This window comes from Lontra canadensis, unplaced genomic scaffold, assembly GCF_010015895.1.
Source record: "Lontra canadensis isolate GAN:19392208 unplaced genomic scaffold, GSC_riverotter_1.0 scaffold3, whole genome shotgun sequence".
In the NCBI taxonomy this organism is placed as follows: domain Eukaryota; kingdom Metazoa; phylum Chordata; class Mammalia; order Carnivora; family Mustelidae; genus Lontra; species Lontra canadensis.
This window is the reverse complement of record NW_022630997.1, coordinates 18,495,392-18,639,570: the sequence shown is the minus strand read 5'-3', so window position 1 is coordinate 18,639,570 and position 144,179 is coordinate 18,495,392. Positions and strand designations below refer to the sequence as shown.

General features: G+C 43.8%; 2 protein-coding genes and 1 long non-coding RNA gene across 4 annotated transcripts; 2 read left to right on the top strand and 1 right to left on the bottom strand.

Moving 5' to 3' along the window:
* Window positions 1-26,082: 26,082 nt before the first annotated feature.
* CNNM1 (cyclin and CBS domain divalent metal cation transport mediator 1) lies at window positions 26,083-81,749 on the top strand. 2 transcript variants are annotated; one of them, XM_032882597.1, is made up of 12 exons: window positions 26,083-27,962; window positions 47,948-48,091; window positions 50,957-51,097; window positions 53,901-54,070; window positions 55,709-55,808; window positions 56,200-56,247; window positions 59,386-59,448; window positions 68,304-68,467; window positions 77,430-77,613; window positions 77,757-77,906; window positions 79,472-79,573; window positions 80,560-81,749. In XM_032882597.1, the coding sequence occupies exons 1-12, from the start codon at window positions 26,396-26,398 to the stop codon at window positions 80,637-80,639; spliced, it is 2,913 nt and encodes a 970-aa protein (XP_032738488.1). In that variant the 5' UTR covers window positions 26,083-26,395; the 3' UTR covers window positions 80,640-81,749. The 2 variants fall into 2 exon arrangements, with proteins under 2 accessions (XP_032738488.1, XP_032738497.1); XM_032882606.1 differs by lacking the exon at window positions 59,386-59,448 and having other exon boundaries at window positions 26,396-27,962.
* Window positions 81,750-84,705: 2,956 nt separating this feature from the next.
* Window positions 84,706-116,694, bottom strand: GOT1 (glutamic-oxaloacetic transaminase 1). Its single transcript, XM_032882584.1, has 9 exons — window positions 116,503-116,694; window positions 107,345-107,526; window positions 99,484-99,607; window positions 98,909-99,021; window positions 98,571-98,675; window positions 96,704-96,854; window positions 96,458-96,623; window positions 95,634-95,776; window positions 84,706-85,280 (listed from the first exon to the last, which is right to left on the bottom strand). The coding sequence occupies exons 1-9, from the start codon at window positions 116,618-116,620 to the stop codon at window positions 85,141-85,143; spliced, it is 1,242 nt and encodes a 413-aa protein (XP_032738475.1). The 5' UTR covers window positions 116,621-116,694; the 3' UTR covers window positions 84,706-85,140.
* Window positions 116,695-126,480: 9,786 nt separating this feature from the next.
* On the top strand, window positions 126,481-135,361 carry LOC116879322. The gene is made up of 3 exons (XR_004385004.1): window positions 126,481-126,560; window positions 129,874-129,969; window positions 134,815-135,361. It is a non-coding gene; the product is annotated as an uncharacterized LOC116879322 (long non-coding RNA).
* The last annotated feature ends 8,818 nt before the right edge of the window (window positions 135,362-144,179 follow it).

Here is a 144,179-nt window from a genome sequence, read left to right as displayed (position 1 = left end):
CAAAACCAGCAATTCTGCATCTTTTTTACCTTCTTCCACAATTAAATCTCTGCCTCATTACAGCCAGGAAAGTTCCTCTGTGTTTAAGGACTCCTATAATTAGACTAGACACTGCCAGATAATCCAAGACAATCTCCCTACATCATAAGTCTTTACCTTAATTATATATGCAAAGTCCCTTTTGCCATGTAAATTATTCCAGAGATTATGACATGGACATCTTTGGGGCCATAATTCTGCCTACCACAGAAAGGCTTTAGCAACCTCCTCTCATAGATCTTAGACCTCAGGATCACCCTTGATGACCATGAATTGTCTGTGGGTTTTCAATGTAAGAAACTGCTCTCCTCAACCCCACACTACATGCTAATAGAGAGAGGCAATTATTGGCTCATTACTGGGATCTCCTGGAAACAGAGGCTCTCACAGACTGACCCAGTTATTCTACACACTCAGCTTGCTCATTATGCGTTGGGTCATGGAAGCAACCCCACAAATTCAGCATGGCCACTGAGGCGCCCTTACTAAAATGGCAACAGTACCTTTAAGTTAGAACCAAACCTGGGCCCTCTGGTATTCCTCATTTGCCGGAGGGGGTAGTCTCTCTTATTCTCAGTCCCTTGACAAATGCCACATTGCCATAGAAGTCCACTCATCCCTCAGATTCCTGGGGAGCCCCTTTGGATCATCTGAGTGAACAGCAAAGGGTGCTCATATACTTTATAGACAGCAGTACCACCATCACACATGATGGAGTTTAATGGACAACTACTGCTTTTCATTAGGCACATCTCTAATAAAAAGGACAGAACTCAAAGATCAGCAAAACTGGCCAAACTTCCGCCAGTCTTCTTAGCCCCGGATGCCCTAATCACAATCTGCCCCCTTTACACATTTTTATAGACTCCAACAATTTCTTATCCAAGGTTGCCCCATTTGAGGCAAAGAACTCTCAGAATGTCATGCCTTACTGATGTCCAAAATATACATTAAGATCACCCATATCTCTTCACATCCTAATGCTACACTACAAGATCTAAGACATGTCTTATTGCCTTTGGTGTTCCAAACATTATTTATAGTGACCAGGACACACATTTCAATTATCAAAATACATAATACTGGTCTCTTGAACAAGGCATTCAATTGAACTGTAACTCCCTTAGCAGCTTCAGGCTGCAGGCCTTGAAAATGCCACATGGCTTAGACAAGTTCAAATTCAATTCAATAAAACATGGAACATCTCAGTTGTCAAATATCAGAGTTGAATTATAATAAAGAGTTTGACTCCCATTTTTGATGTCTGACTACTGGCAGGTTTCAAACCCCTTATCTGAAGAAGCTGATAATAATGTTCATGAACTCCCTCCTTTGGTACAAATGGAAATTTAAAATGTACAAGCCCTAGCCAACATATAAAAATCCTCATTGTGGCCCAACCCCTAATGACAGTAATAGCCAAAGCCAGTTACCTCTTCTGGTTCTTGCAAGTCATTTTTGGACCTATTACAAACTTAGCTCTGCTCTCCTGAAAAGGCTCAAACACATCCCAAATAAAATCCCAGCCAGTTTTTAAAAATATGTAATAGAAAAACTGATTCTAAAATGTGTAACAAAATGCAAAGGACCAACCACAGCCAAGGCAATCTTTTTTTAATTTTTTATTTAAATTCAATTTAGTGGGGCACCTGGATGGTTCACTTGGTTAAGCGTCCAAGTCTTGGTTTCAGCTCATGATCAAGCCCTATATTGGGCTATGCATTCAGTGTGGAGCCTGCTTGAGATTCTTTGCCCCTGCCTAACCTTCTCCTTCTGCTCCTGCCATTGCTTACGTGCTCTCCAAAAAAGGTAAATAAAATCTTTAAAAATAAATAAATTCAATGTAGTTAACATATAGTATATTATTAGTATCAAGGGTAAAATTAAGCTCCTTAATGCTTGTCACTCAGTTATCCCATCCCTCTACCCACCTCCCCACCAGGAACCCTGTTTGTTCCCTATAGTCAAGAGTCTCTTATGGTTTGCCTCCCTCTATGCAGGGGTAGTAGAAGAGGGAGAAGCAGGCTTTCCATGAGCAGGGAGCCCTATATAGGGCTCAATCCCAGGATCCTGGGATCATGACCTGAGCAGAAGGCAGGTACCCAGTGACTGAGCCACCCAGGCGCCCCTCCCTCTCTGTGTTTATTTTATTTAATTTTTCCTTCCCTTCTCCTATGTTCATATGTTTTGTCTCTCAAATTACACATATGAGTAAAATCGTATGGTATTTGTCTTTCTCTGACTTAGTTCATTTAGCATAATACCCACTAGTTCCATCCACACTACTGCAAATGACAAGATTTCATTCTTTTTGACAGCTGAATAATATTCCATAGTGTACATATACCACATCTTCTTTATCCATTCAACTGTCTATGGACATCTTTCCATACTTTAGTTATTGTGGACATTGCAACTTAAACATTGGGGTCCATGTGCCCCTTTGAACTATATTTTTGTACCCCTTGGATAAATACCTGGTAGGGCAATTGCTAGGTCATAGGATAGTTCTATTTTTAACTTTTTGAGGAACATCCAATCTTGAAAAGGCAATCAGGAAAAGAAAAGAAAATGACTGAATTACGAAGTAAGAAGGCCTAATATAAAATCCTCGGAATTAACACATTGATGAAAGGATAAACAAAAACTAATGTAACAATACATGCTACAATGTGGATAAAAGCAGAAAACATCATGCTATGTGAAGGAAGTCAGGCACAAAAAGGTAACATGGTCTATAATTGAATTTGTATAAAATATCTAGACTGCATCCATAGAGTAAATCCATAGGGACAGAAAGCATAGTGGTGATTATCAGGAGCTGGGGAAAAGGAGTATGGGAAGTATCTACTTCATGGGTACAGGGAGTGATGAAAATGCTTTGGAACTAGACAGGGATGATGGTTGCACATTGTTTAAGTGCATGATGGATTGTTCACTTTAAATTGGCTGATTTTATATTATGTGAATGGCTTCTTAACTTTAAAAACTATGATAGGGGCGCCTGGGTGGCTCAGTGGGTTAAAGCCTCTGCCTTCAGCTCAGGTCATGATCCCAGGGTCCTGGGATCGAGCCCCGCATCGGGCTCTCGGCTCCGTGGGGAGCCTGCTTCTTCTCTCTCTGCCTGCCTCTCTACCAACTTGTGATCTCTGTCAAATAAATAAAAAAAATCTTTTTAAAAAATTATGATAAATTGGGCACCTGGATGACACAGTAGTTTAAGGGTCCAACTCTTGATTTTGGCTCCAATCATGATCTCAGGGTGGTGAGATCGAGCAGAGCCCACTTAAGGTTGTCTTTCTCCCTCTCCCTCTGTCCCCTCCCCCAACCCACACGTGTGTGTGCTCACGTGTACATATTCTTGCACACATATGCACACCTCTTTCTCTTTAAAAAAGTAATTTAAAAATTATGAAAAATAGTTTTCAACTAGAAAGAGTAGCTAGCCATGAAATCAAAAAGTGAGCAGCATGCATAAAAAATTTTAAAAAATGTTTCAACACTATTAAAACAGAATAGAGAGCCCAGAAACACAACCCATATATGTGGCCACCTAATTCAAGAAAAAAAGATGATAGTCCACTCAGGAAAAGTGAATTGGATATCCATATAGAAATAAAAATAACCCTGACTTCTAACACCTAAAATCAATTCCAGATTGATTTTATGGAATGCAGACCTAATTGTGAAAAGTAAAACAATAAAGCTTTCAGGAAAAAGAACACAGGAAAACATCTTCACAATCTTGGAGTAGACAGAGATTCTTAAATAAGACACAGAACTGTTAACCAAAAACAAGAAATGGTAGACTGGATTATATTAGGAGTAAGACCTTTGCTGATTAATAGACATCATTAATATTGCAAGGACACCAAGAAAAGGAAGTACTCTTACAAATAAAAAACAAAACCCAATTTTAAAATGAATAAAAACCATATAAAAAAACTATCAACATATGAAAATCAATATAATAAACCACACATACAGAATAAAGAACAATAACCACATGACCACCTCAATAAATACAGAGAAAACATATGACAAATTCCAACACTCTTTCATAATAAAAGCACTCAACAAACTAGTAATAGCAGGGGACTTACTCAACACGATAAAGGGCATCTACATGAAACTCACCACTATCATAATAGTTAATGGTGAGTCCGAAAGCTTTCTCCCTAAAATCAGAAACAAGACAAAGATAGCTTCTCTTATCCCTTCTATTCAACATTATCCTGGAGGTTTTAACCTAAACAGAGCAATTAAGCAAAAAAAGGAATTTAAAAGCATCCAGGTCAGAATAGAAGAAGTAAGATGATCTCTATTCATGACGACATTAACATATATATGTAAATATATATTGTACATATAAAATACTAAGAAATCCACTAAAAAAAACAATTAGAATTAATAAACAAGCTCAGAATATTGCAGGATAAAAGATCGATGCAAAAAAAATTGTATTTCTATACACTTACAATGAGCCCCTAAAAATGAAATAAACAATTCCATCTACAGTAGCATTAACATGAACAAAATAACTAGGAATAAATTTAACAAAAGAAGTATAAAACCTGTACACTGAAAACTACAAAACACTGTTGAAGGAAATTGTAGAAATCCTAAATAAATGGAAGGTCATCACCTGTTCCAACGTTCATGGATTGAAAAACTTCATACTATTAAGTTGGTAATACTCTCAAAACTGATCTACAGATTCAACACAACCATATCAAAATCCCAGCTGTCATTTTTTTTAGTACTTGACAAGCAATGGTGACCACCTGGAGTGGCCAAAACAACCTAGAAAAAGAATAAAGTTGGAGGACTGATGCTTCTAGACATCAAAATTTAATGCAAATCTACAATAATCAAGAAAGTGTAATACTGGCACAAAACAGAACCAAGAGTCCAAAAATAAACCCTTACATATATAGTCAACTGATTTTCAACAATGGTGCCAAGACCATTCAATGGGGCAAAGTCTTTTCAACAAATGTTGGGACAACTGGATATCCACATGCAAAACAACAAAGCTGGGTCCTTACCTGATGCCATAAACAAAAATTATTTCAAAGAGGGTCAAATGCCTCAATGTAAGAGCAGTTTTGAAACTATAAAATTCTTATGAGTAAACATGAGTGGAAATCATTATAACTTTGAATTAGGCAATGGTTTCTTAGGACACTAAAAGCCCAATTGACAAAAGAAAAATTAGATAAATCAGTTTTCATCAAAATAAAATACTCTGTGCTTCAAGGATACCATCAAGAAAGTGAAAGACAACCCAGAGAATGGGAGAAAATATTACAAATAGTATATCGGATAAGGGACTTGTATCCAGAATGTATAAAGAAAGTGGACAACAATAAAAAGATGGACAACTCAATTAAAAATTGGCCAGAGAATTTAAATAGACATTTCTCCAAAGAATACATACAACTGGCCAATAAAGCATGAAAAGATGCACAACATCATTAGTCAATAAGGAAATGTAAATCAAAACCCAATGAAATACCACTTCACACCCACAAGACAGCTATAATGAAAAAAGACAGACAATAACAAACTATGGTGAGGATATGAAGAAACTGGAACACTTAGATGTTCTTGGTAGGATTGTAAAATGATTCACCTGCTTTGGGAAACAGTTTGGCAGTCCTCAAAATGTTAAACATAAAGTTACCATATGACCCAACAATTCTATTCATAGGTATATACCCAAGAGAATTAAAAACATACATCCATACAAAAACTTGCACATGAATGTTCATAGCATCATTATTCATAATAGACAAATTAGAATCAATCCAACCACTGACGAATAAACAAAATGTGTTGTGTCCAATACAATGGAATGTTATCTGGCCATAAAAAGGAATGAAGTAATGATACATGTTACAACTTGGATGAACTTTGAAAATATTATGGTAAGTAAAAGAAGCCAAACACAAAAGATCCCATATTATATGATTCTACCTATATGAAATGTTCAGAAAAAGTAAATCCACAGAGACAGAAAGTAGATTAGTGGTTGCCAGGGGCTAGGAGCAGAAGGAATGGAGACCATAATTGTTAATGGATATAGGTTGGGTTTTTTGGTGTGGGGATAATGAAAGGTAGTGAAATTAGGTACTGATGATTATTACACAATTCTATGAATATACTAATGACCACTGAATTGTTATTTTAACAGGTTGAGTTTTATGGCATGTGAATTCTATCTCAAACTGTTATTTTAAAAATGAACAAAATACTTGAGGGATGCCTGGGTGGCTCAGTTGGTTAAGCAACTACCTTTGGCTCAGGTCATGATTCTGGAGTCCTGGTATCCAGTCCTGCATAAGGGCTTCCTGCTCAGCAGTGAATCGTCTTTTCCCTCTGAACCACTCCCCTCTCATGCTCTCTCTCTCACTCACTTTCTCTCTCTCAGGTAAATAAATAAAATCTTACTAAAAAATGAACAAAACTTTTGAAAAGACACCTCACAAAAGAGTACATCTAAATGGACAACACCTGAAAAGATGCTCAACTTCATCAGTCATCAAGGATATGTGATTTAAAACCATAATGAAATATCAGTACACATTGACTAGAATGGCTAAAATGAAAAGAACAGAAAATACCAAGTGTTGGTGAGGATACAGAGTGAGAGTCAGCAAACTAATACCCACCACCTATTTTTGAAATAAAGTTCTATTGGAAAGGGTCCATGCTCGTTCATTTATGTGATGTCTATGGCTTTTTCTGTGCTACAATGACAGAGCTGAGTATTTGCCCCAAGTCCATATGGCCTATAAAGCCTAATATATATACCAATACATATACTATCTGACTCTTTCATATCTGGCACCCAGCCCTTGATGCAGAGCAACCAGAATTCTCATACATTGCTACTGGGAGTGTAAATCAGTACAATCACTCTGGAAAACTACTCCACATTATCTACTAAAACTGAACATTTGCATACACTATAAAGTTTATGTATTAGTTTCCTGTAGCTGCTGTCACAAATTACAAGGTTAAAAATAACCTTGATGGTTGGCTTAAAACAGAAATTAATCCTCTCAAAGTTCTGGGGCTCAGAAGTCCAAAATCAAGGTGTCATTTACCACAACCATAAGAATCAAAGTATTAAAAAAATTTCTTTTGAATGATACTGTCATTACAATTAGTACCCAAATGAGCAAAATAGTATAAACATAATTTATATAGATATTAAGCATAAGAAAACTTTTTGACATCATAAATCTTGGTGAGATGAAATGTGGTTTTTACTTTATAAATCTATTGATAGTATTAGTCAAATGTACAAAATCAATCACTTCCCTTTTTAAATTTTATTTTTAAATATAAGCTGAGTGAAATAAGTCAGAGAAAGACAATTATCATATGATCTCACTGATATGAGGAATTTGAGAAACAAGACAGAGGATCATAGGAGATGGGAGGGAAAAATGAAAGGAGATGAAACCAGAGAAGGAGACTCTTTATCTCAGGAAACAAACTGAGGGTTGCTGGAGGGAAGGAGGGTAGGAGAGATAGGTGATGGACATTCGGGGAGGTATGTGCTATGGTGAGTGTTGTGAATTATGTAAGACTGATGAATCACAGACATGTACCCCTGAAACAAATAATACGTTATATGATAATTTTAAAAAATACATAAACTCTGAAAAAGTTTGTTTACATAAATAAGTAAATAGGAATAATAACCATTTTCTTATAGCAACATCACATAACTCTTTGCTCTCCTCTAGAGTTATATGCCAAATCCCAGTGATCTCTTATTAAAAATTACTTTTAATTATCTATCAATTAACAACTACAATAGGCGCTCCTTCAGTTTTGTAGAAAGAAGTGGAAACCACCTAAATTGTATAAGTATTTGTAGTACAATGATTTGAGTCATTCACGTTCTTAAGATTGACACTAATTTTCCTTCTAGGCACCATAGTAAGATTAGGAATGGGTGAGAAATACGAAAAGGAAACCAATTATATTGAACTATACTTATCAAAACATGTTTTAAATTACTGACATAGTTTTAAGTGTTTCAATGTTAACACTGAATAAAAGCTCACGGGGCAAATCGCATAACTCAAAGTTTCACAGTAGCCAGCAGGAGTATTTCTAAATATCCACAGTGTGACCGTCAACACCTAAGATTTCTGTGGTCAAAGGTACAGGTACTGTTAATACTTTCCACTGATGATTTCCACTGATTTCCACTGATGACATTGTCACAGGTACTGCTAATTACTTCTGTGGTTTACAATTTCATAATTGATGAAAACAATTGGTTTACACGTTAAGCAAAATAAACATGTGATTTTCCTTCCATCCCAGTTCACGAATCACCAAAATCCTAGGGTTAAGAACGCCTGGTTTAATGGACGAAAAGAGGGAGTGATGAGGATAGGAAGAAAGAGAAGGAGTGACAACTGAGGAGGGGAAAAAGAGAAGGAGGGCAGGCAGGAGGAAAGGGAGAAGAGCAAGCAAGAAATATATATATCTAAATCTCGACACTCAGACTAAGCAAGTAAGCTTGGATATTCACTCCTATTGTTATCGTTATGTCTAAAGAGATGTTATATATCAATATTTTATAACTAGGTTGTTCAGCGGAGTCCTACCCACTAATCTCCTCCTCAGTTCCATAGTCACCCAACTGCAGCAACTTAAGAGTCCAAATACAACCAGTATTTCCCACGATCTTCCAGAACAGTGAGTATAAATCTGATCCCGTTACGGCCATAACCCAAATCTCGCGCCCTCAGTCCCCATCTCCTCTCACCTCCAGTTAACAGGGAGTCCGTATTTTCTCCGGACACCCCCTCCTCCATTCGTCCCTCTAAGAGTTCTCAAAAGCGGGCAGTGCTCACCTGTCCCCTGGCGACCACCTGTTGCTCTCCAATCTCCGCCCAGGGTCCCTCAGGCTCCGGTGGGGTGTCAGGTCCGGTGGGCTCCTCTGTCCACCAACCCTAGGGCTGTGGGCAGCCCTGCTGGCTGCAAAAAATAATCTCCTCCTGGGTCCCTCTTTTTTCTGGAAACAGAGCTTTCCCGCGTTTGCCAATCTGGGTTTTTCCGCTTATCGCCAGTCCTCCGCCCCCATAGGGCACACAACGATTCCCCAGGGACAACGGCCATTCTTCCCTCGCGGGCATTTTTCCTCTCAGGGACTCCAGACAGGCGGCCACCATTCTCCCGCAAGCTCTGTCGGTCCAGGCCAGTGTTCCAGGCCCAAAAGACAAGCCCAGAGGCAGAACACGTGTTGGAAGGTCATTAACCATTCGAAGACCTAAGAAGATTCCTGAACTTTCCATAACCCCCGGGGAACCTGTCAAACGTGAATACGCTGGGCTTCGGCTGTGGTATCGCGAGGTGCTGATTGTTGAGGAGGTATCGCGATGTTTCCGGCTGTGAGGAGCGTCTTGGCTGAGAAGGAGCCGCGCTCTCTAGGCTCACAGAGGGCTGGTGGGATGGGTGTGGCCCCTCGCAGCCAAAATACTGTTAGACCCACGAAGGACCACGAGGAGAAAGCTCTAATAGCAAAGAGGTACAGCATCCACCTGCTCAAGCTCTTTGTCTGTGTTTCTCCTAAGCATCTCTGCTGCCTTTGAGTTCTTTCTAGGCTGTGCTTTGAATCACTCCCACAAGAGATTCAAACAGGAAAATAACTCTAGTTACCTTATCGACCCCCAGGATTAAGTATCTAAAAATGTCCAGAATAGGAGAATACCTTATTCAGGAATTGTAAATCTTATATTCATTTATATAACAAAAAATGTTTCCAGTGCCCACTGTGGGGTAGGTCTTGGAGATGTAATGATCCATGAGATCATCACAGTCTCTGAAATCACAGAATCTAAATTCCTATCAAGAAACTAAATAAATTAGCCACTTTAATATAATGAATAAGTTATATGGCAAGGGAAGAAAGGGGATCTAAAGGAATATAGAGCAGGATCTTCTGACCCAGACTTGGGAAATTATGTAAAGCTGTATGTAAGATACAGAAACTTGTAAGCTGAGATGTGAAGGATAAATAAGGGAGGAGTTTTCCAAGCCAGGAGAGTGAACAGAGAAAATTCCAAGCAGAGGCAAGAGCATGTAGTAAAACCTGAAGATAAGAAAAAGCATAGTTCATAGGAGACAATGAAAGAGATTATGGCTGGCTATTGGGACAATGCAGGTAAGCAATTAAGAATATTATTACTTGGCGTGCGCGAGTCAGGGGCTCGCACGAAAGCCGCCGTGGCGAAATGAAGGTGAAGGCTGGCACTGCTTGCGGGCGGAGGTGGGATCCCGAGGCCTCTCCAGTCCGCTGAGGACACACCACCGGCCTGTCTCGCCCGCCGCGCCGGGAAGGTGGAACATGAGCGCACGTGTTAGGACGCGAAAAAATATTAAAAAAAAAAAAGAAGAAGAAGAATATTATTACTTGGGGTGCCTGGGTGGCTCAGTGGGTTAAGCCTCTGCCTTCAGCTCAGGTCATGATCTCAGGGTCCTGGGATCAAGCCCCACATTGGGCTCTCTGCTCAGCAGGAAGTCTGCTTCACCCTCTCTCTGCCTGCCTCTCTGCCTACTTGTGATCTCTGTATGTCAGGTAAATAAATAAAATCTTAAAAAAAAAAATTATTACTGGGAAGTCAGTTATCTGGGTTTAAATTTCAGTTCTGCCATTTAGCACTATTGAGAAGTAAAATGATGAAGCAGAGAGAAGACTGCTCACAAAGGACTTTAATAAGCCATGTTAAAGGATTTTTACTTTATCCTAAGATCAATAGATAGCCATTGGAGTCAGGGGATTGATGTAACCAGATATCTGTTTTATAAATACTGATCTCTTCCCAAACAAAAGCTGAAAGAATTTGTCACCACTAGACCTTCCTTACAAGAAATGCTAAAGGGAGCTCTTTTTTTTTTTTTTAAGATTTTATTTATTTATTTGACAGAGAGAGATCACAAGTAAGCAGAGAGGCAGGCAGAGAAAGAGAGAGGAGGAAGCAGGCTCCCTGCCTAGCAGAGAGCCCAATGCAGGACTCAATCCCAGGACCCTGAGATCATGACCTGAGCCGAAGGCAGAGGCTTAACCCACTGAGCCACCCAGGTGCCCTAAAGGGAGCTCTTCAAGCTGTAACAAAAATATACTAATTAGAAACCAGAAAACATATGAAAGTTTAAAACTCATGGTAAAGGTAAATACATAGTCAAATCTTCAATACTCTAATACTGGAATGGTGGTATGTAAATTGCTTTGTACTCTTACGTAATGACTACAAGACAAAACTGTTAAAAAATACCTGTAGCTAAATACTCTTTTAGTGGCTATCCAATATGAAGAAGTTCTATTGTGACATTCACAGTATAAAATATGTGCGTGGGAGGGCAAGTAAATACATAGAGCTTTTTTATGCAATTTAACTTGTTATTGGTTTAAAATAGACCATTGTAAGATGAAAAAAAAGCTGAAATCACTCCCTGATTTCAAAGAATATTACAAAGATATAGTAATTAAAACACTATGGTACTGGCATAAAAACAGAACCATACACAAATGGAACAGAATGGAGACCCCAGAAATAAACCTACACATATAGTGTCAACTATTCTTTAACAAGAACACATAATGGACACAAAGACAGTCTCTTCAATAAACAGTGCTGGGAGGGGCACCTGGGTGGCTCAGATGGTTAAGCATCTGCCTTCAGCTCAGGTCATGATCCTGGGGTCCTGGGTTCGAGCCCTATACTGGGCTCACTGCTGGGTGGGGAGCCTGCTTCTCCCTCTCCCTCTACTACTTCCCCTGCTTGTGCTCTCTCGTGCTCTGTGTCAAATAAATAAATGAAACCTTAAAAAAAAAAGATTTAAAAACCATAAAATGAAATAAATGGTGCTGGGAAAACTGGATATCCACATGCAAAAGAATGAAACTGGACCCTTATCTTACAACACTTAACAACAACAACAACAACAAAACACAAAATGGATTTACAATCTTAAGTGTAAGACCTGAAACCATAAATTTCCTAGAAGAAAACAAGGGAGGAAAGCTTCTTCATACTGGTATTGACAATGATTTTTTGGATACGATGCCAAAAGCATAGGCAACAAAAGCTAAAATACATAAGTGAGACTACATCAAAACTTAAAGCTTCTGTACAGCAAAGGAAATAATAAAATGAAAAGGCAACCTACATAATGAGAGAAAATATTTATAAACTATACATCTGATAAAAGGTTAATATTCAAAATATATAAGGAACTCATATAACTCAATAGCAGAAAAACAATACAATTTAAAAATGGGCAAAGAAACTGGACATTTTTCCAAAGAGGAAGTACAAATGGCCAATAGGTACATGAGAAAGTGCTCAGCATCACAAATCATTAGGAAAATGACCATGAAAACAGAATCAGGGAAATAAATGACACCATGAAACGTTCCAACGTCAGAATTATTGGAATCCCTGAAGGGGAGGATAAGGAAAGAAGTCTAGAAGATATAAGGGAAGAAAATGAAAATCAAAACCAGGAAGGGGAGGTGAACCATGAGAGACTATGGACTCTGAAAAACAACCTGAGGGTTTTGAAGGGGCGGGGGGGTGGGAGGTTGGGGGAACTAGGTGGTGGGTATTAGGGAGGGCACGTATTGCATGGAGCACTGGGTGTGGTGCAAAAACAATGAATACTGTTACGCTGAAAAGAAATTTTAAAAAAATAGTTATTAGTTAAAAACAAAACAAAACCGTGAGATATCACCTAATATCTGTCAGGATGGCAATTATCAAAAAGAGAAGAGATAACAAGTGTTGGTGAAGATGTGGAGAAAAGAGAAAACCTTCTACACTGTTGGTGGAAATATAAATTAGTATAGTCATTATGGAAAACAATATGGAACTTTCTAAAAAAAGAGAGAGAGAACAATCATATCCAGCAATCCCACTTCCCGGTATTTATCTGAAAAAAAAAAAAAACATTAATTTGAAAACATATATGCATGCCTATGTTCATTGCAGCATTATTCACAATAGCCAAGATATGGAAACAACTTGGAACTGTCCAGATGCATGGATAAAGAAAATGTGATAAACACACACACACAAAATGAATTCCATCTTTTTTATATTATTTTGCCTTTAAAAAATGAAAAAGAAGTTCTTCTATTTGCAACAGCATGGATGAACCTGGAGGACATTGTGCTAACTGAAATAACCCAGATACAGAAAGACAATACTGTATGATCTCGTTTATATGTGCAATTAAAAAAAAAATTCAATCTCACAGAAACAGAGAATAGAATTGTGGTTTCCAGAGGCTGGGAAAAGGGAGAAATGGGGAGATGTAGATCAAACTTTCAATTATAAAATGGATGAGTTTTAAGTATCTAATGTAGAGCAAGCATGGCTACTAAAGTTAGTAACATAATATTGTAGACTTGAAATTTGCTGAAAATAAATCACATACGTACAAAAGGTTAACTATGTGAGATATCAGACATGTTAATCAACTTGTTCCTGGTAAGTAAATATATATATATACATATATATATGTATATATATAATCATTACATTGTACAGTTTAAATATATATAATTTTATCTGTCAATTATTCTTCAATAAAGCTGGAAAAAATATACAAGGAACATTTAAATCTTAACAGTAAAAAAACAACCAGATTTTTAAAATGTGCCAAAGATCTAAATGGATCCCTCATCACAGAAAATATAAGGTTGACAAGTAAGCATGTGCAAAGATGCTCCATGTCATGTGTGTTCAGGGCAATGCAAATTAAAGCAATGAGACACTACCACATACCTATCAAAATGGCCAAAATCCAGAACACACTGACAACACCAAATTATGGTGAGGATGTGGAGCAACAGGAAATTTCATCCATTGCTGGTGGGAATGCAAAGTGGTATAGCCACTTCAGAAGACAGTTTCGGTGTTTTCTTAAAAAGCTAACCATACTCTTACCATATGACCCAGAAATTGCTCTCCTTAGTATTTACTAGGTAGTCCTAATAGGGGGAAAAGATAATAAATGAGTAAGTAAGTAAATAAGTAAGTAAGATTGTGGTAGTGCTGTAAACAGGATGGTGTTATGGGGATGGAGACTTGATTTTTTTTTAAAGATTTTATTTATTTATTTGAATGAGAGAGAAAGGGAGAGAGAACAAGTGTGGGGAGTGGGGAAGGGAGAATCAGACTCCCAGCAGGGAGCTGCATGTGGGGATCCGTCCCAGAACCCTGAATCATGACTTGAGTTGAAGGCAGACACTTAACAGACTGAGCCACCCAGGCACCCTGGGGATGGAGACTTTAGAAGACATGTTTATGAAAGGAAGAAAGATGAGAAGGAATCAGTAATGCAAGAAGCTGGAGGAGTGAACAGCAAATGCAAAGACCATGAGGCTGTAATGATCTTGGAGAGTTCTACAAACAGCAAGGAGACCAGTGTGGCTGAAGACTGGGGAGCTCAGGGAAGAGTGGTAAAAGTCAAGATTTAGGCAAAGGCCAGATTCAGCAGAACAGTGTGGGCCCTGTTAAAATGTTAGGTTTATTCTAATGGAAGGTTTTAATCAGGAGAGTGTCAGATCTATGTTTTGGTTGTTTGTTTGTTTTTAAGATTTTACTTATTTATTTGAGAGAGAGAAAGACAGAAAGAGCACAAGCAGGGGGAGGGGCAGAAGGAGAGGGAGAAGCAGGCTCCCGGCTGATCAAGGAACCTGATGCAGGACTTGATCCCACAACCCTAGGACTATGACCTGAGCCAAAGGCAGATGCTCAACCTACTGACCCACCCAGGTGCCCCTCAGATCTATGTTTTAAGAGGACTCTTTCTAGAGCTCTATGAAATGCATAGCCCAAGAGCAACCTGCCCAGCTAGCAGAATAGAATTTTAGCACAGCCCAGGAATTTAAACATCATCAAAATTCACCTCCAAAGTCTCTCCCTGCTTTAACAATCCGTGGTCCATGCTGAAATTATAGTGAAAAGATCTTTGATTTCTTTGATTTCTCAGCAACACAGTCTAAGTATAGAGTTTCATTATTCCTTTTTCCCTCTGTGACATTGGTTTTGAATGGTTGAGTCGTGTCAAATAAATGTTTTTAATTGTTCCTGTTTCTTGCCTCCAAATTCCCAAATGTTAACCAACAATTTTCCACTAATGAAGTGTCCAAAACTAAAAACAGCATACCAGGTGCTATCTCACTAGGGCCAAACAGAAAGAACCATTATCTCCCTGCTTTGTAACCAGAGGTCAGTGTCATATTTTTCTCACAATATTATACAACAGACATGTATCTAATTTGCCATTTAGCATCACCCTTGGGCCTATTATAGCCATCACTATTTTCCAGGTGTTGCCCTTCCTATGAAAAATTTTCTTTCCAATGACTTCTCCCCAGATGCCTCTACTTGAAATTTTTCCAAGTCGACTGTCATTCTCTTTGCCATATTGCTAATGTTTTACATAATTTCTTCAGCTTTCCTGGTGTTTGCAGCATATCCTCTTTTGGGGTCATCTGCAAATTTCATTAACATGTTTGTGGACAGGATGTAGCTGGAAGGGAATTGTTGAGGAATCCATCTTCTGTTTATTAGTTAGGAACTACTTCTAGAAATGGAGAAGGAACCCTTCATCAAAAGTAGAAATTCCTTTTGCTCATATGCACAGGCTCACAGGTACACACAGACACACACACACACACACACACAGTTAAAAGTGCTCTCAAGTATCTAGACCTCTCCTTTTAAAAAAAAACTTTTTGCCATGAAGAAAAACAAAACCTCTGTGTTGGGGTCCCTAACATGGGGCTCATGGACACACGGCTACTGAGGTTCCCATGAACGCCCTGCAACTGTACTCCCAAGATATTCACATTATTGTGTCCTTGTATACATGTGCAATTTTCTAGGAACAAAACCCATAGCTTTCACTAAAAATTCACAGGAATGCATAAATCTAAAAAAGATTAAAAACCTCTCTTCTGTATCATTGTTTCTCCAAAAATGAGCCAACCAGTCAGCTCTATTGGAATCACAAGAGATGCTTGTTAAAATGCAGATTCTTGATCCACAGAATCAAAATGGAAATAGGAATGTGCATTTTTTAATTAAATGTAAATTATGTTGAATAGGAAATCAATGTTAATTGTACACAATTTAAAATATCAAAAGGAAAAAGTCTCTTTCCTATTCCCCAGCTACCGGTTTCTCTTCAGAGAGGCAAACACTGTTACCAGCTTACCAGTTTCTATGTATTCTTCTAGAATCTATTTCAACAAAAACAAACTTTCCCAGGTGATTTTTATGATTATTAGGCATAATGAAATTAGAGAAACATTGCTGTATGAAGGAAAAAAAAATGTTTTGCTACATTAAAGACTGTCTTAATCACATTGATTTTTCCCTTACATTCTGAGAACATATTATCCTGAAAAACAGTACCCAAGCTGATCACATCTGAATAACACTTCATTTTCCCCATTTCTTCTCAGTAAAGAAAACATCTTCAATATTTTTTTCTGTATGCCTAGAGGTTACCTCTGCTTCCAGCTCTCCGTGACCCAGTCTGGTAGTCCACATTGGGTTGCCTGATTTCAGTCAGGTGATCAAGTGGGGTCGATTTTCTGACTGCCAAGATGCTGGGATTAATCATTTCCCTAAAAAACTCTTGACCTTTTTTGAAAGAAAAAGGGAAAAAAAAAAACCCTCCCTGCTCTAGGCAAGAGGTTTTCTTATTAACTATAGAAATGCCTGTATCAAATGGCTAACAGACAAAGGAAAAAATGTTCATCATCACTACTCATCAGGGAGATTCAAATTAAAACCACATTGAGATACCACCTTACACCAATTATTAACAAGACAGTAAACAACGTGTGTTGGAGAGGATGTGGAGAAAGGGAACCCTCTTACACTGTTGGTGGGAATGCAAGTTGGTGCAGCCACTCTGGAAAACAGTGTAGAGATTCCTTAAGAAATTAAAAATAGAGCTTCCCTATGACCCTGCAATTGCACTACTGTGTATTTACCCCAAAGATACAGAGGTAGTGAAAAGAAGGGCCACCTGTACCCCAATGTTCATAGCAGCAATGGCCACAGTCGCCAAACTGTAGAAAGAACCAAGATGCCCTTCAGTGGATGAATGAATAAGGAAGATGATGTGGTCCATATATACTATGGAGTATTACGCCTCCATCAGAAAGGATGAATAGCCAACTTTTGTATCAACATGGACAGGACTGGGAGAGATTATGCTGAGTGAAATAAGTCAGGCAGAGAGAGTCAATTATCATATGGTTTGCTTATTTGTGGAGCATAAGAAATAACATGGAGGACATGGGGTGATGGAGAGGAGAAAGGAGTTGGGGGAAATTGGAGAGGGAGATGAACCATGAGAGACTGTGGACTCTGAAAAACAATCTGAGGGTTTTGAAGGGGCGGGGGGTGGGAGGTTGGGTGAGCCTGGTAGTGGGTATTGTGGAGGGCATGTATTGCATGGAGCACTGGGTGTTGTGCATAAACAATGAATTCTGGAACACTGAAAAGAAATTTTAAAAATAAATAAAAATTTTTAAAAAAAGACACTAAGTCCTACAAGGTCCTGCTCTATAAATAAAATAAAATTTAAAAAAAAGCCTGTATCTCAGAAACGCTGTGCACAAAATTAACTGTTTATTGTAGACATTAACAAGTCCAGGCTGCCTTACCACTGCTTTACTGGGAAGTTCCATCTCATGTTTCTGTGTCAGTAGGGTCCAGGGCTTCAAGCAGAGTAAAGCATGGGTGTTTTCAGATATAAACCACCGTTGAAAATACGTCCTATAAAAGAAAGAGCAGATGTACTCTAAATGTCAGACCAAAACTTTAGCTCCATTCCACTCAATTTCACACCTGAAAGACTAACAAATATATATGAAGAGATGCTCAAAGTTATTGAGAATAATCAAAAACAGGCAACTCCTCCCTCCTTGGGAGCTTTGTACTATCACTTTGTTATCACTCAATAAACCTTGCTTTGCTGCCCACCAAAAAAAAGAGAGCGAGAGAGAGAGAGAATCAAAGACATTCGTATTTTAAATATGAGATAGCACTTCATACCCCATTAGCCTGGCCAAATTTGGAGAGTGAATAATACTAAATTTTAGCTAAGACATAGGAAAACAGGAAATTACAGACAGTGCTGGTGGAGATAAGCTGACCATACTGAGTGAAATTAAGTGTATGTATGTATACATACACATGTATGTAAGTATGTATACACTATGACCCGACAGTCCCACAGCAAGCACATCTGAGAGGAATCCTCCGTAAGTCCAGTAGGGAATGGCCAAGTATTTCAGTGTGGCTTTGTGTGTGGTAGTGGAAAGTTGATGGTAATCTAAGTGTCCACCCCCAAAGGATAGGTGAAAATAATGTGGCTATCCACTGTGGAAGACCATCCAGCATTTAGGAACATTAAAGCAGGCACACATTCAGCAACATGGACTGATTTTACAAACACAGTGTTGAGTGACAATGTAAGAAAAACAACAAGTTCATTTAATGAACACATTTAATGAAAATGAAAAGCACATACATAGACAAATAGAGATCAGCAGATGCTAGGGCATAGGGCAAGAGAAGGAAGGTGATTGCTAATGGGTATGGGATCTCTTTTGGAGGTTATGAAAATACTCTGGAATTGGGTAGTGACAACAGTTGTAGAACTTTGTGAATATATGAAAAACCACTGAATTGTCTGGCTTAAAAGGGTGAATTTTATGGTATGTTAATCATATCTCAATAAAACACACACAAAAAAAACAATTTTACAAAGATACATATGTGTTTAATGATACATCAAAATATTGGAGTGGCTACCTAAAGAGAGAGAGGATGGGATTGGGAATTAGGATGAGGTGAAGGAGGGTTCTTCACAGCCCCTGAACTGAGGAAGATGATTAACTCAATCCTCTGGACCAATGATAAAATCAACAAATAACAATAACCACCACCATCACCATTACGCCAGAGGATGAGAGGAGGGAAGAAAAAAGGAAAAACGTGCTTATAAATAGTTTTATTGAGGAAAAGTATGCTATAATGATGAATGAAAAGAAACAGAATATTATAATTATAGGAACATAAATACAACTATTTAAAACAACGCATGCAAATATTTGTATGTATGTATGTCATAGGAATAGGACAGATAGCTATAGTGTGTGTAGAGTAAAGTAGTGTAGTCTAGTAACAGTACCTATACCACTAGTTGTATAATCTTGTCCATCAAGGTACTTAATATGTCTGTAGCTTAGCTTCCTCATGTAAAGTGGAAATGATAATAAAAATACGTACTTCCAAAGGTTCTTATGAGAATTAAGTGAGTTAGTTGATGCCTGATACATAAGACTTATGTAAGGGTTACCTGGTATTACTATTATTTTCCCAGTTTTTTAAACTGTAAACTCCAGACTCAGACTGTGTATCCAGTTGGGCTCCTCAACACATTGGTGACAATTCGCAAAGTTACACAATCAGAGTCCCAGTTTTTATTTATTAAGAAGATTAAAAAGGAGAATATACTTGGCACATAGTAAGCTCTCAATAAATGTTAGAGTTTATTATTAAGAATATTATTAGTACATTGTCATTTTTTATGTACAAAAAGGGATAGAAGGTATAAAATATATTTTTCACATTCTTCCAATATATAAATTCTTCCATTTTCATTGAATTTCATTTTTGGGTATAGTCTTTCTAAACTTTCCCCTCTAGATGGATACCCAGATTATATACTTGTGTGACACTTTGACCATCATCTTCATAGGAGTGATTAATTAATTAGGGAGGTAAATAATTTCTGGCTCATGTCTGTCATATAGAATCTAAGCTCCATGACAGCAACCATGGTATCTGTCCATGCAGAATATCTAGCACTGTCTGGCATTTTGTTCACAGGCAAGAATTCACTGAATGAATGAACAAGTAATGAAATAAACAAAAAGCATTTTAACATGTACATTCTGAAGTAGCATAGTCTTGAGATTAAAGGCAACTATCATTTTCTCCATCTCTCTAGGAAGTGAGAAATTGCCCATCTTGTAAACTAGGAAGTGCCCATTTTATAAGAAATCTGATGATCTCATCAAAATTCAGATTCCGAGAAGATATTTTTTGCAGTTCTTCCTTTCTAGAATCACACTGCCTACACCTGTCCCTCGGTATCCTTTCAGTTATAGTAGAGCTCTGGAAACAGTACTTTTCCAGAACCTCCTGTTCAGTAAAGGAAAAGTATGTCTCTCTAGATTATCTTCACCCAGTGTACATCAGCCCTTACTCACTGACTCATGAAAGGTTAGGGACCTTAAAACTGTCTTTCGGGGCGCCTGGGTGGCTCAGTGGGTTGAAGCCTCTGCCTTCAGCTCAGGTCATGATCTCAGGGTCCTGGAATCGAGCCCCGCATCGGGCTCTCTGCTCAGCAGGAAGCCTGCTTCCTCCTCTCTCTCTCTGTCTGCCTCTCTGTCTACTTGTGATTTCTGTCTGTCAAATAAATAAATAAAATCTTTAAAAAAAAAAAAACTGTCTTTCATTTCACAGATGAGGAAATGGGCCCAGAAAAGTGGATTGACTTTTCTAAGCCTAACACTTGCAAAAAATAGAGTTGATGCAACTGGAAATAGTTTCCTTCTTACAGTTCCCCCTTTCTCACAATATAATAGATATATAGTAATAGTCCCATTTATTAAAAATTACATTTACAAAATATTTTTTTATATTTAAGAAAATGCTCTTAAAGGCAACCCACGGAATGGGAAAAGATATTTGCAAATGACAGTACAGACAAAAGGTTGATATCCAGGATCTATAAAGAACTTCTCAAACTCAACACACACAAAACAGATAATCATATCAAAAAATGGGCAGAAGATATGAACAGACACTTCTCCAATGAAGACATACAAATGGCTATCAGACACATGAAAAAATGTTCATCATCACTAGCCATCAGGGAGATTCAAATTAAAACCACATTGAGATACCACCTTACACCAGTTAGAATGGCCAAAATTAGCAAGACAGGAAATAACGTGTGTTGGAGAGGATGTGGAGAAAGGGGAACCCTCTTACACTGTTGGTGGGAATGCAAGTTGGTGCAGCCACTTTGGAGAACAGTGTGGAGATTCCTCAAGAAATTAAAAATAGAGCTACCCTGTAATGCTGCAATTGCACTACTGGGTATTTACCCCAAAGATACAGATGTAGTGAAAAGAAGGGCCATCTGTACCCCAATGTTTATAGCAGCAATGGCCACGGTCGCCAAACTGTGGAAAGAACCAAGATGCCCTTCAATGGACGAATGGATAAGGAAGATGTGGTCCATATATACTATGGAGTATTATGCCTCCATCAGAAAGGATGAATACCCAACTTTTGTAGCAACATGGACGGGACTGGAAGAGATTATGCTGAGTGAAATAAGTCAAGCAGAGAGAGTCAATTATCATATGGTTTCACTTATTTGTGGAGCATAACAAATGACATGGAGGACATAGGGAGATGGAGAGGAGAAGGGAGTTAAGGGAAATTGGAAGGGGAGGTGAACCATGAGAGACTATGGACTCTGAAAAACAATCTGAGGGTTTTGAAGGGGCGGGGGGTGGGAGGTTGGGGGATCCAGATGGTGGGTATTAAGGAGGGCATGTATTGCATGGAGCACTGGGTGTGGTGCAAAAACAATGAATTCCGTTATGCTGAAAAGAAATTAAAAATAGAAGTAGTTGAACAATGGCCGAATGACCATTGGAATCAAGCTAATCAAGGGGAAAGAGTAATAAATACTTCCTGAATAACATATATTAAATATATTAGCCTAAATTTAAATATGGCCTTCCTCCCAAGAAGCTGAGAAAAGTTTACATTTTGTTCTTAAAATATTTTTGTAAGTTATCTAAATAATGAGTTAACTAATAAAGATTCCTATTTTCATTGGAAAAAAAAAGAAAATGCTCTTTATATATTAAGTGACAGAAGCAGAGTAGAATTGTATGTATAATATGTATTCCAATTATAAAATAGATAAATATATGAGGGCTTATGTGTGTGTGTGTATGTATTTCTCAGTTATCTTTGTATATAGAAAATAAAAAAGGAAATGTGCCAAAATATTAACACTGTTTATCTCTGGATGGTGGGGTTATAGTTTATTTTTATTAATGCTTTTCTGCTTTAAAATGTTATTTGCAATGAGCATGTAGTATTTTATAATCAGAAATTTAAGTTTTTAAATTCCTGATCTAATATTTTTGAAGGGTTTTATTTTGGTACTGGTCAACACTGCAAGGTGAGGGGGCATCAATCTAGAGTCCAAAGAAGTTTTACCCAGTCATTTAACATGATCTGTAAAATGGGTAGAATCACATCTACTACACAGCGCTAGTGTGTGTGTGTGTGTGTGTGTGTGTGTGTGTGTGTGTAATAATAAATTTGACATTCCTTTGTAATACTAAAACTTGATAAAGTTGTTAAGTGGTGTTATAACGATAATAAAGTCCTGTGGCCCAAAAGAGGTGGGAGGACCCTCAGGATAGCAGGTAGCTTTGTGTTGAGGAAGTTGGGTTGGGAGAGGAGACAGGAAAGAGGATTCAGGAGAGGATTGGGAGAGGATTCAGGGAGAAAAGCGAGAGCGGTTTTTGCCAATGCTTAAGATAAACGATCACATGCTTGACCCCTTTTCTCCCTTTCCCCCATACTTCCCCTACATGCTTCAATGTTCCCTCTTGTGATCCAATCTTCCTTCTATCTCTCAAGCTGCCCTCACAAAAGGCAGCTTATAACAGATGGGCTCTGGTACATGTTAACGCAATGGTAGTTTTGTTTCACAATCTAATCTATTCCACACTCCCTGTGAAAGGAAGCTTATGTAGGAATGTGACCAGTGGTCTATTATGGCCTATCTAGTCCCAGACTGGGAGGCATTTACTTCCACTCTGGATGATAAGAGTGTGTAATGAAAACAAGGTAACTTTTAGCTAGAACCATTTGTACTGAGCTATATCCTTCAAAAGGTGTTCTCGATCAATATCTTTGGGGTCTTACTAATTCTATGTAAAATAAGATTTCACACACAGCGATGATTTTTTAAGTTAGTCAAAGGAGCCAAAGGTAGCCTGTCAAATTATTGTTACTTTTACATTTTAAAAAAAGTAATACAGACCTATAGTCAACTTACCCAAGAAAAACGAAAACATATAATCACAAAAAAAACTGCACACAAACATTAATAGCTGCTTTATTCATAATTGCCAAAAACTGGCAATAACTCAAATGTTCTTTAAAAAAAAAAAAAAAGAAGACACATTTATTCAGCATCACACTTAAGTGGGCACCAGGCCTTTGAGAATCTTCTCTTGAGACAGCCCTGTTTGGTTCCACAAACTCTTCCATCCACCTTATGTGGCCTCGAGTTCATGGCTGCATCCATTTCTCCCACATTGACTTCCATGACAAACCCTTAAAGCCTCTGGAGCCCTTGGTGTTTGGCTCTCTCATTACCACACAGTCTGTAAGCATTCCCCATGGCTCAGGATGGCTCCTCAGACTCTCGTCAGTTGTTTCAAAGCTCAGCCCTCCGATGAAGAGCCTCCACAGCGTTCCAGACTCTTTGGAAGACTCTGACTTAGGCATGACGGCGGTGGGAGGGGAGACTAAGGATGCTTACTTGCCGGCGTCCACGAGCAGAAAGGAGTAATCTAACAAAGGTATCTCTCAAATGTTCTTAAACTGGTAAATGGATAAACAAACTTTGGTGCATCCACATAATGGAATACTACCCTGCCATTATAGAATACTACCCATGATAGAATACTACCATAGAATACAACCATAATAGAATACTACCCGTTCATTCCAAAAAGGAATGAACTATTGATTAAACACAACAACATGGTTGACTCTTAAATGTGTTATACTAAGTAAGGAAAGCCAGATCCAAAAGGTTTTAATTGTATTATTGCACTTGTATGACACTCTAGAAAAGGAAACTAGAGGGGAAAACAAATCAGTGGTTGTCAGAGGATGGGATTGGGGGAGGGGTTCTGCAAAGAGAGACTCAGAGTGAATATTGAAGGGTGATGGCACTATTTTTTTTTTAAGATTTTATTTGTTTATTTGACAGAGATCACAAGTAGGTAGAGAGGCAGGCAGAGTGGGGGGGCAGGCTGCCCGCTGAGCAGAGAGCCCGAAGCGGAGCTTGATCCCAGGACCCCAGGATCATGACCTGAGCCGAAGGCAGAGGCTTTAACCCATTGAGCCACCCAGGTGCCCCGATGGCACTATTCTTTTTTTTTTTTTAAGATTTTATTTATTCATTTGACAAAGAGAGAGAGATCACAAGTGGGCAGAGAGAAGAGGAAGCAGGCTCCCCGCTGAGCCCCGACTCAGGGCTCCATCCCAGGACCCCGGGATCATGACCCGAGCAGAAGGCAGAGGCTTCAACCCACTGAGCCACCCAAGTGCCCCCGATGGCACTATTCTTAATGGCGATACAAGAATATGCATTCGTCAAAACTCATAGAACAGCACATCAAAAAGTGAATTTTACTATGTAAATTTAAGAAATAAATTTATAAAAGTAAAAATAAAGTAACAGGCCCATGGTAAATTCAAACAATACAAGGAATTCGGTTAAAAAAAAAAAAAAGTCTCCCTCCCAGAGCTTTACGGTGATAGAAAAATTCTGCATTTTGATTGCAGTGATCGTTATGTAAATCTACCCATATGATAAAATGAGGTAGAACTATAACCACACTTTACACCCAAGCCAATTTCTTGCTTTTGGTATTATACCAGAGTTAAGATGTAACCCCCAGGGAAAGCAGGCTAAGGAGTAGGAATATCTCTGGATTTTCTTTGCAATCTCCTGCATATATATACTTAAGTATCTCTCAACCAAACTTTCAATCTAATCCAGCTCTCCGGAGGTGAACACTTAGAATTTCTTGTGTATCTCCTGCATAGTAATCCTTTATATGTGTATATATGCACATCTACACTTAACTTTTAATACAAACTAGCATATTACACATTGTCCTGCATTTCACTATTTTTCTTTTTTTAAGATTCATTTATTTTATTTTTTTAACATCTTAATTTTATTTTTTTCGGTGTTCCAAGATTCATTGTTTATGCACCACATCTGGTGCTCCATGCAATACATGCCCTCCTTAATACCCACCACCAGGCTCACCCATCCCTCCACCCTCTCCCCTCCTAAACCCTCAGTTTTTTTCTCAGAGTCCAGAGTCTCTCATGCTTCCTCTCCCCCTCCAATTTACCCCAATTCACTTTTCCTTTCCTTCTATGTCCTCCATGTTATTCTTTACGCTCTACAAGTAAGTGAAACCATATAATTGACTCTCTCTGCTTGACTTTTTTCACTCAGGATAATCTCCTCCAGTCCCTAAGATTCATTTATTTGAGAGAGAGAGAGAGAGAGAGAGGAGAGGACAAGCAAACACAAGTGGGGTTAGGGACAGAGGGAGATGGAAAGAATCTCAAGCAGACTCCCTGCTGAGCACCGTCCCCCGCCCCATCTCAAGACCCTGAGATCATAACTTCAGTGGAACTCAAGACTCCCATGCTCTTGAGTCCCATGCTCTGACTGAGCCACCCAAGCACCCCTTCTTATTTTTCCACTGTTACTTTGGAGATATTTCCAGATCACAAACACATGGATCCACATCACTTTTTTCCTGCTGCATAGTATTCCATCACATAGTAGCGTCACAATTTATTTTAACAGTTTCTTATTCATGGACATTTGGATCTCAACAAGGAGTTGAACTTAAGTAATACCTAAATTTTTAAAGCATAAAAGGTCAACCAGAGTTGAGACCAAATGTAAAGTTTTTACAGATTCGAGGCTGTCTCTGGAATATCTTTTGACCAGAAGGGGGAAGGCAAGAGGCAGGAGGAGAGGCAAAACGCTGGGAAATGTCACTGGCCAATGGGGAAGCGGTGGTGCCGACAGGGAATTTACTGCCGGGTAGGAGTTCGCAAAGAGCCTCCCTACTGCTGGAGCAGGAGGCCGAGCTCCAAATCAAGCTTTCCTTAGGCTGCCACTCAGATTCACCCGTGTTTCGGGGGTTATGCGTGGTGCAGTGATGCGTGGCCACCTCCGGCCTCCTGCGGGGACCCCAGGCGGGGGCTGGGTTTGAGTCCCCATCGTCTACAGCCCACGCTTGCAGGGGTTGCACACGTGGTGACCTGCCCGCGGCCGGGTTGCCGGCTCGGCTCCTCCTCCCTCCAGATCTCCCTCTGTTCTCTGCAGTATCACGTGCATCCGCGCCGGGTGCAGGATGGCGGCTGCGGCAACAGCGGTGGGTGTCAGGCTCCGGGACTGCTGCAGCCGAGGCGCTGTGCTCCTGCTCTTCTTCTCCCTGTCCCCTCAGCCCCCGGCCGCCGCCGCTTGGCTGCTGGGCCTGCGGCCCGAGGACACCGCTGGAGGCCGCGTGTCCCTGGAGGGGGGCACCCTGCGCGCGGCGGAAGGCACCAGCTTCCTCCTGCGCGTCTATTTCCAGCCCGGGCCCGCGGCGCCCGCGGCACCGGTGCCCGCACCCACCCTTTCCCCGGGAGAGAACGGCACCGGCGACTGGACTCCGCGGCTCGTGTTCATCGAGGAGCCCCCGGGAGGTAGCGGCGTGGCGCCCAGTGCTGTCCCCACGCGCCCCCCGGGGCCGCAGCGCTGCCGAGAGCAGAGCGACTGGGCTTCGGACGTGGAAGTCCTGGGGCCGTTGCGCCCCGGAGGCGTGGCGGGTTCGGCTTTAGTCCAGGTGAGGGTGCGGGAGCTGCGCAAGGGCGAGGCAGAGCGGGGCGGCGCGGGCGGTGGCGGGAAGCTCTTCTCGCTGTGCGCCTGGGACGGACGCGCTTGGCACCACCACGGCGCCGCCGGCGGCTTCCTGCTGCGCGTCCGCCCGCGGCTGTACGGTCCTGGGGGGGACCTATTGCCCCCAGCGTGGCTCCGGGCGCTCGGGGCGCTCCTGCTGCTCGCCCTGTCTGCCCTTTTCAGCGGCCTGCGCCTGAGCCTGCTCTCGCTGGACCCGGTGGAGTTACGGGTGCTGCGGAATAGCGGCTCGGCCGCAGAGCAGGAGCAGGCGCGCCGCGTGCAGGCCGTGCGCAGCAGGGGGACCCATCTGCTCTGCACCCTGCTCCTGGGCCAAGCCGGAGCCAACGCGGCCCTGGCAGGCTGGCTGTACGCCTCGCTGCCGCCGGGCGTCGGGGGCACCGGAGAAGATTATTACAGCGAGGCAGGGATTCACTTCCCGTGGCTGCCGGCGCTCGTCTGCACCGGCGCGGTGTTTCTGGGCGCCGAGATCTGCCCCTACTCAGTGTGTTCTCGGCACGGGCTGGCCATCGCTTCGCACAGCGTGTGCCTGACCCGACTCCTGATGGCGGCCGCCTTCCCCGTGTGCTACCCGCTGGGCCGCCTGCTGGACTGGGCGCTGCGTCAGGAGATCAGCACCTTCTACACGCGCGAGAAGCTGCTGGAGACACTACGGGCCGCAGACCCCTACAGCGACCTGGTGAAGGAGGAGCTCAACATCATCCAGGGCGCCTTGGAGCTGCGCACCAAGGTGGTGGAGGAGGTGCTGACCCCCCTCGGGGACTGCTTCATGCTGCGCTCCGACGCGGTGCTCGACTTCGCCACGGTCTCAGAGATTCTGCGCAGCGGCTACACTCGTATCCCCGTGTACGAGGGCGATCAGCGGCACAACATTGTAGACATTCTGTTTGTCAAGGACTTGGCCTTCGTGGACCCCGACGACTGCACGCCACTACTCACCGTCACTCGCTTCTACAACCGGCCCCTGCACTGCGTCTTCAATGATACCCGGCTGGACACGGTGCTGGAGGAGTTTAAGAAGGGTGAGCAGTGCTCTATCTCCTCTCTCAGCTCCTTACCCCCTCAAAAATATTCATAAACATGTGACGTTTCAGGTGTGCAAAGCAATTCTCTTATGATAGCAAAAACTCAAAGGAAGGCCCCACCTCTTGGTGGCTATTTTCATTTCACTTTTCCTTATCTTTCTTGCAGCTGACTGAGCCCTAGCCTCTAACCTTTCACTTGGCTCACAAGACGCTCTATATTCCTCATTCGTTCCCTTTCAGGATTTTTCAGAATCTAACAATTGCCAGGTACTGTGCAGGTTGGACTCTGTGGATAGTCCTTGGAGGTCATTGGGTAGCTCCCCACCCAATACACGAGGATCCTCTACACCATCCTGTAATAAGCAGTCTTCCTTTTAAACTCTTCCCGGGCTGGAAACACAATCTCCCAGGCAAACGAACTCCCTTGTTGGACAGCTCCAGCTGCTGACAATGTCTTTCTTACATGGAGCAGAAAGTTATGCCTCAGGAACTTCTCTCTGGGTCGTCTTTCTGTCCTTTGAATCCCAAAGAGTGATAAGCCCGAGACTCCTCTAGTGGTTTTTTTCCCCTTGTTTAACATTCCCAGTACCTATGTTGGATTAAAAATTGACCCCGCTTAAAAACTGATTAAGGCAGCGAGGTCCTTGTACTTCTGGGAACCCAGGTCCCATAAGGGAGGGTTGATCTGGATGAGAGCAAATAGTCTGGTAAAGGGAACCACTAGAAAATTTGCATATACAAATGAATGGGGTTTCTTTCAGAGTAGTCACCACTCCACCCCTGTCATGTCTATAGCATGTTTACTACTGTCTGGGGTTTGCCTTTAGAAACTGTCTTCTGGAGCTGAGTACAATTCACTCAAGAAAAATCAGCCTGTATTCTTTAGGATCGATCTTCTTGGGATTACACAGTTTGACTGGTTCTCCTAGTTACCCAGAAGGACACTTGATTGTTTTTGAAAATCAAATCTACCTTCAAGAGTCACCACTGAGTGCAGAAGACTATCTTACAGACCCTGAAAACAATTCCAGGAATGAGTTGAGAACAATGACATGGTTAGAGTAAGTGTAGAACCTTCTAGAATGACCACTTTGAAGGAGGCATTCATCTGTACATATGAGTTAGCATGTTTAATGAAAAAACAAAAAAATCAATCCCCTGATTTTAGAATCAAGCTTCAAATGTAGATTCCCTGTGGTTAGCAGGAAACACTTTTGGCATGTCTTTTTTAAAGTTTTTTGTTTTGTTTTGTTTTGTTTATTGACAGACAGGGATCACAAGTAGGTGGAGAGGCAGGTAGAGGGAGAGGAGGAAACAGGCTCCCCGCTTAGCAGAGAGCCCGATGCGGGGCTTGATCCCAGGACCCTGGGACCCCGACCCAAGCCAAAGGCAGAGGCCTTAACCCACTGAGCCACCCAGGTGCCCCACATTTGGCATATCTTGACATATCTTTTTATTTATCAAAAATTCAGTCTTATTACTTTATCATCACAGGTGCTCTTTAGGACTTTCATACAATGAGAAAACTTGGGTCTTCCTCCTGCCACAATTTTTTTAGACAGATAATATTGTGTTAAGTATCAAAGTGTAGCCTGAAGGGGGAGAGGGTGTTGAAAACCTATTTTCAGTCAAAGCTGTAGACTTCCTGTTGGTATCATGAGAAGGGGAGAGAAATGTGTACATATTACAGCTGTTTTAGCCCAATCTGGGCTACTATTTCACCCTCTTCATCTGTCTCCCCCAAGTCCTTGCATGACTCATTCTCACTGTACCCTTAGGTTTATTCGTCCACTCTTAGAATTATTCTTACATGTTTTAAGACTCCTACAGAAAGGAGTCTTGGATCTGGGCATAAAAACTGTGCAAATCTATATATTAATTTGCAACAACTACTATAACAAATCCCGTAAACTGAGCGGCTTAAACAACGTAAGTTTATTTCCTCATAGTTCTAGAATCTGGAAGTCCAAGATCAAGGTGTGGGCAGGTTTGGTTTCTTCTGAGGACTCTCTTTTTGGCTTGCAGATGGCTGCCTTCTCTCTGCGTCCGGTCATCCTCCAGTGTGTGTGAGCTCATTCCTGGAATCGCTGTGGTTCTAAGCATTTCTTCTTTTATAAAGACATCAGTCAGGTTGGATTGGGGCCCACCTTATCAGCCTGATTCTGACATAACTATCCCTTAAACATGATAGTTAAGACAGAGTGCAGTTAAGATAGTATATCATGTCATGTGCTACTGGAGGACATTTTTCATGAAACTCCTGTAAACTCATTCATTCATTCATTTACTATTTATTATCTATGGAGTAGGCAATAGGCAAGACAATAACAGTGCCCTTAGAAAGTTAACAGTTTACAAGGATGTACCATGTCAGAAAAAGGACAGTCTTCAAGCAGGAATTGTGTCTCACTAACCTCCTTTGTATCCCTAGCACCTTGCACATAGTAGGCTGCCCAAAAAAGTCAGTACTGATCTGAAATGAGCCTTGCTGCAGAATATCTAAATCTTGTCTGAAAAAGGCTTGTCAGTGTTCTATCAGCAGTTAGTTTGTACTTAGATTGCTAAGGAGAAGCTGGCAATTACAGTGCACACCATGCCAATGAAGAGATTTCCACATCTCTTCAGAGCCTTGCTCCTTACTCGCAGTGAGCTACTGAAACCAGCAGCATGGGCTTCACCTCAGACCTTGGTAGACATGTAGAATTTCCTACCTCATTTTAAATCCACTGAATGAAAATCTGCACTTTAATAAGCCCCCAGGTGACTCATGTGTACATTAAAGTCTGAGAAGCACAGCCTCCAGAGAACCCTTATTAATAGTGATTGGTAGATTTACTTAGAATAAATACAAGGAATAAGTATCAAGTTGAGTGTTCTCTGGCTTCTTGCCATATAACACGGTCATTTGCTAAACACGTGTTTGCACCATAGATTAGGAAAGGAAAGCTGCGTTGAGCTACTTTTCTTTACCCTTAAAGTAAGTCATAAAAGCCCTTCTGTTTCCCTCACTTCTTTGCATCTCAAGTAACTTAACTAAGCAAACCCCTTAGGAGGTAGGGGAGGAAAATGACAAATAGGAACAACAATTACCATTAATTGAGCCGACAGCTCTGATAGGCACCCTGCCAGGCCCTTTATGTACTCAGAATGACCTTCCTGGGTGGGCATTATCAACTCCATTTTATACTAAAAGAAGAAACTAAAGCTTAGTTCCATTACTTGACTTAGTCAACTCCTCACAGTTGATAACTGAATTGTGATTTGACCTAGATCGGCAGGACCCCCGAACCTGTTCTTTTTCCCACTACACCAGTCACGTTCCATCCTCCACCCCACAGGCTTCAAAGGCAGCCTTTCACCTCTGGCTTGCTGCCTCTGGCTGATTTACCTCTAGTTTTCATAGATTAGAAATGGAGCTTTTATAATTACAGTGATTGCTAACATGTATATCGCATTTTACAAAACATTTCTACTTATCTTCTCTTATCTGATCCATAAAACAACTCTGCAGTTACAGATGAGGACCCCAAGACCCAGAAAGGTTGCTTGGCCTATCTAAGACCATCACCTAGCTAGTATTCCAAGGCCCAGATTCAAATCCAGGTCATGTGACTCCAAAGGTCTTATCCATATGGGATTTTTACCACTATACTTCTTATGAGCTCCAGGTCTTTAGAAATGGGGAAAAGGAAAAAGGTCTTTCTAGCTAGCATGCTAGCTTTACTAAAAGGAACAGTATTTATCCCCACTGGACTGTGAGCTCCTAAAAGGCAGACAATGAATCTTATTTATTTTGTATTCTCAGGACAAGCACAGTGGCCATCAATGCAAGGAGGATGAATAGAATATTTATTGAATGAATGGTTTTAAGTAGCTAATTTCTACTGTATTTTTTGTTTGAGTACGGTGAACCCAAAGTATAGGATAATTAGTGTTGTTCCATCGACCATAACCAACCTCTCCTTTTCCCAGATTCTCTACCCCAGTCAGTGGCACCACTGCCCCTCCAGTCTCCCAAGTGAGAAAGGCCCCCTTCACCCCTCACCCTCATCCTACTAATCACTGTCTTAGTCTGCTTGGGCTGACATAACAAAATATCATGGACTAGCCAGCGTAAATAGACATTTATTTTCTCACAATTCTGGAGGCCAGAAGTCCAAGGTCAAGGTTGCACCTGATTCGCTTTCCGTGAGAGCTCTCTTCCTGTCTTCTCACTACATCTTCATATGGCGTTTCCCTCAGTACATGTCTATAGAGAGTACAAGTTCTGGTCTCTCTTCCTCTTACAAAGACAGCAATCCTGTTGGTTTAGGGCCCCACCCTTATGATCTTATCTAACTTAAATTACTTCCTTAGACACCCCACTGGGGAGGGGGGTTAGTGCTTCAACATATGAATTTGGGACGGTGGGGAGAGAGACATTCAGTCCATAACAATCACCAAAGTCTGCCAAAAATTTGCCAAAATTGCATCTAAAATATTTCTTGAATCTATATATGATAGAGTCCACTAATTCTTTCACTTAGGTGAGTCATGGAGTTTAATCAAGAAATAGTTACTGTGAGGCGCCTGGGTGGCTCAGTTGGTTAAGCGACTGCTTTCAGCTCAGGTCATGATCCTGGAGTCCCAGGATGGAGTCCTGCATCGGGCTCTCAGCTCTACGGGGAGTCTGCTTCTCTCTCTGACCTTCTCCTCGCTCATACTCTCTCTCACTGTCTCTCTCTCAAATAAAAAAATAGTTAAAAAAAAAATAGTTACTGTGTACCTATTGTTTAGGCACGGCAGAGAATATACAACGGTCCTCCCTGTCTGCACAGAGCTTTCATTCCAGTGGCAGAGACTAAAATTAAACAGATGAGATAGTGATTAAGAACAGAAGCTTTGCTACCAGACTGTCCAAACTACATGCTGGCCTTGGGACAGTTTCTTAACTGTCTGTTTTGTTATTTGTAAAATGAGGATAATAATGGTATTTACTCATAGGGTTGGTTGAAATAATAAGATACTATTGCATTATACTGCTTATTTAGTAATTGTCATTATAAATGCTAAATAAATGTTCGCTAAGATTCTTAAATATAAACACAAACCTATTATTCTTGTGCAAATGCCTCCTAAGAAATTCCGCTTCATCCAATTTTTGTCTCCCTCAAATCTGTCCTCTCCCTTGCCACTAAAATAATCTCTGGTGATGTCATCCCCTGCTTAAAAGCCTTCTGCACTCCCCGCACTGCCTGCAGGATAAAGTCTAAGCTGTGCTCTCCTGACCTGCTCCCTGCCCTCCCCTTCAGGCTTATCCCTCACCACTTCCTACCTCAGCTGGGGCAACATTGAATTTCATGGCCATACTGCTATTGCTTGTCTTTGTCCCTTTACTGTTTCTTGCCTTTGTCCCTTTCCTCAGGCCATACTCTTTATCAGGAATATGCATTGCCTGATTAGTCCCTACTCCAGCTCCTCCTCTAACACTCAGCACTGGGGCCACCTCCTCTGGGAAGCTATTCCTGTAAACCCCAGTTTGAGCGAGGTAATTGTCCCATATCTCTCTTATTGAATTAACAGGTTGCATGATTGGTTTTTGCTTATTAGTGCTATCACCCACATCATGAGCCAAGACTATCTTATCTGTCTTTGTTGTGGCTGTAGCACCTAACCATGGATAGAGCCCTTGCGAAGTTTTCAGTAAATGTTTGCTGAATGACTAAATGAATAATTGAAGGAGTTAAACTTTAACAAAAAGGATCTGAACAGATTTGTAGTAAATGCATCATTAATGATCTCAGCCAATCATTGTGGACCATGCAGGACAAAGGCAAATTTTAAGTGCTGTTAGAAGAAAAGTGTTGCATATATGCTTTCTCTCCTTTTTTAGGCATATCTATTTGTTGTAACAATTATTTATCCCTTGTCATGTTGAAAGCAATGTGCTAAGAGTTGGATGTAGGAGATACAGTCCCTGCTCCCAAAGAGCCTACAGCCTGATAGAAGAATGTTCCCCTTTGAAAAGCTAGGAGGCAGGCTGGACTCACCTTTCCCCACCCCTACCCCCCACTTCAATAACATTATAGTTTACAAGTCATGTTTTAGCATGGAGCATGTGGATAAGACAGACCTGTATATAAATCATTAAAGCAAGAGTGATAAATAGAAAATATAAAAATGCAATGAGAACATGGAGAAGAGAGTGACTATGGTGAGGTTTTTTTGGCTTTTATAAAATTTTTACGGAAGTTTATAAGTTTCTATACTACATTACAACTTACAAAAAACATTTGTAAGTTTTCATTACAGAAAACTGAAAAATATAGAACAGTAGACAAAGCATGGAAATCACCTGAAGGTAATCATCCCACTATCCTGAAGTAATAACTCCTAATGTTTTGTCATATTAAAAAATACAGCACCCATAGTAACAACCTTAATCAAATTCTTAAAAAGAAAATAAACAGAAAAAGCCCTGGTCTTGCCTTCCTCCATTAATAAAATATCCCATTCTAACCCCAAGAGTGATTTTTTGTTAATATGATGATAATTATTTTCACGGTAGTCTCCTTGGGAGTGAGTCCCATAATTTTGAAGACTAATTTATCAAATGGAGCCCTAAAGATTGGTCGAACTTAATTTCTACAGGTTACTCCATTTATTGGATTATTTTTAGGAGGAAACCAACCCTACGCAGAGAACAGGGAGAAGGAATAAAGCTTAGGTCTGAAGCCAATGGCCTCTGGGTGCTATTGCTCCAATATTTAACAGTTAAATAAATGGGCTTTGCCAGGTCAGTAACACCATCTTCCTAAACAAAAGACCTCATCATGCACATAATGTTGGGTTATTCTGTCTATAGACCAGCATGGCTATAAGACAGCTTATTGCAGTTTTCCTACTCAGTCTTTGCTCATTCACTGATTCCTTCGTTTATTCAGTAAATACTGAACTCCTGCTTTAGACCAGGCACTGTACTAGGCCTTGGGAATACAGTGGTGAACAAGACAGACCGAGTGGAGCTGAAAAGGTATCTTCTTCAATCTTTGGTTCTACTTCATGTAATCGGTTGCTTAAAAGCCATCCAGCTTGCCAATAAGTGCTCCTGGCACAGACACACAGTGTAACATTTTCACTGAGGAATAATCTGGTTGAAAAGTCAGAGTTTTGCTTTATCACTCCAAATTCTGGTGTGATATTTTAGCAGGAAGAATAATCATCCTGTTGCTTAATTCTATAAAAAGCTGCTGAAACATTAGTGCTACATTTTTTGTCTTTCGTAAAAGAAAATGAAAAATTATTTCCAAAGTTCTATTTCACTGATGTAATGTGTTTACAAATGTTAAATGTGGCTGCCTAATAATTAGTCCACGTTAGAATGTTTACCTTCTAAACACTATTTAGATTAAACAGTAAACAAAGTATAGCCCATCGTGTACAGGGAGGCAGAATAAAAGTGAACCTGAAAAAGTAGAAATTATTAAATATACAAGGGATTAAATTGCCAATTTATATTTCTTTCTTTAGACATTTCTATTATGATTGTTGTAATACTGTTCTGAAATAATTTTCTTTTTCTCAGTCTGGCAAAAGAAATACGAGGTAACAATAGAATCTGAGCTGGAAGGGGCACTGAAAAACCTGACAGAATCTAATTCACGCTTTCATTTTTAGATTTGGTTATCTTTTCAGGATATAACAGCCTTCATTGTCAGACTTTTTATCTAATGTAAATCCCACAGGCTGCAGTTAAATCGCATTGCCTCGTTTTATCATCCTTGGTGAGTCCTATCTTATTTGAAGAATATAGTAGCTCACCTCAATTACATTTTTTAACAATCAGATACATTTGGTTGTGTTTCTGGACCCCTTAAAGCATTTGGGTATCAAGGCAGGGGGTGGTATCTGTGGATGATCCTGATACTTTCTTAAACTGGTTTACATCAGTTTGGGGGTCCCTAGACCTTCCATAACATCTCTTCCAGTTCTCTTTATTTTCTGCTGTCTGTTCCTTTCCAAACTGGGATTCTTCTCAATTCATTCTTCTTTCCTTTCTTTCTCCCTCCTCCCTCTCCCCTCTCCATCCATCCCTCCCTCCCTCCCTCTCTTCCTCCTTCCCTCCCTTCATTCCTTCCTTCCAAATGACATTATTCTGTGTCAGGCCTCTTGCCCTCCTGGTGCTTGCCATGCAATAGAAAGTTCTACATTAATCAATAAATAATTGTAAGTGGTAACAAGTGATTTGGAGAAAAGGTAGAGGGAGCCATGAGAGTGTATAACAGGGGCCCTGACTTGGTCTTGTGGGTGAGGATAGATTCTTCCTCCTCCCCAAGTGGTATTTGAGCTGAATCTTAAAGGGTAGCAAGAAGGAGTTTCCCAGAAGAAGAGCTTTCCAGGGGAAAGGAGCAGACATGCAAAGCTTTGAGGAAAGGGGGCCAGTGTGGGTGTCATGTGGGTTCCTGGGCCATTTTACATCCAGTAGGGAAAGTGCCATCTAGGCCAGCCGACCTTCCCTCTATGCCTAGTGATTGTGTGGGCAGCTGAGTTCAGGAACTTTCACTGAGTGCATAGCTACTAGGGCTCTGGGAGATGGATACAGATACAAATATGGAAAAGAGCCTGCCCTCTGGGAGTGTGAAAGCAGGAAGGGCCTTGATGGAAAGGGCTCTGAGCAGCCTGGTGGACAGGCAAGTGCATCCAGACATCTGTGGGGAAGGCCCAAGGGAGAAATTCCCTAGAAGGATCTGGGAAAACTTCTCTGAGGAAGTGAGAGGAGAAGGATTCTGACAAATTATGAAAGGAGACTGAACGAGAAGAATAAAGGCAGAAAGGAAGCCAACGCCAGCCACACTTGAATGCTGGCAAGGCAATGATCTTCATGCTGCTTTTCTTCCAGCAAAATAGGGAACTAGGCAGAATGAGATATTTGTCAAACATAATTTCTGTTCTCTCCAAAGGCCAAAGCTATATATTTTAACCATTTTTGGTGGTGATATTTCTAAAATGTTTTATGCCCATTCCTGCCTTCCTTAGGAAAGGATCCTAAATATAACTTAATCTTTTTCTTGATGACGCAGGAGGGTGGTCATGAGAATGTAGTTATTTTATGCTGTGTTATCAAGCCATTTGTTGTCTATTTTTTTCGGTCCTCTGGTTATCAGCTGCTAGTTCTCTCTGAGTTGGCCTCGAGCAAGCCTCTCCCCCCACCTCACTCATCACAAAACCACTCTTTTCTGTGTGTCTTTCACAGCCTCTACTGAACTGAGAAATCAAGTAAATATGCATGTTGGGAATTGTGTGTCTGGTATACAATAAACTTCAATAAATATTTGGTGAATAAATGATTAATTAGGCTTTGATAGGGAGCCTAGGGCATGGGCTGGGTGTATGGTCCTGGGGTAGTTCCTTCTGGGACCAGATTTAGAGCTGTGCAAATTCAGATCTCCAGATAATGGGTCGTTACTCTGCTATTTTTGCAGTGTTGCTTAGCAAGCCAAATTGCCAACCAGCTCAGTTCCTAGTGATTAACAACTATTTTTTTCATGCCCTGGTGATAACTGGTTACCATGGTGTTCTGGGTGACACAGTTGGCTTTTCAATAACTGCCTTTTAGTGGCTCAAGGAATTTTTTTATGAGGTGTGTAATGATTATTCTTTTTTTGGGTGAAGTAGAACGAGGTAATTACTACAAAGTAGAGCCTTTTTTTTTTTTTAAGATTTTATTTATTTGACAGAGAGAGATCACAAGTAGGCAGAGAGGCAGGCGAGGGGGGCGGGAAGCAGGCTCCCCGCTGAGCAGTGAAGCCTGATGCGGGGCTCGATCCCAGGACCCTGGGATCATGACCTGAACCGAAGGCAGAAGCTTTAACCCACTGAGCCACCCAGGCACCCCGAGCCTTTTTTTAATAGAGAAAAGGACTGTTTTGTCTTCCCAAATCAAGGTGGTGGCTACAGGACTGGTAAGTAGGGTAACATTTTTGTGTCTCTCTTCCTGATTTGATACAAAGTAATTTGATTTGATTATATATATAAAAAAGAAATCTAGCATGTGTCATGGCATCTTTTTCTTATCTTATTCCAACAGAATTCTTCAATACTAAGAAATAAACATTAGGAGTTCACAACCCTTTGTAAGCACAACAGGCTATAACTGTGAGCCCTGTTAAAATTCTGGTGTATCATCACCAAGAATCATCCTATAAAACCAAACTGTTTTAATGTAGCCCAGAAGTATTTAGACTTCTAAAAGTAGAGAATTTTAGGGGTGCCTGGGTGGCTCAGTTCGTTAAGTGTCTGACTCTTGACTTCTGCTCAGGTCGTGATCTCAGGTGTGGAGCCTGCTTAAGATTCTCTCTCTCCCCCTCTGCACCCCCCCACCCCCAAAGTAGAGAATTTTGCCAGAAAAGGCTCCTTGGAGGTCACCCGGTCCCATCTTTTAATTTTAAGGTGGAGGAAACTGAGGCCCAGAAAAGACAAATAATAAAAATAGCAATGATAATCCCTTATAGTTAATCTTTACATTTGCAAAGAACTTCCCCAAACAGTTAACTTATTTTGTACCACCATGCTTGTGAGGTCGGTAGTATTTTTTCCCTTATCGTATATGGGCACCTGCAATCTGGAGACATAAGTGTCCTGCTCAATTTTAGTGACTGAGGCAGAATCAGAAGCCACATCTATGACTTGCTGCCTCAGGCCATGGAGCCACAGACCAAATCCTGGACACATGGGCTCAGATCCCAGCCTCTTTGTTTACTAGTTGTGTACTAGGGCAGGTGATTCTACCACTCTGACTGAGGCTTATCTCCCTTCCCCAAGTGGGAATAATGATACTATATTTTAAGTTTACTGCAAAGGCTAACAATAATGCCTGTATACTATACCACATTCAGGACACTCCACCATTGGCCTCCTACCTTACTGATCTAATGACACCTATTGTATCTAGTTAATCATTTAGTATAACAGGTGCATTCTCGGATCCACCCCATGTAAATGTGACTGGACATAATAAACAGAAGTGAGAGCTATTTACTTTGGACAGTGACTATTTCTGAGTCTCCATTTTCTCATTCATATCTTAGTAGTAACAATCCCCAATTGGCAGAGATATGATGAAGACTAGAGGTTAATGTGTGCACCAATAGGTATGGCAGTTACTCCTAGGACAAAAAGTGGAAAATGGGGTGAATGTTGACCTGGGCTCAAAGGAGTCAGCTTGGTTCAGATCAGAACCAGGGAGAATGCTGGAGTAGCTGTCGGCTATCTTTACCAGAATAAGAACTGTCAAAAGGATAGGTTTTAAGGTCACCTCCAGAGTCTGGCTTACTTACATAGAGCCCCTGAGTGCCATATCTCTCTCCTCCTCCCTCTGGACTGGCCCAGAACCGTTTGATCTTTAGAAAACTTAGGCAAGGCCTATTTGCCTTTCAGTGTCTTTCCTCATGTCTGAGGTTCGTTCATGGCCTGCAGAAGTCACCATCAGTCAAAGCTTAGCCAGATCACTCTGGGTCATCACAGCGATTTTTTTAAGCTGAGGATCCTGGTTATGTTTAGCCTGAACCTAGAGAGAGACAAACTAGCCCCACGGGCTGCCTCTAAGACCAGCTCTGAGTCTGAGAAGACTGAAGCTCAAGGATCCAGTCTCATTTAGTTGTCTTGAAGCTTTCCCCAAACCCCAGGTGGGTGGGTCCTATTCAGCTCCCTGAGTTCGAATATGGACTCTACCATTTATTAACTGAATATCCTTGGACCAATTATTGTTTGGGGAATAAACACAATCCATTTTGGTAGAGTAGTGGGAAAGAAGGCAAGGTATATACTGAAAAAACCATGGAGGCCTTTAATGATAGTGAGAAGACTTCAGAAATGATCCTTCCTGGTAACTGGTACATGTTACTGAAGTGGGGAATAAGCTCATGAATGCTGTTTGGAGGCAATCAGTCTAGTTTTGGTGGATAGAATGGATTGGAGCTGGAGAGACCAAAAGGAGGACTGGTTAGGGTATCTGGGCAATTGTCCAAGATGTGATGAGGACATGGAAATTAAGGACTGTGCACTTGCAACTGGAATGGAGAAAACCTCTGAGATTTCATTACCTTCTAGACATTCCTTCTCAGGCTCCTTTACTGGTTCCTCCTACATCATATTCACTGATATATCCTCAAGCACTTGGAGCAGGGCCTACCCATATCAGATGCTCAAGTATTTGTTGCATGAATGTTCTATGACCTCTAAATTATGGAACACCCCAGGGCTCAGAAATGGATCTCTTTGTCTAGTCTCACCCCCATGATTATTTTATTCATTCTCCCAAAGTTATAATCAACTCTGGACTTATATTCCCAGCTTATACTTGACATTCCACTTGGAGGTCTGAAAGACATCCCAAACTTCAACTGTCCAAAACTGACCTTCTGCTGTGGATGTCAAACTGACTCCTCGCATAATATTTCCAAACTCTGTAAATTGCAGTTTCATTCTTGTTGCTACTTGGGCCCAAAATTCTCTTTTGCTCTTGTTCCACATCCAATCCCTCATGTAGGCTCTGCTTTCAACAGGTCTAGAGAGTCTGCTTACATCTCACCACTTCCCCTGCTACCTACCATCCAAGCCACCATCCATTTCTCACTTAAATGACTGCCAGAGCTTCATATGAGGTCTCTGCGCTTCCTTCCACCTCTGCCCACTTTGTATCCATTCTTAAGACAACAGCTAGAAAGAGTCTTTTAAAACATAAGTCAGATCACATCACTCTTTTGTCAAAAAAAAAAAAAAACATACACACACACAGACATGCACACAAGAAACTGTACAATGGCTTCATCTCGCTCAGAGAACCAAGTCCTAACAAAGGCCTTCCAGGCTTTTTCACACATGCACCAACCACCTCTTACTTCCCTGATCTTGACTCTTACTACTGTCCTCTCCCACACCCAGCAGCCACCCTCCTGGCATCCTTGCTATTCCTTAAGCACACCAATAATACTAAGGACCTTTGCTTCTTGTTCTATTGCAAAAGTTGTCCCTGAGATACCCACAGGGCTCCCCACCCCACTGCCTTGAGATCTTTACTCAAATACCACCTTCTTGGGGAGTTCACCCCTGCCCTCCCTTACCTAAAATTGTAACACTCACATACTTCCTCATTGCCTTTTCCTCTTAGAACTATGATGCAGATTTTACATATTTATCTGGCTTATTATCTCTCATCCCAAGTTACTAGAATGTAAGCTACAGAAGGGAAATGATTTTGTCCATAGTGTTTATTGCTGAATTTCTAGAACAGTGCTTGGTACATAGTAGGCACTTAATAAATACTTGTTGATGAAATGAAGGAAGAAAAGAGGAATTGCAAGCATGTGGGGATTTTGTTTCCTAGTAGGAACAAAGGAAAAGAAAGTAAAAAGTAACTCCTGAGTGATGACCCTGAGTAACTAGAAGGTTGATAGTACCACTTACTATAGTGAAGGGGCAAGAAGAACGAGGATAGTGGCCCTTGAAAATCATGTGATCCTATTGTGATAAGTGATTCTGACAAGACAAGGAGAATACTCAGGCAAAATGTTTAAAACCGGATGGGAAAGGAGTGCCTGGGTGGCTCAGTCGTTAAGCGTCTGCCTTCGGCTCAGGTCATGATCTGGATTGAGCACCACATTAGGCTCCCTGCTCAACAGGGAGCCTGCTTCTCCTTTCCCACTCCTCCTACCTGTATCCCCTCTCTTGCTGTCTGTCTTTCAAATAAATAAATAGAATCTATTAAAAAAAAAAAAAAAACAAGATGGGAAGTCAAACTAGACACTGATGCTGGCATATAAATTTAGTCCTCAGGGGCGAGGTAGGGGTGATATTTAAAGTGATGGGCTCTACTGGGATCTGTAATCAAGAAAAGGGGAGCAGAGGATCAAGGACTGGAGAAGAGGCTCTTAACTGTGCAGTAGAGTCACCTGAAGAAGCTTTAAACATCGCAGTGCCTGGACTGTACCCCAGGCCAGTTAGATCAGAACTTCTGCAAGTGGCACACAGGTAATCAACAGGTTTTAAAGCTCCCCAGGTGACTCCCACTTGCAGCCAGGGTTAAGAATCTGAGCTAGAGCCTTTGAGATGTATTTACCTTTAGGTGAGTTTGAAGGAATCCACAGTGGAAACAGAAACGTGTCAGTCATAAGGGTGGGAAGAAAACCAGGGTCCTGACCAGTTCTTCTCAGACCCAGAAGTGCATAAGAACCACCTGAAAATTCTGAGGACATGCAGATTCTGACTCAGATGGCAGGGATGGGGCTGAGCTGCCACGGCTCTCTTGAGCCTCCCAGTAATGCCAAGTCTTCATCCGTGGGTTCCACGTGGAGTAGCAGGTGTCAGAAGTAGTGCTTCTCAAACGTCAGTGTGCATGAGTCACCTGGGATATCACTGAAACAGCTGTGTGGGCCACACCTCCCTCACCAAGTCCTGATTCTGTGTGTCAGAGGTGGTACCTGAGAACCGGCATTTTGAACAAGTGCCCAGGTGAGGCTCAGTGCTGCTGCTTCCAGGAACACACTGGAGTTCAGACACTCCGGGTAGAGGGTTCCCAAGGCCAAAGTAAGAAAGAAGAGGCACTCAGTGCTGCCTACTAAATGAATGAGAGATGCTGCAGGGACACCAGGGAGAATAAAAAGATAGCAAATGTCAATGTATTTCACAAGGTGAAGGTCATAAGAGAAGCAAAACCCATAAAACCACAAAATGATTTCTGCTTTCCTTAGTTCTCTGTTTCCAAGCAATTATGCTTTTGTCTTAGCTTCTAAATTTTATCTTGGGAACAGTTACCTTAGCAAAGTGCTGTAGCTATTTTTGAAAGAGAAAGGAAGCAAATCAATTATTTGCCCTCTTTTTTTTTTCCAAGACATATGCTAACAAAGGTCTTAGGAGGTCTTCTCTGTGATGTGCCTAAACCATCTAGATGCTATATTTACTAAAAACCCTTAGGGAATATTTCCACTTCTTCCAACACTAAAATATAGTTGTGGTATTGCCACCTCTTATTGACTTACTTACTGATGCTCTAATATATCCCATTAGATTGCAGTAGCATTCCCCACCCCAAGTGTGAAAACCCAAATTTGTCTCCAGGCATTGTCAAATGTCCCCTGGCCGGGGGGGGGGGGGGGGGGGGGGGTGGGGACAGTGAATCAACCCAGTTGAGAACCATTGCTTTAAAAGCAATGCTTGAAAAACCTAGTTGCCCTTCTAAGAAATGTGACGTGCAGTTTGGGTGTGTTGATGCCTGTGGTGATGAGATAGGTTACTTCCAGAAACCAGTACTAGAACCATCCTTTGGATTTGGGGGACAAGAGAAGTGACTGGTTTGATTTTCAGTAGTGGGAAATTTTATTGATCTGAGTGAGGCATACCAAGAACCTAACCGATACTGCAGTACCTCAAGCTTGTCTCAGAGGTGATTGGTACAAAAGCTATAAGAAACCCCTTTTCAAGCACAGCGTTAAACAATCAACACTCACTCTCTGCCCAGTGTCAAACCAAATGCCATAACCACCACACATATGGGAGAGCACACACATCAGCTTGCTACTACAGCTACCCTTTGTTCCAGGAGGTTCTTTTCTGTCTTAAGTACTTAGCATCTGGCAACTTAAACCAGGTGCACCAAAGGGACCAGGATTTTACTAGACATCTCAGTGCTTGTTTTTCTTCCTCATTAGTAAGTCATTCGACAAATAACCAGAGTGCCAGAGACTACCCATAAACCAGTGGTTTTCAAACTTTAGCCTGCATCTAAGCTAGCTGTTGAGCTTATTAAAATCACAGATCACTGGGCACAACCCCTGAGATTCTGATTTACTAGGGGTGGGGTGGGCCCTGAGAATTAGCATTTCTAACTAAGTTCTCTAGTGCTGCTGATGCTGCTGGTCCAGGGAGCACACTTTGAGAACCGTGACTATAAACCAAGTAGTAGTTCTCAGCTTTGGCTGAGCATTAGCATCCCCTGGGGAATGTTCTAAACTATTGATGCCATGGCCCCACCCCAAATGGTTGACATCAGGATCTCTGTGTGTGGGATCCAGTCTTTAATTTTTTTTAAAAGATTTTATTTATTTATTTGATAGAGATCACAAGTAGTCAGAGAGGCATGCAGAGAGAGAGGAGGAAGCAGGCTCCCCGCCGAGCAGAGAGCCTGATGCAGGGCTCAATCCCAGGACCCTGGGATCATGACCCGAGCTGAAGGCAGAAGCTTTAACCCACTGAGCCACTCAGGCACCCTGGGATATAGTCTTTAGACCATCAAAGCTTCTCAGATGATCCTATCGTACCTCCAGTGTTGTCAACCATTGAACTAGTAAAATGCATTCCAAGGGATTGGCCTTGGAGGGTCTTATGTTTAATGGAGGGCTATAATATGACTTAATCCCAGATAAGTGTAACTGACCCCATTGAGGACTGAGTTCCAATCAAAACATCCTAATGAGGTGGTCCAAGCAAGACTCTGGCCATAGGAGTGTCTCAGTAGGGTGTGGACAGCATTAAAGTTATAGACTCTAAATCAGAGACTGAGAGAAATTAGTCCAGGCTGGAGGGAAGCAAACCAAGGCTTAAGGAGCTCACAGCTGCCAGATGCCAGGAAAGGCATGTTGGCAAGTCAAACCATCAGGATAGAGTTGGGGCTTCTGCTGAGACCGGATACCAGGAACATGGCAGGGATTTAAGCCAGAGGACAGAGTGTCTATAGTTAGTTCAAAAGTAGAACACCAGTAAACCCAGAATAAAATATACTCTTTACAACAGAGACAAATGTAGCCTTAACTTTTAGAAAGTACATTGCCATAAAATCCCCTGTGTCTGGATCGTTCAACTCAGCTCCCAAATTTCCCATCTGTTGGTGTTCAGTGCCACAGTAGTGTGGTCCAAGGACATAGTACCTCATAAAGCAGTAGCATTCACAAGTTTTCTATGTAAAACATTACCTCTTGCCTCATTATGTCTTAAAGAGATCTTTGTTCTTAGATTCTTTCTTCCCAACTGTGACAAACCCTCATCCCTGCTTGCCTTCTCCACCACCACAGAAATTGACAAGATGGTGCCCTCTCCCCCATTCCTATTCTCCTGATGGCCTCACCTCTGTCTGCTTTTTGGTCTCTGCCACATCCTAGAGCACAAAATGACAAGTGCTCTAAACTAGCATTTGACCAGCATCACCACCTGTGTCCAAACCAGTATTGCTCTTGTATTTCAACCTATTCTCTTTTTATGAAACCAGTCCTATTTTTACGCACCCACTGACTTCCTGCTCATTCAAGCACTGGTTCTTTTTTTTTTTTTTTCCAATTGGCTTTAATAACAACTTTATTGAGATAAAATTCAAATACCATAAAATTCACCTTTTTAAGGTATACAATTCAGTGGGCCATCAGTTGTGCAACCATCACTATCCAATTCTAGAACATTTCATCAGCTCCAAAAGAAACCCCGTAGTTTTTCCCCATCCCTTTCTTCCCCTAGCTCCTGGCAATCACTAATCTACTTTCTTTCTGTATAGATTAGCCTATTCTGGACATTTCATGTAAATGGAATCATACAAGGTGTGTCTTCTTGGGTCTATCTTCTTTCATTCAGTATAATGTTTTCAGAGTTTGTCTATGTTGTAGCATGTACCCCTACTTCATTCCCTTTTTATGGCCAGATAATATTGCATTGTCTGGATATACCACATATTATTCATCCTTTCATCAGTTGATGCCCTTTTGGATTGTTTTGATGGTTTAGCTATTAAGAATAATATGAACCTAAAAAAAAATAATATGAGCCTTTCTGTACACATTTTGGGGAGGACATATGCTTTCAGTTTGCATGGGGTTTACCAAAGTATGGGTATACACCCATATATGGATTCAGTAGAATTACTGAATCATATGATAAATTACTTTTAATATTTTGAGAAACCACAAAACTTTTCCAAAGCAGGTAATTCATTTTATAATCCCACCAACAATGTCTAAGGGTTCCAGTTTATCCACATCCGTATCAACGTTTGTTACTAACTTTTTTATTATTGCTGTTCTGGTGGGTGTGACGTGGTATCTCCTTAGGGTTCTGATTTGCATTTCCCTAATGATGAAGATGCTAAGCATCTCTTCGTGTGCTTATTGGCCACTTGTATATCTTCCTCAATAACTGTCTAGTTCCATTTTTTGCCCACTTTTTCATTAAGTTGTGTTTTTATGAGTTGTAAATTTTCTTTATATATTCTGGATACAAGCTCCCTATCAGATATAGGATTTGCTGGTAGTCCATTAAATACGTTCTCAAAGCATTCTAAAGTCCAGTTGATCTATTTTTTTCTTGGTTGCTTGTGCTAGTGGTGTCTTATAAATATAATATAGAAAATATAAATATAGAAAATATAAAAAATATTTTCTACTCCAAGGTCACAAAGATTTACTCCTACGTTTTCTTCTAAGAGTTTTATAGTTTTCACTCATACATTTAGGCATTTGATCCATTTTGAGTTAACTTTTGTGTACAATGCGAGGTAGGCATCCAGCTTCATTCCTTTGCTTATGGATATCCATTTGTCACCCACTAGCTATGGAGCTCTTACTCTGGGCCATGTGCTATGCTTAGATTCTGGGGAAATGGAGGTTAAGTAGAACATAGCTATTGCCCCTCAGAGAGCTTGCCATTATAGGAGGGGAAATCACAATAGTATGGTGAAATTATGCCTGGCTCCTGGAGAAGGTATAGCAAATTGTAGCTGTGATGATGATGCTGATGATGATAATAATGATAATAATAATGGCTATTATTGTTGTTATAAATGCCAAAGAGAGATCTGTACAAAGTGCTGTGGTGGGAAGGAGTGACTATATTGTCCATGTCTCAAGACTGGCTTCACTGGGAGCCAACCCTTCGGAGGCCAAGAGGGGTACAGGGAGATGGGTCTCTTAAAGGGCAACCTTTTTGAGAGAAGATGGACCTCAGGTCTGTGTGTCATGAGCACAGCTGGTTTCTGATGTTATGCGATTTCTGATTCCTATTTCAGTCGGTACCCAACAAAGAACAACTTCCTTCATTTGTCTGATAGATCTCTGTAGGCATTTGAGGAGATCAGAAAGGCTGATTGTGAATTACAAAATATTTCTAATAGATTATGTAAGTGTATTGTCTTGAATATTATACAGTTAGGACTTAACATCTCTATTCCCTAGTGCTCACAGAGTGGATATCCTCAAACTGACCTTATGAAGTGTAGACCAATGGTTGATTTTCACACAGAGGGTATGGCCCTCTGTGAAGCATCATAAAATGTTCATTTATTTAATCCCATTATATGAACTAATCTCTTAGTGGCAGAAATATGGCTCTATTATATATATTCTGAGCTCCACACTATAGAAATTATCCAATTACAGAAAATAATTTTAAGAAATCACTTTTCCAAGAGTGCTGTTATACTAGTCTTTTGTCATCTGTAAGCACATGTTAGCAGGTACAAATTAAAAAAAAAATTATTCATCCTCCTTCAGCTTAGATGTACTTGTTAATATGTGAAAGCTAAAAGAAAAAAGTTAACTGGCTTTGTGTTTATTAGGTAATTAATCTCTCTAGAAAAGAAAGAGATATAAAAGTATAAGGTTTGGATGTGCCTGGGTGGCTCAGTTGGTTAAGCATCTGCCTTCGGCTCAAGTCATGATCCCAGGGTCCTGGGATAGAGCCCCATGCCCAGCTCCCTGCTCAGCAGGGAGTCTGCTTCTCCCTCTCCCTCTGCCCCTCCTTCTGATTGCTTGTGTTCTCTCTCGCTCTCAAATAAGTAAATAAAATCTTTTTTAAAGAAAGCATAAGATTTGCATTTGTAGGAGCTTATACACAAACTTCATATATTAAGTAGGTCCTCAGATGAGTTCAGTCCCAAGATTAGCCACAGAGCAACTTTGTATAATTTTCTCGTAAGGAAAGATTTCTAAAAATATTCCAGATCCTTAACTGGAACTTGCTTTGTTCTCTAGGAAAATCTCACCTGGCCATTGTCCAGCGGGTGAACAATGAGGGAGAAGGAGACCCCTTCTATGAGGTAATGGGAATTGTCACCCTGGAGGACATCATAGAGGAGATCATTAAGTCGGAGATCCTGGATGAAACTGACCTCTACAGTAAGTACATGGCCTTGGCTCCTGTCCAAGGTCATCCCATTTCTTCTGAGATTCTCAGAGCTGGCTTAGTTTGACATACTGTGTGAAAGGATGTTGGGACAAGCCGATGCATTACTGAGTCAGCCCCCAAATGTTAGGTGCTGGCACCTGGCTTGAGTCACTCTGAGTCACTGAGAACATGCTAGCTAAATGTTTGTCAGGAGGGAACCTGTGGGAACTAAGCCAAGAGTGAAAAGGAGACCTCCTGGCCTTAGGATGGAAAAGGAAGTAAAAGACAGTAAATGTGCCTTGGGTGGCCACTCTGCCCTTGTTTCCCTCCCTCCCCCCAACCCGTGTTGGTTTGTTTTGGTTTTGTCTCTTCATCCATCTAAACGCAGACCCCAGCTGTCCCTGGGGCTGCCCTCACAGTCGGTCCACACCACAGCACCAGCGCGCGGCAGGGACTGACGTGAGACTGCCCACACACAGCCTAAGCCAAAGCCTTAAATACCTCCTTCTTCGATGCTGCTCTTCTCCCTCCCGCTTTTCCAGCCCCACAGCCCGGTTTCTCATTCTCCCTTCCCACCCCTGCCCTCCTACCCACACCCGCTCTCAAGAACAATATGGACTCGATGCAGACAAGGACTGCTTTCATTACTGAGCCTTATCAAAGCTTTGCTTGCAAACATTACAAAGGCTTGCTTTGTCTGTGGGATGAGAGTGTTATCTAAATCTATGGGAGTCCCTAGGCCAGAAGTGTTTCCTCCTCTGGATTTCACTTCTTGAGACAGCAGTCCCTTTTCCCTACCTCAGATAACTCATTCCATCAAGACCCCTGTCCTTAGTTTGCTAGAAGCAGCCATTCAGAAACCAGCTCCCAGTACAAAGAACTTTAATGCTGGAAGGCAGTGAGTGGTGCAGAAAGACTGCCGTCCCTTTAGAAGAGATCAAACCCCAAAGATGGATCAGGCCCTGACAAAATAGAGTAAGAGTGTCACAGTATCTGGTATTGCTCTGATATCCTGGCCAGGCCCAATTTCTTCAAACAGGGGTTAACTTCTATACCCCACCTCCATTTCCTTCTTACCCCACCCCTGCCCACGCTCTGATTTAGAATTCCCATCTATCTCAGTAGATCTGTTGGGGAAGGCAGTCACACTACACTGTTCATGGCTGAGAGTAGTGATGGTATTCTAAATGAACATGCTCTCAATGAATCTTGGAACACTGAAAATATTTTAAATAAATAAATAAATAAATAAATGTGCTCCCCCTCCAGCATTTAACCACCTTAATTCCTATTAAAATAATAAGAATGAAGATGGAAATGAGGAATGGTTCTCCAATGGTGAAATGTTAAGTGGCATTCTGGTAGAGGAGGGAGAGGGGATATTTAGGCAAACATGCCCTATAAAGCAGAGGGCTGCTCACCAGTGAGAGCAAAAGAATTGATCCCACACAAGTATCTGCTGCTCTCTTGCTGAGCAATCCTCTTTCTGAAGGAGAGGATTAGGGCTTTCCTGCCCTTTATAAATAAGCTGCTGGTATGATTCCTTAAGAGCTGTGAGAAGGCCAAGGAGCCAGGAATATGGTGTTTCTTCTCACTTGACCCTGACCCATAGGACAGCTGGGTCTGCCTCTTGCCACTGTTGCTACCTGAGCAAAAGGGGTGTTAAAGCAGCAGCTCAGATTCCAAGATAGACCCACAAGACCTCAGTACCATAGAAGGGCACCTTCTGTCTTCTAGAGGGAAACCCAAACAGTGGAGCTGAAGTGAGCTCCAAAACGAGGAGAATACCAGGGAGCCAGATTCTAGGGGCCCGGTTCCTTGTTCCTAGGATTCATTCCCCTCGGTGTCCACTGTGTCCACTCAGTCTGCACTGAAATTCCCCCCAGCCCTGTTTGTCTCCAGGCCAAGTCTGGAGAAAACCCAAATCCCTTTCTCTGCTCCCCTTAGCACTGTGAAGTAGGCAAGACGTTTCAAAATCTTATTCAAAACTAAGGGAAAGCAAAAGACACCCGACCAAGGAAAACATTCCCCCTACCCGTAAGAAAATATTTTTTTAGAACAAGCTTTAAAAAAAGAAGGGAGAAAAAGTTAAATTGGAAAGGGCAGACTTTCTTCATCAGTATCTCAGGCCATCTAAAGTTCCCCTAGGTTCTGCCTGAGGGCCCCCGCCTAGAGAACCCGACTTTGTAAGTTACAGGGCTGTGCCCATTCCTTCTCCTTTCTTCTTCCCTAGATTTTTTTCCCCAATCCTCTGCCTGGGAGAATTGTGAGTGGAAGAGGAGGTGACCACCCAGGTTCCTTGGGTGACATGCCTCAGATACTGCCCACGGCGTGGTTTAAATCAGCAGGAAGAGACCTGGTGAACCCAGCTCTGGGGACAGGAGAAGGACAAGAGACGGAAACCTCCTGGCTCCCCTGATGCTGAGAAAGTTAGTCCCTCAGGCACAAATGCCATTTAGTAGGCACTTTACAGGTGGTTCTGCTCAGAGTCTCAGAATAACTACAGGGGATGAGCAGAAGCATTATTGCTACTTATGAACCTCATTGTGTAGATGAAAATGAGCACACACTCTGGTGCCCAGAGAGGTTTCACAGCTGGTAAGGAGGGGAGCCACCACCAGAAACCTGCCCTCAGGGGCGCCAGGCCAGCCTTTCCCCTTTTCCACTCCACACCACCTCAGTGTAAATAGCCCTGAGACCTGGCAACATCTCCCACCTTCTACCCTTTAGTAGCATCCTTCTGCTCCCCAGGAAAGAGAAGTTGTGAGGTCACCTACAGTTGACATGTTGCAGAAATTCATGGGATCCCAAAGGATCTATCTCCCATATGACTGTGGGAAGACTGATTCTGATATCTCCACTTTGTGACCCTGCAGCTGACAACCGGAAAAAGCAGAGGGTTCCACACAGGGAGAGGAAGCGGCACGACTTTTCCCTATTCAAGCTTTCTGACTCGGAGATGAGGGTGAAGATCTCTCCCCAGCTTCTGCTGGCCACACACCGCTTCATGGCCACAGGTATGACTCTGCCCCCACCCCCTGCCTGCGTCTCCTCCCCAGACAAGGAAAGCAGAATCTGGAAGGTGAAACCCACACACCAATCACGTTAGTACCTCGCAACCTAATTCCAGTGCACAGCAGAGATGGAGAACCTCTGTTCCAGGGAGAGGGGATGCGGTAGGTTAGGCCACAGGAGTCCACATACTGTCCTGTTCAGCCCCAGGCCTGATCTTCTAGGACTGAAGTGAGTACAACTCAGCTCTGCTTTCCTCTCTTCTACTCAAGGAAAGAGCTAAAGAAACCACTGCTGCTCTCTTCCCTTCCTCCCCTTGCTTTCTGGCAGGAGCCTAAGGCCGAGCTCCATCTTGTTGGAGCTGGGGTGCCTCCCGAGGATTTGCTGAGGAAGGAAAGGCCTTGTCCTACCCAGCAAGGAGGCCTGGGGTTGGTACCCTCCCTGGACCACATAGGCTTGTGAGCTACACAAGTTTTTTGTTTTTTTGATTTTTAAGATTTTATTTATTTATTTGACAGAGAGAGAGAGATCACAAGTAGGCAGAGAGGCAGGCAGAGAGAGGGGGAAGCAGGCTCCCCAGTGAGCAAAGGCCAATGTGGGGCTCGATCCCAGGACCCTGGGATCATGACCTGAGCCGAAGGCAGAGGCTTTTACCCCCTGAGCCACCCAGGTGCCCCAAAAAGTGACTTTTCTTTTCTTTTCTTATTTAAGATATTTTAGTTATTTATTTGACAGAGAGAGAGATCACAAGTAGGCAGAGAGGCAGGCAGAGAGAGAGGGGGAAGCAGGCTCCTTGCAGAGCCGAGAGCCTGATGCAGGGCTCAATGCCAGGACCCTGAGATCATGACCTGAGCCAAAGGCAGAGGCTTACCCACTGAGCCACCCAGGCACCCCAGCTACACAAGTTCTTAAAATACAGAAGTCACTTGTAAATCTTGGAATCTTTAGGAAAAAAAAAATGAAGATCCAAATACAAACTTTCCCTTATAAAGAAGGTACTATTTGTCTTTGAACTTTCTAGTCTTCTCACCCAGGCCCAATTAAGGTGCTGACTTGGAACAGTAATACCCATGACTAAGTTCAATTGTCAGTTAGTCCAACATCTATTTATTGAGTGTGTTAGGAGTGTTAGGACACAGTTAGGACTGTTCAAGGTGCTAAGAAGTAGAAAATTTTAAATTGGAGTTTCTTTTTTTTCTAAGAAGGCCGAGGCTTAACCCACTGAGCCACCTAGGTGCCCCTAAATTGGAGTTTCTTGAAAGTAGTTTTCAACATGTTTTCTAGTCCTAATTACAGATTTAACTACTGGCTGCCTGTCACAGCAAAACAGCTGTGTCTGTTCATAACATGACATAACATAATAATATAACATAATAATTGTTAATATGAAAATGTGATACCACAAGGCTTCACATTTTGGGGAACGTATCACTTAAGTAATTAACTCTGTATTAACTTGGAATTTCATTTCATTCAACAGATACATGTCATACCAATAAGATTAAATTCTCTGTGTTTCATTTGATGATAGCAATAAAGCCTTTGTTGTTCACATGGCTTGCTTATCCATGCTCCTCTTACCATTGTTTTTTTTCTTCTTGAGCCATTTCATTGAGGTAAGATTGACATATGAAAAGTGGTATGTATTTAACATATATGACTTGAGGAGTTTGGAGCTAAGCTGCCATAAGCATATCCATCACCTCTAAGAGTTTCCTCCCACCCTCTTTCTTTATTACTATTTTTCCTATGTTAACATAAGATCTACCATCTTAGATTAAATTTTTGCATATACAATATACTGTTGCTAATTACAGGCACTAAGCTATGCAGGAGATCTCCGGGACTTACTCCTCCTGCATAACTGAAACTTTGCCCCCTTTGACCAGTACCTCACCCATGTCCCCCTCCCACTAGCCCTGGCTAACTGGGGTGCTACTCTCAGCTTCTCTGAGTTTGACTGATTTGTTTCATTACTTTAAAAAATTTTTTTGAGAGAGGGACGCCTGGGTGGCTCAGTTGGTTGAACGTCTCAGGTCATGATCCCGGGGTCCTGGGATTGAGTCCCGCATTGGGTTCCCTGCTCAGCGGGGATCCTGCTTCTCCCTCATCCCTCTGCCTGGTACTCCCCTGCTTGTGCTTTTTCTCTCTGTGTCAAATAAATAAATAAATAGATAAATCTTTTAAAAAAAATTTTTTTTTGAGATAGAGAGTGTGCACAAGGGCGGGGAAGGGGCGGAAGGAGAGGGAAAGAGAATCTTAAGGAGGCTCCAGGCCCATCGTAGAGCCCAATGAGGAGTTCAGTCTCACAACCCTGAAATCATGACCTGAGCCAAAATCAAGAGTCGGATACCCACCGTCTGAGCCACTGAGGCGCCCACAATGTGACTATTTCAGATTCATCATATAGGTGGTATCATACATATTTGTCCTTATGTGTCTGGCTTATTTCATTTAGCATAATGTTCTCCAGGTTCATCCATGTTGTTTCAAGTGGCAAAACTGCCTTCTTTTTTAGGCCACACTCAACTTTAAATAACATCAAGAAGAAAATTAATAGCAAAAGTAACATTTCCAAAATGGTGACCTGTTTTCTCCAGGGTGCCACCACAGGGACACATATCCCCAGAGGGCATGGGGAGAAGCTGAGGTGCACAATTCCACACCCCCCACTCCACCTGAGACTCACTAGAGCCCTGCCAGCTCGGTGCCCCAGAGCATGAATGGAGGTGGCTGTAGACACGTGCCTGGTTTGCCCATCCTGACTCCCCCGGCTGCTAATCCGTCCTGCCTCCCTATCTCCCCTAGAAGTGGAGCCCTTTAAATCTCTGTACCTTTCGGAGAAGATCCTGCTCCGGCTCCTCAAACACCCCAATGTGATCCAGGAGCTGAAGTTTGACGAGAAAAACAAGAAAGCCCCAGAACACTACCTCTACCAGCGCAACCGCCCCGTAGACTACTTCGTGCTGCTTCTGCAGGTGAGTGGGAGAGTTAGAGACCCTCCAAGGGCAGGACGAGGGCATCTCCAGGCTGGATAGAGAGGAAGGGCTGGGCCTCCTCAGCCAGGTTGGAAGCCTCAGCGTGCTACCTCAGGGCAGGGCCAGGTGGGGTGGGTGTTTGTCAATGACCCACAGAAGGGCCAGATGTGACTGGCCACTGTCCCGAGAGTGGCAGGATCTTGAGGGCAGTTAGTCTGACTGGTTAGCAGTGTTTATGGTGGGGTTGGGTGGGGACTTCTCCAACAGAGGGGTTCTGAGACTACACTTCCAAAACTGTCATCCTGCAGAATCCCAAAGCCCCCTTGTCTGCTCAGACTTGCCCAGGAATGTGACAGTCCATGCCTCCCAACCTGCAGGCCTGTCTCATGTCTGTCATTCTGGCGTCTCACCATATCTGACTCCCACCTGCTCCTTGCTCTGGGGGTGCATGGAACACATCCACTCTCACTGCCACATTTCAGCCTTTGCAGCCTCTCAAATCTTCTCCTCCTTAAGAGGACCAGGGAGGGAACAGATGACTGAATGAAAGAGGTGTAGCATCTTCCCGGTGCTCAAATAAGTCCCAGCGCCTTCCACCCTGGGTGCCTGGATAGGACTGTCATAAATACATGTGACATGTGGTTCTAGCTTGTGATGCTGCTGGCTCCCTGGCCCGGCTCTACCATTAGCTCTGTTACTATTGCCCATCTCTTCTCAACAGAATCTTACAAACCCTAAATACAGTGATTGCCTTAAAATCTTAATTAAGCTCAGTGACCTTAGAAGTAGCCTCTTTGTGCTTACTGTCCACCTACAGCCTGTCTGCTCTGACCCTGTAATGGGTCTCACACCCATCCTAACACAGAGCCTCCTTTCTCCTTTCTCCAAAATGGAGTCACAGTCTTCACTGCTGAAAATCAACAAGAGTCCTATTCCATTGTTTATATAATGTCATGAACTCATATAACCTACTACCTTATGCTTCATGTAAACGTAACCATTTTCAAATAAAAGTCAGAGGGACTGAAAGGTAGTGGCAAGAGTGTAGGTTCAGCAATGGGAAAGATCTGGCTTTAAAATGCCAGTGTTGCCACGTTCTAACTAACCTTTACCAAGGTATGTGACCCTCTGAGCCTCAAATTGATTCACCTGGAAGCTGGGGATGAAAGCAGTATGGGCTCCATAGGGTGGTAGGACTGAGTGAGTGAGAATCTATGCAGTGCATAGAACACAGTACCAGGCCCGCAGATACACACTACATGCTAGCCATTAACGATCATTATTCCTGGCAATGAAATACACAAGCTCTGCACAGAATCAGATTTTCTCTCAACCGGTGGGGCAGTTTATGGGGCCAGGAGCTAGCTGGGGCCAGGACATTCATCATGGAAGGGCCATCAGAGCATGCAAAGAGAGTTGGTTAGCCAGGACGGGACACTCCTCTCTGAACGAAGCAACTAACATACTGCTGAAGTCAAAGGTTCTATCTTTGAAATGGATCTAAACAGACTTCACATTTCCCTGTGATAAGAACTTAAGTCCACCTGTTTGTTACCATACAGAAGTGCTTGGGGTTGTAGTCAATAATAGCACTGGAAGTGCTCACACACGCCCTTGTACACTTCCTTCTTTCCCCAGGGTAAAGTGGAAGTGGAGGTTGGCAAGGAAGGCCTTCGCTTCGAGAATGGAGCTTTCACCTACTATGGAGTCCCAGCCATCATGACCACTGCTTGCTCAGGTATTCCAGTCACCAAGCCAGAGCTTCTTGGGGAAGCAGTGGGATATGGTGGAAGAGAACATCTGGGTTCAAGTCCTGACTCCTCTTAGGGACTCTCTATACAAGCCATTTAACTCCCTAGACTTTAGTTTCCTCCTCCATAAAATGGGTGTGAAAGTCCTTTCTTAATCGGAGAGTCTCTTCATGGAAGTCCGTGGTAAACTGCAGTGTTATCAAGTGTCAGGGATGGATAGTGGTATTTTTCTGTATGAAAAGACAAGTTTATTTTGCTTTTTACACTTCCATTTGATGGCCTGGTTTTTGCAGAGTTCATTGGTGCTGCGGGTGTGGTGGAGGAGGGGGCATTCCCTTAAGGAGGTGTGTGTTCTCAACTACATTCTTCTGTCCTTAGATAACGATGTGCGGAAGGTTGGAAGCCTGGCTGGATCCTCAGTCTTTCGTATGTATCTCTCAAACCACTCTCCCACCTGTCCCCATCGTAGTCTTGTCTCAGCCCACTCTGGGGACCTGGACCAAGCACTTTGAGGCTGGGCTGGGGCTAACCCAAATGTTGGCAGCCTCTTTGTAATGCTCTGCCAGGAACACTGCCTCCTGCCAGGTACCTACGGCACAGGCGCCTCGTTTCTGTGTTTGGAATGTTTCCTGCTGCTTCTCTGCTCATGTGCAAGTGACGAATGACAGGGAGGAAAGTTGTGAGGGGAGGGGACCCCATTTACTGTCACCTGCTGGGGAATGAAGGCTGGTGATTGGGTGCTCTGGTGCAGGTTCAGCCTTTCCTTCTCCACTAGGATATAATTCACCCACTGGCCTTTACTCTACCTGACATAGGTCTGTCATTACTGTATTACATTACCGTACCATAGGAAATGCCCACAAGGTCTTAGGATGTGAGTCCCAGGCTGCCACAGTATGTTGCTTACCTGCTTCTCTTTCCTCATTACACGTCTCAGCTGGTGGAGAGCTGGCTTCCAGTTGGCTGTGCATGCTGGTGCTGGCGGCTGCCACAGGGCTCTTGGCTGGTTTGTTCTGCCCCTTCTGTGCTTTACCTTCTTGCTGTTTCCTGTGTGGGGATATTGTACTTGCGCTTAGAAGGGATGGTGTTTATTGGGATGTAAGCGTGATCCAGAACGAATTATTTCTCTAGATTTCTTTTTGGTTCACGGGTCTGAATTTTGCGTTGCTTTCAGCTATTCATGTTTACATCGTGGCTATTTTCAAGCCAAATGGGGTGTTTTCTCTCATCATAAAAAAAGATTTTTATGGAGGGCTTTCTATTGGGATTTACCAGAGGATCCTAAACCTTGATCTCACAATCCCTGGCACAGGAAAGGTAGATACTATCTTAACACAGAGAAATTAAAGAATTGACTTACTCCAAATTACCCAGCAAGTGGATGACTACCCAGATGCAATCCCATGTCCTGGCTAGTTCACACAGCACAAAGAAATAGATTTGAGACCCATCACGTTCCAGAATGTAATTTCCATGTATAAACAGTGGAATGGTTTACAGTGTAATTTATACCTTAGCCGAGCAGAAGGCTGAAATGAAGTTGAAGTACCTGTCCCTACCCAAGGCATGGCCCAACATGAACTGAAGCTCGATAAAAGTAAAGCCCTGGTACATATGACACTTATATAAGCCAACAGATCTCAAGCAAGGTTGAGGAAGGAAGCATCATCCTCTTAGAACAAGAACTCTGAATGGGAGAGGAATGAGCTACAGGACCAGGGAAATCTTGGTTCTCTAAAGGAGATTTCCATCCATCACATTAGGGATTGCTTAAGGTGAGGTAATTCCTAGGATTCTAAATGTTACCCAGACATTTGGCCCTGTTCTGGCTCTTTCAGAAGACCAAAAGCCAGGGGGACAAAGAGCTACATGAGACTCCCCAGCCCACGTAATATGGATGATCTTTTTTCTTTGAAAAGAAAATTATTTTAAAAATCTTGGGAAGCTGTTACCTGGTTTCCTCCCTTCCTTCCTTCTTTCCTGTCTCTAGTTCTTTCTATCCATATCTCCTTCCATTTTATCAGTGAGACAGGCATAAACTTGTAACACTGATCTCTCCTTCAAAACTGGTTAACTAAAAAGGGGCATTAAACTTTTCCCTCCCCTCACTTCTGAGCATCTTTATAATCTTCAGAAGGAGAAAGAAATCGAATTAACCAGTAGGGGTGTGGAGACATTTTCCATCATCCCCCACAAGCGCTCCCCACTTAGCAAAGTACAGTGTGAAATATGGGCTAAGGCTGCCACACCCCACAGTTATGCCTGGGTGCACCCCCACCCCAGGGTCTAGCTGCCCAGCATCACTCAATAGCAGTGAACCTCAGCCTGCAGTCAAAGGAGAGCATAAGGGAGTGAATTCTTATAGGGTCTGGGTCTGGCCAACTACCCTTGTCCTGGAAGCCAGCCTATAGCTTTATTAGTCTTTGAGAGAGATAAATGGGATGAGAGGTTCGTCAGAATACTGGCCCTGGGACCTAGCCTCAAAGTCGAATTTGAGGTTATGAGTAAGTCACCCTGGTTTTCCTGTGCAGGGTAAAGGGAACACAGCCAGCACTGTCTCCTCTCTCTTGGATCTGATTGCCAGGGACTCTAGGAGGATCACAGTGAGCCTGGGAACTCTGAGGAAACCAGACCTGAGTTTCTTCAAGCCCACGGGGCAATGCAAGCAGAGAGAGGCTGTCTGCTCCCTGTTTGGTGGGGTATACATTTCATTTGCACCCCAAGAAACTCAAGGATGCTTCTTGAGACTGTGGGGTTTCTTATCCCGGTAGGTCTCACGTTAGGAGCCCATTCCAATATTCTTTGATATCTGGTGTCAGACCCAATGATTATCAGTCAGGTAGGTATAAATCTCCCCCACTCCCCTGCGCGTGTAAACTCAGTACAATCACCTGGCACGGCAGGTAAGACCACAGAAGTTGCCGGTTTTGGTGCGCTGTCCTCCACAGACTGACTTCATTTAGTCCCCAAGGAAGGGGCACTCTGAACAACTGGATAAGAGGGAGGAAGACAGATTGCCAGACAGAAACACCGCTTGATCCCGCAATGCACATTTACCGCCCGGCACTGTGAGCACGGAGGAGGGGCTGGGAGGCTGAGGCACGCTTCTTCCGGCCGCCGCTGGCCGGAGCATGCGCTCTGCTTGGAGCCGCGGCGCAGGCGCGCAGAGGCAGGGGGCCGTAGGGGCGAGCCGGGGGCGAGGCGGTGCGGGACCCCCAGCCTATTTGTGGGCTCACGGAGAATGCTGTAGACACATGTCCCCACCCCGCAAGGGCCCCTGCCCGCTCTTGTCATCGGAAGGTCGAATCCCCTCTAAGATTACTGCACATCTTTCCGGAAAGACTTCCAGCCAAGTCTGTTTTACGTTTGGGTTTCTGGAGGGTGACTTTGTGAGAGGATTTGCAATTTCCCTATTCTCAGAGGCAAGATTCCCTTTTGCAGAGAAATGTGCTGTTGTGAAGACTCAAGAACAGACTGACTCACACACTTTGCTCTTTTGTCTTTCTCCTTTTCTGTTTATCTTCCCTTTCGTGACTCACAAATCCTTGGCCCTTGACTCTTTAGTGCCCGTCTCTGTGTCCCGTACCTTCGCCTTCAGCAGAGGGGACTCTCTGGCGGGCTCCCCAGGTAAACATGCGTGGGTGTGTCGGTCTCCGTAGAGTCAGTGGGGTGTGCAAGAGGCCATTGGTCTCTGTCGCTGTCCTGCGACGGAACTAGTGTCTCCCACAGGCACTGCCAGGACTAAGGCATAGCCCATCGCACAGATAACACTCCCTGGCACACACGGCCCAGGCGTTGCTGAGTCAGTGGTGTCACTTGTGAACTTAGCTCCCAGGAAGTGTCTGTGTAGGTACGGGGAGAGATGATAGAGTGAGGGCTGGTGTGAATTCTTCCTCATCATTTGTCTCGCTGCAGAATGGAGGGATGAGAAGTGCAGCAGGAGAGGACTAGAAAGAAACAACAGAGTACCATCCCTTACTGCTACCTATTTTCCCTCCACCATTCATTCTCTGTGGCCTCTGCCTTTAGCTGACCACTAACTAACCCAGCCTCATCTTCCCCTGTAATGTTGCTCTCTGGTGACTATATTCTCTCTGGCCTTACTCATACAAAGAATATGTGTAAGAATTTCAAAACAACTTTTCATTAGGTTTAACCTCTGTTGTTAATTGTATAAAAGTTGCTGGGTTTCTTTTTAACTGGGTCAGGCAGCTCCTCATAGAACTACAAAGTAACCCAAGGGTTGAGGAGAATGTAATCAGTCTAAATAATTGATGAAGTGTTTGTATTGTTTTCATGTCTAGAGGATGATCTCTCAGGCTCATGAAACAAGAAATGAGCAAACCAAGAATTTCTGTCTTAAACCTCCCTGAAGTTAGAATGTAAAAACACGTCCAATTCCCTGTACCCCCACCCCACATCTGTCTCCCTATCCCAGTACCACAATAGGATTCTGAGGCCCCATCATAACCTCAGCCAGCAAGAATTCAGTTATGTTTTGCTATCTGTACAGTAGACCCTCAACTTTCAAAGAGGCTGTGTCCTGAGACCTCAAACCCCCAAGTTTGCAGCTTCAGAAGAATTTATGTTGACTCCTGTTTCTTCCAAATCACATTTTTCCCATCAAAAACCATCTGGTTCCCATGTTTATCTGTACAAAACAAGTTAATCACCTTCTCAAATATCATCAAGGTTTTCTCTCTCATTTAATGATTTTCCACCAAGAAATAAAATCTTTCTTGCTTTGTGAGAGCTCATGCCCTCATGATGACTACTGACCAGCACGGTCCATGTGGGGTGCCAAGCTGGTGCTTTCTACCAGCTAACTGGTCTGCTCCTGCCTCTCAGCAAAATGAGAAGTGACCACATCATGGACCTTCAAGATCCTTCACATGCAGGGAATCTTCATGAAGGAAGAGTAGTTATGAAGCTTCAGCTGAAAGGCAAGGCTTACATTTTTAAAAGATACTCAATCAGAAGGATCAAAGCAGGGGTGTCATTACCTTTTAAATTACCCTCAGTTAACCAGACAAGCCAGTTCTCTGTAATTTTATAACTCCAGTTAAGGGAAGGTTAATTCTAGTCCATTGATATTTATTATGAAAAACTTGATGGTAACCCAGCATCAGACCAAGATGAAGGTGACTTGTTCCTGCAGTGTGACACCCCCAGCCCCACCCCCACCAGGAGGTGCTGTAACTTCTGATCCAACCCTGGTGGGTGGCAGCTGCTCCTGAGAACTCTTTCCACCTTCCCCTCATTTTCCATGCCTGGGTCTTCAACCCAATAAGAAATAGGTGAGCCACAAAGCTGAGAGAGCAAGGCCAACTTCTTCCCACCCTTGGTTTATCTTTGCAGAGTGGAGCAGTGACGAACAAAGCAGGAAAAAAGAAAGGGCGGAACCTTTTGATCTTGATGAAGTCCCAAAAGTTCATTTTTGCTTTTGTTTCCTTTGCCTTTGGAGACATATCTTGAAAGAAGTTGCTGTGGCTGATATCGAAGAGGTTACTGCCTATGTTCTCCTCTAGGATTCTGATGGATTCCTGCCTCACTCACAAGATAAACTCAATTTCGAGTTTGTCTTTGTGTACGGTGTAAGAGAATGGTCGAGTTTCATTCTTCTACATATAGCTGTCCAGTTTTCCCAGCACCATTTATTGAAGAGACTATCTTTTTTCCACCGTATATTTTTTCCCTGTTTTGTCGAAGATTATTTGACCATGGAGTTGAGGGTCCATATCTGGGCTCTCTACTCTGTTCCACTGGTCTACGTGTCTGTTTTTATGCCAGTACCATGCTGTCTTGGTGATCACAGCTTTGTCGTAAAGCTTGAAATCAGGTAACGTGATGCCCCCAGTTTTATTTTTGTTTTTCAACATTTCCTTAGCGATTCGGGGTCTCTTCTGATTCCATACAAATTTTAGGATTATTTGCTCCAGCTCTTTGAAAAATACCGGTGGAATTTTGATCGGAATGGCATTGAAAGTATAGATTGCTCTAGGCAGTATAGACATTTTAACAATGTTTATTATTCCGATCCAAGAGCATGGAATGGTCTTCCATCTTTTTGTGTCTTCTTCAGTTTCTTTCATGAGTGTTCTGTAGTTCCTCGAGTACAGATCCTTTACCTCTTTGGTTAGGTTTATTCCCAGGTATCTTATGGTTCTTGGTGCTATAGTAAATGGAATCAATTCTCTAATTTCCCTTTCTGCATTTTCAGAAATACAGACAGAAATTCAGACAAGAAAGCCACTGATTTCTGTCCATTGACTTTGTATCCTGCCATGTTACTGAAATGCTGTATGAGTTCTAGTAGTTTGGGGGTGGAGTCTTTTGGGTTTTCCATATAAAGAATCATGTCATCTGCGAAGAGTGAGAGTTTGACTTCTTCATTGCCAATTTGGATAAAAAAAAAAAAAAAGGGCGGGGATGCCTTTCTTCTCCTTTGTCTCTCTCCTCCCCACCTCCTTTCACTCTGTCTCCTTTTGTCTGGCCCCCTACTTGATTTATGATCCAAATACAGTTATTTGCATATATTACATCTTGCCCCCATCTTACACAGAGGAGAGAGAAATCCTGGAAACTAATAGGGCCTTTACGTTTAAAAAGAACCCAGTCATTTTATTTGATCCCCACAAGAACCTCAGGAGATGGGAAGGAATTAACATTGCAAAACAATAAGTAGGGAAACAGCCTCTGAAAACATTGAGCCATCCAGCAGTATCACCTGTGTAGTGAGAAGGCGAAGGATGAAGATTGAAATCCAAATCTCTCTTTTTTACTGTTACATTTTTTTTCTAATTTCTCCAATTCTTTTTTATTTTTAACAAAAAGTTTTCACTTGAGATGAATAAGTCATAGGAATAAAAAGCAACGCAAAAGGAATAGTCAGTGATACTGATAGTGATGTAATGGGATAGAGGGTAGCTTGTCAAATCACTAAGTGGTACAGCTGAAACCAGTGTAACACTCTGTGTCAACTATACTCAAAACAAAACAAAGTTTCCAGTTTTTTTGAGACATAATTGACATATAACACTGTAAATTTAAGATGTATGTGATAATTTGATACATAAATTGTATACATTGCAAAATTCTTTTGTTGTTTTAAATTCCAGTATAGTTAACATACAATGTTCTTTTAGTTTCAGGTGTACAATATAGTGACCCGTGGCATTTTAGAAACAGAACAAATGAGCAAAGGAAAAAGAAAGAGAGACAAACCAAGAAACAGACTCAAACTGATGGTTCCCAGAGGGGAAGGGATGGGAAGATGGGTAAAATAGGTAATGTGGATTAAGGAGTGCCCTTGTCTTGATGGGTGATGTATGGAATCTGAGTTTCTTAGGTCCTGCTTCTATTGTCCTGGACTTGGCTACCCCTCTGAACATGGGCATTTTGTGCCCCCTAGAGGTCTGTGACTTACTAGCAATTTGAAAGCAGTCATGATAATGAATTATGGTGCTCTCTGTGGATTGAGGCCAGCGGTCCCTGAACCAGATTGCCACCGTTATCCATACATAGGCAGTTTCCTTCTATTTGAGCTTTAGTTTGAAATAAGGAGAGAGGAGTGGTTTTGTGCATTGCATTGCTTCCAGGGTATGATGTAATTAGCCAGCTTTGCAGGTGCTGTCATTTAAAAAGTAGACTTCTGATCAACCCACTGAGAGTTCACAGCTCCACTACAGTTATCATCCCCTCTCCCCAGATTCATTCCTTTTTTCTTTTCCCAGTGGAGATGATTTCAAGTTCCCCATGACAATCCTTCCAAATCCACAAAAGCACAGAGGCAGGAAAGAGGTCAGGAGCAGTGATTCTTTTTCAATGTTCAAATGGCATCTGTAATGTGCTTTGAGATCAATGGGGACCGTTTCCTCCCAGAATATAGAGGGAGTCTCTAAAAAAATCCTTTTACTTTGTGAAATGTGGTAAGTGGCAATACTCCTTTGGGTTGGCTTGTGTGTCGTAAACATTTGGGAACCATTAAAGCTCCATGTAATGTGAGCGAATTCATCTGGGCTCCTAACTTGGGCTTATTTGCAGAGTTCACATTGTAGCTTTGACAGAGAGCTTTTGGCATTTGGTTGTCTGATGTTGAATATTACCCCAGAATGATGAATTTTAATAATCCTAGTTTGTACTCTTATAGGCCTATATAATTAAGCTCTCCCATCCAGTTTGGAGAACACAGGTGGCCCATGACACAGTGACTATGACGAGAGAGGGCTGTTTCCTCTTGTCCCTCACTGATGCTCTGAAAGATAGAAGCAGGCAGCCACTGTACCCTACTTTCCCCTCAAATCCCTAGACTGAAACGGGAAGTGGGGCATTCTGTATCTTGGGTTCTATTCTAGGTACAGGTGTCATGAGTAAGGCAAGCATCACGGAGCTGTGTGTAGGTTCAGGGAGCCCCGCGCCTATCAGTGCACAGGAGATTCCATTCAGCCCCAGTTAGAGTGTCAAATCCTCTTCCACCCCCTCTCCCGCCCCACAACCAATTGTACCCCAGGGTCTTTTCCGCCCAACCTCAGTGTCTCCAACTTGCCGTCTAGGACAGATATCCCTTGCAGCCTGACTATGCAGAGGCTGCAGGAATGGGGTCTATCACGCTTCTCCACAGCACCTCGGAGTCTAGAGAAGAAAACCCTGCTTCCCACCACCCAGTCTCCAGGGCTAGCGTGAGGGTGCGACGTAAGGAAGAGCGGACAAAGGGATATGTCCGTGGCGTGGCCTACCTCCTGGTGAGGAATTCTGTGGTCAGTTTGATCACTGTTTGATCTGTCCCCTCTTAGACCTCTTTGACTGTAGTTTCACATTTTCCTCTTCACTTCACTCCCCCCAGCCTGGGCCTCTGCTCTTAGGAAATGCCAAGGGGAATTATACAACTTGAACTCGTTTGCCATGCTGCTGGGACACTCGTCTGTTACTGATTTCTTCTCTTTTTTTTATTAGAAGCATTTCCATTTCCTTTGCTCAAAAACCTCTGAGTGTATGTGCACAATTACCAAAATGCCGAGTCATCAGCATCCTACCTATTGAGGAATGTTAGGCTCTGGGACATGAAAATATTGATGTTGCACAACACTCACATGAGCTGGGACTTCCTTTGTTGTGAAGTGAGGCTTTTTTTTTTTTTCCTTTGAAAAATTGCTTTTATAGGCCCGACCTTTATAAGACAGTTATATCTTTTCGTGTTGGGAATCCTTTGGGATTCTGAATAAACCTTCAATAGCTTTGCTTACTTGAAAAAACAGAACACAACAATACTTTTCCTCCTAGCACGATAATGATGTCACTTGCATTTGACGTGTGGTCCTGGGAGTGACAGCAGAGTGGCATGCCGGTGAGGACCAGAGCTCTGGGTGGGACGGGGAGGCATTTGTGGCCTCTGTTTCCAACAGAGTGTGGAAGTGATTCAGGCAGAGCCTTCTATGGCTGGAAGTGGTCTAGTAGATAAGAGAGCCTTGTCTTCCTGCCATCCTCCTGGCATATGCCTGGGATTGTGATATAAGGGATGACAAGGTGGAACAGGACACATGGGGTATATGTAGTACATGTCCCACCAGGCAAAACCCTGGAGGGTTGTCGGGGAGAGGTGATTATTTCCCTACTTATACTCCCTTCAATGGTTCCAAACTGCGCTGAGGACAAGACCCACCAGGTCAGGGTATGGTGTTCCAGATTCCACTCACATGACAAAGAAGTCACCCTCCAGCAGAACTGCCTTCCCCCTTTTCCACAGCAGTCACCCTGAGTAAGTGCCATTGATTTACTTGGCAGCCACCAGCCCAGAAGACCACAAAGGGTCAAGCCAAGCCAAGAACGCACCAGCTTGTTTTCAAGGGACCAGAACCAGAAGTGAAACGCACGTTCTTCTGCCCAGTACTGCTGCCATTTACAGTTCCCTGGGTGCTTCACTCTGTTCTCCATGGCACTGTCACTGGCTTCAGTCCTTGGTCACCGCGGAAGAGGGTCTGGCCCTCCATCTCCCAGTGGAGAAGTAGGGCCCTAGAGACCTGAGGCCAGGATCCCCAGTTTCACGTGCTTTAGGTAAACAAAGTCCTGGTTTTCCCTGTGGCCTCTCCTCAAGTTACTGGACCAAAGCCCGAGGCCTCTTGGTGCCCTTGATTCTCACTGCACACTCTCTGACTCTGTCCAGCCACAATGTTGGAGTGTCCTTCTCTCTGCCTTTAATTTCTTGCAGAAGTCAGCTTCCCCAGGATGATCGTAAGTTGCAAAGGCAAGGCCTTCCCATCCAGGATGCTTTGAGAGCTCTGAAATCTTTTTTTAAACAAAATTTAGTTTTACGTGAAAACTCTTTAAGGGATGCTTAGGTTTTGATTCATTCATTCTCTACATTTTTATTGAGCACCTACTTGAGGCCAGGCATAGTGCTAGATACTGAGTGGACCACAATGACCAGAAAACGCAAGACCTCTGTCCTCGTGGAATTTAGCATTGAATTGAGTAGATGTCACAAGTACAAACACATAATGAATTAAAACTTGTGAAAAGTACATTGAAGGAATGAACAAGGGACAGTGATAGAAGAAAACAGGGAAATCTTAGGACAGCCAAAGTCTTCAGAGAGGGTAGCTTTCAGCTTCAGCTGAGACCTGATGACAGAGATTCTAGCTGGGGAGGTAGAGGGAGGTGGACAGGAGAAATGGCATCTTCTGAAGTAGTGGGGGAACACTTGCATGATTGAGGGCAGCAGAGCAAGCAGGGGAGGGGAAGAGAGTCCTCAAGATGAGACCAGACAGGAAAGCAGGAGTCAGGTCATGGGGGACTTTTGGGGACAAAGCAAGGAGTTTAGGGGTCCAGGGAATTGGGACTTGAGGGGGCACAGAGATAGAGACCAACGGCTTATGTCCACAGTGGAGGTGAGAGGGCCTGGTACAGGGCTGGGGGAGCAGCAAGGGTCTGGGGGCACCCCCCAGGTTTCCGGTGTAAGTAATGGAGTATATGTGAGGGACACTTCTTGAGACGAGGACACTGGAATTAGAATTCTTAATTCTATAATCCTATCAAGGCAGCGATTGTTATGGTTCTAAAGAGAAAAATGATGCTGCCTGTTGTTATTTTACCCTTTCCACTACCTGGTTTGCCAGACAACGGTAACAACTTGCAGCTAAACACACCATCAACCCTCAAGGACTCGCTCCAAATAGATGCTAATCAATTATCTTGACTGATGGCGCCGTTATCTCCTGAGACAGGATTGAATTCCCGCAGTTCTCCCTGAAAGCACAGGAGTGGAATTTCTAAGGAGCCCGACTCCGCACTGGAGCCCCTGAACTCAGTTTGTGTTCCGAGAGGCTCACAGCACGCCCCTCCCCCTCCGGGGAAGGAAACATGGGCTGGCACTCTCCCTCGGGTTGATTCTGTGCTTGAGATCATGCTCTGGTCACCTGAAGAACCTCTCTTCTATTGATCCAGGGAAGGTAGTTCACATAATCCGTTTAGAAACCAAGTGCCATGGTCTTAATTGAAGTTTCCCTAGAAGGTTCTTGAAAATGGGAAAACAAATCAACCAACCCTGACTCGGAACATGTAGGATGCCTGTGGATTATTCCAGTATCCCCTGCCCCCATGTAGGCCTAGATGGAGTCCTGCCTTAGACCCACACTTTAGAGGACCCCACTTTGGCCCTCTCAGTCCTATCCCTTTCTGTGGGGTGAGGAACTCATGGGGCCGGAGTCTGTGTTCTGCCTTCTGGACCACACTTCAGATGGGGGAACCCCGGAATTCCTCCCCTAAGCCACCCCGGGGGAAGAGGACTGGGAAGCCCCTAGGGCAGGGGCTGTTTGTCCCCATACAGCCCTGTTTCATGTTTTCCGCTTTAACAGAAATTCTAAGGAGTTGGACATTGCCTTCCAAGTTATGCCAGTATAATTGTCAAGGACAAGGATGGAACGAATTTTAACAGTTTCTTCATGTGACTCAAATCGGGACCCATATAGTTTGTGGGCTTCCACTTGTCCAGGGTCCTGCCAGTGTTAGGGCAGACCTCAGTAATCCCTGCTAACATGCTCACCACCACAAGCATCAGTCGTCTGTGCCTTCAGACCTAAGGCATTCGCCTTTCTGAACAATGAGGCTTGTGAGCAGAGTTGAGATCCTGGCAGAGGGTCTCTCACTCAGGGGGAGCTATACCCACACCCACAGCATGGTCCTCATCTCTGACATTAGTCCAAAGACCTAAACTGAGAGAGGCTGCGGACCGCCTCTGCCCAGCTCCTCCCAGGTTCAGGGTATGGGGAGCTGGAGGGGCCTGAGCAGAGCCGAGCCCTGAGCCTCCGCTGCGAAGGGTGTGGGCCCGGGTCTAGCACCGGGGTTTAGCGTTGCCCAGAAGTCCCTCCGGCCCTCAGTAAACACCTCTCTCTCTCTCCCCTCGTCTCTCTCTTTCCATCCCCCTCTCTTTCCTCCCTGCCCACCTGTCCTTGCCTTTTGTCCCCTGGCCTCTCCCCCACCATCTGCAGTAAACCGGTCCCCTTCTCGCTGCAGCGGCTTGAACCGCTCCGAGTCTCCAAACCGCGAGCGCAGTGACTTTGGGGGCAGCAACACCCAGCTGTGCGGAAGCAGCAACAACCTGTACACTCCTGACTACTCAGTGCACATCCTGAGCGACGTGCAGTTTGTGAAGGTAACTCCCCCGGGAGACTGTCCCCGTGCCAGCCAGCCAGCCAGCCAGCAGGCCGGGATGCGCCTCCCCATGCCCCCTGCTCCCAGAGAACTCTGGCTGCTCATTGTTCCCTGGCTTTATAAGGGCCCTGTTTTCAGTTAGCTTGATGACTGTTCATTATTTGTCATTTGTTTATGATCTCCTGATCCCCATTTCATGGGTGGGGAAACTGAGGCACAGAACAAAAAGGAGTTAGCTTGCCTGAGACAAGTTGTCAGCAGAACTGTTTCCTTTGGATTCCCTGCCATTGGCACCAGGTTGTTTTGTTTTTTCAAGATAAATTTGCGGGTGATTAATAAACCAAGTGTCTAGAAGAAATTGTGCTATGGTTTGACTTACAATGGCGTATTTCTACATCTTACTGCTCCAGTGCAATTTGGCATGTGGGTTAACCACTAACCGTTTGTGTAACTGTCCTCCCCTTAGCTGTCAGGGGGCTGGTGGAGCATCACTTGGCACAGGCAGGAGAGAGAAGCAGCGATGCTTATCACTGTGTAGTTAAAGAGGAGGGGAGCTCTTTCTTCATACTTCTCATTGGGATTGGGATTGCACAGAAACCTTCTAGAGTTTCTTCCTTTGCTTGCTTTGATAGGTTTTGTTTTATTTGTTTTGTTTGCTAGCATTCTGCAAACCATTACATGCTTGGGCGGGAGATCAGGAGTGAGCCCCGTTTCTCCAAGTCCAACAAAACACCCAATGAGTTCACTTGGTAAATTGCAGGCTGGATTACGAGAGATGTATCAGTCACAAAGGTGGGAGGAGGTCCTCTCCTTCTGTCCAGAACACAAGCTCTGATCATTTGATAGCAGTGTGAACTGGCTGGTTTTCTGTGTTCCAGAACTTTGCAGACACCCTGAGCTAAAGCTGTAAAGATGGAAAGTTACCAGAGGCAGGGGCTGAGCCTGGAGGGTGGGGCGGGATAACTGTTTGTGGGGTACGCTGTGCATGTGGTCTATGGCTCCTTTGTCTGATTGATCCACTTAGTGTTACCACCGCCCTGTGAGGTAGGTCCTACTGTCATTCCCATTTTAGAGATGAAGACATTAGAGCTTGAGGAGTCTGAGGCCCCAGGGCTGGTGAGTGGCAGAGCCAAGCTTCAGAGTTGGGTCTCTGTCTCCAGAGTCCAAGCCCTCAAATCCCTAGGCTTTAGGGAGAGTCGTGGGAAATCAGAGCTGAAGGAGCCCCAAGGAGAAGTGACTTTGGGAACTAACCCAGCAATACCCATGGGTCTATATGACTGGAGACACTTAACAAATCCTGTATGACAAGGAAGGTAAAGAAAACTGAAGCCTGTGGTTCCCCGGAGGCCCTCTCATTGCAGGCCTTCCTCAGCCATGGAGGTAGGAAAAAATGGGAGCGGAGAAGCTTTACTATGTCAGCTCTCATTGGTTTGTAGTCCTTGTCACATGGTTTGTGGGGAAAGAACTTGAAAGTTACAGTGTAAGTGCTCAACAGTACTGACCGTAGGCCTGCCCTGTGCTTGTCTCAGCATTGACAGGAGACTGTGGTGAACAAGACCGTAAGCTCTTGACTTTCTAGAGCTTCCATGCTAGGAGGGGGCCAGAGAGGATAAACAAGTAACCACAGCATAAAGAACTGTGCGAGAGGGGTGGTCTCACAGACCAAGCCCCTGTGAGGGGCTGCAGGAAGATTTTGCAAGGGTTTTTCATGTCCAACAGACTGAGGTTCCAGAACAATTATCAAGTCCAAGAATAATTTGACTTCCAGATTAGTTACCAAATTAGATAGAAAGGTGTTATCTCATGATTATCTGGGAGAGCTATTGAAGCTGTGATTAATCATAGTTAATGAATTATGAATGGAGGCACCAAAGCATCCTTATGAATTTTTAAAAATTGTGTTTTGTAAAGATCATTATTAGACTACTTGGCAGCTGTCTTATGGTCTTGACTGTGTAACTGTGACCAAGATGCCCCATCACCATCTGGTGGCAGAATCCCTAAACTGCAGGATGGTGTTTTGGGGGATGAACGTCATAAAATGATAGGAGAGACAGCACCCTGGTTGAAGGTGAACTTCTGAACACGTTGGCTGCAAAGTCAACGTGTCCAGAAGGGCACACCTGCTTCCGGTTATTCCCAAGATAAACAGATCTCCATTTCCTTTGTAATTTAACGGCTGCATGAGTTCTTAACTGGCCACGTGTAAGAGAAGACTATTTGAACTCAAGCTATTGCTCAGAAATGCTTGTAGCTACAGTGATAAAGAGAGAATAAAAACACGTTGCCTTTTGAGCAGTGGTTTGATTTCCTCAGTGAACGAGTCGGTACGTATTTATTAGCATTACTAATGGTTCTAGAAACTACGGGCTACTCTAAGGAAATATAAACCCATCCTCTGCTTTATGAGGAGATTAAAATCTAGCTAGGGAGAAGAAATGTAGGTTAAGCTGTAGTGACCCAGGTGATTATGAATTCATATGGCACATAGTTTCAAGCACCATGTTGCTGGAGAACGTACCAGGTGTTTAAGAGTGAGGAAGGAATAGGAGGAAGGACACTGATAAACAGGCATGTGGAAGGCAAGTAGGCAGGTGCATTCAAGGGACAGTGAAGAAGCAGTTGAGCTGGTCCCGTGGTTGTGTGCAGGCCATGGGAGCACCACTGGCCACGCAAGTCCATGTTCTCAAAACTAGGCAGAGAGGTTCAGGTTGATCTGCTGGACCTTTGCTGTCCCACCTGGGAGCCAGCGGCCACAGGCTGAGCACACAAAACGTGGCTTGTCCAAACCGATGAGCCGTAGGTATCAAATACTGCTGGATTCCAAGGACTTTACACACAAAAAATAATGTGTGGTTCCCCATTCATAATTTTATGTTGATTCCATGTTGAAGTGAATTTTTTTAATATGTTGGGTTAAATGCAACATTATTAACATTAATTTCACCTGTTAGTTTTTTTTTTAAGATTTTATTTATTTATTTGACAGACAGAGATCACAAGCAGGCAGAGAGAGAGGAGGAAGCAGGCTCCCTGCTGAGTAGAGAGCACAATGCGGGGCTCGATCCCAGGACCCCGGGATCATGACCTGAGCTGAAGGCAGAGGCTTTAACCCACTGAGCCACCCAGGCGCCCCTCACCTATTAGTTTTTATTACTTTTAATGTGACTACAAGAAAATTTTCAACTACCCGTATGACTCCCGTTCTATTTCTGCTGGACGGTACCGTGCCAGAGAGGAAGACATTCTCAGACGGTTGAACAGGAGAACCAAAGTGACAAAAAGTCATGCTTGAAGCAAAATTAAAACTTAAAAAAAAAAAAAAAAGAAGAAGAAGAACTGAAGGGGTTGGGCGGGAGAACGCTTGAATCTAGAAATGCAGCTGGAGAGAGGTTGTTTCCTGAACGCATTTTCTAGAGTGGTGCCTTGTCAACAATTTCTTTGAAGGTGACATGTTGACAGGGCAGTAGTTTATGATTTTATTTTATTTTTTTTTAGTTTAAAAAGAGGAAGCATTGTGAAAACACAGCTGTGAGACAGAGAGAGAAGGTAACCCATGGATGGTGCCTTTCCTTTAACACAACCACCCACCGACAGTGTGGGTCCTCTCCCAACCTCTGCCCCTGCCCCTGAACTGGGCAACCGCCTACCCCCATCCTCACCCCCAGAGCCATGCTTCTGCCCACTGATATTGGGTCCTAGCTGGGGTCGTCTGAGTCTTCCCTCTAACACCATCAACTAGTGGTTATCTAATGTCTGTGTGAATACCTCCATGTCAGGGAACTCAGTACCTTGTAAGAAAGGGATGCAGAAACAATACTTTATGCCCAGCTCCTTGTCTTACTCCAGAACAATGCTTAAAGAGGGTTAGAGTTCCTGGATCCTCGAGTCCAGCTTACCAGAGGATGACATCCCTTTTTCTAAAGAATGAAGAGAGAATGGTATGGCTCACTGCACATGCATCCTGGACAGAACCTTTCCAAAAATAAACTAAATACAGCACTTTGCAACACTCCCAAGAGGCTTCTGGCTTGGGGACCACAGCAAATGCACCAGCTGATTGGAGCCCTGAACGCCCAAATCCATCTCAGTCAAACCAGAGCACACCCCCTTCCTTCTCCCTCCCTCCTGTCTTCCCTCACTCACTGTCTCTCCTCTCTCTATCTTCCTCTTTTCATTGTCCCCACTTGGAATCTCCTTCCTTCCCCTACTTTGTCTTTTGCTTTATTTTCTTAGTTAAGGATTTACTTTCCTAAGACCTCGTCCTGCTTTGGCAGCCCCTCCCCTCACTCCTTCTCCAGGGGCAGAGGGACCATGGCCCTCGCCCCCACCTACTTCATGATGTGCCATCCACCATTTAGACATAATGAGATGGTAGGTTTGACCCCTTTCTTTGAAGTGTATGCCTATTATAAAGTTAACTTGTGAGAGATGTATGTGGACGTGTTGAAAACAGTCATTTCTAACAGCTGGATGACAGGTTCACTGATGTTATCTCATAATCTCTGGGCCTCTGTTATGGGCTCAGAGAGGTTAATGATTTGGCCAAGGTTGCCCAGCTTGAAAGTGGCGAAACTGGGATGAAACTAGAAGACAAATCTAAACTAACTGGTTGACCGAAAAAGAGTAACATCAAGTCCTTTGTTGAGCTTAGCAGGGTTCATTTAGGAAAATTTTCTGTCCTTTAAGCCAGTAGAAGCTACAAGATCCCAAAGAAAGTTTCACCTAGGGGAAGGCTCTGCGCATGTCAGAGAATTGGTTTTGATGGCAACACTGGTTCAGGCCATGTGCCAGCTTCCTTTCAGTCGTCAGATGCCTGTAGACCCCAAGCCTACAAAGCAGTTACTGGAACACCTGCCCAGAAGGGCAGCCTCGTGCTGCCAGGGACAGCCACACAGTGTCCAGAGCCCAGGCTGAGATGGTTGTCCCTGGGGAGCAAGAACAAAGTCCTTTAAATCCCAGTATCTAGGTTGCAGGGGTACCATTATGAGACTCCAGGGTTGCCCCCTCTGGAATTCCCCCGTCTCACTTCCCCTTCCATCTCCCTGGCTCCAAAGAGTGACCAGCAATTTCCCAGGCACAGTGCACAGCCTAGGAGACAGTGCACTGGCTGGGATTCTGAAAGCTTGGTAACTGTCCAACTTTAGACAATCCCTCGACATTTCGGGACCTCATTTTCTGATCTGCACACTGAGGATCACAAGCGCTCTCACACACTATGACAGCAAAGGAGATAACACAAATCCCAGTGCTCTGTAGGCCATAATACACTCTATGGATGGAAGGTTCCATCCTCATATCCCGACCTCTCCCTGCAAAAGTAAGCTCTTACGGGTAACATAGCTCTAGGGTTTCCACCAACATCTGAACACCTAGTATCAGTCCTATTCTGTAGGATATTTATAGAACTTCCAGCAATGTATATGATTTCCCCCAAAAAAATTAACCCAATGATGCTTTAAATAAGAAAATGAGAAAAAATTGCAAAGCAATTTGATGAAAAAGCTATCAGGTGTGAATTTGTTACTCTCAGTAAATAATAAGTTTGTCTGTGAGCTTCCTGGTCATAAAAGCAAAGAGGGCAAACCTAGTGGGATATTTGGATTCTCGTGTGATATAAGGAAGTACATCATTTATCTATAGAAAGGAGGGTTGTTTTGTGTTTTTTTTTTTAATAGAAAGGAGCTTTTTCCTGGAAGTAATTTCTTGAAGGGTTTATACGACAGATTTCTATAGAACTATGGAAGGCATCAGAAAGTAATACATATTGGCTTCATCTGTAGTTTTGCCAGAGTTTCTGTTCTTCATATGGAGGTTTCTTATTTCAGGCCTCTGTGCAAGCTGGGGGTCCAGTAGGAAAGTTGAACATCAGTGAAGGCAATTATCAAGGGGAGCCAAGATAATAATTGATTACAGGGGACATTTCCAAGAGTCCAGAGCTGTGATTCTCACCCGTGGTGCGCACTGGGATCACCTGGGGAGCTTGAAGTGATCCTGATGTCTGCGTCCCACTCTCAGAGATTTGGATGTAATTGCTTAAGGGTGTTGCCTGAGTTTCAGGATATTTTAAAGCTTCCCAAGTGGTTCTAATGCGCTACCAAAGTTGAGAAGCACTGTCTCAGGAGGCATGAATAATTAGCATGTCACTTTGATCCCTTCTCTGCAGCACTGCAAGTCCCTGGACCATCAGCATGGGCTGCATGACAGACCATTGGTGGTGAAATCCCTAATACATGCCTGATGGTCTCTGTGATTGACTCAAGATAAGGTTTAAGACTGAGGGTAGGCTCAGAGTTGACATCTCCTGGGGAAATTTCAGAGCCTGACTTCTCCTCTCACTTCCCAACAGAGGGGGCTGCAAAAGTTGGAAATCCCACTGAATCTACTGAAGACTTTAGATGCTAAGTGGAGACCCCGGTTGTTACATGCCTTAATACACAGAACATATCCTTTTTACCTGAAAAATATCAATGCCCGTTAACGCTGTGCCACTTTATCCGTTTGACTCCTTTAAAGGGAGAAAAGCAAAAACCTGAGAAGGACTGTGTCTGATTTTAACCAGGTCTTAAGTCAGTGGTTCTCAGAGTGTGGTCTCTAAAGCAGCTGCATCACATCACCTGGGAACTTGTTAGAAATGCCCACCCTGGGCACCGCCCCAGACCGAGTGCATTAGAAATGTGGGCAGTGGGGCCCAACAATCTTGCTTTAACAAGCCCTCCAGGTGACCTTGATGCTGAAGTTTGAGAGTCACGGTTTTTTTTTTTTTTTTAAGATTTTTATTTATTTATTTGAGAGACAGAGAGAGCATGAGCGAGGAGAAGGTCAGAGAGAGCATGAGCGAGGAGAAGGTCAGAGAGAGAAGCAGACTCCCCGTGGAGCTGGGAACACTATGCGGGACTCCATCCCAAGAGAGAGTCACGGTTTTAAACCATCAAGAGAACTCTGTCTGTCCCCTCTAATGGACAATAGTATGGCTAGAAGCTTAGGATCTCTGCATGTGTGTGTCCCATAAGAATAACAAAAGACACACATTTTTTCTTTTTTTTTTTTAAAGATTTTATTTATTTGTCAGAGAGAGAGGGAGAGAGAATGAGCACAGGCAGACAGAATGGCAGGCAGAGGCAGAGGGAGAAGCAGGCTCCCCGCCAAGCAAGAAGCCCGATGTGGGACTCGATCCCAGGACGCTGGGATCATGACCTGAGCCGAAGGCAGCTGCTTAACCAACTGAGCCACCCAGGCGTCCCACAAAAGACACACATTCTTAATAGGTGTTTTGCAGTTCGATTAGTTGTGCTTGGAACTTGCTTGATCTGCACGCAAGATATCCCGAAGTCTGTTAGAGAAGAAAAGATGGATAATGTCCAACAGAGTAGTGCGTTCCCAACTTGAGGGAAAATAGAACATTTCTCTTTATGAAGAGGAAACGCTCATTGCCTAAACGGTCGTGGAGGTATTTCAGTGAAGATGGTTATCAAACATTCGGGATGAGCACTAAATAATTTTAAAACATTCTGGAGGAATTGGAAGACCATAGGATCTAGAAAGTGTAGGAAGAACATCAGAGGATAATAAAGCAGGACAAATTAACTCACCTATTCAATAAAAATGACCAGAGCACCCGCCCATGCAGCAAAGAAAGGAGGAAAGCTGGTGTGTGAAGAAGGCAGAAGTAGGATGAGCCCCAGGTGAGGAAGAGCCAACCCAGAGCGTGTGAGGAAAGAGCGGTCTAGGCTTGACTCTTGGCCTTGGGTTCGACCATCACCCACAGCCCCCAGGGAGGCCAGGCATGGGGCGCATTCCAGCCACTGGGGAAAGGGGGGCCTGGGAGAAGGTGCTGAGGAGTGAGCAGTTGGCGAGCGGCCGATGTCGGAAGAGCTCTTGCCAGATACCAATCCAGCTTCTAGCAACCTCTGTTCCAAGTGGAAATCTTAACCATTCCCTCTCCTGTTTCCAGCTGCACACCCTTCCTGTTCCCACATGTAATCCCAATCCTGCCCCTAAAGGAAAGAGGAGGACTATGAACAGTTTGTAGTTTTGCCAGTTGTCTAGCTAAATGCAGCGAAGACAGAAGGAAAGCACTGAAGGGGCTGTAGTACATGGGAAGTATGTACCACTATGGGCCATTTTCACTTTTCACCCAGGGCCTTTCACTGAATAATGGTATCATGTTTCCGTATTGGGTGGTGCAGAAAGCAGCCCATTTTTTTTTTTTTTAAACCAGAAGCCAGGATATCAGGCAGACATACACCCAGAGAACAGGAATGACCAATAAACCTTTCCATATTCCAGAAAAGACATTTGATCCATACTTTTCCTGCCTGGAATTCTGGAAGCTCCCTTCTGCTCTGGCTAAACCTGACTGTCTAGATGCTTCTACTTGTAGGTGAAGCTCGATACATCAGGAAAATCACGAGTAAGATTCCTGCAATCTGAGGAGGCAACTGGGAGACCTCTGCTGTGCACTTTTCCCACACAGGAGCAGGAGCCCACATCCGGCCGTGGCCCAAGTCCAAATCAGAAATGCCCGCATGCTCTGGGGCCTCAGCCTCCAGCTTCCTGACGGGAGGATCCACAGCAGCAGAACGTCCCTCCCATAGTCCCCAAGTGATCCTCAGGATGGGGGCCCTTGGCAATTGTATGCATTTAAAACTTGTCCGTGGGCAGCACCCGTGCTAATTGAGGGTACCCTCCATCCTCTTCTGAGTCTCAGGAGAAGGTTTAGTTCTTCCAGGTGCACTGAGGAGCCCAGAGCCAATAAAAAAGAGAGCGGGACACATTGTTCCTCAACTGCTAGGCTGGTATGGCTTGAGAAAGGACCCAGTTCATGGATCCTAGACCACAGAGGCCAGGGGTTCCAACGCACCCTAGCAAAGCTGCTTCCGAGCTGGGAGAAGCTGACCACATCCAGAGAGGGCTCTGCCCCGTCCTCTTGAGCTTCCTCCCACTCTACTTCTTTCCTCCAGATCACACGGCAGCAGTACCAGAATGCACTCACTGCCTGCCACATGGACAGCTCACCCCAGTCCCCTGACATGGAGGCCTTCACTGACGGAGACTCCACCAAAGCCCCTACGACCCGGGGTACGCCCCAGACCCCCAAGGATGACCCTGCCATCACCCTCCTGAGCAATAGGAACAGCCTGCCGTGTAAGTCGAGTGGGTGGGCTGGCCCGGGCTGAGCGCAGCGCCCCCTTCCTCCCTCACCCCTGCCCAGAGCTGCCAGCCGAGGCCAGCTGAAGTCTCGGGTCTTCTCCGGAGCAGACTGGTCACACACTTGCTGTCCTCCCCAGGCAGCCGCTCAGATGGGCTGAGAAGCCCCGGCGAGGTTGTGTACCTGAGGATGGAGGACATGGCCTTCACCCAGGAGGAAATGACAGACCTCGAGGAGCAGAGCACACAGCAGCTCTCACTGTCTTCTGCAGCCATTCCTACGACAGCAGGTCAGGGAGGGAAATCAGGGTCCTCATTGTCGGGCACCGGGATGGCCCTGGGGAGAGCCGGGTGAGGGACACCAGCCCCCATGTGATATTTCCCACCTTCTCTCACAGGGAGCGAGGGAAGGGAAACACACACACACACACACACACACACAGAGCTCCAGCCCCTCCTCGGGCCCCTCCTCGGGCCCCTCCCTCCATTCTCCCAGGAAGACCTGATCTTAATAGGTAAGTTTCTTCCTTATGTTAAGAGATATAAATCACGGTGGCCAGATCATCAAGTAGCTTTGAGCATAAATGAGATAGCAAATACAGGGGCATCTCACAGTGCTTGGTACCAGGCTCTGGGCATAGTAGGAAGTTCTCATTAGACCTGCCTTACGCACGAGGAGACTGAAGTCAGCTGTTCCTCCTACCGACAGGGCTCTTCCCTTGCTTTGGGCGGGAGGTGATCTGTAGGACTTGTCCTGAGCGCTGAGATCCTATCTCCTCCCTCTGAAACTTTGAACACTTCCATCTTGGCGGTCGTGTTGCTCCGAGCTCCCAGCGACACACCAGTCCTGAGATCCTCTTGTACCTGCCTTGCCGAGATCTACTTCTCCAAACCTGCAGCCCGCCTGTGCTCCCCGCAACCCGTCCCCGCAGGGTAGCAGTTACCCCACCAGGCCTCCAAGACCTGCTCCAGTCCATAGTCTGAGTCCCCTAAAGTCCAGGGCAATGATCCAACAAGTGCTCTCCATTTTTGTGGTCAGTAGGCCAATATATTTGAACTTGTGGCTAATTCAGAGTATCTGGGACATACAGAGTCACCGTTCCGAGACCTGAATACAGAACGGATGTTCTTTTTCTCCATTGCACACTGAATTTAGTAGCTAAAGCATGTAGCAAGAAATTGTATCAAAGGCAAAAGAATGGAGAAGATAGTCTTTAGAGTTCGTCTAGTCCATCGCCTTGTGTGATACAGGGACCTGGTGTGAGGACCCTGAGGCCCAGAGAAGGGACTGGTCTGGTCTATAACACTGCATTGAAGCAAGCACCCCCAGAAGTGTCCACCACCCCACTCTGCCTCCCAGGTCAGGTCCTTACCTCACGGGAATTAAGGGTCTGGGCCTCTTCCTAGCTTTGAGATTCTGTGCCTCTGAACCCCCACTGGGTTCGGTGGGAGGTGTTAGAGACGTGTGCTTAATTATTATTGAGTCCCATGATCTCCCGGGTCTGAGCAAGTATTAGAAGGTGATACCCCACCTCCAGAGTCCTCAAATATGCTTTGGGTCTGGCAAAGATACTGAACAGAGAACATCTTATCCTCGTCTCCCCTCTCCTGCCAAAGAACGTTTGGATAGTTGGATTCTTGCTCCTGGAATCTTTGTTCCTTTTGTGGCCCTAAAGTGCCCCTTGCTGACTAACAAAAGCCCATGGCTCCCTGGGCACCCCTCCCTGTCACGGCCACTACGGCCTTGCCTCTGGTTTTGAACTGCTACCTGCTGAGAAGCATCAGCCAGAGTCACCCTTCCTAGCTCCCTGGGTGTTGGGAAGACCTGAGTTCTTTCTTCTCTCCTTTCTCTCAGCGTCAGACAGTGAATGCTGTAATATCAACCTGGACACAGAGACAAGCCCCTGCAGTAGCGACTTTGAGGAAACCGTGGGCAAGAAGCTGCTGAGAACCTTGAGTGAGTAGCTCTTTGCCCAGATGAAGGACTCCCACCACCTGGTCACTAGAAAAAGCATGTTAGGACATCACTCCTGGAGGAGGAACCATTGACTCCTTGCAGGAACCTGATGAGTACATCCATGAAAATCCGTAACTGGGCTTGGACCAGTACTGTGCCCTTGAGAGTTAGGGGATGTGTCCCATTTAGCTGGTGGTCATCTAGGACTGGGGTCTGCAAGCCATGGTCATGGCCAAATCCTGACCTCCCTCTCCTGCCTGTGAATCAGAGAGTCCTATAAATCAAGACTTATTGGATGCTAGACCCATTTGTTATCTATGGTCATAACGGCGGCATTGAGCAGTTGCAGCAGGGGCTAGATGGCCTGCAGAACCTCTAAGATTTACTGTCTGATCCTTTAAAGAAAGAATTTGTGTCCAGGAGACTTAGTAGCAAGGAGAGCAATATCCTTCATGGAAGGAAGTCGATAGCAGATAGAACAAGGTGAAAAATACTCCTTCCTAAAAACAACAGAGCTAGGGATGGACTTCTCCTCCATCCTTGAGGACAATTATGGGATTATCCCACCTGCCCCATTGCAGAAGGAGGGTTGTTTCCAAGCTACACAATGTAGATGCGTGGGCATGGCTCCCAGCTACACCCACCAAAACCCTGGCTCCTGGAACATCATAGGCTGGAAGACCAATCCTCTCTCAGGTGTCTGTGAGCTGGGCCAGGGCCTTCAGGGGATGGAGAGATGATCCTGAAGCATTACGTGGGCTTCACTCAAACCTCTGGGGGGAGAATCTCCATTCCACTGATACTAGCCTGGCTTTTTGGAGGTGTTCTCTCAGGTAGAAAGCGTTGCCTTAATTCTTCCAGATGTACCTATGCTGATACCTACACTGGGATTCCATGCAGATTACTTCCTGCCAAACTGTCAAGGGCTTTGTCTGCATTTCTGCCTCTTCCCGGCCAGAAGGTGACCCTTACAAATTGTTTTCCAGGTGGTCGAAAACGGAAGAGGTCACCCGATGGAGAGCGAGCCTCTGAGGAGAACTCCAATTTAATGCCTCTGATCACATGACGGGGCCGAGTGTTTGCTGGGAATGTGAGATTCAGCGTTGAGGGAGAACCCACCCTCCCATCTTCTGCGTCTCCCGAGGCCTCCCACAGGTGACAGAGCATTCTGCTTTCCTTACCACCTCCTCACCCCTCGCTGTCAGCTTGGCAGATTCCCCCTTGTTGCCTCCAGTTTGATTCAGAGCCTTGCTGTGGCCATGACGGATGGAGATGCCTCCGGTGGAACATGCTAGAAATGGTCTTTTCCACAGTATAGTCTGGGACTGGAGGAGAAATGACCCCAAGCTGACAATGCCACTCTGGGACCCCTGACTCCTTTTTTGTTCTTTGGGATCCCCTGATGCCATATTTCATGCTTCGCTCAGCTCAGAAGGTGCCACCGGCGGACAGGCATGGAGACAGTGGAGAAGCAGGTGTGACGGTCAGTGCAGAAGATGCCCCGAGATTTCCTCCAGGACTTTAATGCAGTGGGACCCGGCTATGTTGGCATGGGATGGTACAGAACAGAAAACTGTCGGTGACCAGTTTCCTGTTAGATAAGGGTTCTAGCAGCCAGGGAAGTGTGTCTCGGCTGGAATGGAAAGACCGTGAGATGGAACCTCAAGTCACTGTTTATTCCCAGGGACGTATCTTTTTGGCTCCCAATTAGCAGTTCTCCATCCAGTCGTAAATCTGCTCTTGAAGAGGAGGAGCAGAGAACAGAGACCGGACTGGGAGCCAGAGATGGAACTTCAGGTTTTAAGTTGAAATCAAAGCAAACAAACAGAAACTTACGTAGAAAATTTCTAAGCTGTTGAAGCAAGTTTAGCCATGACAAACCAAAGAGTGCCCAGGTCAGCCAAGAAGGATGCAAGCTCTCATGGGACTTCAGTGTGCATTACATGGGAACACTGAAGAATTGCTCTTCTTTTTCATCCGCTCCCTCCACTCCACCCCACCCCTTACTCCTCCACCCCAGCAGGTCAGCTAAGGGTACTTTATTCGAAGAATTTACTAGATCTTTTTTTCACCTGGATGTCAGAGCAGATGCAATTCCAAGTATGGCCACCAGATGGCAGAATGACGCCATACCTACTTCAATACTAAAATTCAGCTCACCTAACCACACCGCCAACAAACAAACCTTCAGGAGTATGTGGGAGTAAGTGAAGGTTGTCTTTGGGACACCTGTCTCCCTTTCTATCTCCCATCTCTTGAGTTCCCTCTATCAGGGATCCAGTGATCCCGTTCTGCCTGCTCAATCTCCAAAAACCATTCTCAAATCTTTCCCTGGGATATACCATCCAGGCTTACCTCGCCTTCCCCCAAAACCTTTAATGTCATACCCCCCACACCCATTCAGTCAGTAATCACAAGGTGAGAGGGGGAGACTGATAATTCCTCTGGGTTATTTGCATCTCAAGAGAAAATGCTAACCCAAAGGAACCTTTAACTCAGGGGTTCTTAATTTGGGGGTCAGTCACCCCAGGTGGGTCCACCATTGGACTTCAGAGGGTCTGAGAAACCCCTAATACTGTCAGAATTTAGTGTATGTGTTCTTACCTGTTTTGTCCAGAGGGCTAAAGCTTTCAGGAGATTCTCAAAGGTCTGAGACCCACAAAAGGTTAAAAACCACTATTTTAACTACTGAAACTTTCACCCCAAAGTTTCTTCAATGCAGAGTGAAGTGAATAGGGGCCAGTCCGAGACAGACTTTGAGAGACATGCGGTCTTCTCCAGTGTTTATCGAATCAATTGGGAAAGTTAGCACCTGCCAAGAAGTGAAGGTCTTTGGAAAGCCTTGGCACACCCCAGGGTACCGTCACAATACCCCCACGTAATTCTGTCCCCTCTTCCCCACCAACCAGAGCAGGTGCTGCAGATGGGAGGGCCACAGCACGTGGAAGGACTTTCCAGCTGGAGATGCCCTTTCCTGCAATGGATGATTGACTTCTCCGCCCCGTGCCTGACTCTCCCTGAGGCTCAGCAGTGCATGACCCCTAGAGAACCCCCTAGCTGTCACCCATCCCCAACACCTGCTCCTACCTAATAGGAATAGGCCAAGTGTCAGCCCCTCCATGCTGGGCACCTGAGACCCAAACCGGCCAACAGTGAGTTTCCAGCAAGAACTGTCATCATGCAGTCTTCTGGCCCTGCTGGCCACTGGCCGGACAGTGCCTGCCTGGCTAATCATTACCCCTCAGGCCATGGGGCTCAGGCCACTGCTGCTGCGTCACATCCATCCCTTTGCAAAACCCCAAAGGAGCCTGTCACCACTCCTCTCCCCATTCCCTGCTCCGTTCCCTGAGATTTTCTTCAGGTTAAAAAAATTAAAAAAAAAAAAAAAGAGGATTTTAAAATAAAGCATTTATGAAGGCTTAATAAATTGTAAATAATTTTTAAATAAAATGAAAATGCTTTTCCTGGAATGTTTTTCTCACCTTGGAAGAGCTAGGTTCTGATGTGGTTTCACATTGAAGATTATCTCAGCTGAGGCCCACCTGCTGAGGAGGTGAGGTTCTCAAGGCCAGGTGTGAGGCTGCGGTTAAAGTTACAGTAAAGCCCTTGCGTTCTACTCTGGGCCCCAGATGGGTAAGGTTTTACTGCAGCAAATGCTAGCATTAAAAAAAAAAAACTCAAATGAGCAGCCAGAGTGTGAATGAGGACAAAAAGTAACGAGAAGGGCTGGCATTTGTTGAATCCAGGTGATGGGAAAGGAACTGGACTGGGCACCTTCCAAGTTCAAGGTCTCAGGGGCCCGCCCCTGAAGCAATGTGCTGGGCGCACTGCCTCGCTTCCCCAGACCCTTTGGAGAGGAACCAAAGTGCCACAACTCCTTTGGTTTCCAGCAAAAGGCTGGAAAAGTCACAGGGGAGTGGGTCAGGCATATGGGTCAATGTTAAGCCAACCAATACCAGCGGGAGGCAAGAACCAGGCAGGTTGAGGTGTGTTTGGGCATCTAATCTTTGTGGAAGGAAGGCTGGAATTTGATACCTACCAGGGGGTTCTCAAACCCCTACCAAGGTCAAGGTCAATGGGTGGCCTATGGACAACTACGGACTCCCAGGAGCCTTCAGAGTTTGCTACCCAGCAGCAGCTGTTTTGGTGAGGGCTTTCTGTGCCTGAGTACTGTGCTAGGTACACGTTTGCTTGTTTCGGTCTCAAAACCACCCTGCAAAGTTTAGTTTCTAAACAGGCTCTGAGTGAGTAAGTGGCTTGCTCAAGGTTACACGGCAAGTGGCAGAGTCTGGTGGTGGGAGCACCCCTCCGTCTGAGGAGACGGACCATCTAAGGAACAGTCTTGCCTCCGGAGTGCACGGCGCGCACCTGTATGAGGCCCCACGAAGACCAACTGTGGTGCAGAAATCTGAATAACTCCCGAAGCCCAGCTCTCCCCAAACCCAACACAAAACGCTTTTTTCACGTGAGCACGGAGGGGACTAGAACACGAAGGGGGAAAACCAGCCTATGTGTCAGGATAGAAGGAGGACCAAATTACCCTTGATTGGGGCTTTTTTTTTTTTAAACACAAAAAAGTATTTTAGCACTTTGGTAGGGACATTTTGGTTTAAATAAGTGCTTTTAACCATTTTTTTTTCCACCAAAGTCTTCCCCCAAGAGAAAAATTAAATTCTCCCTAACAAGAGAAATAAAATACTAAGATCCAAGACTTTGTGGGGCAGGTATACGCTGGGGAGGGCTACACCCCGCTTTACGGTCTCAGACTTCTTTTGGCCCCTTGAAGGTACTGTCACCTCCTAGCTTTTTCTTAAGCAACTAGCAAATTCCTCTAGAGCATTCTTTTTAGACTATGGCTTGCATCCCATGAGTGGATCACAAAATCAATTCCACGGGTCTCAATTCATTTCTTCAGTGAAACAGAACCCAATAGGACAGAAACTATCAGAACACACTGCTCACAGCAAGGGTAAATACTGTTGTGTAAAACTTCTGTTTCAGTTTGTGTGTGTGTGTGTGTGTGTGTGAGAGAGAGAGAGAGATGTAAAGCTATCTCTTACCTTGCCCGCCCCCAGAGAGCTAAAGCTTAAGGTTAGGGACACAGCCACAGAGAAAGAGCAGGAGACAGACACTCTGGGTGGAGATGACAAGTTTTAATGACACAGCCAACACTCACAATCACAGTTGGCTCTTCAGACAACTTAATCTTTGGGGCAGGATTTTGTGCAGAGTCAAGCAATACACAGAAGCACAGGAGTGACAGAGGCAACATTGTGGCTTCTAGTGAGGGAGCAAGATAACTACATCTCATGATCAAAGTACCTTTTTATTCTTCTTAAATAAAAACCTGATTTGCTCTGGCCTCCCAAGAGGCTCTGATCCCAGGCCCCCGTTCCTTGACAAGGGATGTTGCCCTGTGCGGGGCCGCCTTGACCAGAGGCCACCTCACCAGAGCCGGTTCCAGTCCTCCTGAGTCTTATTCACAACACACAGAGCGAGGCTGGCGCAGGCAGGGAACACACGGGACAGAGGGCCGCTTTGGTGGTGCTGGTTCAGGTGTGGCTTCTTCACTGGATTTTGGTGACCGCTTCATGGATGGAGGTAGCCACATAATCTAGATTTTTCGTGGTTAAGCCACACATGTTGATCCGACCACTTGGCAGCAGGTAGATGTGCTTTTCGTTGACCAGATATTCCACCTGCTCGGCTGTTGAAAACCAGAAGAAATAGGATTTACAGGAGGCGGCATCCTCTCAGCAATAGGGGTTCGGAGATTCCATGACATTCGCCGTTTTCCTTCTTTCCCCCAACACAAAGAAGCAAAATAAAAGGAACTTTTTTTTTTAAAGATTTTATTTATTTATTTGACAGAGAGAGAGAGAGAGAGAGAGATCACAAGTAGGCAGAGAGGCAGGCAGAGAGAGAGAGGGAGGGAAGCAGGCTCCCCACTGAGCAGAAAGCCCAATGCAGGCCTCGATCCCAGGACCCTGAGATCATGACCTGAGCCAAAGGCAGAGGCTTTAACCCACTGAGCCACCCAGGCGCCCCAAAAGGAACTATTTTTATCCAATCCAGAAACATAGGGAAGTATGCTCAATTGATTAATACTTCTAATCCCCAGGAAGTTTAATATGGCTCCTCCTGATGGGAAACTTTAATCTGGGACTACCTCCCAATGGAAGCTTGCATATTACCTTCACCGAGACATCTTCTGAAACAACTCTCAGACTTAAGAACATTCCACTGATATGAAAAACTGGTGTGAAGGGCTTCCTTCAGCTCTTCCTTAACCCCTGGAAGGAAGGAGGCTTGCTTCTCCCCAGAAACGGAGCAGCAAACTCTCTTTGACGTCTGCGTGTCACAGAACATTGTCCAAGGCCCCACGCTAGAGGTAGTGGGTAAGCGCTAGGTGCCATGAACCTACAGGCTGAGACACTGCCAAGGCCCCTGTGACCTGACACTTCTCAGGTCCCTCACTCACACTCACACACAAGCAGGAGATCTATCCCACATGTCTGCAGAAATGCTCATGCAGGAAACAGGAAGGGGCTGCCTATTCTTCCCTTATGCCACAATCTCTAGAGATTTTTGGTTTACTGCAAAGCTATGAGACAATTTTATCTGATTTTTGCCTAAATAATTAGCACCCTTAATTAGCACCACTGATTTGAAGGAATGGGCAACTGTCTTGGACTGGATGTTTGTGTCCCTTCAAAACTCTGGATTGAAACCCTAACCTCTAATGTGATGGCATCAGGAGCTGGGGCCTCTGGCAGGTAATGAGGTCTGGGTGATGCCTGGAAAGTAGAGCCCGTGTGTTGGCAGGAGGGCCCTTATAAGAGACTAGAGAGCTGGTATGTGTTGTGCATGTGCTCTCTCTCCCTCTCCCTTACCCCCAGCATGGGAGGACACAGCAAGAAGGCAGCCAACTGGAAACCAGAAGAGAGCCCCCACCAGAACTGACCATGACGGACCCCCATCTCAGACTGCCCGGCCTCTAGAACCCTGAGAAAGTAATGCCTGTTGTTGGGGCACCTGGGTGGCTCAGTGGGTTAAGCCTCTGCCTTTGGCTCAGGTCATGATCCCAGGGGATCATGATGGGATGAACCACGCATCGAGTTCTCTGCTCAGCAGAGGGCCTGCTTCCCTCTCCCCCTCTGCTGCCTCACTGCCTACTTGTGATCTCTCTCTCTCTCTCTCTCTCTGTCAAATAGATAGTATCTTAAAAATTTTTTAATTAAAAAAAAAAAAGAAAAAGAAAAAGAAATGTCAGTTGTTGAAGCCACCCAGCCCAAGTATTTTGTTACAGCAGCCCAAACTCATATGGTAATAAAATCCTAGTCATCAGAGGAGCAGAGAGAAGCAAGATGGTCAAAGAGTAGCAATCCTTGTTTCATCTGGCCCCTTGAATTTAGCTAGATCATTCTGAACACCTATGAATTCAACCTGAGATGTAAGAAAAGAATTGCTGGAATTCTACAAATAGAAAGGTGACCACTTTTTGCAAAGGTGGGAAGTGTAAAGTGAATCAGAAGGCATTTATCAAAGATACACAGCAAGGGAGGGAGCCTCCAAAAGCCAGCTACTGGGAAGTGATAGAGCCCCGGAGTCCAGAATCAGAACTTTTAGAAATCTGCTCCAGTGAGAGACATCCCTGCCTGAAAGATGCTCAGGTAACCAAGAGGAGCAGAATCCGAGGTGAGACCGTTTAGTCTCAGGATCCCTGGGGGTCACAGAAAGAAGGGGTGCCTGAGCCATTCCAATGCTTGGGAAACCAACTATGGTCAGTGAGCCCAGAAGTGGGTGGTCAGCTCAGTTTGCCATAAACCAGGAACCAATGCTATGGGGTGAATGCTCTGTATCTGGGGGCCCTACAAGCAGCAGACCCCGGCCACCCTCCTACCTCCCCCAGGAAGATCAGTGCAGCTGTGCGCACCATGTATCTGCAGAGTCTGGTGCACACAAAAGTAAAGGTGGCATTTCCCTGAGAATTTACTTAAGAGAGAGGGCTGCAATCTTTCAGCTCTGGGGCTGGAGACTGGAGATTGGGGCTCGGCCATTTTTATTTTCATCCTCTGAAGCGACAGGAAAGGCTTTAGAGAACAGAAGCCACATAGAAGAACCCGAAGCAGCTTACATTGGGCCTGGCCCCCTGCCAAGGGGCAGTGTAACTTGGCCCAGGCAGACACCTGAGAATTAGCACAGCAGGCCCGGCCCCCAGGAGAGCAGCTGGAATATCAGGCTAATACCAAGTTTACCAGGAACACAAAAAGGCAAAACCAGCACTAGGAGAAAACAGTATATAGAATTCAAGGTTTCTTCTCATGATTCTTCTATCTTTCAGTTTAGAAGTTGCCTTTTTTCTTTTTTCCTTTTTGACTAGTTTTATTATTTTATCAACTCTTTAGTTTTAAATCATTTTTTGGAACATTCATTTTTCCACTTGTATATTATAAATATATACTCCTCATTTTTGGCATCCTTTCACTGTATTCAATTTTATTGTAAGTTTTGTTTTCTTTAGAATTTTGGGATTTTAGTGTCTTCTAACAAACAGACCAAAATACACCCAGGACCAAGTAGATCACCCTGTTTTTCCACCTGGGAGATTATATTCTCTCCCCTCCCCCCACCCTTTTTTATTTTTCTTTTCATTTTGGTTTCTGACCTCTTTGGATTTGTCTAATGTGTATTTTGTTTGGGTCATGGTTGATATTTTTAATTTTTTCTATCATTCATCCATTCTTCTCTGGGCAAAATGACTAGAAGGGGGAATTCACAACGAAGGAAAAAACCAGAGGTAATACACTCTGCCACAGATCTAACTGGTATGGACATAAGTAAAGTATCAGAGCTGGAACTCAGGATAACGAACATAAAATTACTAGCTGGGCTTGAAAAAAGAATAAAAGACACTAGAGAATCTCTTCATGTAGAAATACAATCTAATTAGGCTGAAATTAAAAATGCTCTGAGATGCAGTCTAAATTGAAATCTCATAACAGCTAGGATAAATGAGGCAGAAGAGAGTCAATGAAGAGTCAATGAAGACAAGATGATAGAAAGGCAAGAAATGGAGGAAAAGAGAGAAAAACAACTAACAGACTATGAGAGTAGGTTTTGAGAAATCAGCAAATAATATTAGAATTATTGGGGTCCCAGAGGAAGAAGAGAGAGAGATGGACACAAGGTGTATTTGAGCAAATCATAGCTGAGAACACCCCTAAGGTGGGGAAGGAAACATTCAAGTGTGAGAGGTAGAGAGAATGCTCGCAAAATCAATGAAAACAGATCAACACCCCAATATAGAATAGTGAAGCTTGCAAATTTCAGAGATAAACAGAAAACCCTGAAAACAGCTTGAGGAAAGAGCTCCTTAACCTACAATGGTAGAAACATTAGACTGGCAGCAGACCTGTCCACAGAGACCTGGCAGGCCAGAAAGGACTGGCATGATATATTTAATGTGCTAAGTGGGAAAAACATGCAGCCAAGAACACTTTATCCAGCAAAGCTGTTACTCAGAATGGATGGAGTTAAAGAGCTTCCAGGACAAACAGACAAAAGAATCTGTGATCACTAAACCAGCCTTGCAAGAAATATTAAAGGGGATCCTGTAGAGAGCCCCAAAGTAACACAGACCAGAAAGAAACAGAAACAATGTACAGAACAGGGACTTTACAGCTAATACAATGGAACTAAATTCGTATCTGTTGACGGTTAGTCTGAATGTAAATGGGCTAACTGCTCCAATCAAAAGACACAGAATACCAGATTGGATGAAAAATCAAGACCCATCCATATGCTATCTACAACAGACTCATTTTAGGCCCAAAGACACCTCCAGATTGAAAGTGAGGGGGCAGAGAACCATTTATAATGCCAATGGACAGCAAAAGAAAGCTGGTAGCAATTTTCGTATCAGACCTAAATTAGATTTTAAACCAAAGACTGTAGTAAGGGATAAAGAGGGACATTATATCACTTAAAAAGTGTATCCAACAAGAAGATCTAATAATTTTAAGTATTTATGCTCCTAACTTGGGAATAGCCAAATATATAAACCAATTAATAACTAAATTAAAGAAACACACTGCTAATAATACAGTAATAGTAGGGGACTTCAACACCTCACTCACAGCAATGACAGGTCATCTGAACAGATCAATAAGGAAACAATGGATTTGAGTGACCCACTGAACCAGATGGACTTGACACATATATACAGAGCATTCCATCTTAAAGCAAAAGAATCCACATTCTTACTGAGTATATATGGAACACGCTCCAGGATAGTTCACATACTGGGTCACAAATCAGGTCTCAACCAGTACTTAAAGACTGAGATTGTTCCCTGCATGTTTTCAGACCACAGTGCTTTAAAACTTGAAATCCATCACAAGAGGCAAACTGGAAGGAATTCAAACATTTGGGATTAAAGGGCATCTGACTAGAGAATGAAGGGGTTAACTAGGAAATTGAAGAATTTTAAAAACTCATGGAAACAAATGAAAACGAAACACAACCTTTCAAAACCTTTGAGATATAGCAAAGGCGGTTCTAAGGAGTATATAGCCATACAAGCCTTTCTTAAAAAAAAAAAATCTCAAATACACAAGCTAACCATACACCTAAAGGAGCTGGAGAAAGGACAGCAAATAAAGCTTAAATAATACAGATTACAGCAGAAATCGATGAAAGAGAAACCAAAAGAAGAGCAGAACAGATCAATGAATCTAGAAGCCAGTTCTCTGAAAGAATTAGTTAAGACCAATAAACCCCTATCCAGAGAGAGAGAGAACCCATTAATAAAATCATGACTGAAAGCGGAGAGATCACGACCAACATGAAGGAAATACCAACAATGTTAACAACATAATAGGAGCAACTATCTGCCAACAAATTAGGCAATATGGAAGAAATAGATGCTTTCCTGGAAACATATAAACTACCAAAACTGAAGAAACAGAAAACCTGAACAGACCCATAACCAGCAAGGCAATTGAAGCAATGATCAAAAATCTCCCAACAAATGAGTCCAGGCCCACACAGCTTCCCCAGGTAATTCTACCAAACATTCATTCGTTCACTCATTCTTTCATTCAAGATTTTATTTATTTATTTAACAGAGAGAGACACAACGAGAGAGAGAGAGAACACAAGCAGGAGGAGTGGGAGAGGGAGAAGCAGACCTCTCGCAGAGCAGGGAGCCCAATGTGGGGCTTGATCCCAGGACCCTGGGACCATGACCTGAGCCAAAAGCAGATGCTTAACAACTGAGCCACCCAGGCACTCCCCCTACCAAACATTTAAAGAACTAATACCTATTCTTCTGGAGCGGTTTCAGAAAATGGAAAGGGAAGGCAAACTTCCAAATCATTTTATGAGCCCAGCATTACCTTGAAACCAAACAAAGGCGCCCAACAAAAAGGAGAATTACAGACCAATATCCCTGATGAATATGGATGCCAAAATTCTCACCAAGATACTTGCCAGTAGGAGCCAACTGTACATTAAAAGGATTACTCACCACAAGCGAGATTTATTCCTGGGCTGCAAGGATGGTTTAACATTTGCAAATCAATCAATGTGATACATCATATTAATAAAAGAAAGGACAAGAACCTTTGATTCTCTCAACTGATGGAGAAAAAGCATTTGACAAAAAGCATTTGACAAAATACAGTATCCTTTCTTGATTAAAACTCTCCACAGTTTAGGTATAGAGGGAACATATCTCAGTATCATAAAAGTGATATACAAAAAGCCCAGGGTGAGTATCATTCTCAATGGGGCAAAACTGAGAGCTTCCCCCCTAAAGTCAGGAACACGACAGAGATGCCCACTCTTACCACTGTAATTCAACATAGTACTAGAAGTCCTAGTCTCAGCAATCAGACAACAAAAAGAAATAAAAGGCATTCAAAATGGCAAAGAGTAAGTCAAACTCTCACTCTTTGCAGATGCCATACTTTATGTAGAAAACCCAAAAGACTCCACCCCAAAATTGCTAGAACTCATACAGGCGTTCAGTGAAGTGGCAGGATATAAAATCAATGCACAAAAGTCAGTTACATTGCTATACACTACCAGTGAGACAGAAGAAAAGAAATTAAGGAATCAATCCCATTAACAACTGCACCAAAAACCATCAGAGACCTAGGAATAAACCTAACCAAAGAGGTAAAAGATCTGTATTCTAAAAACTTCAGAACACTTATGAAAGAAACCAAGGAAGACACAAAGAAATGGAAAAACATTCCATGATCACGTATTAGAAGAATAAATACTGTTAAAATGTCTATGCTACCCAATCTACATGTTCAATGCAACCCCTATCAAAATACCATCAACACTCTTCACAGAGCTGGAACAAATAATCCTAAAATTTGTATGGAAACAGAAAAGACCCCAAATAGCCAAAGGAATGTTGGGGGAAAAAAAAAAAAAAAAAAAAACCAAAGCCAGTGGCATCAAAATGCCAGACTTCAAGCTCTATTACAAAGCTGTCATCATCAAACAAAAACAGACACACAGATCAATGGAACAGAATAGAGAGCCCAGAAATGGACCCCCAACTCTATGGTCAACTAATTTTCAACAAAGCAGGAAAGAATGTCCAGTGGAAAATACAGCCTCTTCAACAAATGGTGTTGGGAAAATTGGACAGCCCCATGCAGAAGAATGAAATGGAACCATTTCCTTATACCACACACAAAAATAGAATTAAAATGGATGAAAGATCTGTATGTGAAAAAGGAATCCATCAAAATCCTAGAGGAAAACACAGGCAGCAACCTCTTCAACCTCGGCCACAGCAACTTCTTGCTAGTCAGGTCTCCAAAAGCAAGGGAAACAAAGGCAAAAATGTACTACTGGGACTTCATCAAGATAAAAAGCTTTTGCACAACAAACGAAACAACCAAAAGATAACCCAAAGAATAAATAGGGGAAGCTATTTGCAAATGACATATCAGATAAAGAGCTAGTATCCAAAATCTACAAAGAACTTATCAAACTCAACACCCAAAGAACAAATAATCCAATCAAGAAATGGGCAGAAGACAGGAACATATGTTTCTCCAAAGAAAACATCCAAATGGCCAACACACACATGAAAAAATGATCAACATCACTCAGCATCAGGGAATTACACAACAAAACCACAGTGAGATACTACCCCAGACCAGTTGGAATGGCTAAAATTAACAAGACAGGAAACAAGAATGGAACCTTCTACACTGTTAGTGGGAATGCTGGTACAGTCACACTCTGAAAAACAGACGGAGGTTTGCCAAGAAGTTAAAAACAGAGCTACCCACCCAACAATTGCACTACTAGGCATTTATCCCAAAAATACAAATGTAGTGATCTGAAGGGGCACCCACACCCCAGTGTTGATAGCAGCAATGTCCACAATAGCCAAACTACAAAAAGAGCCAAGATGTCCATGGACAGACACTAGCTAAAGATGATGTGGTTTATAGATACAATGGAGTATTAATCAGCCATCAGAAGGGATGAATACTTACCATTTACCTTGACATGGATGGAACTGGAGAGTATAAGTCAATCAGAGAAAGACAATTGTATGGTTTCATTCCTTTGTGGAATGTAAGGAACAGTACAGAGAATCATAGGGGAAGGGAGGGAAAACTGAATGGGAAGTCATCAGAGGAAGACAAACCATGAAGAGACTCTTAACTATGGGAAACAAACTGAGGGTTGCTGGAGGGGAGGTTGAGGAGAACAGGGTAACTGGGTGACGGGCACTAAGGAGGGCACATGATGTGATAAGCACTGGGTTATACGCAACTGATGTACTACTGAACACCATATATGAAACTAATGGTGTACTATATGTTGGGCAACTAATTTATTTTTAAATAGTAATAAAAAAAAATAATCAGGAGTAAACACTATGTGCCAGGCAGTATTCTAAGCACTTCATATTAATTCAGTTATGCAGAGGGAAGTTAGAAGAGCTTCTCAATGTCAGACAGCTAGTCAGCAGTGGGTCCCGGCTTTCAAGGCAGGCAGTGTAACTCCCAAGTCTGAGCTCTTAGCCATGAGGCTAAGCTGCCTTTGTATGGAAAACGTAAAATCTGGACCCTGTACCCACTGCTACCAAAGCAAGGTCATCTTCAGAAGTCGCCTGGACAGCACTGAGGTGTGTGAACTAGTCAGGCAAGGACACAAGGACCAACGTCACACACCATCAGAGCCACCACTATTTGTAAAGCCGGACGCCCACTGGCAGATGTGGTTCCAGGGCTCCAACCTTGTTTTTTTGTTTCTTTGTTTTTAAGATTTTGTTGTTAAGGGGCACTGGGTGGCTCAGTCCTTAGGCATCTGCCTTCGGCTCAGGTCATGATCCCAGGGTCCTGGGATCGAGCCCCACATCCGGCTCCTGCTTGGCAGGAAGCCTGCTTCTCCTTCTCCCCTTCCACCTGCTTGTGTTCCCTCTCTCGCTTTGTCTGTCAAATAAATAAATAAAATCTTTAAAAAAAATTTTTTTTATTGTTAAATAATCTCTACACCCAGTGTGGGGTTCAAACTCACAACCTCGAGACCCAGAATTGCATGCTCCACCACTGAGCCAGCCAGGTGTCCCAGCCCTGTTTTTTTTTTTTGTTTTGTTTTGTTTCTTTAAATGAAAATGAAACTTCTCTCCTTTCATCAGGGAAGGGGAGCATCACAGTTCAGAAGCTAAATTTATGGACTCTCTCCCTAGAAAAAGGCCAATACACACATACATAATTTTTCAAATATCATTTTAGGGGCTTCACAGATCTGCTAGAGCAGAACACGGACGACATGCTGCCAACCTGTTCTGAAGGACAGAGTGTCATCAGGGAGCACCACAGCAGGAGCACGGTAGAACCAAGATGGTGGGTACAATCCCTGCAACTGTTCTATTTTTAAATTCTTCCTCATAAAATGTTGGGAGGGAAAAACCAAACAAAACAAAACACGTTTTTAAAAAGGGTAACTAGTGCCAGGTGCTAAAAATGTCACTTATGTGTTATAGGCACAGGTCTGTTCTCACCATTTTTTTAATTCATCATAAAACTAACTTCCTACTCTGACAGTGGATAATACGGATATTTTATAGGGAGACATCCCCACCTTGTGAGCTTTGAGAATATTACTCCTAAATACCATTTCCATTACACTTAATAGTCTAAAAATTATAAAGGATGATTTTACTTATTTAAGTGAACTAATGCCCTATTCCAGAATCACAAGGACACCTATGGCTAACTGAGCCGTCCCTTTACTTTTTGGGAAGCCTCATTTTACCCCAAAGTATTCCTAGGGGTCTAGTTATATGCAGTTGCCGCCACCTTTCTTGTATTTCCTTCTGCTTTTTCTGAGCTCATTTCACACAGGCACCCTGACAACCCTGGTTTACTGTGCTACCCAGCACCTCTCATATTCCACTGACTTACCCATTTCAGGCACAAACTGTCCCTAGAACCACATGGACACAAGCTCCACACCCAGGCGAATGGCCACATAGGCACCAGTGACCCGTGGCTTGGCCAGCAGGTGCTCAGGAATTACTTATTAAGTGAATGAATCCTGTCATCAGAAGGACAACGGATTGCTAATAAGCCCCACTGATGGCTGACCAAGATCATAGACTTTCAATGGGCTTTCAATCCCAAGGACCAATCTAAGTTCGTATTTATGAAATAGATACTCTGTAACCTCTTCTTTCATGGCAATGCTTGGAGACTAGGAAAGACCTGTTAAGAAATCAGGTCCCTGAATAAGCAGGTATAATAATTATACTTAGGATTAAGGAAAAGCCAAAAGGCACCCGAGCATTTATTTACGAGAGACCTTTCATGAAGCAAGGCTCCTGGCTATAAATCCTGTTACTTCCCAGCCCACAAAAACGAAAATATCCTCATTATGGGTCAGCAGGTTTTCACTAAGAAAACCGAACTTGTTCTGGCTGACCAAAGAGGTGACAGCTAAAGGAGTCAAACCCAAGAGCACAGAGATGGCTGTGTCCAAGAGCGAGCATTCGAGGTGGTTGGGGGACACTTACGGTTCAAACCAGTGAAGCTGAACATTCCGATTTGCTCAGTGATGTGGTTCCAGGTTCCAGGCGTCTTGAGGGCTTCTAAGCGTGCCCTGAGTTCAGATCTCATGGTCAGAATCCGGTCAGCCATTGTCTTCACATTACCTGTCCTGAGTGGACAGCAATCTAAGTATCAATCCAGATAGGGCAGAAAGATGGCTCACAGAAGCATGCAGATTTAAGAAATGTAATCTATACACTGAAAATGAGATCACAACCTGCCCGTGGTAGTATGTAGGTGCCCGGATGGGTGAACGGGCAGGCCAGACAGACACTTACCAGGCAGAAGGAAGAAGTGAGCTTCTGATGCAATTTAGTGCTCGTCCTGGGTCTACTGGCAGTAATACCACTCATGTTTTAACCCAGAATTCACCTAAGCACTGACCCAGACGGGGATAATGTAGCAGACTGTAGATTTAGTTAGTATATAAAAGTTACTGTTTCAAAATGAGGCAAAATATATGCAAATCAAATAAGGATGAAGAGTCCCCAGACTGTCGCACTGATTTGCAGCTAGATCATCTGTTGTATCAGGAATTCCTTCCTGTGTTTCCCAACAGTTAGGGGAGGAAGCATGGTGCTGGGAGGGCAGGGGGAAATGCCCCATTCCTCAGTGCTTCCTCCTCTGGGCCTGAGCTGTGCGAGTAGGTGCCAGCCTCATTTTACAGAAGTACCTAAAACTCAGAGTTTAAAGTGATATTGTCCTGCCTCTGTCAAAATCAAAGGGAGAGAGAGTTAAATGTTCTGTTCTTCATTCCCAAACCTCACCCATCGGGCTCTGCGCCCCTTACCATTCCTTAAAGAGCTCAGGATTAGAGAGGGTACAGGCCACAATCCGTGCACCCTGAGCAGGGGGGTTGGACCAAGTAATTCGCACAATCTTCTCCATCTGGGAAAGGACCCGCAGGATGCTATCAGGATCTTTTGCAACCACGGTCAGATTGCCCACTCGCTCATCTAAAGGGAGGGAGAAGAGTCAGCTCGGGGCACCAAGGCAGGTGGGGTGGGGCAAGGCTGAAACTCAGGAGAGCACTCACTGTAGAGCCCGAAGTTCTTGGAGAAGGACTGAGCACAGAAGAGCTCAAATCCTTCAGACACGAAATAGCGAACGGCCCAGGCATCTTTCTCTAGGTCTCCAGATGCAAAGCCCTGATAGGCTGAGTCAAAGAAGGGGAAAAGAAACCGGCGCTGCGAGGAAGGAAAGCGAGTCAGGGCAGGAGATCCTTCTGGAACCAACCTCAGACACCAGCCTTCCTTCCCCAGCTGGTGCCCGCACAGAATCCCTAACACTACCCATTTCTCCTCGCTCTCCCTTTTTGCATTCAACCACCACTTTACATCTGTTTCTCTGTTCAGCTTAACACCAACAAATGTAACAATTATTGTCCTAGGGCATCACAATGCTGCTCTGACAACAGGACTTATTAGTGAGACACGGAGGTAGTGTCCTGTGTTGGCTGGGTCTTCCCTCTGAATTCCTGATGTGGTAAGCTTGGTCATCTGGGTCTCTCCAGAACTCCCCAACGATTTGGGGCCAGTCTAGCAGGCACTCAAGACAAAGGAGACCTCAGAGTCCCTACTCTCATCCCCTCCGACCTCCTCATGGAACTCCCCACAATTGAGCTTGCCCTCATACTGGGCTCGTTTTTTGAGTGGACACCACTTCTATGCCCCCAAATGTCCAAGCCAGGGGCCAGGGTGCATCCTCCACTCCTCCTCTGGTAGCCCTCACATCCAGCTACAGCCAACCACATCCCAGTTCCTATCAACCCATTTCCCTGGAGCTCAAGACTCCATTCAGGTCTACCCCTGCCACTGCCTGCACTCAGCTCCCACTCAGCTTCCACCCGGATCATGGCAACAGCCTCCTCACTGCTCTCTGGGCCTGTCTAATCTTGCCTACCTCTGATCCACTCCCTGCTACATAGCCTGAAGACCACAAAGTTTTGATGGCATCAAAGTTTTTCAGTGGCTCCCTAATGCCCTCCAAATGAAGTCCAATGCCTCAGCACAGGATCTGGCCCCCATTTACCTCTCACTCACTCACCTTGGAACTCTAGGCTATACTGAGAATTACTTCCAATACCTTAAATGGGCCGGACTTCTGCCTTGGGCATTGATCACACTCTTCCCTCTGTAAGAACACTCCATTCCTGCCAACCCCACCTGTCCTCATCCTTCAAGTTTCAACATGACATCTTCTGCCACTACTGCACTACTAGCACACACATGCACACACATGCACACACGCACACCTGAAGTCTGTGCTACGTGCCTCCACGTGACCCCTTCAACACAGCCACAGTACTTGGCTGTCTCCTCAGATAGGCTGGATGCTCTCTGAGGGCAGGGACCGTCTCCACTGTGCTCACTCTTGTACCCCCCTTGGTGCCTGGCACGTAACAGTTTCTCAATGAGTATTTTTTAAACATGTTAGAGAAGAATACATGCATTTTGAGCTAGAAATCCCAACCTGGAAAGTTATCCCAAAGAAATAATAAAAGGGAGTCATATATAATTGTTCAGAAGAACAAGAAACCTGAGATCTCAATGTCCACCGACTGATTTAATCAATCACTAATGTGCCACAGCCATGCATGGGAACTGTGCTACAGAACTTAAAATGACATGTGAAGGAATGCCAATGAAAGACAAAGTATGTTACAAAACTGTACAGATAAAATGATGCCATCTTTGTGGAAGAAATGTATTTACATATGTAACTATTTAAAAAGAAAACAAAAAAATATTCTATATACCAAAATAATAACAGTAGCTTTCAGTTAATCCTTTTCTTCTATGGGCTTTTCTCCATTTTCCAAACTCTTCCGTACACAGGTATTGCTTTTGAATACATAAAAAAATAATACAATTTCTCAAGAGATGCTCAGAAAGGGCAGTTACCTTCATGACGGACGCAATCTGCTTCCACTGCTCTGGAGTTGGGTCAGTCCCAGTTGGGTTGTGAGCACAGGCATGGAGGACAAAGATGGAGAACTCGGGGGCACTCTGAGGGGAAGGAAGCTACATCAGCTCTGACACTAGCAGGAACACCCGGGGTCAGAGTCAGTGACACACAGGGCAAGGGGCAGCGTATTTCTTCCTCATGTGCTAACTCAGAAACCACCATTTTGGTTTGAGTAGGGCTGTTTCAGACTTTCCCTTACCAACTAATCCAAAGACCTTTCCCTGCTCCTCCTGACACCATGGGGCTCTGTTTACTTTTCATCTTAATTGCCCACCTCCAGATCATTCAGGAAACCCTGGAGATCGAGTCCTCTCTTCGCTGCATCCCAATAGTGATAGGACCGAATGTCTTTAAATCCAGCAGCAGAAAACACACCATTATGATTCTCTGTAAGCAGAAGGGTGAAAAGTTAAATGACCTGACAAACACAGAGGCCTAACTAGAAGGGACGCACGTCAGCTTCTGGGGCCCTCACAGGCTCAGCATTCACTGGGTCAAAACGAGGTGAGCGGTGAAGACTTAGAAGAATGACTACAACCACCAAGAACAAGTTCAACCAGTCAGTTATGCTAAACTTCCAGCCTACCATGGTGAGACTTCCTGTTTCCACACTTTCTGCCTTCTCAGGGAAGTTTCAACATGGGCTAAAACACGAGTCTTAAGAATAAGGATTCCTAACCTGGCCCAGAGCATCGGGTCACTCACATATTGCCATAACCCACTGCTCCAGACATTCCCAAATGTCGGCTGATCCAGGGCTGGGTTATATTTCTGCATTAACAGTGAGAGTCATGAGGGTAATTCCCCCCACTCCTCTGTTTCTTCTCTCACTGTAGCTCAAGGACTCACCCCAGGTTGGTGAGGACACATAGACAGGTGTGTCCTTGTTGTTGGTTCCATTGTACCATCGGGCTAAGAACTCGGCTCCGATTCGGAGCGCCCCTGTGCCCCCCAGAGACTGCACACCTCCAACCTGAAAGAGAAGCAGCAGCAGAGTCAATGGCTGGTTAGTGGCGAAGTCAGAAGATTATCAGGAAAACTGTGGTGATGAGCACTGACTTTGTGCCCACTCTGTGCTAAGCCCTTTATTTATTTATTTTTTAAAGATTTTATTTATTTACTTGACAGATAGAGATCACAAGTAGGCAGAGAGATAGGGGGAAGCAGGCTCCCTGCTGAGCAGAGAGCCCAGACTCAGTGCTCGATCCGAGGACTCTGAGATCATGACCTGAGCTGAAGGCAGAGGCTTAACCCACTGAGCCACCCAGGTGCCCCCGAGCTAAGCCCTTTAAACATTCTCTTATGGAAAAGCTCACAACTACACACGGAGATGCTATGATTTGTCCATGCTTACAAACAAGGACACTGAGCTGAGGAGAAGTGAAACACCTCGCTCAGTAAGCAGCCCCTGAGCACTAAGTCGAGGTCTTCAACCTGAAGTCTGGGAATCTAACTCTGGGGAGAGCTTCCCAACTGAACACAGGTTGAGGACACACCCAGGCCACATTCCAGTGTGCCCACCTGAAAGGCAAACCCATCCCCAAGATCAGAATTTATGCCTCCAGCAGGAGCCTATGAAATACTATCTCTGGTTTGCCAGTGACCTCAATCTTTAATACTCACTGCTATAAAACAGGCTCATTAATCCAGAGAAATATGTCCTAACAAAGGTGACCTGTGAGGATTTCCTTCCTTAACTTCCAAGCATCTCAAAATGACCTCACGTGGGCAATGATAGAATCCTAGGCGTTCCCATTTACCAAAAACCTTCACACATTCTCATTTGACTTTTACACAACTCTCCAAAGTAAGTCCTAATCCCCCAACTCACACACAAGGTAATCAATTCAGAGAAGTGGTCTGTGAAAGGCTAGGAATGGCAGAAAAGCAGAAGTGGCAGAAAATCAGGGAGCCGCAGAGCTGGAAATGAATCCAGGAGGCCATCTTGCTTCAGTTCTAGTCACCCGCCCTGGTTATGCTGCTCTGCCTACACACCTCTGAGTCTGCCCTCTCACAATTCTCAGTAGACTTTGGCTTCTTTCAGTAGAGAAATGGCCTATACTGCTCAGTATGTCTACAGGACTAAGGAGAAAGAAAGAAAAGGATCATCTGAGAAAGTCTATCTAAATAAAAGGAAGGGCACACCAATCCAGCAACAGTGGCAACCTTCAGGGAGGGACCTACAAGGGGGAATAGGGTCAGGGCACTCTGGCCTACTCTGGAAGTTATTTTTTAAGTTAAGGAGAATATATTCATGCATTATTTGCTAAATTTTATTCTAAAATGTATTTAGCTGTCTGGGATTTGCTGTAAAATAATTCGCCTTTGGCACGGGGCCGGGGGGGTGTCACTGTTGAAGCTGGGTGACGGATTCAACTGGTTTTGTTCATTACGCCGCACTACCTTCTTTTGTAAATATTTGAAATTTTCCACAATAAAAATGGTCTTAAAAAACCCTTCCTAGACAAAGAAAAACAGAACACTGATGCTAAAAGATAACAAAGGGGAAAAAAATGGAAAAAGGGGAGACCGAGCTCATTCATGAATATTGATACTCACTTTCCAAACATTAATGAACAGCACGAATCCAACAGTACACTAAAATATACCCCCTTCCTCAAGTGACAGTCAGCCCATGAGTGCATTCTTAAGAAATATAGTATAAAATGTGTCATGCTGGGCATCTGGGCAGCTCAGTCAGTTAAGCATGTGACTCTTGATCTCAGCTCAGATCTGGATCTCAGGGTGGTTGAATTCCAGCCCTGAACTGTGCGCCACACTGCGCATAGAGCCTACTTGAAAAAAAAAAAAAAGTGTCAGGCCGCTAGGTAGAGAAAACCCAAATCATCTTCGTAACAGATTAAAAGCATAGCTATTCCTGATTCTGACGCTCAGTGAAACAGGAGATAATGGAACTTCTTGAAAGTAACAGGAGAAATTCATTCAGCCGTGATGAGTAAGTCAGCTTCATGATGAACAGTGAATCCTTGGCAGAAATCCTCTTTAAGCCAGGAACGAGGCGGTGCTACCAATTACCACCATTTGTTACTCCTCCCCTGCGTTCTATTTGTATTCAGAGGTCTGACGTCTGTGAAGGAACACTGCTGCAGCGTGAAACAGAAGCCGAGTGGACACTCAGGGGAAGGAGGAGCTGTGCATGCTCGCGCACTGTAGATAAGCCAAGACAGTGGACTGGCTGTGAATGGCCATCGCCCGGCAGGCTAGGTACACCAGCGCGCCTCTTCTTCCGGGAGAGCCACTGAACACCAGGCCCCTCCCATTACTTTCCAGATCTTTTTTTTTTTAAGATTTTATTTATTTATTAGAGAGAGAGAAAGAGAGAGAGAGCACATGCAGAGGAAGAGGGAGAAGCAGACTCCCCGCGGAGCCAGGAGCCCCACATGGAGCTTGATCCCAGGACCCCGAGATCATGACCTGAGCTGAAGGCAGATGCTCAACTGAGCCACCCAAGCACTCCTACTTTCAAGGTCTTGCCTCCACATGTCACCTATCTGGATTCTTCATACAAATCAGTACACCAAGGTGATGTTAAGCCTTATGCACATTTATTTTTCATGGATTTGTCACCAGCTAAGCTGAATGTCAACTTCATTCATGATTCCACATTTCAAACACCTAAGCAATTCTGGAATGTTGATATTTTTATACAAATGAGCAAGGTTCCCCTTGAACCTGGTTTTTTCAGTTATCATGGATACATGACAGGTGTATGTGGACATTAGTGTAAACATTCCCAGGTATAATCTTTTATTTCCTTTCTCTCCCACTTCAAAATGCAAAGTCATTGACCAGAAGAAGTCAGAAGGTCAATAGACTAGATTGAAAACATGTTTAGAAGAAATAAACCCACTTCAGTAACACTGACCTAATCCTTAACATTCATGACGTATATGACCCTGGACATCAAATTCTCAAGAAATTATCATTCCCTAAAAATATACTGAACACAGCATGGCTTCGGTGAAACACAAACTGTATCAGCAATGAAAAGAGAAACATTTGGGGTGAACCAATAATGTATCAATCTGGTCATTCTGTGACCTGAATTTTAGCAAACTGTTCTACAGTCCAAGGAAGGCCTGCATTTGGGATGAAGGAAACAAGTGCAAAGTTCCAAAGGAGCCAGGCAACTAGCCCTGGGCGGGTGTCCAGAACCAGAAAAATCCAGTAACACACGGTATGCGTGATGCCAGGAGATAGTCTACACTCCCGCTTTAGCTACATGGCCAGGAAGAAATCCCTGCTGGACCCGATTAACACTTGTCCAAGACCACAGTTTGCCAATGTGAGAACTTCACTGTGAGGAGCAGGAGAGCAGGCCGGAAGCTGCTTATGGCCAGGACCATGGCGCATGATCCTGGGCACACCTAGGAGTTCACACCGTTTCTGGCACAGGGTGCTAACATGGCCAAAGCATTGAAGGGATGAGCCACAGCGAAAGCCCTAAGCCTCCCAGAGGTGACAGTCAAAGTGAGGACCTGGGATGGCATCACACAGCCCACAAGCCCTCCTGCCAATGGTGACTCAGGAATTTCCAAAGCTGAAATACTACAACGCACAACGTGAAAAATGACATATGATCTGGATCCTAAGGTCTGAAAATAGAAAGGAGTAAGAGGCAGGTCTCCTCAAAATGGCTGATGAACCTGGCAAAGTTAAATCTGGAGACAACAAATCTAAGGGAAGACATGATTACTGATTGTTTTCTGGTCTATTCACTCATCCACGCTGCATCTCCTTCAAGTTTTGGCTGAGGGACACCTGGGTGGCACAGTCAGTTAAGCATCCAATCACGATCTCGGGGTCATGAGCTCAAGCCCCACATTGGGCTCCATGCTCAGCACAGAGTCTACTTAGGACTCTCTCTGCCTCTGGGGCACTTGGGTCACTCAGTGGGTTAAGCCTCTGCCTTTGGCTCAGCTCATGATCTCAGGGACTCTCTCTACCTCCTCTTCCCTCTGCCCCACCCCCTGTGCTTGTTCTCTCCTCCAAATAAATCAATCAATAATAAATCAATCTTTAAAATCAATAAAATAAATAAATAAATCTTTAAAACAAAAAGTTTTGGCTGAAATGTCTTTTCTATTTCCATCATGACCACCCTCGTGAAAACCCTATCTACCCCAAGTCCCACACTCAGCCTCTTCTAATGATGTGCCTCTTCTACTCTATTTTCACAGCATTTATATTTGTTTAATCTACTCTATCATGACCTTATCTATTACATTTACAGTTGGCTTCTCCTCACAAAACTGTAAGCAAGGGCAGAAGATTCTGGGTCTTTTGGTCACTGCTGTGCTCCAGCTTCTAGAACAGTGCCTAACCTACCCTTAGTGGTAAGCACTCATCTGCTAATTGACTGACTGACTGAATTCAAACATCTGAGAATCTCTGATATGCCAGGCTAGGAGCTAAATGCTGAAGATTTACAAGGTAAGTCATCATCCCTGCCCTGAGGGAAGTCATGGTCTTGTGGAAGACAGACATAAAATTATACATCATGGTAATGAGCACAGTAAGTACAGTTATTCCTAAACTGTGAACAAAGTCCTGTGATAACTCGGCCTGGCCGGAGAGAGCTAAGGATTCAGCGTGGAAGTGACCCTTGGCCAGGCCCTGCACAACTTACAGTCTCCTGGAATGTCAGGAACCTGGGGTGGGGGTGGGGGGGATTGTGAGTCATGGAGGACAGGATGAAAGCTGGCTACAAATTATACCACATACCCAGCTCAAAGTCTAGATTTGCCCTGTAGATAATGGAGGGGCTACCGTGTGTGCGTTATGTGGGGCAAGGAGCAGGTGACATGATTATCAGCTTTCTTTGCTATGAAAGATCCTCCTAGTTGCACTGTGCAGAACCTTTAAGATTTTTTTTATTTGAGAGAAAGGGGGAGAAAGAGAGCGAGTGAGCACGAGCAGGGGAAAGGAGCAGAGGGAGAGAAGGAGAAGCAGATGTCCTGCTGAGCAGGGACCCCGATGCAGGACTCCATCCCAGGACCCTGGAGTCATGACCTGAGACAAACACCTAACTGACTGAGCCACCCAGGTGCCCCTGCACTGTGCAGAATCCAACAGAATGGGGAGGAAACTAGAGGCAAGAGGCCATCACAAGAATCCTAACGAGAGGATGGTGGGCTGACTAGGACAGCAGCTTGGGAATGGTGAGGACATCCGAGCGAAAGGAAGAACTCAGAGCTCAGAACCAGCCAGGACCTAGGGTGATGCAGATGCCAAGACAACATCCTAAACTATCCCCCCCACAACCCCCCCCCAAAAAGCCTTCAAGTATTTACAGACTGCCATCTAAATTTGTTCTCTGATCGAATACACAACATAGGAGGAAGCCGACTAAGAGGGAAGGCCATGTAAATGACCAAAACAGGAGCACAGGGCAGAGAAACAAGCACCTGTCCAAGACGATTAGGAAGTGCTATAAGAAGTGTTGTAAGGTTACTAAGTGTGTAAGAAACATACAGCTTTAGAGGAAGGTCCCCAACACAGAAACTGTCTTTCTTTCTTCGTCAACAATGGAGTTCCACCAAATCTATCCCCAGTGTCTCTCAAGATAACCCTAGCTGCCTAAGTCCTCCACTCTCAAACTTCATCAGGACTCTCCTTCAGCGAAACTCACATTACTTGTCTAATCATAACCCCTCCTTCAGCAAAACTCATTAATTACTTATCTAATCACAACCCAAGTTCCAGGACTTTTGCTCAGAACCTCCCAGCCTCCTGACAGAACCCTGGGCCTGTGTGCCCCTCATTTCTCCCCTGTTTACCAAGGTATCTGGGTAACAGCATGTAGAGAATAAATCAGATGATTCCAAGATGTGGTCCCTTCCATCACAAAGGCTTCGCTACGACACTGGCCCAGAGAACAGTAAGGGCAGCTGCCTTAAACTGCACAATACCCACCTGGGCTCTCATAACATCCCAAGCCCATCCCCACCTACCCTGCTGCCAGCTTTATCTTCTTTGAACACTTTGGGTAACTTCTCTGCTCAAACCTTCAGGTGGTTTCCCCTGTCCAAGGTGCCAAAATCAGCCTGGACATGCTCCTAGCTCCAATCAGGTAGGTCTCTCTTCCGCCTAGACCCACTTACCTCCGGACCCCAAATTCCCTCTACTCCAAAAAAAATACCTCTCCTTTTCCTCCCTCTCTGTTTGCGGTTCCCAACCCTGGCTGCACTTTGGAGTCACATGGGGAGCTTTTAAAACTATGCCCTTGCAGGGAAGGGAACTGGGGGGAGAAGGGGGAACTGGGATCTGAAAGGGCAGGGAGGGAAAGGGCAGGGAGCGGGGTGCCTGGGTGGCTCAGTTGGTTAAGCATCTGCCTTTGGCTCAGGTCATGATCCCAGGGTCCTGGGATCAAGCCTCACATCAGGCTCTGCTCAGCGGGGAGACTGCTTCTTCTTCCTCTCCCTCTGCCCACCGCTTTCCTTGCTTCTGCCTGTGCTCTTTCTGTCAAATAAATAAAATCTTGAAAACAAGAACAAAAACAAAAAACAGACAAGTAGGACAGGGAGTGAAGGGGCACATGTACCCATCTGTACATGTGTATATAAAATTCCCCAGGTGATACTATTCTACACTAATTCCCAGAATTGGGAACCAGAGTCCTGGCCTCATTACCCAAAGTTCAGCCCACATCCCAATTCTATCCCTACCACTATCCCTGGCTTCTGAATCCCCTTCTCCCCAGAAAAACACATACACACAGAATTCTGCATAAAATGTCAGGGTGTGGGGGCGCCTGGGTGCCTCAGTCAGTTAAGCATCGGACTCCTGAATTCAGCTCAGGTCATGATCTCACAGTCGTGAGATCAAGCCCCAGATCAGGCTTTGCACTGAGCGTGGAGCCTGCTTGGGACTCTCTCCCTCTCCCCCTCTACCCCCACCCCCTTGTGCATGCTCTCTCCCAAAAACAAACAAACAAACAACACAACAAAAAAAATGTCAAGGGGTTCAGAGACCCCTTAAATAATCCCCTATGGGACCAGGAACCACAAACCAGTCCTTTCCTAACACAGATGACATGTAGGGGTTAGAGAGTAAATGCCTTAACCGTGGTTAAAGAAAGAGCAGATCTGGGTCCAGACCTGATTATCTTGGTCATTCCATTAAACTCCCTTGGCCTGGCATTTCCACAAATGGCTTCAACCCAGTAGCCACAATGTGACTGTCTACATAACAGCACAGGACCCAGCAGCCACAGAGGCCAGGCTTGCCGTCCGGCCCTACCACATGCGCTACCCCGGCCTTCAGTTCACACTACTTAAACCCTTGTTCATGGACACTTCAACAGACTTGAAACCAAACTGAGTTTTCAACCTTGTCTCACCTTTGCAATTTCTAAAGAAAATATAGTTGACCCTGAATGACACAGGCTTAAATTGTGCAGGTCCACATACACCTGGACTTCCCCCCCACCCACAAACCCAGTACAGAATTGGAAATATATTTTCCCTTCCTTACGGTTTTCTTAATAACATTTTCTCTTCTCTCACTTTATTTTAAGAACATATACGAAACACATGTTTTGTGTTGTGGTTATCCATAGGTGGCCAGTAGCCTATCGGCAGGTCAGTTTTGGGAGAGTCCATAGTGATTTAAGGATTTTTGACGGAGTCGGCACCCCTAACCCCCACACTGTTCAAGGGCCAACTGTCCATCCTTTCCCAAAACTCACCCGCTTCTCCTGGATAGCTGGGCTGTTATCCCCGAGGGCCAGGCGGGAAGCACAGGTCCGGAACTCAGCGAGGCCGAGGATGGGCAGGTACTCATGGTTCAGACTGCTGTCATTAGCGAGCTTCTGCTCCACCTTCCTCACAACCGGCAAAACCCAGGGCTGGCAGTCGTCTGTGCGATAAGCTAGAACACAGCGAAGAGTCGCTTAAGAGGGAGGAGGCAGGCTTCATTCAAGGAAAAGCAGACGCTGGGACTGGGCACCTTCCACCTCCTTCCATCAAATAACAGAGCGCGAAATGAAAATCAAGTTCATTTCCTGACTGTTCATCCGCTTTGGGCCAGGCACTGGGTGAGGCGCTAGGGCAGGCAAGAGAGCCATGGTGCCACCCTTACAGATACTCAAGCTCTTAAATATGTGACCTCGAAAAAACAGAATGCTGAAATATCACTGGGACATCACAGAGCCTGATGGACAGGGTGTGCACGAGACAGCACTCTGCACACTCACGACCACCTAACAGTTGCTCTGTTGATCGTCCTAGCGCATTGAGATCTGTAAAGTCATGAGTCCAGAATCATCTTCCTTCTCCCAAGAGAATTCTGGAAAAGTGCTAGGTGCTACTTCACATGACTGCTGCAACTTCAAACATAAAATGTGGAAAGGAGGTGGCAAAAGGCCTACCTCCTCCTCTTGTCCTAGAAGAACAGAAGTGGGACAAATCGTGAGCAGAGGCCCCGGGGCTGAAGATTCCAGCAGATGGTTACAAAATCCCGGACAACCTATTTGATGTCTGCACACATCTTTGTCCTCTCTCTGCCATGCCTGACCATTTGACTATTCCTCTTACTTCATATTCCACACTTTTATTGATCTAAATGTATCTATTTTATAATATTTAATCCTGCCTATAGCAAACTTCTAAGCACTTCGACACTGAAAGTATTTCTAGTCCTGTTATCCTATCACTGATTTTTTTTTCCCCTCTTGTACCATATGATTATCTCAGGATTACAGCCTTAGAGGGCACCGGCTGTGGCTTGCACCCAAGCCAATGATCTGAGCTGATTCCTCACAGGGGTCACCTGACTCTGCTGGAATGTTTAGTTCTCCAACAGACCCACACTTTTTCAAGTGATTTTGAAACCGAAAATTTTAGAGTAATCCTGATTATTTTAGGCCCAACATGAACCCCTGACCTCTTTTTAAAAACCACTTTTTAGGGTGGTTGAGATTGTTTACAGAACATATGCTGACTGTAGGAAATTTTAAAAAGCCCAGAGAGCAAATGATAAACATTATGATTAATATGTAATCTCAGCACTCAGAGATAGAGTATTAACATTTTAGTGTACAACCTTCTGAGCTTCTACATGAGCATATTCTTTTATAAAATCTGCATCACACTGTACATAAAATTTTCAACATGCTTTTTACCACTTACTAAATACAAGTATTTTTCATTGTCATTCACTATTCTTTTAACAGATGATATATTCATGTCCCCACTCCATCCTAAGCCTCCATCTATCTCGTTCCAAATCCTCCCCTCCAATAAATAAGTTATTCTTCATTTCTTTTGTATCTTTCCCGAATTTCCCTATGCATACATAAGCAAATACAGCCTCTTATGTCCCCCTTTTTTACATAAAAGGTAACATATACTATACACTGTTCTATTCCTTGCTTTTTCTAAAGATATTTTTCTGTGTAGAGTGCCCTTGATTTTTTTTTTTTTTTAAAGATGTATTTATTTTGAGAAAGACGAAGAGAGCACAAGTGAGCACAAGGCGGGGGTGGGGGTGGAGGATGCAGAGGAAGAGAGAATCTCAAGCAGATGCCAGGCTGAGCAGAGCCCCCTTCGGGCTTGAGCTCACTACCCTGAGCTCATGACCTGAATTGAGATCAAGAGTCACATCTTAACCAACTGAGCCACCCAGGTGCCCTCTTCCATTCTTTTTCTACAGCTGCATAACTGATGAATGTACCATAATTTGTTTTGCCAGTCTCTTGTTGATGGACATGTGAGCTATTTCCAATCTCTGGCTATTACATAACAATGCTTCAGTGAACAACCTCATACATATGTCATCTTCATGTAAATATATTCATGTAAATATATCCGTAAGATAGATGCAGGGTTGAAAATGGAACTGTAGGCTAAGAAGTATGTGTAAAAATTTGTAGTTCTGACATATATCCAAACTGGCCTCCACAGGGATTTTATCAGTTAACACTCCTACCATCAGCATGTAAGCATCTGCTTCCCATAGCCTCATCCAGAGTAAATTTTTGCCAGTATGAGGATGCAAATGGTAACTCAGGGTAGTTTTAATTCACATTTCTCTTATCATGAATTCAGTTGGTCATTTGTCTTATTTACTCTCATACATATTTAAGTAGGCCCCATGCTCAGCACTGAGCCCAACACAGGACCTGAACTCATGAGCCTGAGATCAAGACATGAGCGGAGATCAGGAGTTGGAGGCTTAATCCACTGAGCCACTCAGGCGCCCCCACTGTTCATATTTATGAGCCATTTACAACACAATTTTAGTAGCTAGACAACATTCCTTTTTATGCAAAATTTATTTACTATTTGCATTGCTTCTGACTGATACTATAAACACCGTGAAAAATGTTCTTATATCTTTACATATATTCATGCATGTTCCCTTAAACTTTCTAGATGTAAAATTACAGTCAAAAGTCATACAACAAATAAAGACTTTATAAGATCATTTTGACTTGGGGTCTTTTTTTTTTTAAGATTTTATTTATTTGAGAGAGAGAGAGAGAGAAAGCATGAGAGGGGAGCAGGTCAGAGGGAGAAGCAGACTCCCCACGGAGCTGGGAGCCAGATGTGGAAGGCAGTGGCTTAACCAACTGAGCCACCCACGTGCCCTCAGGGTCTTTCTTCTATCAACGAACTCTACCCTCTAGGGATGTGTCATCTATGAATCTGATAAGCACCTCAAATGAGTAATAAGAATGTAGATAGAGGTGCAGACTGACACAGCCACTAACCAATCAATGGTCTCTAGGTAGGTGGCTGTGACTCACAACACTGTGGCAACACTGCCACAACACTCACACGCTACCCTACCCCCTGGCCTACCAAATTCCTTCCAAACAAGTCAGAAGCCTACTGTATCAGGTGGGATTTAGTCTGTTTTGTTTTGTTTTGTTTTTTTCTTTTTAAGATTTTGTTTATTTACTTGAAATGAGAGAGAGAGAGAACACATGTGTGTGCAAGAGCAGGGGGTAGGGGTGGAGGGAGGGGGAAGCAGGCTCCCTGATAATGCAGGGCACGATCCCGGGACCCTGGGATGATGACCTGAGCTGAAGATCATAATCTGAGCCAAAAGCAGTCGTTCAACCGACTGAGCCACACAGGCACCGCTGGTGTGGTTTTTTAAACAGATGTCAAAATAACCACTTCCAAGTAAGAGTTATCCCTGAAGATTCCTCTATGATCACAATGCTACCACTTTTCATAATATTCTTGGAATTCTTCTTTTGGAATTATTTTTAGACATGATGTCTCATTATTTTGAATATCCTCAATGGTGCCAAATCTTTGTCCTTTGAAAGTAAATTTGATTTCTGGAAATGCAACTTGCAGCAAGGGCAAACGTATCTTTAACTAAACCACACAGAGAGGATACTATTTAGATGTACAGTGTGGGTGTTCATAGAAAAACCAGTTCTGTTACGCTTCACATCTGTGTTTGGAGATTATGTGTATTGCAAAATTATGCCATATGTATTGTATTTATGATAAGTCATTTGTAAACCATGTATTATAAATAGGAAAGACAAAAAAGTCCCAGAACCACCATTCTTACCCATACCATCTACTCTGTACTACTCTAAAAAATCTTGTCGTAAGACTAGATGCAAGGAGTCATTGTGTCTATATTGCGACAAAGGAGAAATTGGCCAACTTATACCTCCCCTGCCTCCTCCACAGTCCAGTTTCTCCCAGGTTCAGTTCCAGGTTCATACCCCAGGCCTTGCCTAACTGCCCTAATGAAGCAAACAGTAGAAGGTTCTTGGTGACTAGAGCAATGAGGGCAAGCATTATTAACAGCTATGATTCCTACTCTCCCAGTGGATTTTCATTCCTGTCTGTCAGACCCAGGAGTTTCTCATCCATGTTTTCATTCACTCATTCATTCAACAAGGACTTACTGAATCTACCAAGGAGGAGACATTGGCTACAAGTAGCTACACAGAAATGTGCAAGGCAGAATAAGATACTGTCTGCCCTGGAGGAAACACAGTATATACAGCCCTTAATTCTCTTGTAACGAGTCAGGGAAGACTTTACAGAGAATGAAGGATGAAAAGTGAGTAGGAATTTAAAAGGTAGTCAAGGAATGGCATTCCAGCGTGGAAGCAGAGTCTTCCCTTCTAGTTTCTTTGGCTGGTCTAATAATTAGATTGCCATAACAGATTAACAGGAGAAAAACAAAAGTTTAATAACCTCTACCACCTGTATACATGGGAGAGACAGGACAACTGAGTTAACTCCATAGAGTGGCCAAAGCCATTACCTTAAATACCACCTTCAGCTAAAGACAACAGATGTTGGGGGTGGGGAGTCAACTCTGCAAGATGACCTTAGAGGCACAGGAAACAAGAGAAAGGTCAAGATGCAGATTTAAGCCCCGCCTCTCCACTGATAGTTCCTCCAGATTTAGAGTCACCTGAGAAAGACATTCTTACAAATGGATATTTCCCTTATAAATGTAAATGTTTCTTATAAAAAGGCTAACTTCTACTTGGGTTTTCAGAATTTCTCCTGTATTTACAGTTTAAAAATAACCAGCTTAAAAAAAAAAAACAGCTTAGGAAGTGCCTGGGGGCTCAGTTAAGCAGCTGCCTTCAGCTCAGGTCAGGATCACAGGGTCCTGGAATCGAGCCCCAAGAGCCCCAAGTCGGGCTTCTGGCTTAGCACTGAGCTTGCTTCTCCCTCCCCCTCTGCCTGTAGCTCCATCTACTTGTGCTCTCTATCAAATAAACAAATAAAATCTTAAATAAATAAATAAATAACCAGCTTAGAGCCTATTTGGGGGGGGGGGGGTGTTTACATTTTGCTTCCCTTCACCAGGCTGAGGGAACGCCTGTCTGAAGGTCCAAGAGGCTTGGAGGAGACAGGAGGCTTCTGAGGATCTGCATCTTCGGGGCTCAGACACAGGACCCGTGGAGGAATATGGGTCAGAGTCTTGGAGGACATCCTCATCTAAGGAACACAGTTTCAATGGGGAAACCACTGAAAGCACTCAAGAGAGTGATGTGGAAAGTGGTCCATTTGAACAGGATCATCTGAGTGACACGACAGAAAATAAACTGCAAAGGGGAACAGGGATGGATAGTGAAGTCAGGAGGGTACTGCGGGCATTCAGAGAGGCAGTAATGGAGTCTCTGATTCAGGTAGTGGCAACAAAGAAAAGACGAGATACTCAAAATAGACTTATGAGGTAGAAAATACAGAACCTAATGACCAAATAAACTGATGTGGGAACAGGGAAAAGACGACAAATGACTCAAAAGTCTGTCTAGTCTGGATAAAGGCTGGTGGTGATGTGGGGATGGGGAGGGGGTGGATGGAGAAGGGGTCCCACTAAGATATAAAACGTAAGCAGAAAAAGAAAGATTGAGGGGGAGGTGGAAATGATGAGTTTTCTGAACATGCTGCATTTGTAGGATGTGTTTAGCAAACTGTACCGAGGATGGGTCTGGCTTTCAGGGAAGCAGCGCAGGATGGAAAGAAAGATTCCCTAATTACAGATGTCAACAGTACCTGAGCCATTGTATTAACAAGGACTTACTGAATACTTAGTACCTACGAGGCACTGTGCTAAGCGCTTTACTTTCTCTTCTAACCCCCGTTTAATTCCTGTAATGACTCACAATACAGATACTATGATCTGGAAACTGAGGTCAGAAGAGTTGAATAATTTGCCCAAGATCAAGTGGATTATAAGAGCTAGGCTGTCATATTATTAAGTTCATGGATCCATGTGGTTTTTTTCTAAGAGCAAGAGAAAGCCTGAAGCAAGCAGACCCCAGAGGCCTGTGTGACGGAGGCCTCTTTATCACACAGGTTTCAGGGGAGTTCAGGAGTGCTGCTTTCCAGAAGAAAGGAAGAACGCAGAGAATTAAATGATCAAACCATCCCCCTCCTCTCCTCTGAACATCTCCACTTTCCTCACTCCCCTCCCCAGGAGCCCCTACACATATATAAGCCTCTTAAGGCCCTTTTTTCCAACTAGAGTCCTGGGACGAGGGCTGGGGAGTATTCAGAAACACCTGATACAGCACTTCTATCCAACAATTTTATGTGAAGATGCTAGAAATCCCCATTAAAAAACACAACAAATATTAAAATAAGAGCAGGTTATTTGGAACTAAAGGAAGCTCAATTCCCGTGATAAACAGACTGGAGTCTATGAAGCAATGTCTTGTTCAGGCAGCATGAGGCTGGACCCATGTCCCCCCTGCCCTTGAAGCCACGGGTCTCAAACCCTGAGAAGCACCAAATTGGCCAGCTCAGGGCACGTTGTACTTAAATGTGACGCTCTGCTTTACCTAGAAGGAAATTAAGGAACCAGTGCCAGCAAGAGTATCTCTGGAGAAACTCAGCAAGTAGAAACTAGGTAGTGAAATTATAGTTGCAGCTTATTTTAAACACATCCAACAGCACTAGAACATGAGCTGGATAATCTCCCCTGGGTTTTATCTTAAGGGGGTGGGGTGGGGAGTATCTTCTCCAAAGTCAGTGATTAATTAATTACATTTCCTTCACAAAGGATATACTTGGGGATTTGTATTAACTAGAGCTAGAACATACAAAAGCTGGAACGAGAGCTCTCTTTCTACTCAATTAGACCCTTATCTGAGCACCTGCCATCCACCAAAAGAGATCATAAAAAGAAAAATAGTATTTTTATCACTTTTCACTTATGTATCACATTTCACACATAATTACTCATTTAATCCTCAGCCAACTAATGAGGCCAACATCATTATCCTACATGTAACGTGCTAGTGAATGTTTGAGCAGAATTTTAGAGAGGGAGGCATAACATCTCTGCTCTTCAACTAACAGAGTTCCAGGATGCTATACAGCCCTCCCAAGGTCACGCTGCTGGACTGCAGGGATGGCCTGTATTGAGATCTCCCCACTCTTCCCACTACAGTGCACTGGCAGCCTCTGGACCACCTAAAGGACCCAAAATAGAGGAGAGGACAGTTCCACCACCAATAATCCTATGACCCGGGGCAAACTACTTTATCCAACTGGGCTTCAGCTTCCTTCTGGCTGCAACAACCCTCCAGAGACCTTGTCCGCATTAAGTAAGATTAAAGGCACACATTATTTGTTCCTGGTAAGGAGGGAACGTTCCTGGGTTCCTGGGAAACATGACAAAGGCACCATCACAGGTGAGATGACCACCTGAACTGCAAACTCTACTTCTGGGCCAATCACTTCTGGCCTGGGCTGACCAGGCGCTACTTCTCTGCACCCAGCAGTTTATTTCTGAACCAATGTCAGAAATGATTTCATTTTGCAGTTCATGATTTCATTTTGCAGTTCTTAAGCTGAAAATTTTTTTCAGCATCTTCTGTGCAATCTACCCAAAGAAATGCCAAAACAACTCTTATATAACCTGTACTTATTTGCCAGACATTATTCTAAGTGCTTGAAATGTATTTGAGTCTCACAAAAACCCTGTAAGATCGTTTAATGGTAACTGAGACCCCCTCCCCAAAAAAACGGAACATTTTTAGAAGATGTATTTAAGTCAACATCATATTATATATCTGGCCCTAATTAAATACTTGGAGGTTATAAATTGGATTTAAATTAAGAGCTTGAATGTTACCCGACTCCAATTCAACTCAAGGCAAACTTTCAATACTTCTCCTACGTAGTAAAAACATCACTTACTCTCCATGGCTGAAACTATATGGTATTTACTTTTTAAAAAATGCTTTATTATGGAAAATTTCAAACATACACAAAAGTCACAAGAATAATATAATGGGTGCCAATGTACTCATTACCTAGCCTAAACAAACCATACTTTTTAATGGCTTTTTTCTCACCTCTTTCCCATACTCCTTAGTGAAGACTTATTTTTAACAGGTCCTATGTACAGTCAGTGCAGGAAGCCTGATTCTGAACCTCCTTCTCACCACCATCCACTACAAAATAGTTCGATTTTCTCTTTCCAAAATTTCTGGTCCTTTTACTCTCAATCTGTTCCTTAGCATGAACATCATATTTTCTTCAACCTGGCTGGTCTTTGTGTGTGATCAAGTGTGTTTGGAGCTTCAAACATTTAAATGAGAGTGATAAGAAATGACAAATTCACCGAAGGTTAGAGTTATTCTGAGGTACTCCAATCTAAACCCTTCTCTTGCAGAAGGGGAAACTGAGGCCCACACTCTCAGCTGTCCAAGCAAGAACTGAAGACAAGAATGGGCGATAGCGAGCTTCTACTTCCTTTCCACTCTTTCCACTCCTTCCTACCATCTCTAACCATTCCTACCACATCTGCAAGGACCAGAATATGATTCCCAGGTCCTCCCAGGCTGTGTCAGAAGCACTTTAGATTTCTATTGTATCACACCTTGATGTTGATATCCATGAGACCAAAAGCACGCCTCAGGCTTTCTCCCTACAAGGCTTGGGTAAAGTGCTGATTGTGACCTACCTGGTAGTCACTCAAATATTTACTAACCCAGACTAGAGTTTCCTAAGGCTCAGAGTTCTCCTTCATTCGTTCTCTAGCAACCAGGACATCAAGCCTATCAGGATTCCTGGCTTCCTCCCTCCCCTTATCTTGGGCCTCCCCATTTATTAACAGTTGAAAGGATGTAGTAGTATAAAGAACACAGAATGGGTAATCAGTAAAACTGGGTTTGTGTCCTGGCTGTTAGACCTGCACTGTGGACCTTGGACACATCTCCTTTTTCCAAGGACTCCACATGCTCCTCTGTAAAATGGGCAGGTTGAAAAACAGCCCCGTGATTCTTGCCACATCTCCAGCCAGCATCAAGCTAGGCCTCGGCCTATCCCACCGCACCCACCACCCGGGTTAGGTCCGCTCCACTGCCCAGGTTGCTCCTACTCGCTGCATCTTTACCTCCCACTCCCAGGTTGACCTTGCGGGGGTCCGGATCCTCCCGGAAGTCGGCAGTGAGCTTAAAGACCAGGACCGGCTGGGCCTGCGGAACCTCGGCGAACACAGACGGAGGTGCCATAGCAGGAGAGCTTGAGACAGGCGAGAGCTTCCACTCTGCGTCTGGAGCCACTAGGTCCGGTCTAGACACGGCGACTGGAGGAGACTCTCACCTTCACCTAGCCGGCAGGGGAGGGCCCGCGGCCTCCAATGGTCTAGCTGCGTTCGGAACTTGGCAACGCGGCTAACCAATCGGGAGCTTCTGACGCAGAAAGGGCAGGAGGGAGGGGACGCTCTTAGCCAATCCAAGCGGAGAATCTTATCGGAGGCCAGTCATGATGCAACCAATACACTGGGCGCCGGCAGAGAGGGGGACCCGGACTAGGGTTGATTGGCAGAGCGGACTCCTCTGGCTCAGGGCCTGCTTCCGGGGCCTCCGGGGCTGGCGAGAGGAGCCGAGCGGCACAGGGAGCGGGAGGTGGCTTCCCTGACCTTCGAGGGCCCAGCGAGGAGGAAGGTGGCCGGAGGGAATTCCGGAGGATCGGCCTTCCGGCACCCAGGAGCAGGCGTTCTCCGGGCCGGGCCGGGCAGCGCGCGCCTTCCTGACCCCGGCTGGCAGCCCCATCCCCGGCGTCTGCGCGCTCGGGACGAAAAGTCCTTGGTCTGAACGTGCAGCTCCGGAGCGCGCGCGGCGACCTTGACCATTCCTGCCCGCTGTTCTCCCCGAAGGAAATATGGGTGGGCCGCCTGCCTGGGTTTCAGGCAGGGGACATCCTACTAAAAGTGGGGGAGTGATCTTTCCTTACAAAGAGGGTCCTGGTCCTCAAGGACCTTCAGGATTTGGGCAAGGTGTCCCGCTCCAGCTTTGCTCCCCCGCCACGCACTCAACCAGATCTTGCTGTCATCATCTGGCTGGTACCCAAACGGCCTCTTCTTTTAGTCTGGCTGTTCCTTCCTCCCCAGCTCCTCTCTCCACCGGGCGACCTTCAAGATCCCGAGTAAATAAATGCCTCCTTCATAAAGACTCTTCTTAACCCCCACTCTGGTCAAAATCCGCCTCTCTTTTCCTGTGCTTCTGTACCTTGTTGGCAATATTACCATTTCAGAAAATGCCCTAGTTAAGAACCTAGCTCTGCACCCAGAACACCTAGCTTTAGATTCTGGCTCTGTCATTTACTGACAGGCAGGTTTAGGCAAGTGACTTAACCTCTCTGTTCCTGCTCTGTAAAGTGGAGATACTAGTATTTTCCTTAGGGCTGTTGTGGGGATTATGAGTTGATACATACAAAGTGTTTAGTTGCATATAGTAAGCACCCCCTAAATGTTAGTTAGCTGTTGTTGTCATTGCCCATCTGCCACACCCCTTGTAGATGGTAAGCTTCTTTTGGCTACCCTATGTAAGTATCCCCTAGTGTTTTGCACTTAGTAAGCAATAAATGGTGGAAGGACACATCCATTCTCTTGGTGTTTCAGGAGAAAACAATACTCTAGCCTCTGTTCATTGATAATAATACAAATCTCAAAATGAATTTTCCATTCATAGTAACCAATACAAGCCAAAGAGACTTTGGACAGCACCTGCCAACCTTTGTTATCACCTGCTTTTTTCCAGGAGCTTTGCCTCTGCTTTCAAAGCTAACTGCTCAGGGTGTTTCATTAATACTGCTTTCCTCTAAGATTGCAAGTTCAACATGGAAGGTGAAATGACAATGAACTGTTAGTAGTTCTAAAAGCAAAGGCAAAGGGCAACTGCTGAGAGGGGTGTTGTACAGCCCAGCCTTCCCAGAGTTTGAGAAGAATGATCTTCACAGCGTTGGTCAACAATATCATGGTCATTTCTTACGTCATTCCTGCAGGAAAAACAATCCGTGGTTACCTAAACATGATGAACTTAGCTAAGTCCAAATAAATATTTATTGACAATCTAAGCAGCTCCATAACCAAGTCAAGGAGATAGGGGCAAAGAAAGTGACATCTGTAGTTTTTCTTCGTGTCTTCATAATATCTGTTCTAAATTTTAGAAAGGGGCAAACGGTTAACTGGGTGTAGCAGGGAGGGAAAGTACATATCATGTGGGATCCAAGTCTCAAACATTTTCCTTGGTAATATTAGGTTCTTGGAGATTACATTCAGTTCCTTCTCTCTTGAGCCCTGCACCCCATCCCTCTACACAAAATGCCAATCTTGAAATAAACAAAATGCTTTCCAGGCCATTGCTAATTTTAACACTTTGACTTGGAATTGAGCAATGCTGCCTCCCTGCTGAATGGCTAAAACAAGCAAAAGACTCTTCAGAGGCCAAACATTGCCCAAACAAGTAGGCAACCAGGCAAGGTGAGTGTCCAGGAAGAGAGCAGTAGAGTCAAAGGAAAGGAGGACTAGTATTCTCCTTGCCTCGTGATTTGCTATGACTGTTAGAGCATCCTCCCTACCAACTCCCTCCTGGCTTTTTTTCTTTCCCTTTTTCTTCAAAAGAATTGGGAGGGAGGAACTGGAAACCCACACAGCAACAGCTTCATCTGGAATGAATTCTTGTAGAATATACTTGCCTGGAAATTGGAAGTGTTCAGAGCTGAGCAGCGCTGCCCCAAGCATAAGAGGCAGTCCAGGCCAGGTCAGCCATGGACACTGCACAGACCTCTAACCAAACCCAAACCTGCTTATTGTATCCAGTTTTGCCCCTGATACCCTGAAGGTCTAAACTTAGGAACAAGTCGGGAGAGGGAGGAGTTTTTCACACTTTGTACTCAAGGGCAAAGTGCCTCAGAATAGTTACATTTAGGTGTATGCTGTCACTAAGGGTAGGATATTATTCAAAAGCTGACTTGTGTCGTTCAGAATCACTGTGTGGCTGAGTAGTGGCCAATAAGATAAGCATAGAGCCCCTAAGGCGGTGGTGTTCTCCGCTGTGCGGCATTTACTCTTGCTGAGGAAGGTGATCGCTTATCAACCTCGTCCTTCAAATTAACTGGCTTGTTTCCTGGGCACGCCCCAGTGGAACGAACATCTCCTTTCGCTTCTCTTCTCTCACTTCACTCCTTCCTCCTGTATGTAGGACTCTTCTCCTACACACATGGAGGGACCAAGTGAGGGTCTGTTGGTCCTTCCTAACCCATAGAAGTGTATGTGCAATGAGGCCTGAAGTACACAGCAGCTAACCTTAGTTCCTGAACCGGGCACCCACATGGGCAGAACTTTTTTTTAAAGCTGCTGAGACCTTTGTACAACAGAGATATCAATTGGATGACAACTGTCGATGGTTTTATCTACTTGCTAGCCATAATTCAGTTCCAGGGTACCATTTAGAAACTCCTGTGCTGGTGCACCTGGCTAGCTCAGTGCGTGGAACATGTAACTCTCGATCTTGGGGTTTTTGAGTTCAAGCCCATAGCGGGTACAGAGATTACTTAAGAATAAAATCTTTAAAGGGGCACCTGGGTGGCTCGGTTGGTTAAGCATCTGACTCTTGACCTCAGCTCAGGTCTTGATCCCAGGGTCTTGATCTCAAGCCCCATGTTGGACTCCACGCATGGAGCCTGCTTAAAAAAATAAAATCTTTAGAAGAAATTGTTGTGCTGTAGAGTGTTGGTACTTAAGAAGCAGTACAGCTTCTTGTGGTTAAAAGCATGGCCTCTAGAACTAGTTTCCTCTGCATGCCTCAGTTTCCTCCCCTCATCTATAACATGGGGATAGTAACAGTTCTACCTCATGGGGTTGCTGTGAGGATAAAATGATGTACTTTTTTTTTTTAAAGATTTAATTTATTTATTTGACAGACAGAGATCACAAGTAGGCAGAGAGACAGGCAGAGAGAGAGAGGGGGAAGCAGGCTCCCCTCCGAGCAGAGAGCCCGATGTGGGGCTCCATCCCAGGACCCTGGGATCATGACCTGAGCCCAAGGCAGAGGCTTTAACCCGCTGAGCCACCCAAGTGCCCCAAAATGATGTACTTTTAAAAAGACTTATTTAGGGGCACCTGGGTGGCTCAGTGGGTTAAGTCACTGCCTTCGGCTCAGGTCATGATCTCAGGGTCCTGGGATCGAGCCCCACGTCGGGCTCTCTGCCCAGCGGGAAGTCTGCGTCCTCCTCTCTCTCTGCCTGCCTCTGCCTGCTTATGATCTCTCTCTCTCTCTCTCTCTCTCTCTGTCAAATAAATAAATAAATAAATCTTTTTAAAAAAAAGACTTATTTATTTACTTGAGAGAGAGAGAGCAAGCATGATCAGGGAGAGGCGCAGAGAGAGAGAGAGGGAGAGATGCAGACTCCCCACTGAGTGTGGAGTCTGATGCGGGGCTCTATCTCACAACTCTGACATCATGACCCAAGCCGAAATCAAGAATTGGACACTCACAGGTGCCTGGGTGACTCAGTTGGTTAAGCATCTGCCTTCGGCTCAGTTCATGATCCCAGTGTCCTGGGATCAAGTCCCGCATCACACTCCCTGCTTAGCAGGAAGCCTGTTTCTCCCTTTCCCACTCCCTCTGCTTGTGTTCCCTCTCTCACTGTGTCTCTCTGTCAAATAAATAAGTAAAAGCTTTAAAAAAAAAAAAGAGTCAGACACTCACACCCAAGTGCCTCAGAATTAAGTGATTTAATAGAAAACACTTTGAATTTTACAGGACACTTACTAAATACTCAGTATGTTCTCAGTCACCATCATCATCATCACAGATGTTGTTTACAAGCACTTGCCTTTGAGATTTGTTTCATTTGTTCATTGAAAGACAGCTGCCTAGTAAAACAATGCATCTGCTTTGCACATACAATCAAATTCTAGTTTGATTACTAGTCAACTAGTCCTCTTACTAGTCTTGAAACTTGGAATAAGCTTCTAAAATTGGGACAAAAAGATTTTTGCTCAGTGTTGACACACACACTTTTAACACACTTGTAGAAATTATTGCTATTATTTTATTTTGATGATGTTGTTGATGATGAGGATTACTATAGAGATTACACTTTGGTCCCTGGGTAGCTATAGGGTATTAGTTAGGCGAACTCCAAAATCTCTCTGTTCTGGCCTCTTGCAGGCATATACTCTGGAATTTTTTTTAAAGATGAAAAAGAAAGCAAAGAACACAAGTTATTACATATTTAGAGTCCTCCAAAAAGTCTTTGTAGAGATCTGTAAAATCTCAAAGCGATTTAAAGGTAACAACACAATTAATACTTAATTAAAATATAAAAATGTTAATAATAACTTCTTATATTTCTATATTATCTCTTTCTGATGAGTAGAAGGTGTTTTAGAAATGCTATTCCACTACTCTCAACTTTTCAAGGTGACTATTGCCTCCTGTCAGAAAACACAAAGGAAATTGATAACTTTAGCAAAAAGCAAATGAAAACACTTCAAGCAACAGAAGAATAGGAAGTCTGCAGACCTTAAGTCATAAGAAAAGTTCCTCTCCTTGCCCTGTTTCTCCCTAAATGCATCACAAATACAGCCTCTTACTTCTAGAGCAAGGTGTTAAGCTTTCCTCCGTGCCTCCCACCCCAAGATGAGATATTCCTTTTTTGTTGGGTATGTCCTAATGTCCTATGCTTTGATGCAAGATGAAGGTAGGTGAAGAGATAATGAAGGGAACACATTCAATGGGTTTGTCAAAAACAAATTTCTTTTAAACAACTCCTAAAAGGATAGTCTAACGTAGTGTGGTATTATCCTAACCCATTCCACATAGCTCTTGAGGATAAAGAAGTGTATCGCTAAATTTCAACATCCAGCAGTAGAGGGCAACACTGCCCTTCTTTTGCAAAATGCTGAGCGCTCCTAAGGAAAATAAGACACTCCTGACCACCGTGTCTGTGTGTTTACTTTTACCTAATGCTTTAGAAAAAGAAACTATTAGAGTCTTTTTCTTATTGTTTAGGCGATTAGGTAGAAAGAACGTCAGAGCCTGTATTGCCTTGAAGTAAATGGTGAAAAACACAGAATATGCTCAGGATATGGGTTCTATCTAGCAAAGATAAACAGTAGCTTGACCCTGGGCAATCAGATAGGATTATTGTATGAACAGACCTAATTCTCCTGCACTTTCTGGGTAGAAGTCAATCTACTGAACTAGCAGGATGTGGTTTTAAAAATGTGTGTAATTCATATGGTCTTAGCCCAGATAACTAATTTTTAATCAGGATTCGCAGATTTTATTTGGCTGTCTGTGTTAGTAAGGAATGTCTTTCATGGGACAATAGTTGGCTAAAGGACTGTGTGTATATAGCAGTAAAACTGAAGGCTCATGTGCTAGTCCTCATTTTATTGCACTATGATGTGAGTTTCTCTGCCCAGTAGTAACAAGAAAAAAATAATCTGTTATTTTGTACTAAAAGTTACTTGATGCTCCTTGGCAGGATGACAGAGAGGAGAGAATAATCTTAACTTTAGCAAATACATAACCATAGTATCCCTAGCACATCTGGGTTCTGCTCTAACCCTCAAAACTTCGTTGGCAGCAAATCCTCAGTGCTGATTCAGATCAATTCCACCAGGGGAAAGTGCTGGAAGACAGAGTCTAGTTCCCAGCTCTATGTGAACCTGGAAAAATTATAACCTCTGAGCCTCTGTTTCCTCATCTGTTAAACAGATATATTGCCTCTGAGACCTAGTAAAAGGGTCAATTTAGAAACTATTAAAATGCTTTGAACACCATTGAAGTAGCTAATGAATATTTCTATCACTGTAGCCCAAAGAGATTCCTGCCTTTTCTGTAAATAAGATGGTGTGTCTTTTCTCCGCCTGTGGTGACATTATATTACCTGAGATGGTTTGTTTTCACAGGTACTTGAGTTTTTCCTCCAACGAGACTGCTTGTGAGTTCCTTGAGAACTGAAACCATCAACTGTACTTCCTGGTATCCTCTATGAGAACATATTTGGTACCCAATAAGTACTCAAATATGTGCTGCTTGATTAAAAGCAAAAACCACAACAATGCAGAATTAACTTTTTATTGAATCGTAGTAAAAACACACACACACATAATGTAAAATTGACCATCTTGACCATCTTAAAGTGTGTATACAGTAGTATTAACTATATGCGTATTGTCGAGCAACAGATCTCCAGAACTTTTTCATCACAGTTATTTCTATTTCAATTTAGTTATTCTTAATAACTATCTTCCACATCTCATGATGTCCCAAGTGCTTCTCATTGATTGATTGGGCAAAAAAAGGAAAAAAAAAATTATAGTACTGTCCCTCTGTGGCTAGGGATGTATGGAACAAGCTTATCAAGACTCCCACTCTTTTAAATCCTTCCTGCCCTCATCGAGATTCTGCTTTAGTCTCTCTCTAATCCACAGGTAAGTCATTTTCTACAAATTTGGGATCATATGCCAGAAAGGGAGTGCCTCTGTAAAATGCTTCTATAAAATGTGTTCATGAGTCATTCACATCTAACATATAATTAAGCATTTGTATAAAGGAAACTATTACATTACAATAGCAACACTTGCTAATTACTTGGTTTTTCAGAATATGTGACTTTTGTTAACGACTGAAAATAAAGTGCTATTTTAAATCGTTAATGGTATCATAGTAACACTTTAATTTAGCTGGTTATGGGGAGGACTGGGAAAATGTCCTCCAAAAAGACTCTGCTTTGGCTATCGGTCTACGTGCTGTTTGGGCTCTCTGAGGACAGTGTGACAATATTGAACTCTCAGTATGTGGTTTTAGAAACTGCATCTTCTCAGCACAGAGTTTCATCTAAAGTGACTGCTGAGTATCATGTCAAATTCATTTGTGGTAAAAAGTTTGGTTTTCTCTTTTCCACCAAGTGAAAACAAAAATAAATTTTAGGTGGATTGAAGGTGTAAACTTTTTAATCTATGAACAAACTATGGAAAATAGAGGAGATTTTTAAAAATGATATTAGGGTAGAAGAGACTTTCTCCATCATGACATAATCTCAGAAGCCATAAAGATAAAAATTGACGTTGTATGGCAATAGATACCATAAATAGAAATATGATGACTTGGAAAAATTGTCACACCTGTTATATGCTCAGTGCTTCCTTGTATTGATAGAAAAATGAATTAAGGATATAAAAAATCAATCAAGACAGAATAAATACAAATGGCCAATAAACATACCAAAAAAATCATCCTTATTACTAAATTGAAACCCCACCAATTCCTCCATTTTTGTTCATTAGACTGATAAAAACTAAAAATATTGGTAAATGATGTCATTGAGAATGCAGGAGAAAAGGCACTCGTGCACTATTGGTGAGGGTGTTGATAGATGAAATGCTTTCTTACACTGCATTTTGGCAAAATCACTCAAAATTAAAATGGACATATCATTTTACCAAGCAAGTTCTCCTCTAGGAATCTATCCGAACGAAGTTTATACAAGTTTGACAAGATAGGCAGGTACAGAGGTAAACAGCTGTGCATTGCAGCTTTGCTTTAATAGAAAAATACTAGGGGTGCCTGGCTGGTTCAGTCATTAAGCGTATGCCTTCACCTCAGATCACCATCCCAGGGCCCTGAGATGGAGCCCCACATCTGGCTCCCTGCTTGGCAGGAAGCCTGCTTCTCCCTCTCCCACTTCCCCTGCTTCTGTTCCCTCTCTTGCTCTGTCTCTCTCTCTGTCCAATAAATAAATATTTTAAAAAAAGAAAAATACTAAATGACAGAATTTCCAACAAATGTGTCATTTTATAGTGTAAAAAAAATCAAGTTCTTACTGAAAACATAACAGATTTGAAAGAGATTTCACAAGGATACAAAATTAAGATAGTCTCTAACAATGATAATTAGAACAGGAAGAAAAATCGTTGTCCAAAGCACTACAGATATTACCATTTAAAACTTCAGAAGTTATGAGGAACTACTTTCACTAAAGAGCAACGTTGTGTGCTATAGTTTAGAGTTAATCTGGAAATCGAGAGAACTATCAAAAATCACATATTAATAAAATAGTGATTTTTAAAAATATAAATCCCAGACTGTGTATCCCAGGACCTAAAGAAAACAGTTCCCGGCACCTAGTAGACAATAAATACTGGCTGAATGATGAATGACAATGACACTTCCATCAGGGTTGTCCTAAGACTTGATGTAAAACTGCCTAAGGATTAGTGTTGATATATAACAAGTGTTTGGGAGATAAGAGTTCACTACTTTCCTGGAGGCCTATTGGTGCTTAATAATTGCCTGGCACATTATAAGAGTTTGTTTATTTAAAACTATGTATATAGTGCTTCCCATATGCCAGGTACTGTTTTAAGTGCTTTACAAACACTAACTCATTCAAATGACAAGAAGCTGAAGTAGCTGGTCTTATCATCCCACTTAAAAGATGAAGCAATGGAAGCAAAAAGCAATTGAGCGATTCCCCCAAGATGGCACCGCTGGACAACGGTAGGAATATGAACACAGATAGTCTAGCTTCAGGCCCCGGCCCCACTGTGCCATATTTACTGGTCATGTGAGAAAAATTTATCCAATGAAAAAATGAATGTTACTGCTTTTAGAAATTATATTGTGTTTTTCATCTAGGGAGCTCAGAATATTTTATATTAAATCATACCTGAAAGTTAACCTTGCAACTTCCCTTTGAAGGAGAGCATATTTTAAAAACATTTTAAAATGTATCATGAGTTTGGGGCTCCTGGGTGGCTCAGTGGGTTAAAACCTCTGCCTTCGGCTCAGGTCATGATCTCAGAGTCCTGAGATCGAGTGCCACATCGGGCTCTCTGCTCAGCGGGGAGCCTGCTTCCTCCTCTCTCTGTGCCTGCCTCTCTGCCTACTAGTGATCTCTGTCAAATAAATAAAATAAAATAAAATAAAATAAAATAAAATAACGTATTACGAGTTCATGAATTGTGTTTGAAAAGACCATGGGCGGGCCTTGTTCCTGGTGATGAAGTCACTATATTTGCTTTCTGATGTCACAGAATTTCCATACAACATTTTAAAGTTCTGAGCATAAAGACACCTTGTTGTAGAAATGGAAGGGGCATAAAGACTTACAGAGAACAATTATATAACAAGATCAAAATTATTGAAAGGGGTAAGGAGGTGTGAGCTGCAATCTTCCACGTGACTAACGCACTGGCTCTCCTTTCCAATTGGATCTCTTCTTTCCAATTAGGAATCCTTCTGTACTAGGCTTTGTAGACTTTTTTTTTTTAAACTTTTTTTTTTAAAGATTTTATTTATTTATTTGACAGACAGAGATCACAAGTAGGCAGAGAGGCAGGCAGAGAGAGAGAGAGAGAGAGAGGAGGAAGCAGGCTCCCCACCGAGCAGAGAGCCCGATGTGGGGCTCGATCCCAGGACTCTGGGCAGCCGAAGGCAGAAGCTTTAACCCACTGAGCCACCCAGGTGCCCCTGTAGACTTTTTTTTTAAAGATTTTATTCATTTATTTGACAGAGAGAGAAATCACAAGTAGGCAGAGAGGCAGGCGAGAGAGAGGGAGAAGCAGGCTCCCCGCTGAGCAAAGAGCCTGATGTGGGGCTCGATCCCAGGACCCTGAGATCATAACCTGAGCCGAAAGCAGAGTCTTAAACAACTGAGTCACCCAGGCGCCCCTAGGCTTTGTAGACTTCTTGAGATATTTTTGTTTGTTTTAGTTTTAATCTAATTTAACTTAATCTCATAACATCATACCACTGTTTCTTTTTCATGATTTATTCATTCATATATTCAATTCATTTAATTAATATTTATTGACCATCTACTATCTGCCAGGCATAGCACTGGGTGTTAAGGATAACATGGTGAACAAAAACAGTCCTCATCCTCATGGCTTCTCTAATCTGATGGGTAAGACGGATAACAAGAACACTGCATACATGAAATTATGAACATCACAGCCATGAGAAGGGCAACATACCTTTGTGGAAAAGGCACATGAGAGTATACGAAATGGGAAATGAATCTAGTTGAGGTCACTTCTTTCCCTCTCAGAATGTTTCCTCCAGCATAGATATCATTCCTCTTCTACTTCCCATCTCAGCAGCACCTCTTAGATCCTACAGCTCGCACATATTAATCTTCAATTTATAGAATCCATTTTGACAGCTAATATATTGAAAAGAAAATGACACATTAAAAATAATACCTTTATTACATCATTATTGCTTCTAGCTCTTTTGTTCCAAAAGACAAAAACAAAAAAGGTCATTTTAAAAAATCTAATTTCCATTAGTAAGATGTATTTTTTACTTTGAAGATTGAATTGGTTTCATTAAATGATACATGAACATGCCCCTGTTCAGGGCATGGAATTCTAGGATGAGGGTTTCCTGGCTTAGCTGATGCAGAAGACAGGTTTCTTTGCCCTCCATCCTTCCCCACCCTGTATTCCCTCTCCCTTCGCTGGTCAGTCTGATGACACCCTATGTTTGTTGCTGGATTGGGTTCCCCATTGTACCTACATGTTTACCTACATGTTTACCTACATGTTTACCTACATGTTTATTAATCAGAGTGTGGTCCTCGGACAGCTGTGTGGACTGGTGGCATCCGTGTCATATAGGTGCTTGTTAGAACTGCAAAATCTCTGTCCCCACCCCAGACCTACTAAGGCAGGATCTGCATATAGAAAATATCCCCAGATTTTTTTCTAAGCACATTAAAATTGAGAAGCATCATTTTATCCCTATTAGTTTCCAAGAATGTAAAATGGACAAGGTCATTCCTGCCCAGCCTACCTTGTTCACAGCTTTGAATTAAAGAGGCTCTGAGATTTCAAAAAACAAAACAAAAGACACTTTCAAGAGATAAAAATGCTATGTAACTATTAAACATCAAATTTAACACTATTTATTTTCACCTAGACAACTTGATTTATTAAACCTGTTTTCAGAGGAAACAAAGATTACTCCTGACCATTGGATGGACTCTGTTCCTGTAAAAATTGGTTGCACTATCTTAAAATACCCCAGCGTTCTGTTCTATTTTGTGTAATGTATAGATCAATGATCCTTGCTGCACATGAGAATTTTCAGATTTTTTTCCTGAAAATCCAAAGCCTGAGCCCTACTCTCAAAGATTATCTGATTCAGTGGGTCTGTGGTACAGCTTGGACAGATATACTTTTTTAAGGTTCCCCTGGTAAATCCAAGGTACTGCTAGGGTTCAGAATCCTTGACAGAAATAATAAGAGATGAAGAGAGTTAGACCTATGGTGTAATAAAAATAGAAGTAGCAACTGCAATTGTTTTTAGGAATTCATTCTATAAGAATATGTGTGCAAAGATGTATGTGCACAGAGCCTTGTTGCAGCATTATTTATTTTTTTTTTTAAGATTTCATTTATTTATTTGACAGACAGAGATCACAAGTAGTCAGAGAGGCAGGCAGAGAGAGAGGGGGGAAGCAGGTTCCCTTCTGAGCAGAGAGCCCGATGCGGGGGCTTGATCCCAGGACCCTGGGATCATGACCTGAACTGAAGGCAGAGGCTTTAACCCACTGAGCCACCCAGGCACCCCTGCAGCATTATTTGTAAGAACAAATGTATGGAAAATGATTTTAATGTCCATCAATTAGCAAATGATCACATAAGCAGGACGCATCTGTATAATACAATAATACAATACTGTGCTAATGTTAAAGTGAATGAGGAAGACATATCTCCTGCCATGAGAATATCTCCAAGATACATATTATGAAAATTTTAAAAGTTACCTGACAATATGTGATAAATGATCTCATTCATGGGAAAAAACAAGTGTGCATATATACATACATGGATATGTCACTGTTTAGTAAGATCACTGAAGGATACTTACCCATCTGCCAACAGTGGTTACCTCTTGGAATAAGAATGGGTGGTTAGGGGAGTTTTCATTCTGTAAACTTCTAAATATTTTACAAGAATGTATCCATGTGCTCCTTGTGTAAGTACTCAAAATACATTCCAGGGCTGCTGGCTGTCATACCATCTGTAATCCTGGATAATAGACTATTTAAACTAATTATTATTTTAATATCATAATCTTGAATATAATTGTATAATAAATAGTGCAGTGGCTGACAAAAAGAAAACAGATCTATAATACCCACACAACACAAACATGGCTGGGACATCGAGCATTTCTAGTATTCGACCTGTCACTTCTCAACTCTGAGACGACTGGAATTATGTTGTTCGGACCCCTCAAGATCCCATCCCATCCGATGTCCTACTTGACACTGACTCTGAGGACCGCTCTAGTTCCTTGAGTTAAGAACCCCTCCAGCCAAGCAGATCCCACTTCTAGAAGGATCTCTATATTCACACTCTGTAACTTCTGCCTTGTCCAGCCCTAGAAATCATGAAGGACAGAAGGCCGCCTACAGCTCAGCCTTGCTGAGAGCCAGGCCTCCTCCATTTTAGGTCATAGGGAAGAGCGGGCAGTAGTAGGAGGGCTGTGCGTCCTGTCTCGGGAAAGAGTCTCCAAGCCGGCTGGGACAGCTCTTCCTCTTTGAAATGGTGAGTAATCCCTGGAAGTGTGTAATGAGAGAAATTGCTTACGAATCTGCCTCTCTCGGCCCCAGGCCACTTCTTGCTCTCTGAGAGAAACAGAAGGATTTTACACTAATAGCATTGGGATAAAGTCGGCGCGGAGGCCACCTGACAAAGAGCAAGCTTCCAGCCCGGAGTGGGGCCCTGCTGACAGCTCCTTAGAAACTGTCTCTCTCCCAAGCCCCCTTTCATTACTTCAAGTTCCAGAATCTGACAGAGTTTGATGGGGAAAACAAGACAAGAACATCCCCTGCGGCAACCAAGTCCCCACTGATCTCTCTGTGTCTGACAGACAAGGAGAGTCCATGTCACCTACAAAACGTCTCCCTCACCTGAGCCGAGTGTGCCCTAACGGGCCCTGTGGGAAGGATCCCAGCAAGACCCTCCTACCCCAACTTAGACTTCTCTGGAAAGAAAATCATTGTAACCAGAAAGTTCCTGGAATCCAAATGCCCCCTCTAGTCCCCAGAAAAGTACGTAACATCTCAGGACTCCAAGGTAGTTACGCTTTGATTTACAAAAGTCTTTTCCGGGTTATACCCTCCCCGTGGTCTTTGAGAGCTGGGGACCGTCTGAGATCTGAGAAGTCAGTCTGCAATTCCGAGCAGAGTGTCTGGAACTCCAGCCTTGCCAAATTACCAGAAGGGGGTGGTGTGAAGAAACCAAACGCCACTGTGCTCCAGACTGCGATGAGAAAACACGCTGGGGGCTCTCCGACAGTAAACCCACCTCAGAAACATCTCTGAAGTTCGTTTAAAATGCAGATCCTGACTCAAAAGGTGGGGGGTGGATCCAAGGAATCTGCATTTTACAAACTCTCTAGGGGAGTCTGGATGAAGGTGATCCCGGGACCCCACTTTGAGAAACACTGCTGCTATTGTGCCAGCACCTCCAGCCAGGGCTCGTAATGGCATACCTCTTGGCCAACAAGGCTGGAGCTGAGTGTCAGCAGCTCTTTCCATTGGAAGTGGAGCCAGCTGTCTCTAGGCTTCTCCTGCAGGTACCTAGAGTCCCCAGAGGCCACTCCCAGCAGAGAAGCATTTCCAAGACCCATCATTCAGAGCCTCCAGTAGAAGGCAACAATCAACAAAGAGCTGCTGAGCCCCCCACTGCCACATGGTCCTAGTGGCTGATTTGAACCAACTGATTTTTATTAGATCACAGGTTTTTGAACTCCACTGTGCATCGGAATGACACAGGGCAGCTTGGTTAAAGCCCACGGACCCAGGCCCCATCCCAGAACCACCCTCAGGATGGAGCTGGTTGAAGTGGTAGTTTAACAAGCTACCAAGTGATGTAGATTTACTGCAGAGCTTTCTTTTCATCTCTAAGAAAAGCATCATAAAATTCTAGCCATGGCACTGCAAAAATTGAAATCTAAAACATTAATTTTTAAAAAGATTTGTTATTTTTAAAAATATTTTATTTATTTATTTATTTATTTGACAGAGAGAGAAATAACAAGAGAGGGAACACAAGCGAGGAGAGTGGGAGAGGGAGAAGCAGGCTTTCCATCCAACAGGGAGACCGATGCGGGGCTCGATGCATGGCTCGATCCCAGGACCTTGGGACCATGACCCGAGCAGATGCTTAACGACTGAGCCACCCAGGCGTACCTATTTACTTATTTTAGACAGGGGGTGAAGGGGCAGAGGGAGAGAGAGAATCCCAAAGCAGACTCCTTGCTGAGTGCAGAGCCCAGTCAATGCAGGGCTCTGTCCTAGGATCTTGAAATGGTGACCTGAACCAAAACCAAGAATTGGCCGCTCAACCAACTAAGCTCCACTCAGGTGCCCAGAAATCTAAAACATTATTAACACTGAAAACAATTGGTTCTCCTTCTATGCTCTTTTAATGTCCCTAATAATTTTCTACCCAAGTATTCAAATACTTTCTTAGAGGAAAATAGCTACTAGACTATCTGACTTGCTAAGTACCAATATGCTGTGGTTTAAAAAAATCTATACTCAAAAATCCAAACTCAAAAAATCTAAAAGATTATTTTTATCATGACAAAAATATAGTGATAAAAACTAATATTTATTCATTTCTTACTACATGCCAGGTACTCTTCTAAGCATTTTTTAAATGTGAAAATAATGGGGCACCTGGCTGCCTCAGTCAGAAGAGCATGGGAGTCTTGATCTCAAAGTCATGAGTTCCAGTCCCACACTGGGTGTAGAGATTACTTAAATGAGTAAATAAAAGCTGAAATGTTAAAACAACTAGCATTTATTAACCATTTGCTTTGCAATGAAAAAGATTATTTCATTTGTCTATCATTTCACTTAAGCATTTTAGATGGAGTAACAGAAAAGGACACTGAGGCACAAGCAAGTTAATTTACTTGTCAGACATTGCACAGCTGTGAAGCAGTAAGGCTGTATTCGAATCCAGAGACCAATTCTTAACCATTTTATCACCTTGCTCATATTAATCATAATAGTGTTTTGGTCAACATATCTATCATAAGGCTAGTAAGTGCCAGTATTGGGGGTTATGCTCTAAGTACACGGTGACAAACAAGATGAATACGGCTCTTGCTTTCACAGTGTCCATGATCTGCTGAACAATCCAAATGGGTAAACAAGTTATTCATTGTGGTGTGAGGAGCGCAGTACCAGGAAATCACAGGTCAGGGGATAAGACACACAGCCTAGTCCTGGAGGAGTAAGGAGTAAGGAAGTTTTCTCAGGAAAAGCAAGGCATGACTGAAAATCTAGAGGATGAGTATGAATTGGCCAAGAAAAGAGAAGGTGAAGGGAGAGTCAGGGCTGAAGAGAGCGGTTGCGATAGGCCTGGTGTTGAGTCCATGATGCAGTGCGTCAAGGATATGAAAATGATTGGTATGATGGGAGCAGGGAGGGATGAGGGCACTATGTGAACAGTGAAATTGGAGAGACCAATCTGAACCAGATTTTGAAGTGTTAAAGGATGTCAGTGTGGGGAAAATAGGGATCCATTTAAAGGTGTCCGTAGGAGCATGGAGCTGAGGGGAGTGATTTGGCCTCAACCGTTGACTTGTGAATCACAGGGAGATCATAACACCCAGGGAAGGGAGAAGCCAAAGACCTTGGGGTCACCAGCCTTCTGGGCTGGAAAGAGGAGGAGCCCCCAGAAGAGATTCATGGTGTGTAAGAGGAAAACAATGAGATGTGACTCAATTTCCCCAAGATCACAAAGCTAGTAAGTGGCAAACTCAGAATTCAAAATGTCTCTATCTTTCCAAAGCCACAGTCTTGACCGTTCTCTCTCTTAAATATTGTTTTACTTTTTTACCTAAAATTATGGTTGATATAAAAATTTTTATTTATACATATTTTTCCAGTAGCCCATTTCTACCAAACAAAGCTAAAAACAAACAAACAAATAAACAAAAACTTGTCAAGAAATTGGTTTCCTGGATCCTTGAATTAAGGAAGCAAACTCATGAAACAGGCTTCTCACTGCCTCCTCATCTCTCTCCTGGTGTGCCCCACCGTACCTTTGGCTTGGATATCCCTTTGTTCTACTTAAGAATGTCTCCTAGGGCATAGCCATGTATAGCCCATGGGCAAAGGCTTAGGATTTCTCTTCAGAGGTCTGCCTGTGTGGCACCAACGCACTTGTACAAATCCAGGAAACACTCAGGCATCCGGAATTCTCCAAGGCACAAACCAAACATTAGTAATAATCTTGTTCCCGACCACATGTGTGTCTTCTCCAAAAGATTAATGAAAACTCTGGCTGCTTTAGTTAACTGTTTATTATTTTATTAAAGCAATATATATATATATATATATATATATATATATATAAAATTAAGTGCAGAATATATAACAGTTCAGAAGTTATAGAGTGAAAATAAATTCTCACATTCTCCTGCCTGCCTGTCTCTTCCACTCCATTGCCTATAATCCCATTCCCAGAAATACCACTGTTAACAATTCAATATATATCTCTATGTGCATTCTTCTACACATATACAGAGTTCTTAAGTGAAAAGGATCACATTATCTCTCTGTAGACCCCCCACACACACGTGAAGGTGCCGTTCTTTCTTTAACCAGTTCTCCACTGATGGCCATTTGTATTTTTTTTTGATTTTTTGGCCTGCTCTTACTCTACAGAGCCTGAGGGCCCCTAAAAGAATGTTGTTTGGCCTCAACTTTGGACTGATCATTTTTCTGAATTTGCCATTGTTTGTCCTTACATTTCCTCCCTTTTTGAGCTTGGTGGATGCTTCTCTCCTGCTGTTCCTTCTAATCAGACACCTACTCAGTGTTAGTTATGTTTGCTGCTTTAAAGATCTCCTTACGGAGTCTAGGACTCTGGAGGAGGTAGGTTCAGCAAATAAACAAACTATTGTCCTAACTTTACATTCTTATTCTAGAGGATTTTGGAGACACCGAAAGAGTTCTCTTGTTATCTGGGAATCAGCTTAAAAATCTCCTTAGGTTTGAACTGCGCTTTTCATTTCCTTTCAAAGAGCACCCCAGACAGAGTTGGACTGACTGTATTTAAAGTGAAGGCATAGCCGACAACTTCCAAGAGCTTTACGTCTTCTACAGTGTGTTGGGAAGCAAAATTAACTGAGGAAACAATTAGAGTGCAGCTGAGTGTTAATTATGTAATTATGTGTAAGGAGTGCCTGGGTGACAGAGTTCAGGGAAGACAGAGCTGGCAGAGTTCTCTGCCTTCAAGGGGAAAGCTCTTGAGCTGGGATAGGAGGCAGGAGATGACATTCAGAGAAGTCTAGGCAGAAGGTGGAAGGCTTTTCAAGTACCTGGTAACAGTTCATACTTTTTTTTTAAAATCTGACCTTTTTTTTAGTTTTTGTTTAGGATTTGCCAACCCACGTGAGAACCTTAGCTTGACAAGGTCAAGGACCATGCCTTGCTCACTCCTGGATCCCTGGTTCCTGCAACAGTGCCTGACACATGGTGGAAGGCCCATGGGTACAAGAACTGACGAATGAATGAGCACATGACCCTGGGGTGTGTGAGGAACTGTGGGAAGAACGGCCTATCTGGGAAGAAGTGTGTGTCCTTGAGGAGTAGGGGACTCTCCAACAGACCAGCAGATGGGGCACCTAAGTAGGCCTGCATGGGATTCAAACCACGGGGCAGGCGAACCTAGCTGAACAGGGTATGGGCACCACTGAAAACTGCCAAGGACGACCCTGTATAGAGTGCAACAGGGGACTTGAATCTGAAATTAAACTAAAGCACAAACTAAACAAAATTGTTCTGCACTGTGCTTGGTCAGCCAACAGCTATGCTTAAAAAAGAAAAAAGATCTGCTCAGTTCTTGTTAAGAACACAGTAAAATGTTAATGGGATCACAAGACTTATGACTACCTACAACGATCACCTTCACCTTTAAGCAGATAGGTTCGTCGCCTCATATTGAACCAGTTATCGACTAAAAACCATCTTGCTGTTGTCGTTCACCCATAAGCTGTTGTTTTGTAGATCTTTTCTGTCTCATACTTGCACCATTGATTATTGGACCTAAATGCAGTGCCTCACATTCGTGGTACATCCTATCTTATTGATTTTAGACTATCTTTCACCTTATGGAATTCATTTTAAACCTTGATCCTATCATCAATCACAGTATTCCTCTTAGCTGGGTGTAATCCATATGTGTGATCTGCAATCCCCCAAGGTCTGGGATGCCTGGAGGTAATTTCAAGAGCTCTAAGGGGCGGGCAGTGTCTACCAGCGGACACACCACCAGCCAAGTATAAGAAAGAAAGAAAGATGTGCGGCCCTATGACTGCAGATACGGGACACAAAACGGTGGGGGGCGAGCGTGGGCCTGGGAGGGAGTAACTGCTAGACCTCCCTCCAGGTTAGAGCAAACCGAGTCAGACTCTCCAGTGGACGCAACCCACAAAGGGTTTCTTCTAGAAAGAAGCATTTTAGAAGTAAAAGTGTGTGTGTTGAGGGGAGCTTGATCTGTTTTGAGGCAGGCAGGGAGGGGAAGGGGCATTTTGGTCCCTTTGGAAGCCAAATTGGGGCGGGGGGGGGGTGGTGAGAAAAGGATGAGCTCCTCCCTCCCTGCTGGGCAGATGTCAGCTTCACTTAGAATCTGGGGCTGCTTTGACTATCCTTCCCTTCCGGCTCTGGGCAAGAGATCCCGCTTTGTGTGTAGGATGTTTCTCCCCACTTAGTCACCCTGCAGGTTTTTCGCTGGAACTCTGCATCCCCGAGGTCTCCTACGCGCCTCTCCCGCACTCCGCCTCTGCTGTAGGATCAGTTCCGACTGGCTTCCCTCTCCAGTTATGGGTACACGTTCCATCTGCTCCCTGCTCGCACACCCTCCCGCCGCACCACTGCCCACTCCCCTGCCTCCCCCGCCCCACCCCCTCCACGAACGCTAACGCCTTCAGCAGCTCAGGAGCACAGATGTTTTCACCCTGCCGCGGCAGCACACGGGTATTTTCCCAGTGTCTCTGTGTGTCTGCTCCAGGCACCGTCTCTCTGGGGAGGGAGAGAGTAAATGTTTTCATTCCAAACCCTCAGGGTCAGGTCTTGTTTGTCTAAACTGTGTTTGTTGCTGTAATTATCAGATTAGCTGATCTCTGGCAGCAAGTTGGGGGTCGAGGGGGGGCGGAGGAGGGGGGGAGCATTAACCCTTTGTGGGTTGGTTGCTGTGCTCGGTCATGGGAATCCCTTTGGGGGGCAGCAGTCATTTCTCTTCTAACCTGAACGATTTGGCTAGAATTCTTTTTTGCCAGCCCTAAGAGGCCTCAGGAAGTCTCTGAGTTAGTCCAACCATCCAGTGGGCTCCACTGCTGGGATCCAAAATGCATTTAGCAGAGACGCGGGGTTGAAAGGCCATCTCTCCCGGGATCTGCTGGGAAAAGAAAAAAAGGGAGCTTAAGGAGGATCCGGATAAGTAACTCAACAAAGGGTATGGGTGTCTCTCAGGCGGAATAAGGAAACCAGGAGTATACGAGGGATGGCTTCAGCTTGTCCACCCACCCCATCCCCCCTAGCATAAATGCAATGAGACTACCGGGCCCCATTTAGGTTTGTTTTGGGATTCTCTGTTGTTATATTTAAAAAAAATAAGACAACAACTCAGCAGTCTCGCTGGTTAAGCCATTCCCAAGCCTTTGTCATCAGACTCAAATGGCTGGTCATGTCAAGGCTTTCTCATCTGCCCTGGTCTCCCACACTCAGCACCACCGAACTCTCTGGTCTCCAAAGATGCCATAGACACAGAGATTGCTCTCTCCTCTCAACACCAAGAGGAACAACTCTTTTGCATTTTTAAAAAATATTTTATTTATTTATTTGAAAGAGATCACAAGTAGGCAGAGAGGCAGGCAGAGAGAGAGGAGGAAACAGGCTCCCACAGCAGAAAGCCCGATGTGGGGATCGATCCCAGGACCCTGGGATCATGACCTGAGCCAAAGGCAGAGGCCTTAACCCACTGAGCCACCCAGGCGCCCCTCTTTTGCATTTTTATTATCTATTTTACAAATGAATAAATCTCCCCAAAAGTAGTGAATGCTCTTTGAGGACAAGAACCCTGCATGTTGGTCACCTGGTTGAGGATCTAAACGCATCAGTAACAAGTGCTTAGTCAATTCCTGTTGATGGCATTTTTCTAAATGTTCTTTCCACTTCTCACCTCTGTTCCTTTCTGCTTTGTGTTTGATTTATTTTGTTAGTTTGATTGTTTACGAGTCACTTATTCCTAGAGTGGTCTTCCAATTTTTGTTCATCAACTTAGTTCCTCTTCATTCCAAGTATACACACACACACACACACACACACACACACACACACACACAGAGGGATAGAAGGAAACTAACATTTACTGAGCGTCTATATACTCGGCACTATGCAAACTTATGCTACGTGCTTTCCAAATATCTTGTTTGAAACTCACATTGGTTTGTGAGAGAAGTGCTATTACATGGAAGGAGAGTTAAGTCATATGCATGAGCTTCCACAGTTATAAGTGGTATGATGAAGATTCAGGCCCTGATGAGTGTGACCCTAAAATCCATACAAACCCCATCTTTCTAGTTAGGAAGTGGAGAAAAGTGCAGAAAATTTAGGAAAACACACTTTTGCCCAAAACCTAATTAAAAATCAACCAATCTCTCTTCAGTATTTTTTTCCCAACAAATACAACTATAATTATATCTATATTAAAAAATAAAAGAAACTCAAACCCAATAAACATTTTGAGCAATAATTCTGTACAATCAAATAGTTTGGGAATAGCCTTAGCATTAGTGATAAGTTGAATTTGGTTCATCTGTCCCTGTCCATACTGTTTATAAAGCTGTCATTATTTGAAGGCAAATATAATTTTAAAATGTTCTATGTGTCCACACGCTGATGCACCAAACTCATTTTAAAAAAAGAAAGAAAGAGCGAGCAGCTGCTAGCATAGAATATTCCTGTGTCCTGAGAGCACAAAATCTTTCCTCTCTATGAATGCTGCCAGACCTCGTTCCAAATGTGGATTGGGACATAGGCAGAGGCTCTTGGGAAGAAGTGTTCACAACCAGAACCGGACAGGAGTTTCCATATTGTGCTCCTGGGCTGTCCCAGAAGCAAAATTCAGATGGATTTCCATAGAAACAGTCAGGGATCCCGCTTACTTTTCCCCTGCCAGAGAGGTGTCCCGTTCAACATGCAGCCAGCTAAGACACTATCCATCTCCTTTTCTACCCAAAGGTCTCCTCTCCTCTCTCACTGCTTCTTATATCCTTCACCACAAGCCATCCAAGAGAAAAGATCCAGCAGATCTTGAATAGTTCAAGTGAGCTGTGTTTGTCAGTTGTTCTGGTAAACGCCAATGGCAGTGAGGTTGAAATGATTATTTTGTTTCCCAGCCAGAAATCTCACTCTTCCTTGGGGAGAAACTCACTTGGCTACATTAAAAAACTTTTAAAGTAGACTGGGAAATGAAAGGAGAGATGATACAGAGCTGAAAGGGAATTCAAAGAGGTGTATATTGTAAAAGATAAGAAGGCAGGAAAAATAGAAAGGTGATTTGAGCACCTTATGGCAGAGTCCTCACCATATGGAAAGCAAAATGAGGCAGTGTTTTAACAAAAGAATCTCAGGTTCATAAAATACCTTACTTGATCCTGGATCTGAATGGTGAGCTTGTTGTTATTAAGAACTTTAAGATCCCTTTCTGCCACTAATAGCTGTGTGACCTACAGTAAAACACTTACCCTCTCTGGGATGTACCTGCAAAGTTGGGGCTTGGAGCAGATGACATTGAGATGCCTTCTCTCGTTGATGTGCCATGACATTCTAGACCCTTTTAGGAAAGCAAAGAGGAGAAGTTATTTAGAGAAATCAAATTTTCTTGATTTCATGTATACAAAATGCTTAGAATAATGCCTGGCACGTATCAAGTGTATAGAAGTGTTAGCTGTTACTACTATGCCTGATGATGAGGCCGATGAGAATGAATCCAGGTGCTACAAACACATTTTTATCTCCCCCATCTGTAAATTTCAAAAAGACAAACAACCCAGTACTCTGATAACTTTAAAGCCCTTTCTCTTGCAAAGAACTGATTGGAGGGGAATGACCTGTGGCTACTGAGAATGAAGACTAATTGTCACTCATGGAGGGATAGTTTGCTAAGCAAACCACCACCATGACCAAACATGAGAATGTTTTCTTTGAAAATTCAGCTTTCTTACTTGGCCCTCAAAGGGACCCAGGCTGCCTTGGAAAATAGTGAGTGTCCCCTTCCCTGGATTCAGGGATGCAGAAATCAGGTGACGCAGTGAACTACACTGACTTTGAAGAAGCTCTCTGCCAAAGCCTCCATAATTCCAAAGCAAAGTCAACCAAGAATTACAAAGTGTCACAACGCTTGTGGGCTGTAGAGTAGCTGAGACTGGGTTTCAACCAGAATACCTCGTCCCATACGAGGACAATATCAATGGCATAGCACCGGCCTGGCATGTCTCACATTTTAAACGGTGAAGCTGTGTCTTCTAAACCTTGAGTTGAAATGTGATTCGTGGAACACGGTACCAAGCAAAACTGTAGTTCATTCTTTCTTGTCAATGCTGAAACTGAAAATTGAAAGCACTAAGGGAATAACAGAGCCACACAGTAAGAGAAGAGACAAACCCAGAGTTCTGGATTTTTCCTAGCTCTTTCTCTCTATGAAGAGATGGACTTGTCTTGGGCTGAAGTTGAGTGGAAACTCATCTGTGGTGTTAGAGCAAGATGAGTAGTGTGTAAGACAGAAAAGTAAATAAATAACCAGAACAGAAGGGCAAAAGGGCAGGAGATAGAGAGTTGGAGAGTCAAAGGGAGAGAAAATAAGGAAGTGAAGGGACATTAAAAAAACAAAAGTCTGTGCTCGGAATAAAGGAGATGTAGAGAGACATTTCATAAGGAAGAGGGTTGCAAAGAAAGATGGTAAGATGCGTCAGGTACTAAGAAATCTAAGCAGGATAGAGTGATTAGGGTAAAAAGAAATAAAGAAGTCTGTTATAATTTAACCAAGGTTATCTAGTGAGAGTATCCAGAGGAGACGATCACTGTCTGTGCGAAAGAAATTCTTAGCCAGAAACCTCAGGATCGGGAGAAGAGATGGCCTGTCTGCTGTCAAGGACCTCAGCCTGTGCAACACAACACTGTCCGCTGTCAGCCCGGTAAGAAGGCAAAGCTTCTGAGGAGCCACCTAAGAGCCTTAACCCCGCCTGTCTCTGGAAGGCTCCCTTCCTCCCTCCTTTCACCTCTCTCCTGTTCCCTTATTCTTTTTTTTTTTTTTAAAGATTTTATTATTTATTTGTTTGACAGATGGAGATCACAAGCAGGCAGAGAGGCAGGCAGAGAGAGAGATGGGGAAGCAGGCTCCCCGGTGAGCAGAGAGCCCAATGTGGGGCTCGATCCCAGGACCCTGGGATCATGACCTGAGCTGAAGGTAGAGCTTTAACCCACCGAGCCACCCAGGCGCTCTCCTGTTCCCTTCTTGACATCAGTTACCATCCTCACTGACTCAGGGGTGGGGGTGGGGGTTGGTCAGGAGAACCTTTAATGCCTTTCAACCCTCGGAGTCAAAAATTCTCCATTTTTTGCTTTCATATTTCTTTCTTCTTTCTATTGATGCTGTTGCCTTTGTTGGGCTCTGGGGTTCAGGGAATAAGTGAGGAGAAGCCTGGGGGCAGGGACAACTCACATGACCGCTTAACTGTACAGCTATTGCTCAGCTATCACTTTTCTTCTGGCAGAAAAAAGCTGAAAGAGTGGATTCCAGAAAGATTGCTTGTTATCAGTTATTAGACACCCCTAGAAGCAGAAGCCATTTTTCCAAACAGGTAATTTATTTTATTAACAACAATAACAGTGAAGAACTAAGTAACTTAATGAGTACTTAACAATAAAACTATAGAACCTGCCCTTGAGGGGCTCCCAACCCAGAAGTGGTAGCCCTAAGTCTTGACAGTTCCATAGTGCTCATCACTGCCCGGTCTGGAGCACCAAGGTGCTGAGTGTGGTGCTGAGCTGGTGACAGTCATCACGGTATTTCATCTTCAGGACAACCCAGTGAGGCAGGTGCTGTTGTCATCCCCACTTTATGCATGAGGAAGTGGAAGCCTGAAGATTAAATGATTCACCATGATCGCTCAACCTGTGACAGACTGGGATTCGAACCGTGCTTGGAGGCACTTTACCAGACCGCATTCAAGAGTCCCCTTTCTGCATCCACCAAGATCCTTTGAGTGACTCAAGATTGACTGCAGGAAGAGTGAGGTCCCCAGATGTATCTCACTCCTATTTCAACACTCATTTCGAGGATTCACGCTTGAGAGCCACTCCCATGAGCCCTTTCTCACTGTGTCACTTGTGATCCAACCTGCTTTAACCTGTCTGTGTTTTTACCTGTCTGAACCCGCAGATGCCCACACTGAGGGATCCTTGGCCCAGGTTCCTCCCTCTCGTCCCCCCCTCCACCAATCTATCCACAACCCCAACTACGTCAAGCCTTCCTGGCAAGGGTGATATTACCCTCAACTAACTGCACATACCTCTGACCTTTGGGGCTCCTACTGGTTGCCTGTCCTCTTCATAAATTAAATTAATGACTCAAGGAACATAAACCTCCTTCAAGACATGAAGGTCTGTTCTTGAGAATCTTGTCCTCCAATCCAAGGCATGGTGTCTTCTTTAAAAGTACTTTCTGGGGGTGCCTGGGTGGCTTAGTGGGTTAAGCCTCTGCCTTTGGCTCAGGTCATGATCTCAGGGTCCTGGGATTGAGTCCTGCATCAGGCTCTCTGCTCAGTGGGAGCCTGCTTCCTCCTCTCTCTCTGCCTGCCTCTCTGCCTACTAGTGATCTCTCTCTATCAAATACATAAATAAATAAAATATCTAAAAAAAAAAAAAAGACAAAGAAAGAAGCAAGTACTTTCTGCCCATAGTAACAGTCCAATAAAAACCTTCGCCAACCATAAGAGACTCAATCTCACAAAACAGGCTGAGGGTTGCTGGGGCTCGGGGCTCGGGAGAGGGTGGTGGGGTTATGGACATTGGGGAGGGTATATGCTATGGTGAATGCTGTGAAGTGTATAAACCTGGTGATTCACAGACCTGTACCCCTGGGGATAAAAATACATCATATGTTTATTAAAAATTTTTAAAACTAATTTTAAAAAAGTAAATTAAAAAAACAAAAAACAAAAAACCTTCGCCTCGGCTCTCTGCTCATTTCAAATTTGAAATCACTAGCTTTGAGAGATCACCCACAAAGCATTCATGTAACCAGGATTTGGGGATAGAAGAGGACAGAAATGTTTTCATATAACAACTATTAATACAGTGATTACAAGTCACATTATTAGTTTTATGTCCTCTAATAATACTTTCTTAGCCCAGTTTGAGGATTACAATTGTCTGAAAACAAGAATGTAATATTAAATATTATAATTCAGACTTTCATTTTTTAAGATCAACTTTCCCATTCCTCCAACCCTCCCACCCTGCCTTCCCCACTTCCTCCAGGCATCCAAAATGGTACAACCTATAATCACGGGGCCTGGTATCCTATAAATACTCAGTAAATATTAACCAACTGCTGTCTAAATGAATTAAACTATTAGCTGCTGGTATAAATGCTTTTCCTGTCTCTCAAATTCAAATCATTTCCTCTCCTTTCACTAACGTGGGCATTCATGCATTCAGTTCAAACACTTGTTTATTTAACACTATCATGGCCTCCATGAATGTGCTGCTTCATCACAGTGCAAGACAAGATGAGAACAAATACGCATATGAGGGCCACCGTGATGGGGAAATGGAAAGAAGGGGGCCCCTGACCACCGCAGACCTGCGTTTAAAGGCTGCCTCATTGGTGTAATTGGGGCACTGACACCTAGAGCACAAGGTCACGGATAACAGTGACCATTTGGGGATGTTACTGAGTGTCATGTGCATTTACCTCGTCAATCCTCCCTGCTACCCAACATAAGAGGGAAATGGGATATGGAGCGGTGGAATGATTTGCCCAGCATGACATCTCACCACCAGTGGTGGACGCTGCTGGAACCTGAACATGCTCTTAACTCTTCCTTACAACACCCTGTCTGCGGACATGCCCTCACGCTGTGTGCTCCTCTCACACCAGCGCTCAGTATTTTAGTTTCCTTTACCATCACCCCCCACCCCACCCAAAGAGGATGGTAGGTTCCAGGTATCATGTCACTTGAATGCTGGAGAGATGTGAAGGTTCTGGCTCTAGAAGCAATGGTCCATTTGGCCCCCGGACCCACTGTTGGCCCAGGAAGGATGAACGAGTCAGAATTCAGCTACCTTCCCCTTGAGGAGATCTGGGAGTGCATATGGGGCATAGAACTACAGCCGGATCAACCCTGAACCACTCTGGAAGGACTCCATCACATCATGAAAAAGATCCCCCTAGAGTCAGGACATCTACTTTGATGGTTTTGTCTTTCCTGATTGCAATTTGATTTGGTTTCATCTTAAATTCACAGTAAATTTTTGTATTTTACTTTACTTTTGACAAATGTTCTCCTTGTTTCTCCTCAAAAGAGGGAGGAAGGGGATCTGTCTCTACCCAGGCTGTCTCAAGGCGAGGATGGAAGTGTCCTTTGGGTTAGATGTGGTGATGGCTGCTGGAGAGCTGGGCAGGGGGAGGGAAGGGCACCAGTAACTGGGCAGCGCAAGAGAGGG

Coding starts and splice junctions, on each gene's coding strand:
- CNNM1 (XM_032882597.1), top strand. CDS start 26,396: ATGGCGGCTGCGGCAACAGCGGTGGGTGTCAGGCTCCGGGACTGCTGC. Junction 27,963..47,947: donor GCTGGAGGAGTTTAAGAAGG/GTGAGCAGTGCT, acceptor TTTGTTCTCTAG/GAAAATCTCACCTGGCCATT. Junction 56,248..59,385: donor GGCTGGATCCTCAGTCTTTC/GTATGTATCTCT, acceptor TTGACTCTTTAG/TGCCCGTCTCTGTGTCCCGT.
- GOT1 (XM_032882584.1), bottom strand. CDS start 116,620: ATGGCACCTCCGTCTGTGTTCGCCGAGGTTCCGCAGGCCCAGCCGGTC. Junction 96,624..96,703: donor CAAGAACTTCGGGCTCTACA/GTGAGTGCTCTC, acceptor CCCTCCCTTTAG/ATGAGCGAGTGGGCAATCTG. Junction 85,281..95,633: donor CAGCTTCACTGGTTTGAACC/GTAAGTGTCCCC, acceptor GGTTTTCAACAG/CCGAGCAGGTGGAATATCTG.